Source organism: Manis javanica, chromosome 10 (assembly GCF_040802235.1).
Source record: "Manis javanica isolate MJ-LG chromosome 10, MJ_LKY, whole genome shotgun sequence".
Taxonomy (NCBI): domain Eukaryota; kingdom Metazoa; phylum Chordata; class Mammalia; order Pholidota; family Manidae; genus Manis; species Manis javanica.
Genome location: NC_133165.1, coordinates 113,237,512 through 113,366,071, shown reverse-complemented (window position 1 = coordinate 113,366,071; position 128,560 = coordinate 113,237,512). Strand labels below are relative to the sequence as shown.

General features: G+C 52.2%; 4 protein-coding genes, 1 long non-coding RNA gene and 1 other non-coding gene across 18 annotated transcripts; 4 read left to right on the top strand and 2 right to left on the bottom strand.

Annotated features, from left to right (window-relative positions):
* Positions 1-26,108: 26,108 nt before the first annotated feature.
* LOC108386341 (uncharacterized) lies at positions 26,109-34,297 on the top strand. Of its 2 annotated transcripts, none has more exons than XR_012121624.1 (5): positions 26,109-26,211; positions 28,325-28,405; positions 28,616-28,940; positions 30,034-30,111; positions 31,136-34,297. It is a non-coding gene; the product is annotated as an uncharacterized lncRNA (long non-coding RNA). The 2 variants fall into 2 exon arrangements; XR_005058265.2 differs by lacking the exon at positions 26,109-26,211 and adding an exon at positions 28,209-28,238.
* A 6,453-nt stretch (positions 34,298-40,750) lies between these two features.
* On the top strand, positions 40,751-65,586 carry CYB5R3 (cytochrome b5 reductase 3). 3 transcript variants are annotated; one of them, XM_037006842.2, is made up of 9 exons: positions 40,751-41,103; positions 50,347-50,478; positions 53,313-53,385; positions 53,740-53,846; positions 55,868-55,997; positions 56,486-56,569; positions 56,784-56,869; positions 61,486-61,585; positions 64,470-65,586. In XM_037006842.2, the coding sequence occupies exons 1-9, from the start codon at positions 41,083-41,085 to the stop codon at positions 64,640-64,642; spliced, it is 906 nt and encodes a 301-aa protein (XP_036862737.2). In that variant the 5' UTR covers positions 40,751-41,082; the 3' UTR covers positions 64,643-65,586. The 3 variants fall into 3 exon arrangements, with proteins under 3 accessions (XP_036862737.2, XP_036862738.2, XP_073070076.1); XM_037006843.2 differs by lacking the exon at positions 40,751-41,103 and adding an exon at positions 43,072-43,480; XM_073213975.1 differs by lacking the exon at positions 40,751-41,103 and adding an exon at positions 43,717-43,752.
* Positions 65,587-68,718: 3,132 nt separating this feature from the next.
* Positions 68,719-68,868, bottom strand: LOC118970379 (U12 minor spliceosomal RNA). The gene has a single exon (XR_005058298.1). It is a non-coding gene; the product is annotated as a U12 minor spliceosomal RNA (small nuclear RNA).
* A 244-nt stretch (positions 68,869-69,112) lies between these two features.
* Positions 69,113-91,144, top strand: POLDIP3 (DNA polymerase delta interacting protein 3). 3 transcript variants are annotated; one of them, XM_073213970.1, is made up of 9 exons: positions 69,113-69,314; positions 78,953-79,343; positions 80,063-80,137; positions 81,045-81,137; positions 82,679-82,858; positions 83,434-83,511; positions 85,586-85,715; positions 87,888-87,954; positions 88,955-91,144. In XM_073213970.1, exons 1-9 carry the CDS (start codon positions 69,256-69,258, stop codon positions 89,127-89,129), a joined length of 1,248 nt encoding a protein of 415 aa, XP_073070071.1. In that variant the 5' UTR covers positions 69,113-69,255; the 3' UTR covers positions 89,130-91,144. The 3 variants fall into 3 exon arrangements, with proteins under 3 accessions (XP_073070071.1, XP_073070070.1, XP_073070072.1); XM_073213969.1 differs by having other exon boundaries at positions 80,060-80,137; XM_073213971.1 differs by lacking the exon at positions 82,679-82,858 and having other exon boundaries at positions 80,060-80,137.
* Positions 91,145-92,500: 1,356 nt separating this feature from the next.
* Positions 92,501-99,928, top strand: RRP7A (ribosomal RNA processing 7 homolog A). 2 transcript variants are annotated; one of them, XM_017644157.3, is made up of 7 exons: positions 92,501-92,636; positions 93,998-94,140; positions 95,346-95,471; positions 96,176-96,293; positions 96,613-96,710; positions 97,070-97,268; positions 98,216-99,928. In XM_017644157.3, the coding sequence occupies exons 1-7, from the start codon at positions 92,564-92,566 to the stop codon at positions 98,299-98,301; spliced, it is 843 nt and encodes a 280-aa protein (XP_017499646.3). In that variant the 5' UTR covers positions 92,501-92,563; the 3' UTR covers positions 98,302-99,928. The 2 variants fall into 2 exon arrangements, with proteins under 2 accessions (XP_017499646.3, XP_017499645.3); XM_017644156.3 differs by having other exon boundaries at positions 96,176-96,305.
* On the bottom strand, positions 98,634-120,806 carry SERHL2 (serine hydrolase like 2). Of its 7 annotated transcripts, XM_073213973.1 has the most exons (14): positions 120,714-120,806; positions 118,465-119,222; positions 117,411-117,574; positions 115,434-115,583; positions 115,213-115,326; positions 114,843-114,884; positions 114,236-114,354; positions 113,888-113,962; positions 112,393-112,502; positions 111,624-111,703; positions 105,840-105,874; positions 103,974-104,056; positions 99,879-99,975; positions 98,634-99,083 (listed from the first exon to the last, which is right to left on the bottom strand). In XM_073213973.1, the coding sequence occupies exons 5-14, from the start codon at positions 115,307-115,309 to the stop codon at positions 98,952-98,954; spliced, it is 870 nt and encodes a 289-aa protein (XP_073070074.1). In that variant the 5' UTR covers positions 115,310-115,326; positions 115,434-115,583; positions 117,411-117,574; positions 118,465-119,222; positions 120,714-120,806; the 3' UTR covers positions 98,634-98,951. The 7 variants fall into 7 exon arrangements, with proteins under 7 accessions (XP_073070074.1, XP_073070073.1, XP_036862740.2 ...); XM_073213972.1 differs by having other exon boundaries at positions 117,411-119,222; XM_037006845.2 differs by lacking the exons at positions 117,411-117,574; positions 118,465-119,222; positions 120,714-120,806 and adding an exon at positions 116,409-116,548 and having other exon boundaries at positions 98,634-98,988.
* Positions 120,807-128,560: the final 7,754 nt, after the last annotated feature.

Genomic DNA, 128,560 nt, shown 5'->3' with positions numbered 1-128,560 from the left:
AGGGAACATCAAGGCATCTCCCAGGGCATCTCGGGGAAGCCAGGCTGGTTGGGGCGGAGGTGCACCCGAGGGGAACGTGCAGAAGCTTGAGGGCAGCAGAGGAAGAAGGGAGGAGCTGGGCCAGGGCAGGGGGCGGTGGGGGAGCCCAGGGAGGGGCACGTGGCTCCTTTCTGGCTTGGGGTTCTTTTTCAGAGGGCTTGAGGCCTGCGGGGCTGCCCTGGGATCTCTTCGGGAGAGGCCCAGCCTGCCCACCCACCCCTTCTTTCCAGAGATGTTGCCCACTCCATGGACATGGGGGCATGGTGGTTTTTTGGTTCAGGCAAAGCATTTGAAAGAAAACACCCTGCCCCTGATAAACACAGGAGAATAAATGCAGTCAAAGTGCCTCCCTGACACTTACTGCTTGATGGTTGATAAAACTCATCACTTGCACAGCCCTAAATATCCCCTTTCTGCAGCTGGAGCAGCTCAGGCAGGGGGCGGTGGCGACTTGCCCGAGGTCTCCCAACCTGCCTAGATCCGAAGCGCCCAGGGACCTGGCAGGCAGCGGTGGGGGCCGCATCCCACCCATAATGAGCCCGAATCTGTTTTAACGGGGCCAAATGAGACCCCTGAGGAGCTCCTCAGCAGAGCAGAGGCACCCTGCCAGCTGGCCTCTCCTGCCCCACCCTGCATGCCTGGCCAGCATCCGGGAGAGGCCCCAGCTACCCAGCTGGTGGCCCCAAGGCTGGGCCAGAGGCAGGTCTGCGCTCTGCAGGGTGAGACCCCAGCCAGGTGTGCAGAGAAAGTCCCTCCGGGAAGCTCTGGCCAGGCTGGAGAAGCCCTCCCCCTAGAGTGGGGGTTCTGCCAGGCTGCTCTTTGGCAGATGAGGGGAGAGGTGTTTAGAGACCTGTGATTCTGCCTGCGGATGGTGCTGGGAAGCCCAGTGAGGGGTGAGCTCCCTGGCTCTAGGGGCATTCAAAAGCAGGTGATGTGTTTGATGAGAACAACGGGTCATTGTCAATTATGTCAGTTGTTTCTCCAATGACAGCATCATTTCACCTATCTTAAAATTTGTTTAGAATGAGCAGGTTTTATCTTAATAATATAAATAATATACATAACTCTATATACTAAAGCAAGTGAGATGACCTCCTGTGGTCATTGTTTCATTAGTCATTTGGCCAGCATGTAGTGAGTGCCTACTGTGTGCCAGCACACAGGTGAGACACGTGACCCTCCCTCACCCTAAGTTCTTCTATGGCTCCCTGTTGCCTATGGAACAAAGCCTTACTCCCAGGCCCAGCATTCAAGGCCCTCCTCAGTCAAGCGCCACTGCCCTCTCAGCCATGAGCACTGCCCTCTAGCCACACTAACCTGCATGTTGTTCTTGACCCCCTTCCCCACTAATGGCCACATGTTGATATTCATGCCTTTGCTGTTGCTGGCAATCCCCTTCCCAGTCAACAAACTCTGTTCCTTCCCTAAGGCTGATGTCCCCTCCAGGAAGCCTTCCCTGACTGCCCCTCCTCCGGTCACGCAGCTCCCAGGCATCCGCTGTGACTGTTGGATTCTTGGCCTGTCCCCTCGAAGACCTTGAAGGGCAGAGCCATGTCAGATCCCTCTCAGGATCATTCCTAGGTTTGGGCTCAGGCTCCTGGAGGGGGACGTCCTTGTGACTTTGCAAGGAGTTCCCAGCAGTCCGTGCAGAGCTGAGGGCCCAGAGGGACCACCTCCAGACCCCTCTTCCCAGGGAGCATCAGTAAGAGGGTCAGGCCGGGCCAGAGCAGCTGCAGCCAGCCTGGTCTCGTGTGTACAGTCCTCCTCAGAGGCCCCCATGCTGGAAATACGGGAAGATAGCGGCCTCAGCCCCAGACTCCTCACATGAGGCCAGGCAGGACCCAGGACGGGCGGACTCTCAGATGCGCCTGGCATCCCTTCTCTGAGAAGGTGGGCAGGGGAAGGCAGGGGGATCAGAAGTTTGGGGTTGAATTCCCCCTCTCCCTCATTTGGCCCTCCAGGCTCATTGGCCTGGAAGGTCTGGGGTGCTGTATGCCGCTGAGCCAGCCCCATGCCCAGCCTCTTAATGCAACAGCTGTAAACCAGTCAAGGTCCAGCTGGCCCTGGAGAAAAGAGGGGTTGGGGACAGGTGGGCCAAGGTGGGGGAGACAGGCTGATTCATCTCCAGGGGGTGAGACCAGAAGGTGCCACCCTTACCACCCAGCCCCCCACCCTGGTGCTGTGTTCTTGCACTGCCTCTGGGCTGGGAGGAGCTGTCCTAATGCCCAGAGTAGGTAGGGCACAGGAGCCGAAAGGCTCCCCTCCCTATCTCCTGGCCCCCCACACCCTGGGTCAGAGCCGTGCCCGTTACCTCTTTGGCAAAGAGGAGATGGACAGTACTGACTTCCTAGCATCCTGGCATGGTTGTGATGATCTAAGGGTACCTGGTCTAGAACACAGTATATACAGCACACCCCACTTGCTGCAGAGAGGAAAGCTCAGCAAGTAGGCAGCAGTACTGGGATTTGAACCCAAGCCTTGGCTGTCCTGAGGACTGAGCTCAGGACAAGGAGGCTGGCAGGGGGAGCTGGAGAGGCTTGTCCTCACCTCCCAGTGCAACACCCACCGGCCAGAGCCCAGAGCCCCCCACCCCTTCTGCCTGAACCTGACTCTAGAGAGTTTCTGTTCCGCCCCGCCCCGCGCTCACAATCGCCTACTGCCTGGTAGCTTCAGGCCGGCCCCCCTTCATTGCTGGGTCCAGAACAATTGCTGGGCAACTTCATTCTTCAGTTCTCGGAAAGGAGAAGGGAGGGCCGGGCTGGGGTGGAGGTCTGCCCTGGGGACGGTAGTAATCAGATCCCAGGAAGCCTGCAGTTTGTCATGGTGGGCGTGTTGCAGTTTTGTCTGAGGATTGGGGAAGCTGAGGACACACCCCTTTAGTAGGGGTCACAGAGTGGCTCAGCAGGGGCCGCAGGCAGGCATGCTGTCAATTATTTAATGACTGCTCCTGGCTGGCGTAGCACCGTCAGCGGGGAGAATAGCTATCTGGGCTAGAGGAATAACTCCCCCTTGTTACTGTATCAATATTCAACTTCTTGTTTAAATATTAAATTGGAATGTCCTCCGTCCGAGTGCCTAACAGAGACGGAAGATGGGTGAGTAACTCAGGACTGCGTTCCTGTAAGTCTGGTTTCACGGTTCACTTGTTCCTCCATCTCTGTCCTCATGTGGGCCAGCCCCCTGTGAGGCATGCTGGGAATTCCTCTGTGAGGCTGGGGGTCTGAAGTGGACATGGCTTCAGGACCTGACAATGGCTGTGGACTTCCGCAGCAGCAGGTGGGAACCAAGGTGGTGTTGACATTGAACTAGGAGCGGGTGGGGGGGGATCTCCAAACAGGAAGACATTCCTCACAGCCATAGCCTGACAACAACAAAAGTCAGAACCCAGCCCCAGTTCCCACCAACCTGCAAGGAAAGAGACAAGTTCAGAGGAGAGGCCTCTTGGCTGCTAGAAACAAGAGCACCTGAAATCAGGAGGGCACTGATTCTCCATGTGATGTATCGGGTGACGTACTCAGGAAACTGCTGTAACGAAAAGACTCCACAACAGTTGCTTAAATAAGGAAGACTGTTCCTCTCATGTCAGCCCCAAGGTGGTCGCTCCAAGGCCAGGGGGCTCCTCTGCCGTCCCTAAGGTGGGGCATCCAAAGGGGTCCAATGATGCTTTTTTCCAACTAGTGGGAAGGATCTTTAAGGATCTTTAAGGATGTAATCTGGAAGTTGCACGCATCACTTCTGTTTATGTCCCATTGGCCTGGACTCAGTCGTGTGGCCACACCCAGCCGCCAAGGATGTTGGGGAGTGTTGTCTGCAGCTGGAGGGGCCAAATGTCCAGCTGAAGCTCAGTATGTCCTGTTACTAAATTCATGACAGGAAGAATGGACACTAGAGGACAGTTAATAGTGTCTGTCCATGTAACAAGGAGTCTGGTGTGGGGTGTCTCCAGAACTGGTTCATTCAGCAGTTCATCAACAATTTCTTCATATCTTCAAGGATCCAGTGTGTTGACATTTGGGCTCAGGCCTGTCCCCTCATGGCCTCAAGATGGTTGCCTCTGCTCCAAACATCACACCCTTATGCACTAATGCAAAACAGGCAGAAAAGAGAACATTCCTCCCTCCTGTCTATGCAAATTCTCAGCGGACCCCTTCTCCGGCTGACCTCCCCTAGCTCCATTAGCCAGAGTCACATCGCATGCCTACTCCTACCCCAGTTACTAGCAAAGGAATTGGAATGATCAGGACTGGCTTAGACCAATTGAGATTCACCCCCAGGAGCTGGGAAAGGCCCTCCTTCATTATAACACAAGACTACCTGAGGGCTGAACAAAATCTGCTTTCCTTTAGCAAGAAAGAAGGGCAATATGGATGGCTGTGCATAAGGAGCCTCCATGGGAACTGGCACCTCCTGCCACCCACTCTGCCCCAAGCCCAGCAGTATACCCTGTCCTGCACGTGATTTCACTCACCCCACCCCCATGAGGAGGACACCTCACTTTGCATATGAGGACACTGAGGCTCAGTGAGGTTCGGGGACTTGCCTAAGGCCCTACAGCCAGAGGCTAGCAGAGCTGCAGTTTCAGCGCAGATGTGTCCTACTTGAAAGCCAGGCCCACTGCAGGCTGCCGCAGCAGAAGTCCTACCACAGGCCCTTCTGAGCTCCAAGACCAGCAACATTAGACCAAATATTTCATAATGGTCTAAATGGTGGAGTATTTATGGAGGCACACAAGTTTTATTCTACATTGAAACTAACCGTTTTATAGTACCCTAAGGCTCTTTGCAAAACCATCCTTTTATCTCTGTTTTTTTAGATGCAGTGCACACAGTTCTACTGTTTTGGCCTCTTGGTCATCCCGTGACTGGTTGGTGTTGAGACCCTTTGAGGATTCATTAATCATGAATGAAATGAATTTGTTCAGATTTATTTCAGTTATAAACAGTGACAACAAAATAAGAATAGCTTAAACAAAGTAGAAGCTACTTTCTCGCTTGAGAAGGAGCCTAGGGCAGGCGTTCATTTGTGGCTCCACTGCCTGAGCACATGGCTTCTGCCTCCTGGCCCAGCATTGCTGCTCCAGCGCCAGCATGTGTGCATGCCAGCCAGAAGGAAGCAGAGGCACCGAGGTGGGGCCTTCTGCCTGTTGGGGAAGTTCCCAAAGGCCATGTGTGATGTTTATGCTTTCTATCATTTGCAAGAACTTAGTCACAGAACAACTGAGCTGCAGAAGAGGAGCCAGAGTGTGGTGCAGCCCCTTGACAGAGCCTAGGCAGCCCCCAGGCGCTGGGGGGCCCTGTGGAGTTGTCCTGAGTTGGGGCAATGGACCAGGCCTTTATAGCCCACATTGGTCCATCACCGCATGCCAGGCTGCCCCTGGAAGAAGACATGACCAGGTAAGGCAGTGTCTTCAGCCCAGGAAAACCTCAAAGGAGGCTGAGAACCAAGGGCCATGTTCCAGCAGCTCCCCCAGCAGGTGGGGGTTAAGTCTTCATTCCAGGGGGGAGTCTGGGTGGCTTACCACTGGCCACCCCAGTAGCCTAAGATTCCGTTTATATGAGGTACCAAGACAGACAAGATAAGCCACGTTGAAGTCAGGATGGTGGGCACTCTCAGAAGGGGCTTCCAGGCTCTGCTCGTTGTTGACATGGTGCTGGCTACCCAGGAGTGTCGTTTTGCAAAACATTCACCCATCTTACATGTATATTTTGTGTGCTTCCGTCACATTTCCATGAGACAGCAAGACAGAGACCGTGAGCAGGGTGGGGTGAGAGAGGACGTCAGGCTGCCGTGCAGGACTGGCTGCAGGGCGTGGGGGCAGCCTGGCTTCGGGCCTCTGACGGGGGTGAGTAGACAGGTAGTTCAGCTGAGCCTTGAATGGGAGGGGTCTGGAGTGGCCTGGGCCCCACGACGGCCCAGACTGCAGCCGACCAAGGCCGGGGCCAGCGATGCTGCAGAAAGAATGGATGGGCGCTGGGCGAGGGTGCCGAATAGGAAGACTGGAGGCCAAAGAGTCATTTTAGGGCAGTGCTCGCCGCACAGGGTTGGTCCTGGAGAAGCAGCGGGAGGGGCTGGGGAGAGGACCAGAAGCCAGCAGTGCCTGGGAAGTGAGCCTGCGTGGGCATGGGGGTTACCGCGGCCAAGCTCATTCCACGTGCCACACAACAGGCCAGGAAGTGGGGAGACAAGATGCCGGGGCAAGGAAAGCGACTTCATTCGGCAAGCCAGGAGACCAAGAAGATGGTGACTGATGTCCTAAGAACTATCTTAACTTTGGGTTGATTTCAAGTGTCTTTCATATTAGGGAAGTGGGGAGCCGGAGGAGTTGAGGTCAGGAGGTGACCTCAGACTGGGTCAGCAGGGGCCTGGTGGGGGGTGACACTCCTTGTCTGTGCTCAGCTGACTCCAGCCCTTGTGTTGACATGGGTCTGGCCACGATGTCCCTGTAAGTCCTTGACAATCCAGTCGCCATTCCTGTGCATACTTCTTTATCTCCTTGGGGGAGGCGAGGGTCCGGTATGGGGCTGGTTGCATCAATCTTGAGCATTGAGGAAAATTCCCTTCTGATGATTAACAAGCCTACGTGCAGGGCTGCAGGGCTGGGCGGAGGCTTTTGACCCAAAGATTAAGGCAGTAAAGGAGTCAGATACAGTTTGAAGGCAGAGATGCTACGCCAGGTATCCGGGAGCTCCCAGAGGCCGCAGGGCTGATGGCGGGCCTCGGCAGGGGAGGCAGAAGCTGAGGCCCTCGGGGCCCCCAGTCAGCAGTGCCACGCACTATCCCTTTGGGCACAGGCAGCGAGCAGGCCGCAAGTTAGGAAGAGGTTGACGGCAACAGGCCGGCGTGGAGGGACCCCAGGTAGACGAGGCGCCGCAGGTCTGGCGGCCTGTAGCCTCAGCAGAGGACAGGCAGTCGGCCAAGGCCGTCTGGGCCACTGCAGCTTGGGCTGCAGGGTGTGGACAAAGCCGGGCCCACGAGCGTGGTGGGTAGGCCTCCAGACCAGCCAGAAGGGGAGGACGAGGCTGGGCCACAGGACTTGGAGCCTTTGGAACACTCACCCCAAATATCACCTAAGGAGCTCAAAAGACTTTCTCAGGGGTGTGCAAGTCACACTCGGTAGGGACCCTAGGAAGGCTGCCTCACGTGTAGGGAAAGAACTGTGTTCCACAGGCCAGCAGACCTCATCTGAGACTTCAGCAAGTCACATCCCTCTGTGCCTGAGTTTCCTCAACTACAAAGTAGGGGCAGGGAGCCTCTAGCAGTTTCTGGCCCTAAAATCCCCAAACAGATGAGGATCTTCAGGGGGGCCCTGGAGGCTAAAGCCAGGATGTGGCCACAGGCTCTTCATGAGACCTGCCTGGTAGCGGGGGCTCTGACCCAGGGGCCTGGAGGTTGGGGTTCCTGTATCAGTCCCTGGGAGGAAGTTTCTGGATGCAGCCTGCAGAGCCATTATAGGGCTTCCCCGTCGGGAGGCCACCTGCCTCAGAGTCTGGGGGCAGTGGATGCCTGAGTGAATCTCCAGGTGGCAGGCACGATCCAGAGAAGTGTCCACTATGCCACCTCGCTCCGCTGTGGGGTGGGTATCATGATTATCATTTTGCCAAAGAGGAGATGGGTGCCCAGAGAGGGCTAGTATATTCCCACCACAGTCCCACAGCCAGCACCTACCACACGGAATAGCTCAAACTTGAGCAAGAAACCCCCCTCCCATGACCTCCAGCCTGGCCCAGTGGTCCCTCTCTGTTCTCTGCTCAGCCTGGGCCCTTCATGTGCAAAAATCCTTAATGCAGGATTGTCCCCCCTGTGGGCTGTGGGTCTCAAGGACAAGGATGAGAATAACCCCTGTAGAGTAACCACAGTCACGGGCACAGGACTTTACATGTCACAAAGTCAGATATTATCCCCACTTCACCAAGGAGACGCCGATGCGTGAAAAGACTTTGCCCAAAGTCCACAGCTAGTAGGCAGCAGGGCTGGGGTACAGTCCTGGATCTGTCTGATGAGCCCCGGCGTTGTGCTGCTCTGCTGTCCTTTAGGTAAACCCAAGAAGGACCAGGTCATTTGCGGGGGAGGTACAAGGAGGCACCCCTCCTTCCGCCCTCGGGCACAGTCCCTGTAGGCCCATCCCATCAAGTAAACCACATCACAGGATGTTACAGGCCAAGAGCCTGACTCCCAGATGGGGGAATCCAGGTGAAGGAGCCCTAGCCACTGCTGGCAACCGTCCCAGTGCCTGGCCCAGCCCCCCGGCTCCTCTGAGGCACCTCTGTCCTGACTCTGCGGGTGCCACGGCAGCCAGGCAGCCGGATCCAATAAGCCTGCTGTGGGCCGGCGCAAGCAGAACAGTGCCCACGGCCCCCAGAGGGCCCCCAGCTGGGCCGGTGCAACCCCCCTCAGTCCCTGCTCCCTCAGCAGCTCCCCCAGTCCCCTGGGACTGGGCAGGGAGGAGGATGGAAGCCTGAAGGGCTTAGGTGGCCCCTCGAGGTGTGGCCCTGGTTTTCCTTTGCAGCTGCCCTTCCTACTCACTCTGAGGCTGCGGGGCATCTGCAGGCGCCTACCCCGCCAGACCGCGAGCTCCTCCAGGATAGGAACTGCGTCCGTCTGACGCATCCGTGAGCCCCAAGCATCGCCAGCCTGGGCCCTGTCACAGAGGTGTCAGGTGACTGTTTGATAAATGAAGGAAAGAGTGAGTGAGTGAATGAATGAATGATTGACCATGTACCTGCTAGGGTCCATCAGGAACATAGAAACTTAACTAATTATTTTATCAAAAGAACTGAATATAGGAATTTGGTTAAACAGGAACTGAAAAAGCCATAAAAGGAACCCTGAGTTAAGCAGACACAGCCGCCCCCCAGAAGCAGCTCCAGAGAAGTGTCCACTGTACCACCTCGCTCCACTGTGGGGTGGGTATCATGATGATCTAATAGCAGAGATGCTATTAGCAGAGATGCTAAGAACAAATGGAAAAAGTGGGAATTATGAGAACCTAGAGGCTTGGAGGAGGAGTCTCAGCACTGAAGCTCACCTGTGAGGAGATGCAGCTTACCTGGAGGTGCCGCCCAGGGGCTTGGAGGACGATGGTCCCACCGAGCCAGCCCCAGGCCCCTGAGGAGGGTGCCAGTCAGCTGGTGCCAGAGTCTCTGAGGAGGTGCGATGCAGTTGGTTCTCAGTATGGAGAAAAGTTTGCAACTGAAACCAAGTGCCACTTCCTGAAGAGCCCAGAGATAAACACTTACAACTTTTGGTCAATTGATTGTTTCTACGAGGGTGCCAAGACAGGTCAATGGGGGAAAAAAATATGGTACCAGAAAACTGGACAGCCACATGCAAAAGAATGAAGCTGGACCTCCTCCTCACACCCTACACAAAAAACACGTCAGAGTGGATCAGAGATCTTCATGTAAGACCTCACACCACAAAACTCTTCAAAGAAGACATATGAATTCATCTCTATGATTTGGGACTCGGCAGTGGTTTCCTAAATATGACACAATGACGTGTGCACAAATGACAAAGGAAAAATAGCCAAACTGCACTTCATCAAAATTAAAAATTATTATGTGTCAAAGGACACCATCAAGAAAGTGAAGAGAACCCACAGAATGGGAGAAGAAAGTCACAAATCATGTATCTGATAAGGAACTTATATCTGGGATGTACAAAGAATTCTTACAAGTCAAAAATAAAAAGCCAACCTAATTTAAAAATGGGCAATGGATTTGAAAGGCATTTCTGCAAAGTAGATATACAAATGGCCAATAAGCACATAAAAAAAGGCTCAACACCATCAATCATTAGGGAAATGTCTATCAAAGCCACAATGTGATACCACTTCACACCCACCAGGACGGCTATCATCAAAAACACAATGCCAAGTGTGGGTAAAGTTGTCAGAAATGGTAAACCTCACACTCTGCTGGGAGAAAGTAAAATGGTGCAGATACTTTGGAAAACAGAAAGTTCCTCTGAAAGTTAAACATAGAATTTACCACATGACCTTGAAGGTCCCTTCCTAGATATATACCTAAAAGAATTTAAAACATATGTTCACCCAAAAACATGTACATGAATATTCACAGCGGTACTCTTCCTAATAGCCAAAAGGTGGAAACAGGCCCAACAGCCATCAGCTGATGAACGGACATGTCTGTACAGTGGCATGTTTTTCAGGAATAAAAAGGAACAAAGTACTGATACATACAATAACATGGATGAACCCTGAAAACATGCTAAGTGAAAGATGCCAGACAGAAAAGGCCACAGCACATTCTATGTCATTCCATTTATGTGACATGTTCAGGATAGGCAAGTCCGTAGACAGAAAGTAGATCAGTGGCTGCCAGGGGCCCGGGGAAGGGGAGTGGAGTGACTGCCAATCCGGGCAGGGGTTCTTTTTGATGTCGATGGAAATGCTCTAAAATTTGAGGTGATGGTTACACAACTCTGTGAATATACTAAAAAACTACTGAGCAAATGTTACAGCATCTCAATAATGTTATTATTTTTTAAATATATAATACGTACTTTTTCTTTTCGGTTCAGTGGATAAGGAGCCCAACAGGACCAGGTGGCAGGCTTGGTCCTGGCTTTCAAATCCACAGAACCATCGCTTTCCCTGGTGGAAACATTCTGCCCTCCAAGTTTCCGGAATAGGAAACAAGAATTCCATGCATGGTGATCGGGTGGGGTCATGGTTCCCGGCTGTGCGTTCTGTTACGGGACACACTGGTCTCTGGTTCAGCATATAGAGCACACCCTCTAAGGCGGACCCCACCTTTCTAAGTGTTGCCTCCCAAATGGGGACATAGCTTGAGTCTTCAGTAGGCCAAACCCCATTCTGTCGGACCAGCTGTCTCTGGGTGGTGAGGCATTAGAGACAAGCTCACTAATAATAGTAATAATGGTAGCTTGCCCTTGGAGACCCTGCTGGAGTGAGAGGTAATGAAACCCACTCGGCAGTGCCCCCCAGGGGTGCTGAGCAGGGCTGGGGGCCGGGAGTCAGGGGAGTGACAGTTGTGGCTCCTGCTTGATCTGAAGGCCTGAGATGTGACCCCTGAAAGCTAAGATACTCAGAAGGAGTTCATTTTCTTGGGGCCTAGAAGGAAACAGCAGGGCTGATATTAAAGGCTTGAAGTGAAATGGCAGACCTGTACCCCCAAGGTCCTACAAGATAATATCCAAAATAAAGCATGATGAGACACCCAAACAATGTAAAGGGCTTCCCACTACTGAACTATACACTTAAAAATGGTTGAGAGGATACATTTTATGTGTTGTATGTTTCACCACAATTAATACATTTGTAACAATGAAAAGAAGATGGTGAGTGTGAGAGCTTTCCTTAGTTGTCTTTATCACTCCACTGTTTGAATAGCAGTTAAACTTGGATGAGAGAATCATCCTTGGTCATAAGAAACCACAGCTGATTCCAGTGAGTAACTGTTTAAAAGGGGGAAGTGATGATACAACGGCAGGGCGACTGAGAGTTTGAAGCCCTTATTTTCAGCCTGGCGATATCAGTAAGCACTTTACATATGTTTACTCTTTAAGTCCTCACACTCTCCCTGGGAGGCAGGGGCTCTATTCACTGCACTTTGCAAGATCTCAAGCCCTTTCTGAGTCAGGATGATGCGTTTGTGGTCAGCTGTCATTTCGATGTTGACCTTCAGCCAATTTTCACTTCTTCCATGTTTGGCCAGTGTCTCTGGCGAGGCACATCGGGCACGTCCCCTTGGACAGGAACACCCCGTCCGAGAGGCCTGGGCATGGGGGCTGTGCCCCTGGAACCAGGTACCTGGTTGGCTCCCGGCCCTCAGGCCTCTGTCCTCTCCATTTCTGCCTCGCCTGAGTGTCCCCATCTCAGCTCTGTTTTTGTCTCCTCCTGCCCCAGAGTCCCCCCATCCTGTTCCACACCCCAGGGAAGTCCCCACAAGCCCAGCAGGCCTCAGAGAAGCCAAATAAACCTGACTGTTTCTCGCCATGCCAGGAAAGCAGAGCTTTTTTAAAATCAGAGTCACACACACACACAAAAAAAAACTTAATGACATTTTGGTGGGGAAAAAAAAACAGCATTTCACAAAATGTATTTCTGGCCATTGCAAAATGATCATAAACTGTCCCAACTTCCCAAAGAGACTGAAAGGAACATTCATCTGACACAGCTTCTTAGGATCCATGTGGGTTTTAAATGCAGTTCTACCCTCAGTTCAATTACAGAACTCAAACTCTCAGTATGGAGAAAAGTTTGCAACTGAAACCAAATGCCACTTCCTGAAGAGCCCAGAGATAAACACTTACAACTTTTGGTCAATTGATTGTTGAGGGAAAAGAGTTCACATGAAGAAAGGGAGGAAAAGATCAGCATCCAGTCCAAAGCCTAGAAACTGCTGGAAGCCCTGGGCCCAGCTCAACCTTTCCCCATGACAAAGCCACAGAATTCTGGGAAGGGCCACAGACCCACCGGCCCAGCTGGACCAGCACTTAACCTTCCATCTGAAGACAGTCTCTAAGTTACCATCCAATCTGAGATGCAGAAACAAACACTGAAATTAACAAGGGCTTAAAAAGGTAGAACTTAATTTTTCTCTCAGGTAAGGAGCCAGAAGTGGGTACAGGGCTCCAGGGTTTAGCTATTCCCCAAAGTTACCTGCACGCCCAAGCACCTGCTACCCTGCTCTGTCCCTCCACACTCAGCTTCCATCTCAAGGCCCAGAGCAGCTGTTGAGCTCCTGCCACTGCACCCACACTCAACCCGCAGACCCAACCCCGAGATCACACCCATCGCTTCTGCTCTTTATGCCATAGACTAGACCTTCTTCCCTTAGTGGCTGGGGCAACTGCAAAAATAGTGGTTAGGCGGGCATCCAGGTGCCCAGCTACAAATTCCATTCGTATATGAGAGAGAGAAATGGGTACTGGGGAGAAACTGGACATTTCTGCCACAGAGTATTTTTCCTATGGGAAAACAGAGGCCATTCTATGGCACAATGTTCCAGAATGCACTGTGCTGAGGCATGAAGAATGTCTCATTTTGTTTTATTTGGAACTTGCTAGCATCTTGGGCATAGTTCCACCCTGCCGTTAATGCTAAAACCACATCCCAAGATAAAAATGTAATAAATTTTGGACATTACTGCTGGTTCCAAGGATGAGCTCTGATCTAGACCGCTCATTCCTCTCCTAATAAGCCAAATGGCTTTGGGCAAGTAACGTGCCAGCTTATGACTCAGTTTCCGCATCATAAAATAGGGACAATAATTATTCCTCCCTCTTATGATTGTTGTGGGATTGCATGCACGCGTGCCCAGCATAGTACTGGGCACGTAGGAAAAGTAGGAAAAGTTATTGACTGCTTTCTATTATTACTCTGCCCCCTGAGCCTCCAGTCCCATTTCTGAACCTCAGTTTCCTCATATGTAAAATCAGGGGTGTGGTAGGTGGTCTCTGATGATGGCTCCAAACAGTCTCTCTCCTCTCTGCACACACATGCCACTGTGCCTGTCAAGGTGTGGCGATTCCTTCTAACTGCCTGAGTCCAGGCTGCGCCCAGGACTGTGGCAGACGTTACGGTGTGCCACTCTGGGCCGGACCTTTAAGGCAACAGGCAGCTTCCACTTCCTCCCTCTTTAACCCATATGCCGTGCTGTGAGGAAGCCCAGCCAGCCACACAGCCAGCCCACATAGAGGCTGAATGAGCCGCCCTGCCAGGTGAGTGAGCCATCCGGGAAGTGGATCTTCCAGGTGGTCAGCAATCTCAGCTGATGCCAAGTGGAGCTGAGAGGCAGTCCTGCTGAACCCACGAGCTTCCAAACCGTAAGCCAGTAAGTGTTCTCCGTCCTAAGCTACTAAATTTGGTTTGTTATGCAGCAATAGATGGCCAGCAGACAGTGTGATGCGTCGAAGTAGGGTGCTGTTGAGACAAAATCTTTAAAAGTGTGGAGTGGGTTTGGAGACCGAATGGTAGGAAGGGCCTGAGGAGACTTAAAGATTGCTGAGGAATTGCTTCTAGATGCACACGAAAATAGGACCCAGTTAAGTAACCCAAGTCAGAGAGACGCAGACATTGTTTTAATCTCCTCCTATTCACCACAATGGTGAGAGAGGGATCCTCACCTTAGGGTTCTGGGAATGGCTGAAAATGTGGCAACCAGCACTCCCGATGAGATGGACGGCAGTTTGTGAGTTACATGGAGTCCCAACCTGGGGAAAGAGCACATCACACACCTCACAGGGCCACACAGGGCTGTGCTTGGGAACAGTGTAAATAACCAGGCTTTGTCACATCAAGAGGGTGGGGTGGCCCTGGGTCCTTTGGGAGGATTGATGGGCTTGTTTGTGTATGTAATTCCTCAGGCTGTCTGGGAATTGAAACCGGCTACACAGAAATAAGCAGGAATCGTACCTGGTCACGCCCTAAGGACGGTTGTTGAGCTAGGGGAACCTACCCACCCACAGGGGCAGAGCTGGGGTTCAGGGACTTGCCATTAGGCCATTTGAGGTCCTTCCGATTTCACCAGATGTCAAGGCAGTACATAATGTTGGCTTTAATTTTAGTCTTTATACCACAATGCTTACAAAATTGTTGCCTGTGGTGATGTGGAAGATAGAAAAGTTATCTGAAGAATGTGTAGATCTAGTTAAAGTGATTTCCAGGCAGAATATTGAAGTTGCCAGCTGGCTTCTCTTAGCTGCCTGTGATGAAATACAAGAGGAATGAAGAGCTAAAAAAGGAACTGTTTGGGTTTTAAGTAGAATTAGGAGGAAACATAAAGGAGCCAGGACTTGGCTGGTTTCAAACATGTAAACTATTAAATAATTTCATTTTTTTTAACAATGGGTTTTAATTAATTCAATTTTGTTATAAAATTAATCTCAGAATGAAAGTTTAAAAAGCATCTTGGCTGTCTTTGTGCCCAGGACAGAGCCTGGCACGGTGCTTACCTGCATTAATATTTCAACACATGCAGTCCAGTGCCTCTGTCCTGCCAAGGTACTGCGTCAGTTTCAACAGGTTCTTTATCTGCAGTCTGTTTCCATGAGGAGCTTAATTAAGCAGAGCGAGTGACCCCAGCACTTAGCAGGGCACCTGGGAAGCTGAGACGGCTGAAGGCTACCAAGAAGGTATTTTCCAAGCAAAGTTAATTTTTTCTGGGACTTCTTCAACAGCCACAGCAGTGTTCCCCAGAGAAAATGGCCTGTGATGTCACACAGGGGGAGCTGGGGCTGAGGGCTGGTGTCTGTGATCTTCCTCCAGGGTGTCGATGCGCATGTGGGAAATGGGCAAATCAAGTCAAGCTGCCTTGGTCCCTGTTCACATTGCAGGTTTTCTCATCTAGTTTTCTTGTCTAATTCACGTAACCACCTTACTAAGTTGTAGTTAATATTCCCATTTTAGAGATGAGGCTGTTGAGGCTCAGAGAGATAGTCACACAGTCACGATTTGAACTCCTTTGTCTCTGAGGATAAAACTCATGCTTTTTCAAGCACACAACAGAGTTCCAAGCTTACTCCCAAAGACCCTGCTCTATGACTGCTCAGGGAACCCATAAAGTCCCAGATCTCAGATAGGGATGAAAGTACATGGAAAATCCAAGCCTTTGCAAGTTACTGTACAAAAACCTGCAATGCTCATCTGAGTCAGTGAGCAGGTTGGGGTGTGGACACATCTCCAGGCCCCCATCTGACTTGGGTGTGTCAGAACACCTGGGCCAGACCCTCTCTCGGCAGAGCAATTTTGGAGTGTTACTCATTCAACTATTCATTAGGGGCTCCCAGCCCCTGGTGCAGTGGACTGTGTCCAGAGAGGTGCTGGAATGCCTGGGTTTGAATCACACTCTGCTTAGTGAGCGAGCCATTGGCTCAGTCTTCTCATCTGTGAATGGTGGTAATATAGATGTCTACCTCCCCCAGCAGGCATCAAGATTTGTGCACAATGCCAAGCATACAGCAAGCACTCTCATTTCCTTATTATTATTTGATGAATGGATGTGATTGCAAAACGGTAAGGCAGACAGGAAAGGCTATAATTACCCTCATATTACAGTTGAAAACATTGAAGCTTGGAGCATTAAAAGGCAGATTGCCAGAGAAAGAATAGGTATATTCATTTTACAGATGCGGAAACTGAGGCCCAGTTAAGGGGGCAATAAGGTAACTGAGGGAGGTAAACAACAAGCTCAAGGTCAAAGTTGGTGCCAAAGCCAGGCCCAGACCCCACCTTTGTGTTTAACTAATATCCCAATATTGTATCACCAATGGGGCAAGATTTCACAGAGGGCACAAGGGGCCCTTGTCACCACTGCCCAGGAAGACAGGTGGTCTGACATGGTGTAGGTCCTGCTTTAGCTTGTACCCTCCAGCAGAACCTGCCCAGGTCTCACCTGGCCAAGCCTTACCTGCTCAGGTGCTGCAGGATGTCCCTGGGGAAAGCTTGGCTCAGGAACACCCCCCCTTTCTTCCCCCACCAGGGCCAGCACCTGTGTGCAGGGCAACACAGAGGTGGTGGGGGCTGGACCCGAAGAGCCCCAGGCCCCCACCCTCACCTGGCTGGATCAGAGGCGCCTGGCGCTGTGCCTGAAGTTCCACCACTACCACTCCTGCGGTTTAAGGTGATAGGTGGCAGGAACTTTGTCATAAAATAGCAATGTTACCTGAGGGGAGACTACTAAGATGTTTTACAGCCAGATGGACTACAGAAAGGGAGGGGCCGCTCTCTCTTCTTTCTAGTAAAAGTAAGCAGAGTCTGTTTTGATGGCAGGGCGGCTGGAGCGGGACGGAAGGAAGTTCTAGAGGGTGAAACTGGAGGCGGGGAAAGCTATTAGGAAAGGCCCACGTTTACTGGGCACTTCTCTGTGCCAGGCCCTGTCCTCAGCCCGGACCTGCATGGCCTCCTGAACCCGTCGGGTGGGGACGCCCCGCGGATGCCAACCCCGCTCCCTGGGGCGCTGGGAGAACTGGAGACGGGGCTGGAAGCGCCAGGTGCAGAAGGGGAATAAGCCGGGGCCCGGGGTGGCGAGGGAGGGAGGCCGAGAGGGAGAGCGAGGCGTTTTGCCGTGAGCGCTGGACGCTCTGTGCTGCCGCCCGGAGGCTGCGCAGGGCGGGGGCAGCGAGCCCGGGGGGCCCGGGGAGCGCGGGCGCCCCGGACCAGAGCCGCGGGCGTGGGGCGCAGGTCTCGGCCGGCTGACCCGGCCCGGCCAGCGTCAGCTCTCGGGGCTCCCAGGCCGCCTGCAAACTGCGCCTCTCCGGGCCTTCGTTCGCGCTGTGCCCTCGGCCTGGCACACTTTCTCCAGCCACCAAACTTCTGATCCTCCCAGGCCTTCCCCGGCAGCCTCCCCAGGCCGTCCGCCCGGCCCCTGGCACTTTCTGCTTCGATCCCGGTTTCCCCGGGGCCCCACGACCCGAGGGTCCAGCACCTGCCCGGGGGGTCCGCGGCCTTGTCTCCCCTCCGAGGGGGCGACCCGCAGGCACGGTGCAGAGCTCGGGTGAGAAGACACCGAAGGAACTGGCACGTCTGCTGGAGCAGCGAGACGGAGGTGGGGTGGATAAGCCCCAGCAGCTCACGCACCCTCCCAGGGGTACTTTTTGGGAAGAAGGGCGCAGGACCGCGCTGGAGCAGGGAGCGTCCCCTGGCTCGGGGGCGCCCCCTGGAGACCGGGACCGCCCAGCGGGAGCGTACTCGGGCTCTGCGGGGGGCCCCCACTTACGCTCAGAGCCGGGGCGCCTCCTGAGACCTCTAGCGTCGTCCCCGCCTCGCCCTTCCCCCACTTCTCCCCAGCGTCATCGCGATCTGGGAGGACTGACTCGGGGACTGTGAAGATCCTCCATGAATGCCCCGGGGGCCAAGGGAGGGAGCGACCGAAGGAGTCGTGGTCTAGCAGATCCGAATCCACCAGGGCGCAGCCTTTCCAACGTGGACTCCCCCTCCTCTCCCCACGCTGGATGACACGCGCACACCTGGGTGCACACGCACGTGCTGGGTGCATACACTCGACGCCTGGCCCACCAGAGGCAGACACAGTATGGGCAGACTCACACTCATAGTCCGCTCACACACACAGTGCCCTTCCTGTGAGTGTGGTCCACCCCTCCACCCAACCCCCTCACCTGGTTCCTCCCCGGGTTTGCCAGGGCTCACCCATCATGGAAGACTGGGGCATGTCCCTCCAGGGCTAGTACCCCCAAATCGCTCTTGCTGCCCAGGTCAGCTGCAGGACACAGGTAGTATCCCCCAGCTTCCCAGCTTCCCAGGGTGGTGCCGACCTTCTGCATCAGGCCCCTCAACTCCCAAATGGCACATAACCCACCCATGTACTGGGCCTGGGGGAGCAAGTGGGACCACCTAGCACTGCTGTGAGGAAGGGGTTGCTAAGTCCAGTGCAACACCTTGATCCAGACTTGGTGTCATGGTAGAATTTTAGGTCCTGTGAATTTTAGGCGGGTGGGTGGGAGAAGGGGAACTCTCAGTCACCTCTCTGCCAACCCTGATTACTGAGTAATTCATCTCCCCCTCCCCAATTTGAAATGCCACCTTTATATTTGGGTCTATTTCTGCTCTGGGCAGAAACAATTTTCCTCTTATAGGAATAACAGTAGAACTTTTTGTGGGGTTGGAAACCTCTGCCCCTCAGCTGATCCTTCTTTTCTTACCCTGTGTAGGGCAGAAAGACATCCTGCCACCCTGGTGGGTTCTGTGGCTGGCCTAAGAATGAGTTGACCTAGGAGATATAAACAGGAGGGAAGCAAACACATTTATTTGATATTTCTATGTGTACATGGGAGTCTCCAGAAGGAAAATGAACACTCAAAGAAGCCATTGGGTGCAAAAGCTTACATACCTCTTCACATAAAGAATGTTACACTGTGGGACAGTGGCAAGACACAGGGGCTGAGGACTGTAAATTGTGGGACAAGTGACTGAGAAATACATAGGGGGAAGTAATGGAAGATTAGGGCAATTTTAGTAAGTTTGTAGAGATCTTTCTCAGCATCAACCCCCAGGCTCTGGTGATAAGAATGTTCTCTTCCTAAGTTAAACTGTCACTGTTTACAGATGACATGATATTGTACATAACAGACCCTAAAGAACCACTCCAAAACTACTAGAACTAATATCTGAATTCAGCAAAGTTGCAGGATACAAAATTAATACACAGAAATCTATTGCATTCCTATACACTAACGATGAACTAGCAGAAAGAGAAATCAGGAAAACAGTTCCATTCACAACTGCATCAAAAAGAATAAAATACCTAGGAATAAACCTAACCAAGGAAGTGAAAGACCTATACTCTGAAAACTACATGACACTCATGAGAGAAATTAAAGAAGGTACCAATAAATGGAAACACATCCCTTGCTCATGAAAAGGAAGAATTAATATTGTTAAAATGGCCATCCTGCCTAAAGCAATCTGCAGATTCAATGCAATTCCTATCAAAATAGCATTCTTCAATGAACTAGAGCAAATCATTCTAAAATTCACATGGAACCACGGAAGACCCCGAATAGCCAAAGCAATCCTGAGAAGAAGAATAAAGCTGGGGGAATTATACTCTCCAACTTCAAGCTCTACTACAAAGCCACAGTAATCAAAACAATTTGGTACTGGCACAAGAACAGAGCCACAGACCAATGGATCAGACTAGAGAGCCCAGATATAAACCCAACCAAATATAGTCAATTAATATACAATAAAGGAGCTATGGACATACAATGGGGAAATGACAACCTCTTCAACAACTGGTGTTGACAAAACTGGACAGCTACATGTAAGAGAATGAAACTGGATTATTGTTTAACCCCATGCACAAAAGTAAACTCGAAATGGATCGAAGACCGAATGTAAGTCATGAAACCATAAAACTCTCAGAAAAAAACATAAGCAAAAATCTCTTGGACATAAATATGAGCAACTTCTTCATGAACATATCTCCCCAGGCAAGGGAAACAAAAGCAAAAATGAACACATGGGACTATATCAAGCTGAAAAGCTTCTGTACAGCAAAGGATACCATCAACAGAACAAAAAGGCATCCTACAGTATGGGAGAATATATTCATAAATGACATATCTGACAATGGGTTAACATCCAAAATATATAAAGAACTCACACGCCTCAACACCCAAAAAGCAAATAAACCGATGAAAAAATGGGCGGAGGATACGAAGAGACAATTCTTCAAAGAAGAAATTCAGATGGCCAACAGACACATGAAAAGATGCTCCACATCACTAATCATCAGGGAAATGCAGATTAAAACCACAATGAGATATCACCTCACACCAGGAAGGATGGCCAGTATCGAAAAGACTAAGAACAACAAATGCTGGCAAGAATGCAAAGAAAGGGGAACCCTCCACACTGCTGGTGGGAATGTAAATTAGTTCAACCATTGTGGAAAGCAGTATGGAGGTTCCTCAAAAAACTAAAAATAGACATACCATTTGGCCGGGGAATCCCACTCCTTGGAATTTACCCAAAGAATACTAGTTCTAAGATTCAAAAAGACATATACACCCCCATGTTTATTGCAGCACTATTTACAATAGCCAAGATATGGAAGCAACCTAAGTGTCCATCAGTAGAGGAATGGATAAAGAAGATGTGGTACATATACACAATGGAATACTACTCAGCCATAAGAAAGAAAGAAATCCTACCATTTGCAACAACATGGATGGAGCTAGAGGGTATTAGGCTGAGTGAAATAAGCCAGGCGGAGAAAGACAAGTACCAAACGATTTCCCTCATTTGTGGAGTATAACAACGAAGCAAAACTGAAGGAACAAAATAGCTGCAGACTCAGAGACTCCAAGAAGGGACTAGTGGTTACCAAAGGGGAGGGGTGTGGGAAGGTGGATGGAGAGGGAGGGAGAAGGGGATTGAGGGGTATTATGTTTAGCACACATGGTATGAGGGGTCACAGGGAAGACAGTGTATCCCAGAGAAGGCACATAGTGACTGGCATCTTACTGTGCTGACGGACAGTGACTGCATTGGGGTGTGGGTGGGGACTTGATAATATGGGTGAATGTAGTAATCATAATTGTTTTTTCATGTGAAACCTTCACAAGAGTGTATATCAATAATACCTTAATGAAATAAAAAAATTTAAAACAAAACAATGTTCTCTTTCTGGCTCAGGGAGGGCACCCTTCTTAGGGGAAGTTTTCTGACCTGCTTTTAGGTAGAAAGAGGGAGGGTGGAGAGCCCTTGAGGCACCTGCCGCTTCTCAAGTGCCTTCAGCCCAAAATAATTAATATGCCAAAATGGCATATTTTGGGGTGACATGTTCTGAACCCCTGCACCTGGAAGGGATTTCCCCCAACAGTTAGGTGTCTGGCCCCAGGGAAGGAGAGACACTAACCTGATTGGTGGTTTGGAATAAAGAATATTCAGCCAGTACCCTCTCCCCATTCCCCAGAGCTCCTCCTGCCCTACCGGCAGGACTGCGGGGTGCTGGTGACATTCACCACAGGGAGAGTCTGTCTATCTTTGGGTTGGTTTTCATTTTCTTTCTTTCTTTCTTTCTTTTTTTTTTAATTACTAGACTATATTTTGGAGCAGTCTTAGATTTACAGAAAATTGGGTAGATAGTACAGAGTTCCCATATGCCCCCTCACTTCCTTGTTCACAGCTTCCCCTAATATTTGGGCTGATGCATTTGTCAAAACCGATGAACTAATATTGATACACTGCTGCCAACCGAAGTTAACGTTCACATTAGGGTCCAGTCTTTGTGTCGCACCATCTGTAGGTTTTGACAAATGCATAACGTTGTGTATCCATCACAGTATCGCGCAAAGTAGCATCACTGCCCTAAAAATCCACCCTGCCCCCACTTTTCATTCTTCTCCGCACCACCACCCCAAGCAACCAATGATCCTTTCAGTGTCTCTGTAGTTCTGCCTTTTCCAGAATGTCACCGTGTAGCTGGAATCACACAGTATATAGCCTTTTCAGATTGGCCTCTTCGACTAAGCAACATACATTAAAGCTATTGCATGTCTTTTTTTTTTTGCTTTATTATTTATTTATTTATTATTATTAAGGTATCATTGATATACAATCTTACAAAGGTTTCATGTGAGCAACATTATGCTATTTCATGTCTTTTTGTAGCTTGTTAGGTAATTTATTTTTTTCCATTATCCATTCATCTGTTGGAGGACATCTGGGATGCTTTCAGTTTGGGACAATTCTGAATAAAATTGCTATAAATACTAATGTGCAGGTGTTTGTGTGGACATAAGTTTTCAAGTCAGTTGGGTAAATACCAAGGAGTGTGGTGGTTGGATCATATGGTCAGGCTATGTTTAGCTTTGTGAGAAACTGCCGACTGTCTTCCAACGTAGCGTACTGTTTTACATTTCCACTAGCAATGAATGAGAGTTCCTGTTGGTACACATTCTTGCCAGCATTTTTTTTTTTTTAGTTTTTTGGGTTGTAGCCATTTGGATTTTAACAGCTGTGCAGTGGTATCGTTGTAATTTGCAGTGGAGTGATATATATGACATGGGTCATCCACCCTCTTGTAAGCTTATTTTGCCATCTGTATATATATTTTTGGGTGAGGTGTTTGTTTAGATCTTTTGCCCATTTTTAAATTGGGTCATTCATTTGTTTTCTTATAATTGGGTCCTAAGAGTTCTTGGTTTATTTCAGATATAAATTCTTTAGGAAGTGTGTTTTGCCAATATTTTCTCCCAGCCTGTGATGCGTCTTCTCACCTTCTTGATGCAGCTCTGCTTGAAGAAGCCCATTGTGCCCATCGCCTACACCTCACCTTCTAACCCAGCTTCTGGCAGTAATAAGAAGGCACTGTTCATCTCTACATCCCGGACTTCTGTGTCCTCCTCTCAATGGGTTTGAACTTGGGCAGGGGAAATGGTACATATATGGAGCCCCTAAAACCCAGTACCTACTGCCTCAAGTGTTGTAATGAAGATCAAATGGCTTAGTCTTCATAAAGCTCTTGGAACAGGGCCGGCAACATATTAAGTGCTCAATTACTTTAACTAATTATAATAACAAGCAGTACATCTTTTATTAGTTAACGGACTCAGTCCTTCCTCATTGATCTTCCTTTTCAGAATTTTCCTAGCTACTTTCACATGTTTGCTCTTCTAGATGAATCATTGAATTAATTTTTAAAGCATCCTGTTCGGATTTTATTATGTGCAATAGTAATTTAGAAAAACACATTTTAATAATGTCAGGTTCCTTATTTAAACATAATGCCTGTGTTTTTATTTTTCCTCCTTTATGTCCCTTTTGTTCACCTAGAACTTACACTATCCTTGCTGAATTTATTTCCTGGCATTTTACTTTTTTTTTCTTAAATGTGATTATGAACAAGGTCTTTTCTTCAGGGACATATTTTAACTGATTACTCTGTATCTGTATCTATATACAGGCAATTGAGCTTTTAATAGACTTTATTTTTTGGAGCAGTTTCGGGTTCAGAGCAAAACTGAGCAGAAGGTACACAAAGTTCCCATACACCTCCTGTCCGCACACACGCACAGCCTCCCTATTATCAGTGTCCCCTACCAGATGGTTCATTTGTTACAATTAATAAACCTATATGGACATGTCATTGTCACAAAGCCCATTACGGTTCATTCTTGGTGCTGTACATTCTATGAGTTTGGATAAGTGCTCAATGACATGTATCCGCCCTAGAGTATCCCACAGAGTGGTTTCACTTGATTTTTAAATATTAACATTTTCTCATTTCCTTAAAGCTTCTAGTAGATTCTCTTAGCTTTTCCAAGAAGTATCTAAAAAAAGTGGAATTTGGTCTCTGCATTTCTAAAACCCCTCTTATTTATGTGTCCTAACTGCATGGTTAATTCCCCCAGAGCAGCATTGAATAGTAGTGGTGGTAGGAAATCCTTGTCTTAGTCCAGAAGTTAATGGGAATGCATCTAGTATGCCACTCGTGAATCTAATGTTAGCTTTTGGTGTCATATATTTATCAAGAGAAACACAGGCCAAAATGGAGTGACTTCTGCTAGGCCAAGTCACCTAAGAGGAGCTTTATATCCGACCTGGGCAGGCCCAGGGTCACAGAACCTGGGAAGGGAGAAGGAAAAGACCTTTCCCTTCCCAACACAAGGCTGAATAAAAGGGGGAGGAGCACACGGCTGCCTCTAGGCAGCGGCAGGTTTTCAGGGGGAGGTGGGGTGAACGTGAAGTGGCACAGAGAGAGCAGCTTCCCCTGGGCATCTGGGCTCAGGAGAGCCTCAGGTCTTGGGTTTTGATTCAAGCCCCCCGCCTGGCCATCCCAGGTCCCTATCCCTGCTTTGCTGTGTGATCTGGACAGGGCCCTATGCCTCTGGAGCCAGGGGTGGGGGCGCAGAGACCCAGAGGAAGCCCCCTGGGGCCCCAGAGCCAGGATGTGCCTCAGAGCCCCTGTGGGCCAATGCTTATTGAGCCAGGATGTGCCTCAGAGCCCCTGTGGGCCAATGCTTATTGAGACTGTGCCCTAGGCCACACATTTTACCTGTATTGTCTCATGTCATTTAAATTAATTTATTGTAATTAAATGCTCAGATTAGAGCCTTCCCAGTGTTGAATGCTTTACGTAGCATCTCATTTACCCCCATTTTACAGATGAGGAGATAGAGGCAGAAGGCAGGACAATAACTCACCCGGAGTTCCTGGGGGCGGGGGTGGTGTGGCAGGGCCCCCTTCCTTAACCGCGATGCTGGTATTTCAGCCTTCTGTAAATTTGGTGAGACCCGCAGTCATTGTATGACTTCGTTATCCTGTTACCAGTCGGCCATGCCGGTGAAAACAAACTGGGGGTGCAAGGCAGAGACTTCCAGTGAGCGAAGAGCTACTGGGACTGAACTCCACTTTACATATGACAGAACCGAACCTGAGTGGTCCGCCTGAGGCCCAAGAGCAGGCAAGTGGTGGGGGCCAGATTCAGACGGGGTAGCCTGACGCTGCTCCACGCGGTGACCTGGCCCCCCTCTGGAATATAAGGACTGGGGGTTTCCTTTCTTGTTCGGTGTCCCAGCCATTCGTAAATCATCCACGTGGGGGCGCTGGATAAAAAGGCTGTGACAGGAGCTTTGCAGTGAGATCTCTGCCCCATCTGGCCTAACGTCTCCCCTCCTGCTGCCAGCGCACCTGCACCTCCCCACACCCCCAGGGGCCTGGCAGACCCCCCACGTGTCATCTTTGACTCACTCTCTCCTACTCAGTGTGGAAGGCCAGGCCCGTGCTGATTGGGGCACACATCTGGCCCAGATCAGGACCTGGGCAGTCGTTGCCCCCACCTCGCTGGCCTCGCCTGCCCAGCTGTGTCCTTGGCCGCACCGCCTCACCTCCTCCATTCCTCTTCATCTTTGCTCTATGGCCAGGGGCACGGACAGGTCAGGGGGGGCTGTGACGTCACGGGGCTGCTCCCCGGCTCATGGGAGATGCGCGGCCTTCCCTCCTCCTTGCTGCTGGGCCATTCTCCCTCTCTGTAGCCACTGTTTCTGGCCTGAGCCCTCCCACCCAGGCAGGCCCACGGAGGCCTCCGTGCAGTGTGCTGAGTGCACACAAGGTCCCCTTGTAGGTAGAGGGTGTGTCCAGACAGGAAGGGCCTTTGGGGGGCAGGAGCTTGGGGAGGCTGTCGCTGGTCCTCCGCCCCTGGCACTCCCAGCAGTAGTGAGCTGTAGGGCTTGGCTTTCTGCTACCTGGCTGCAAGAGACTGACCAAGAACCCAGAGTGGCCAGGTACTAATGTCCACAGATGAACACACCTGTGGGATGACCCGCCCAGGTGAGCTGCTGAGGGCTGGGGGAGCATTAGGCCACCAGCCCGACGCCGTTCTGTGTGAGGCACTTCAGTGTCTGCCAGCAAGCCGTTCCCACACTACCAGGTGGGGGCGCCTCCCCTGGGGTGGCCTGGAGGCCTTGGGTCATTTAGTGCCGCCTGGACGTGGCATTAACTCACGTGACGCCCATGGAAAGCTCCTGCCTTCTGCCTAGGGTGAGGAGCAACCTCAGCCCGGTGCTGGGCCGCCTGGCCGCCGCTGGCATAACTGGCTCCACACCCACCTCATCCATCAGGGAGAAGGCCTCTGCTCAAAACTCTGGCTGGCAGCATCGTCCAGGAGAATTTGATCACATTGTTTCCACTGTGCTTATCTTTATGGTTACTTCCTGTTTCTGGTAAGTGATACTTGTTCTCTATTTGTTACGATGCAAGGTTTCTTTTTCAAGGAAAAAAGGGATCAATTTAAGGACACAACTGAAGAGCCAGGGGCTCACATCGACCAACCCCTGGAAATGCCCTGGAGTGAAAGGAGTTTGGGACGTGGAGAACACACTCCTCTGATCCTCCCAACTACCCTGCAGGTGCCCGTAGCTGGGGTATTGTCCACCTTTCACAGAGGAGGACACTGAGGCCCTGAGAGGGAAGGTCACCATGACAGAGAAAGCTCCCTGACTATGTGGGAACCTGCCACCAGGCCCCCAGGGGCACACTTGGCATCCCAGAGCCTGGGCACCTTCCCCTGGGGCCAGGAGTCACACCTTGGCTAGCAGCCTGGGCCTCGGGGACTGGGCTGTGTGGGAATTTATATATAAAGTATAAAAATCATATGTATAATCATATTTGCCTTGATGGTTTGTTTATGGTTCATGATTCGTAGTCAAGACAGAAACAGTAGCCAAGACAGAAAGAGTTTCTGTGTTCGTTCACCACGAGGATTTGTTCGTTATCCTTCAGAAGGTGAAACTGTTGAGGGTTGGACTTGATTAATGATTGTGCATGGAAACCCCAATATTGTTGTTAACAACCATTTCATCAATAAATATGAGAGATGCCTTCTCAGCACCACTCTTGCGCTGTCACGCCTTGAGTCCCCTGGCTGGTCCTTAAGATCTTCGACAACCAATCATGTCTCTTTCCTCATCTGTGGGTCAGAGACAGGGAAGGGACCTGACAGGGCTGGCAAAGCCCTTGAGGGTCAGGGGCTTGGGCAGCAGTTCTGCTTCAAAAGCACTCGCTACTGGCTCCCTAACACAGCCCAGGCAAGTACCCCCATGGAGGAGGGGGCACAGGCCACGGGGGGGACATCACATAGGTCTCTCCTCACTGCGAGTGGAGAACAGACTCCAGCCACTGCCCGAGGTCACAGCCAGGGCCGGGAGGGGCTGGGCCTCTGCAGTGGAACCTGTGTCTGTTCTTTGCCCAGCTCTCAGCTGTTGGAGGATCTGCATCCTGGAGGCTGGCTCCTCGGGCACCTACCCAGCTCTCCCTCTGGACTCATTGCTTGTACCAATGTTGTTCTGTGTCGGGGCCACAGCCAGAAGTATGGAAAGGGCCCCACGCGGCAAGTCCATCAACTGGCCCTGTGTGGCTCCTGTCCTTCCTGGGCCTCACTTCCGGCCTCTGGGCAATGGGGCTGCTCACCCTGCCCACATCCCCCCGGCAGGGCTGCTGTGTGGGTCCAAGCCGGTGGGAGACAAGCCAAGACTGCAGCCCCGCCCCCCACTTCCCTCCTTTTCCTGACACTGGTGTCTCGTGTCTCTGCCTCCCCGCACGGCGCCTGAGGCACATGCTGTCATGGAGTCGAGCTCTTTTGACCTGCAAGACCGTGCGTGGTCAGTTGTTGAAGGTCATGGAATTAGAGGCCGTAAGCAATGAATGGCACATGTGTGCCTTCCCAGTTGGCTTTAACTTGGGTAAGCATACATTCCCTGAGAAGCTGCTGATGGGGACCCCAGACATTCCTGGAGATGGTCATGATTTCCTCCCAATATTTAGCAATCCTCCCTCTCGGCTCATCTGCAGAAATTTTTTTTAAATTAAGGTATCATTGAGATACAATCTCATGAAGGCTTCACATGAGCAACACTGTGGTTTCAACATTCACCCATATTATCAAGTGCCCCCCGCCAAACCCACTACAGTCACTGTCCATCAGTGTAGTAAGATGCTGTAGAGTCATTACTTGTCTTCTCTATACATTTGCAGAAATTGTGAAGGCCACTTGCCTATATCAAGTTTTCCCATGGGGCTCAAGTTTATTTTCACAGACACCACCAGGCTTTTCCTGTTTGCCCTCGAGTGTCAACAGCTTACATAACACTTCATTACACTGGGGTTGCAGTGATGACATAATAGGCACAAACTGGTTTGGGGACAAGCACCTTGGATCTCACCGGCAGGGGGTGGCCTTGAGAGGAGGCAGGTAAGCACTCAAGGGCCCCTGTGGTCGTGGAGGGGTGGGATGCCAGTGAAGGCAGAGATGCACAGATTCTGCCTGCTTTGTTTCAGCTGCAGGAACCCCGGGAGCGTCCTCGTAGCCAGAAGTGTGATGAGCCTTCCCTGCCTCCCTTGGGGCCTGTGCAATGATAGGTACCCTTGATGGTCCCCAATCCTAGTGTCCAGATGACAGCATGCCGCTGGCCCCCTGCCCTGCTCACACCAGGACACACCAGCCCAGAGCTGGGACCCCTCATTCTTGTTGCCCCATCCTTACCCCACACCTGGTCCCCAAAAAAACCTCTGGGAAATGATGAGGTACCGCATTACTAAGGCTCATGGCACCCTGTTCTTTCCTTTCAGATGAAGATCCGGACTACAGTGAACTGAGAGAGGCACACCCCTCGGGTCCCAAATTGAAAGGGGTGCCCAAAAGCAGTGAGCAAGACAAAGAACCCAGTTAACAGTGGGCAGAAGATCTGAAGAGACCTTTCTCCAAAGAAGATATGCAAATGGCCAACGAGCCCAGGAAAAGACGCCTCACATCACCAATCATTAGGGATGCACTGAAACCACAATAAGACACCGCTTCAGAGCCACTAGGATGGCTACGATCAGAAAGACTAGTCGTGAGAAGGTCAAGGAGGATGTGGACAAACTGGAACCCTCAAGCGCTGCTGGTGGGAAGGTAGGATGATGCAGCCACCCTGGGAAAGCCTTGGCACATCCTCAGCAGGTAAACACGGAATCATGGTCTGTCCTTCTAGAAATATCCCCAAGAAAAGGGGAACATATGTCCACACAAAAATATACAGAGGTTCAGAGCAGCATTATTCATAATAGCCAAAAAGTAGAAACAACCTACATATCCATAAATGGGTGAATGATAAACAAAGCATGTTCATACACTGGGATGTCGTTCAGCCAGGTCTTGCTTTCTGACACCACTGTCCGACCAGAGGCACCCAGGCTCCTGGGAGGAATGGCTGAGGCTAGGACTAGGGCAGGAATTATACAAGATGAGCCTGGTACACCTTATTGTGCCAGGAACTCAGGAAGTGCTTAAACACACCCACTGTGTTAAAGGCACACTGGCCGTCTGAAAGATCTATCAGTGGCCAAAGATGAACGATTTGAGTGAAAGAAAGGATTACATTATAACCCAATGAAGGAGAATTTCTGAAGAACATACTCATGAGTCCATACTGATATTAAGAAATGATGGAATAAATAAATAAAAGGGGAGACAATTCCCTGGAGCAGAAGCATTCCAGATAACTTCTGTGGTTACTCCACCGTCTAGGAAGTGGGGCTTAACTCCCCAGTCAAGAGTGGCTGGGCATAGAAACTTCCTTCCAAAGAGGACAGATTATCTGACTGGGTCCTTTCAAGACTCCGTAAGGTGCAGACCGTTGTTATATCTGATGTACCTGCTGCACGCTCTAGGATCTTACAGGGCGTGAGGGGTATAATTGGCACTCAGTAAAACTGGCAAATGAGTGACAGAAGGAAGGAGCAGAAAGGAGAGGACGGAAGTTGGGAGAAAGAGGGATCCAATTCGAGACTGGGTGCTCCTGGGGGCATCTGCTCAGGGCCCCGTGACTCTGGGCAGGCACCTTGACGCTCTGAGTCAGTGGCACTTTCCTCATCTGTAAGATGGAGATAGGCTTTCCTGCCTCCTAGCGTCAATCTGAGAATAAAATGAGGTCACTGGTGGGTACTGGGTATGAATCTCCATGCACACGGTTGTGCAAGAAACACTGTTTTCTGTTTTCTAAAAGGCAGGTCCAGTCTTTCAGCCCCACTCTGCACACCCGGCAGGGAACACAGCTTCAGCTCTCGAGTCTTGGTTGTCTCAGGTGAGCGGGCGCCAGGGGCTGGTCCTCCCAGGTCTCTGCCAGGACGCCCACCTTCACAAGTCAGCACAGGGTGGCTGAAACTGAGCAGCTCCTGCTGCCTCCTCATCCCTGCGGGGCCTGGGAGGCTTTTCGGGAGAGACTGCTTGTGCCCTGGGGTCCCCTATACAATGGGAAAGCCCAGCTCTCCAGCAGTGTGGCCCCCAGAAAGCAGGAGACATTCGAACCATATTGTCCTGTTGTTCAAGAACCCAGCAGAGGTGAGAGTGCAAACCCAGTGTGGCCACTGGCCGAGCCCTGATCCCAGAGTGGGGCAGAGGTGGGGGCATCTCCCAGAGGGGCACCCGGGTCTCACATGCACAAGGCCCCTGCGGGCCGGCAGTAGTGGGGGGGGCAGGCCCTTTGGCTCCAGGGTCCGCAGGCCTCCCTTTGCTTCCCCCCACCTGTCCCAGCGCTGGTTCCACTCTCTAATCAAGGCTGGGGGGCCTTTCTTCCTCCCTGTGTTCTCAGGGAACTGGGGGTCCTCTTCCCACACCAAACAGGATGCTGGCTTTCGGCTCCGCCCAGTGTTTCCCCCAGGGCAGTAGCACAGGGAGAGGGAAGGAGGAAAATACAGGGGAAACAGAGCAGAGCTCAGATCAGTATCTCTGATCCTATCTGTCCCAACAGGCCAAGCGGCTGGCACCAGCCACCTGCACAGGGCAGATGGCTGCAGTGGCTCCTTTTCTCTTTCATTTGCATAAAATTACACAGGCTTGAGGTTCTCAGAGCACCTTGCCATCCTCTCCTTGCCCAAGGTCACAAAGCAAGTCAGGAACGGCACCTTTTCCAGCCCTGGGACCCAGTGGTGACCCCCTCTGGGGTGGCAACCAGCTCACCTCAACTGTGCTGGCCACTTGAACTGTGCTGGCCTCTTGAACTGTGCTGGCCACTTCTCCTGGGGACCCCTCCTGCACCCACCTGGTACCAACCCTACCATCCCAATGGGAGTTGCCAACCCTCCACTTAACACTGCTTCTCTCATCAGGGTCACTGGCTAAGGAGTAAGGACATCGGACACAAACTGGGCCAACTGGAGACAGCCAGCCCCTTGGTGACACTGACTGGGCCAAAGATGGACACATGACAAAACAGACCAATCAGGGTCCTTCCCTGGGAAGCCCTGCTGGATGGCAGGTGGCCCCTCCCTGTGGGAAGTGGCCCATCAGCGGCAGGAGAGATGAAGCTCCCCAGCAGAGAGAGGCAAAGAGGTGGGAAGGGGGACCTGGCTATGGCCCTCCGCAAACCCCCCCAAGGCCCCTCCTTTGATCTGGTGAGTTAAGCTCCTGTGTAGCTGGCTTGTGTCAGGTTTCTGCCCAGGTGGTAGTTGAGGACCTGGACCCTGGGCCGGCCAGCCTTGGCTTTGAGTCCCCTCCAGCACTCACTGGCCGAGTCACCTTTGATGTGTGGCTGAAGAGCTCAGCATCTCAGTTTCCCCCCTGTAACCCACACTGGCTTACTGTGGGGATTAAATGACCTGTAACAGCACCTGGCGCACAGGACACCCTCAGCAACACCAGCTCTCCAGCCAGGAGCACTCCGGGTCCTACACCTTCTGGGACCCGCGGTGCCCATAGTCGGCCAGCCTGTCCATCAGAGCAGCCCGGGTGTGGGTCCCTCCTGGCCCTCCTTCCCTCTTGCTGCAGGCTGGACCCTGATTTCCTTAGTGATCGAGGCTGCGCTAGTCAGCCCTGCCCTCACTGGCCTGCTCAATGAGTCCGGTGGGTTTCATGTGGGTTATGGCAAGATGGCCCCGCACGTAAGGCTGGCTTCCCATAGCAGGCAGCCGGGGCCCCAGGGGTCACAAGTGCGAGTGATGGACCCCGTGAGCTTGACCTGGAGTTGCCCCTTCCCTCAGGGGCTAACTTTGTTTTGGGGTCCAACTCACCATGTAGGGCACTTGGAGCGGTGTCATGTGCAGGTGCCCCACTTCTGCTCCCAAGGATAGTTCCCTCCCAGTGGGCTGCTCAGAACCTCACACAAACAGCTGTCAGCCAGGCTCGTGCCACGGGGGGACTGGCCCGCCCAGATCACCCTGAGCCTCAGGGCTGCCCACAGCTTGGGCTCAAACCGGGAGCATGCCGTCTGCCCCCAACACCGGGCCAGTGGCACACAGCCCCACAGTACCCTGAATAGTGTCCTCCCAAAAGGTACACCTACCCCGACTGTGACCTTACTAGGAAGTAGGTCTTGCAGATGTAGTTATTTAAAGATCTCAAGACTAGGTCATCCTGGATTTGAGGGTGTGCCCTAAATCCAATGGCTGGTGTCCCTGGAAGAAGAGGGGACACAGATGAGTGAAGAAGATGGCTGTGTGAAAATGGAGGCAGAGGTGGGGTTATGCAGCCACAAACCGAGAAGTGCCAAGGACTGTGGGCAACCCCCAGAAGCTAGGAGAGAGGCCTAGGGAGGTGCCACCCTCGGGGCCTCCAGAGAAGACCAACCTTGATTCCAGACTCCTGGCCTCCTGAATCACGAGAGAACCATGAGAGAAGAGATCTCTGTTCACTGGAGCCCGCCAGTTGGTTGCAGTTTGTGACGGCAGCCCCGGGAACTCGCGCCTGAGCGGTGAGGGCCTGCCGCCTGTTTGGCTCTGTTACTAGAAGCTTCTAAACTGCTCTCTGTGTCTGCCCAGGCAATTCCATGTCTAAACATTTGTTTTTAGGAAATAATTGGAACAGTGCAAAGATGGATGTGCAAGGGCGTTCCCCCACAGTTTTGCCCAAAATGGTGAAACATCAGGAAAGAATTACATATGTATTAGTGGAGCTTGGTCAAATAAGCACTAGTTCTCCATGTGATGGTGCATTCATGTGTTTAACATCAAGAGATTATGCTGTCATAGATGAAAAGAGAATTTCAGAACAATATATCTGTACAAAACGTATTAACCATAAAAGATGGCTACACAGGACTTCATTAAAATTAAGGCTTTCTGTTCATCAAAATACATCATTCCGAGGCTGACTTCAGCTGCCAGGTCCCCCACTAGCTGGCCGTGAGACTTTGGGTGAACTGTTCCAGCCCTCCGCCTCAGCTGCTCACCTGAGGACCCTTTCTGCACGCAGTTTATTCCAGTTAACTATCACTGTGTAACAAGCCACCGTAAAACTCAGTGGCATAAAGCAACAATCGTCTTTTAATTTGCTCACATATGGGAAATCTGAGCAGGCCTTGGGGGATGGCTCATCTCTGCTCCACTGGGTGTTCACTGGGGTAGCTCAGCTGGGAGCTGGAGGACCTGGTTCCAGGATATACGCACATGGCTGGCACGTTGGTGCTGGCTGTCAGTTGTGGCTCTTGGTTGTTGTCCAGGAGCTCAGCTGAGCTGAAGGTCAAAGGCTTTGGTTCCCCTTTGCATGGGCCTCTCCACGGGCTGCTTGGGCTTCCGCACAGCATGGTGGCCAAGTTTCAAGAGCAAGTATCCTAAGACAGGAAGTGGAGGCCACCAATTCCCACCCCCCACAAATGGCAGAGTGTCAATTCTGCCTCATTCTATTGGTCGAGTCACAGAACCCAGATTCAAGGGGAAGGGGACACAGACTCCCATCTCGCTGAGGGCGGAACGTCAAAGAATTTACAGATGTGTTTTAAAACTGCCATAGGGTTGCTATGAGGATTAAGTCAAATCAAGTAATGACAGTTTCAAAGGATCATCCCATAGATGACTTATTAAGAACAAAGGACCTTTACAGGGAGAAGCCTGGCAGACAGGGCTGAGCCAAGCGATCAAAGCTAGTGTCAGAGTAATGGAACAAACCAGCGTTATTGCTGCTCCTTAAAGAAGCCGGGCGTGCCCCTGCCTTTGCACTTGCTGTTCTCCCCCCCAGGAGTACTCTTCCTGTTACCCCCAGGGCTCCCTGGCTGACTTCCCCCAATGGCATCAGCTCAGGAAGGCTGCCTATATAAAATAGCTGCTCCCATTCCCAACTTATCCCTCTGGCCAACTTCACCTTTCCTTTTCCACCTGACCTTAAATGTCTTTTTATTATTATCATTATTATTATTTCTTATTTGTTCTGTTTCCCCCATTGAATGTGAGCTCTTCAAAGGCATTTTGTCTGTCTTGTTCCCTGTATCTCCAACACCTAGAATGGTGCCTGGAGCATAGCAGGCGTTCAGTAAAGATGGGAGAAATGAATGAATGAATCTGGTGGTGGCCGTTGAGCTCCTTTCTGACGTCTACCTTGATTTCACCCACAAGTGAAGGGCCTGGATCTGGGGTTGCTCCCCACTGTTTTCAGCTTGGTTCTTATGTGTGTCCCTGGGGACAAAGCCCTGTTCATCTCTGATTCCACAGCCTAGCCCTCAGCACCCCATAGCTATTCAGGTAATGGTGCTTCTAGGTCTAATTTTCTCCTGTCTGCACATACAGCTTCGTAAAGCAGGTTTATAACTGGCATTTCAGTCAATCCTCCCCAGGGCCTCTGAAGCAGCAGTCTGTGATGGTCCCTGTTTACCAATGTGGCCCAGAGAGGAATGGTGGCCGGCCAAACGTCAGATAATTGCTTGGGGCAGAGCCAAGCCTAGAACTGCAGTCTGATGCTTCTCAGGGAGCAAAGCACATGAGATTTACACCCTATGGGAGCACGTCAGGGGGACCTTAGAATCTACTCCCTCAGAGGTTGCAAATCCAGTGCCTGTTGGGCCCCCAGCTGGAAGCTGATACAGCAAGAGTGTCAGATTTGTAACAAGAAGCCAGAAATCCTAACTTGGCGATTGATTCAAATGCAACTAAAACCTAGAACAGATTCTTCTGTGGGCTGTGTGCCCTCCTTTGGCCAGCATTTTCAACCTTTGTTCTAGATTATCAATGAGCCTCCATTTCATAGCCAAAGAAACTGTGGCCCAGAGAGGGCAGTGATTTACCCAATGTCACACAGCAAGAGCCAAGATTTGAAAATCTCTGATCTGGAGAAGGCAGAATTAGGAGGGAGTGATAAAGAATGCCACCACTGTGTCCATCCCTGCCATCCACTGTAAGGTGCCCCAGGCCAACAGGAAGAAGGAAACAGATGCATGTTTCCAGGGGCAGTTGGCCATGGAAGGTGAGTTTCAGAAGCAAATAGACCAGCTTCAGACTGCAGCCCCAACCCTCAACAGCTGTGTGACCTGGGCAAGGCTCGTCCTTCTCTGAGCCTCGGGTTCTCCTCCGTAAGATGGAGACAGATATCCTGGGGAAGGGGGCTCCCAAGCTCAGCTGAGATCCTCCAGGCTGGGACTGTGCTTCACATACTTTGCAGGAGAACTGGTGGTTAGTACACGTGCACACACGCCCATTCCTGTTTCATCAACCTCACTTTCTGCTCACACAGAGACTGTGCCAAGGCCTACCATGTGCCTTCCAAGGAGTCCTCTGCAGAACTGACAAGGTGACCCTGGAGACCTCCCCAGTGACCCTCCCTTTGATGCCATTAAGGGCTCTGTCTGTCATGGGTTTGGAAGCTGCTGGGATTTTGTTTTTGTGTGTGTGTATTTCTTTTTCTTTTTTTTGGTATCATTAATGTACAATTAATTGAACAACATTGTGGTTACTAGAATCCCCCTATTATCAAGTCCCCCCACATACCCCATTAGAGTTACTGTCCATCAGCGTACAGAGATGCTACACAGTCACTACTTGTCTTCGCTGTATATACTGCCTTTCCCGTGTCCCCCACAGCTACAATATGTGTGCTAATCGTAATGCCCCGTTTTCCCCCTTCTCCCTCCCTTCCCACCCATGCTCACTTTCCCCTTGGTAACTGTTAGTCCATTCGTGGGTTCCGTGAGTCTGCTGCTGTTTTGTTCCTTCAGTTTTTTCTTTGTTCTTATACTCTACAGATGAGTGAAATCATTTGATACTTGTCTTTCTCCACCTGGCTTATTTCACTGAGCATAATACCCTCTAGTTCCATCCATGTTGTTGCAAATGGTAGGATTTGTTTTCTTCTTATGGGTGAACAATATTCCATTGTGTATATGTACCACATCTTCTTTATCCATTCATCTACTGATGGACACTTAGGTTGCTTCCATTTCTTGGCTATTGTGAATAGTGCTGCGATAAACATAGGGGTGCATCTGTCTTTTTCAAACTGGACTGCTGCATTCTTAGGGTAAATTTTTAGGAGTGGAATTCCTGGGTCAAATAGTATTTCTATTTTCAGTTTTTTGAGGAACCTCCATACTGTTTTCCACAATGGTTGAACTAATTTACATTCCCACCAGCAGTGTAGGAGGGTTCCCCTTTCTCCACAACCTCGCAAGCATTTGTTGTTGTTTGTCTTTTGGATGGTGGCCATCCTAACTGGTGTGAGGTGATATCTCATTGTGGTTTTAATTTGCATTTCTCTGATGATTAGCGATGTGGAGCATCTTTTCATGTGTCTATTGGCCATCTGAATTTCTTCTTTAGAGAAGGGTCTGTTCAGATCTTCTGCCCATTTTTTAATTGGCTTATTTGCTTTTTGTTTGTTGAGTTATGTGAGTTCTTTATATAATTTGGATGTCAACCCCTTATCAGATCTGTCGTTTATGAATATATTCTCCCATACTGAAGGATGGCTTTTTGTTCTACTGGTGGTGTCCTTTGCTGTACAGAAGCTTTTTAGTTTAATGTAGTCCCACTTGTTCATTTTTGCTTTTGTTTCCCTTGCCCGGGAAGATATGCTCATGAAAAAGTTGCTCATGTTTATGTCCAAGAGATTTTTGCCTGTTTTTTCCTAATAGTTTTATTGTTTCATGACTTACCTTCAGGTCTTTGATCCATTTTGGGTTTACTTTTGTGTATGGGGTTAGGCAATAATCCAGTTTCATTCTCTTATATGTAGCTGTCCAGTTTTGCCAACACGTTTGTGTTTGTTTTCAATAAGTTCTCTCTTCAAATTGCAAATACCTGCAGAGAATAATACGAAAGCTCCTAACAAATCATTTCACAGGCCTCCCAGACACCGGGCCAGGGCTGGGGCGGGTGAGTGGTCTCACTGTTCTAGCTTCCCTGCTCTGGGTGCAGGGAGACCCCCGGCCAGAAATTCAGCCAGCAACTCCTACAGAAGTAATGAGGTTGGGGAGGGATTTGGGCAGAAAGGCTTCCTAGGTGGTCACTGCATATTCCCGCCCCAACCTCTGTACCCTCCTTCCCAGGGCCACCCTCTCCTTGGGCCCAGCCCCTTCCGACTTAAGGTGCTCGACTGCACTGCCTCCCAGGCTTTCCCCAAAGTCCCCCAAACCTGCCCTCTGCCATACCAGGAGCCTCCACCCACCCTCCCCAGCTGGTGGGGCTCAGCCCCCGTGTGTGCCTCCTGAGTGCCTTTTAATCCTCTGATTAGCCCCTGGCCTTTAGTCTTGCTCCCCTCTGCCCACATTCCTCACCCCTATAGCCAGAGGGAGCTTTCTAGAACTCCAGACTTAAGTCCCTTCTTCTAGGCTATCAGGCTACTCTCAGAAGTCAAGGCTGTCTCAGCAGTCAAGGCCCACTGACTTCACCAGCCTCATTTCTTAGATGTGATAAAATCTGCCACAAGTGTCTTAATTCCCCACATCTGGGTGGAAAAAATTATTCACTGTTTCCCTGAAAATAAAATAAAACTGAGTGTCCTATATTTTACCTGGCAACCCTACTGTCAGTCCAAATACCCCAAACATTGTAAGGTTTTAGTATAATTTTTTAGAATAAGTATGTTTAAGTGCAGTATGTGGGACATACCTATACTGAAAAACTATTCATTGTTTATCTGAAATTCAGATTTAACTGGGCATCCCTTATTTTTATCTGTTAAATCTGGCAGTGTAGGTCCTACACAGGTCATGGGGACCAGGGGGCTGCCAGGAGTTGGGCAGTTCTAGCCTGGACCCTGAAATCCTGCCCTGCAGTCAGCCTGCAGGCCTCCTTCCAAACTCCTGCCCTGGCCAGGAAGGGGCTGCAGCCCGGAGACTCGCCGGGAGGACCTCTTCTCCGCCCCCCACCGACCCTCCGGACCTGCTTCCTCCTCTACGACATGAAACTAATGATTCCTCTGCCCGGCCTCCCAGCCTCTCCCAAGGATCAAACATCCGAGTGGACTAGGGGGTTCTCAGCTGACAGAACACACGCACAGAAGGCCAAGGGGCCTGTGGGGAATTTCTGTTCTTCGGCATGAAGGAGAACCCTGAGGAATGATCTGAAAGATCTTTTTTTTCCCCAAAGCATCTTGTGAATTGGTTAAACCACCTCAATGATAATTGATCCAGGCAAGGATCAGTAACAGATGGAAGAAGGTTCGTTAGGAGTTCGGACAATCACCCAGCATCAAAGTAAAGTTACCTTTACCACCGAGAGAGCTGGCAGGTGACAACAGGGGGCCAGCCCCTCACCCACCCTCTGATTCAATCTGTCTGCAGTAAAGGAGACTAGAGAGATCTGCCAAGTGAACACGATGCTCGAGCTGGGATTCAAGCTCGGGTCAGAGCAAACCACAGTTAGGAAGGACATGACGGGGGCAACTGGCACAGGTGGAATGTGGCCCGGGTGTTAGATAATAACATCACATCAGTGTTAAGTATCTGAATTTGATCATCGGACAGCGGCCTGGAGGAGAATGGCCTTATTCTTAGGAGGTATGTGGTGAAGTGTTTAGAGGGAAAGGTTCACATCTGCAGCGGACTCTCTGTGGTTCAGCAAAAGCAAACAGGAAGGGGGTGTCAGATGATAGCAGTTGGTGAATCCGATGGTTCATTGTGTATTCCTGCAACTTCGCTGTATGTTGGACAGTTTTCCAAATAAAAAGCCAAGGGGTCTTTGGTGACGTGGGTGTCATCACAGTCCAGAGATCATAAGCAAACGTCCTGACTTGAGGGTACCCCAAGCAGACAAAATCCACCCCAGATTTGGCTTCAGTTTCAGCCTTTGTCCACTTCTGCACCAGGTTTGGCCTCCCAACTGTGGCCACGGACTGTGGTCACACAGCCAAGCAGGAGCCAATACCAGCGTGAGGCCAGGCCTGGCAGGCGGACTACTTGTTAGGGAAGCTTCCAGATGTAACCAGGAGTGAAATCTCCTTTGTGCTTTATACACTGACATGTGTCACAGGGTTGAGGTGTAAACACAGACAGGCTTTGTTACAGCAAGGGTAAAATGCTTCAGTAGTTTATGTTAATTATTAATGATGTTAATTTTATGTACAGAAACAAGTATGAAGAGGTTCTCAAATAGGTAAGAAAGAAATGGACAGTTAATAAAAACTTAAGAGAAGCAGTAATAGCATAACTTTAGGAGGAAAGATATTTCCTTTTTGATTCTACAAATGAATATAATAATTTAAATAGAAATACAAGGCAGAAAGATTCCATCCTAATTCTGATTTTGCAGGATTATTTGCTGGACTAGCACTTATAGCCTTATTCTCAACAGTAAGTACGTTTAGTTGACTTAATGCCATTTAGGTGATGAGTCTTTCCAGGAAAAGTCTTGTGTGGAAATTCTTCACAGCCGGTGAGGATGGTTAAAAGGAAAAAGCCAACTTGGTCACCTCCAGGTTTCGTAAGCGGAAGAAAGTCCAGCATCACAGGTCCACATTCATGATAATTATCAATCCAGGAATGATAAAGAACATGAAGAAAAACAGAAGCGATGGAGGGAAATGAGGCAGGGGGTTATCTGCTCTCCTGCCGGCATGGAAGGTATCCGTGGAGAAGCACACTGCCCAGGAAGCACCCAGCCACGGGAGGTTACTGGTTGCACATCCTGAAGTCAAGCTTCCTGACTTGATTACTTCCTTTGTAATATTAAAATTGTCATCGTTAAAGCTGAAGTAATACCTAACTGATCTGATCTGCTGTCACATTTAGCCTTGTAATCTGGTAGTAGACCCCTCTTTCTGTCCCTCTCTCCACGCTGTCCCCTGTTCTCTTTTAAAACTAGCTGATCCTCCCCACCACCACCTGCCTAAATCCTCCAGGGCTCCGCATATCCCCCAGGTCCCAGTGGGTGACCTCACATCACACATTGTGCCTGCAGTTCTGGATGCACCAGCCACCCTGGCCTTGCTGACCCTGTCTGTCCACCTTGTTTCCACCTCCAGGACCTTCCCAGCTGTTCCGGCCTGGCTGGCATCACACTGCAGGACACTCTGCCCACGGCAGGCTGGTGGGTCAGAGTACAAGGAGTCTAAGAGCTTTCCAGAAAGGCAAGGCCAGAAAGCACCCCTGGGCCCAGCATGGGCCTGCACAAAGGAGGCAGTGTCTGTTGAATTCACTCGAGTGAACAAGTATTTCTTGAGCACCTACTGTATGTTAGGCTCTGTGCTAGGTGCAGGCATGCAGGGGACTTGTAGCAGAGGCCTACCCTCAGGGAGCCCACAGGCCACCTGGAGGGGTGGCGCTGGACGCAGACACACGGGACGCCTTCAGCTCCATGCTAAGTGCTAGGAAGACCACAGGGGCTGCCGTGAGGGGCTCAGGAGACCTCCGCGGGCGAGAGAACAGCCGACCTGCCACCTGGAAATAAGCAAGGGCTGCCCTGGGGCAGTCGGGATAGCGCTCCAGGCGAGGAAGGGCGTGTTCAAAGGCCCGGGGGCGGGGCACCGCGCCGGGCCGGGTCCCGCACTAGGCGGCCCCTGAGGCCCAGCGTGCGCCGTTCGGGGGGACCTGGGGAAGCTTCCGGATTTTATTGGAGATCCCGACAAGGGGGCGCCACCTCCCTCCTTCTACGGTGGCAACGAGGCCCAGGGAAGGCCAGCGGCGCCCCGGGGTCGTACAGGGACTCTGCAGCTGCCCCCGTCTCCGCGCGCCGACGGACGCCCGGGGTCCCCCCACCTCCCGGGCGCAGGGGGCGGTGGGGCGGGCGGCCAGCTCCTCCGCCCCGCCCGGCCGCGCGGCCATCGCCCGCCCTCCGGGGGTGACGCGGCGGGGGCGGGCCCGGGGCGCGGCGGCCCGACTTTCCCGGCGGCGGAGGAGCGAGCGCGGCGCGGAGCCACCATGGGCGCCCAGCTGAGCACGGTAGGCGGGAAGGGGCGCCGGCGCGGCGGGCCGGGCGGGTGTGGGGCCCGGGGCATCGCTGCCGACCGCCGGCGCCAGGCCTCAGCTCCGGCGGCGCGCCTGGGACCGGGCCGCGAGGGGCGGGGGCGAGCGCGGGGCCGGGGCGCGGCGTGGGGCTCGGCCTCGGGGCGCGCGGGGCTCCCGGCCCGGCCCGGCCGCCGCCCCGCCGCGGACGTGCCCCGCAGGCCCGGTGACTCACGGCCTGGCCTCGGCCGCCGGGACCCAGCCCTCCTGCCAGGGGCGTGCGGGGGCGGCGCCGAGCTGGGCAGCGGCGTGAACGTGCGGGCGGGTGAGCAGGCGTGTGACGGAGTGGGACGGTGTGAATGCGAGCGCGGGTGTGTGTATGCAGGCGAGCCTGCGAGTGTGCAAACGCGAGTGTGACCAGCTAAGTGTGAGTGTGCATGTATGTGAGCGTGCATGGACACAGGTGAGTTTGTGAGTGTGGATGTGAAGTGTGTGGGCTGTGCATGAGAGTAGGAGAGTCAGTGTGTGGGTGAGGGTGGGAGGGACCGAGTGAGCAGGTGTGTGGGAGGACGTGTGGCTGCAAGTATGTGAATGTGGGGTGGAAGTGTGTGTGTCACCATAGGAAAACTGCTAATATGAAATCGTAGGTGCACCCCTATGCTTGTGGCAGCGCTACTTATAACAGCCGAGATATGGAAGCAACTTAGGTGTACATCCAAAAACGAAGCGATGGTACATATACAGTGGAACATCACTCAGCCATAAACAAGGAAGGAAGCCTTGCCATTTGCCACAACATGGGGGGACCTAGAGGGTATTATACTTAGTGAAATAAGTCAGACAGAGAAAGACAAATACTGTATGATCTCACTCACATGTGGAATCTAAAAATCAAAACGAACAAACTAAATCGAAATAGACTCACGCAGAGAACAGACTTGTGGTTGCCACAGGGAGGAGGGTGGGGTCTTGAGTGAAATAGGTGAAGGGAAATCAGTGAGAAGGTTTGATATTTCGGTCTGGGTGATAGTTACATGAGTGTTCACACATGACAAAATGGTTGGAGCTATACATAAGATTTGTACATTTTATTGTATGTACCTCAGTATACAAAATTTTAAAATATGTTAAAAAGAAAAGAACGTGTGCGCGTGTATATGTGTGAATGTGTGTCAATGTGTCGATGTTGCTGCATCACAGGGTTTTTACAAATTGTTTAGCAACAGCCAGGACCACTGTGCCCTTCTCTCAGTGGGTTGGGCCAGCCAGGAGCTAGGCTCTGGCTCTCCTGTTAACCCAACAAACTGAGGCTTGGTGCTGTTAGCCCATTTTACAGATGAAGAAGTGACACTCAGACTTGGCCGCTGTTTCACAGCTGGCAGAGCCTGAACTTGTGGGGCTCCAAAGTCACTTTTGAGTGGGTCCAGGGCCTCCCTCCAGGCCCTCCTCCCCTCTCAGATTTCTCAAAAGCCACCCTGGTGGGGCTAGGGCTGGGGCTGTAGCCAGAGGGTAGCCCCCCGCCCCCCCGACACACACACACTCTGGTCCCTTGGTGCAGGGTGGAGGGGCTGGCACTGGAGGATTAGGCCCAAAGCCTCTTGCCTCCACCCCTACCTCCACCTTCCCCTTCCCCAGGGCCTGGACTCAGGGGGCTCCTGCCTCCTCCCTCTGGCTGTGCGGCTCCTCAGGGGTGAGGCAAAAGGCCTCTTGGCCTAGGTGTTTGCTCATGAGCATGTGGCCCAGGCCAGGACTCTGGGGGACATTCATACCATGGGGCAGCCATGCCCAGGGTGAGCTTGTGGGTATCACCCAGCCTCGGTCCTGACTGTGTTCCCAGAAACTGCCCTCCTCCGTCATTGCTCAATGCCCGGCCTCCACCCCTGCTGTTTTCCCAGGTGTGTCTCACCTTCTAGCTGGTGTTGGTCGGGCGTGTCTGGATTTGTCTCTGCCTTCCCTGCACTAGGCTGCTCCGTACGCTTTCCTTCTGTGCGGGGCAGGGCCCGGTCTGAGCACAAAGAGGCCTTTACTAACTTCGCTGCCTCCTCTGTCCAAGGGGTGGGCAGGAATTGCCCCTTTCTTGGGGGAACTCCTGGGATCCCCATTTGGGCCAAAATACCCATAGCAGCCAGGCTTCCTGGCCCAGGGGCTCCACGCAGGCTGTGGGAGGCCGGCTTGGGCTTCAGGCACCAGGAGTCTTATCTGGGACATTCAGCCTCTCCAGGGGGCCTCCTCCCACATCGGGGAGCCCAGCTGAGGGGTTGGCACTTCCCGCCAGTCACCTGGGAGGACACTGGAGGCTTGGCCAGCTGTCCCCAGTGCGGCTGTGGGTGCTCAGTGGGCCCTGACTCTGGGCTCAGACGGGCCCCCGCTAGAGGTAAGTCCCAGGCTTTCCTACGGCCCCTGGCAGCTCCTTGCCCAGGCCCCCCAGGCCCTTGGGAAGCAGAGCCGTGCCTCCACTGTGTAGGGCAGCCGGGCTGTCCACCTGCCCCTGCCCCTGGGTTCCTTCCCCCACAGTTCTGAGCCGGGAGCCCCTGCTGCAGAACTTCCTGCCCTCCTTCCCACTTCCTCCCACTTCCTGAGAAGGGGACCAGGAGGGAGGTGGACACTCAGATTCCAGCGGGACAGCTGTCAGGCGGGCACAGGCAGGTAAGCCTCAGCACAGGGAACTGGCACCTGCAGGGGCCAGGCCTTCCAGGTGGGGAGGGGTCCTGGCAGGTCCCCCTGCCCACCCAGGCCTGACCTGGGTGGTGTGGATGCCAGGGTCCCAGTGGGGAATTGCAAGGAGTGAGGAGCTGGGCAGGGTGCCCTGTGGGGCAGCTATGGTGGTGGACTGGGGGTGAACCGGAGACATCCTGGGACTCTGGCAGCCCGTTTTTCTGTTTCCCTCTCCTCCTGTGTTAGTGGAGTGAGGAAAGGCAGCTGGTGGATTCCCTGGGAGGGCAGAGCACAGCTTGTAGGGCCATCAGGTCAAGGGCTGGGAGGCAGCTACCCCCTAGACCCCCTGGGTGGCCATTGTGAGGTACTTGCGTGTGTGCGCGTGTGTGGCAGCGCAGCTGGGGTGTGGCCTTGGTCTCAGCCATCTGCCTCCTGTTTACTCTGCTTGCAGGGGTGTGAGTGGGGTCATGGACTGAGAGGGGCGCAGAGCCCAGTCCACCCTTGAACCATAGGAAGAGCGTGTTCCCACCCCTTGTGAATCTGGAAAAGCGTCCAATTTTCTGGAGATGAACCTTTCACCTTTCCACTGCCCCCTTTTCTCTGCCCATGCCTGTCTCCCCCACTGGCTTGAGCTCCTCAGTCTGTGGTCCCCTGCATTTGGCACAGGCCCTGGCAGTTCTGCCCATTGAGGTTTGTGGCCTGAAGGATGAATGAGAGAGCTGCCCCCACCCGGTAGGAATTTGCACATATACAAAGTCCACGTCTGCCCTCTTGGCAGCCAGTGTCAGCCCGCACAGCAAGGCAGAGTGGTACCGTGGCTCAGGGCACAGACTTGAACCAGATGCCTGGGTTCAAATCATGGCTGCTGTCACCTGAACCTCAGTTTTCTGACCTGAAATGGAGATGGTAATCGCTCCTGCCTCCCAGGCTTGAGGGCTATGCGAGAGGACACACCCAGAGCAGCCATGCCTTGCTCTGCAAGGCCCTCCTCACTTGCCAGTGGGGCGGAAGGAAGGTGCATCTATCGGCTGCCCACACGAGCAGCTCTTTCCAAAAGTGACTCCCGCCCCACCTCGCCACTGGGAAGCAGGTGTCCAACGGGAGAGAAGAGCTGGGAAGCCAGGATCCTAGCCCGCCTAGGCCTGTGCTTTGTGGGGGTTTTTAAGACAGGACGGGCTGTGTCCCACCCTCGCCCAGGAGGGATCTGGCCTCTTGCCCTGGTTCCTGAAACTTGCAGACAAAATAAAAAGAGTCAGAAAGACTGGGGGTTGGGACTTGTTGTCCCTTCACGAATTTATCTCCAAATATTTATTGTCTCTGCTCTGAGTGCTAGCGATAGAGCAGTGCTGGGACCCACAGATCCCCCACCCTCCTGGGGCTTCTGCTCTAGGGTCTGCCGTTCTGTGTTGACAGCGACTGCACATGGGAAGCTGGCCTTCAGAGCTGTTGACATGAGCATCTTTTTCACAGCCCAGCACTTACCAGCATGGGCCTGTGTTTGTGAGCCTGGGGCAGGCAAGAGATTCAGGGTGGCAGAAAATTGGGAACCGAAGTCTAGGCTCCACCTTGGGCCTCCCTGAGCCTCAGTTTTCTCGTTTGTTGAGTGCGGCATGCAGTTGGCCTGGCTCCTGCTGCCGTGGGTCAGTAAGGAAGTGCCAGGGGGGCGCTTTGCAGTCTGCAGCAAGCGGTGGCAGCCGGGATCTGATGTTATTGAACATGGCTCTGCACTTAAACAGCTGTGCTGGGGGAAAATAAAACTCCAGGGAGCCCCAGACATAACTACAGTTGGCTCTTAAGTCACTTAAGTTCATTTCCAGGCCTCCCTGCAGTGGTGACTTCCTGCAAATGTAACTTCACTCAACTTGTTCTCTATACAATGTTCTCCATGGATATGGCTTATCTGATTGACCTGGGAGGGACCTATAGCAGAGGACTGATCAGAATAGTCCTCACTCCCAGGAAATTTACCCAGAAGGGCAGGGGCTGTAGAAGTCTGTGGAGGGCCTGATTAGCTCAGGAGGGGCCAGTCAGGGAGGATTTGACATTTGAGCTGGGCTCTGAAGGATGAATAGGAGTCTGCTGGTTGGATGAGGCGAGAGAGAGGGCTTGGGGGCAGAGTAGTAGCCAAATAGTAGGGGCCTAGAGTGTAGACAGTGGGGAGCCATGGTGAGTGTTGGAAGGGGGTGGAATAGCCTCCTGGTTTAGGTGGCTGGGGCCTTCCTAAGGGAGGCAGGATATTGGACTTCGGTGGAGCAGGGGTGACTGGGGCTGTGAGCTTTGCAAGGGCACCTCTCGTGGGAGTGGCTCAGGAGAGCTAGACAGGCCTGAGGCTGAATCCTGGCTGCACCCTGACTAATGACAAGACCACAGACAAGTCACTTACCCTCTCTGACCAACAGGGAAGATAGTGTCCTCTGAGGATTGGTTTTGGTGTGACTCCACAAGTTACAGACCCTCTCTGGGCCTTAGTTTCCTTATCTGTAAGCTTGGTGATAATGACAGCACCTGGTCTAGGGTGGGAGTGGAAATTGTCCTCTGCGGCTGTGCCTCTTGCAGATGCTGGTGGCGTGCTCTGCACACAGCCTTTGCCAGCCTCATTTGCTCCCTAGCCTTAGGTGGACTGTCCTCGTGCATGTGAGGAAGGTTGGGGCCTGGAGAAGTGAAGACTCTCTCCTGAGGTCCTGAGTTGGGGTCAAACCTGGGTCTCCTGACCCCCAAAGTCCAGGGCTGCCAGCCAGGATAGGTGAAATGCATGGTCCTTGCGGTAGGTGCTGGTTAAGTGGATGGTAGCCAGAGACCCCTGCCGTGTGGCCCCAGGCCGGACAGTGGGGAGGGGGTGGGCTGGGCCAGGCCTGTAGGCTTTGCTTTTAGACCCATTGGTTACAGACCAGGGGCCCTGTGGGGTGAGGCCTCAGCTACATGGAGTCTGAAGGCCCTGCCAGGAGGGAGGCACGTTGTTCTGAGCCCAACAAAGGGCCTGTAACCACAGTTGCAGCAGGGGCATTTCAGGCTGCTGGGCTGGTTTGGGGGCCGGGGGACAGGCCTAGTGTGGGACCTTGGTGACTCTGCCCTTCCTTCGCTGGGATATTCCAGCTCCTGTGTGGTAGTGGGCTCATGAAGGTGGCAGGAAAAGCCTGTGTATGTGTGCCCACAATTCCCTGCTTATAGACCCCTCTGTGACCTGGACACCTCCCATCTCATCTCATATCCCAGCTCTCCTGGGATGTGAGCAGGGTGCTATAGACAAGAACACCAAAACTCAGGATTCAGGCACTTACCCAGAAGCACCCTCCCTGAGTTGATAGAAGGTGGGGAATCCTGGCAGGGCTTCCAGGAAGCAGGGGAGCAGTGAGGCTGGACCTTGAGAGGTGAGGGTCATCTCACCTAGCCCTGAATAGGGCAGGGACTACTTCTAGGTCTTTGTTCTGCAGAATATGCTTCCCTTAAGAGGCCCACAAAAGCAGCAGAAATGCCTGAGGAACTTAGCTCTGAGCTTCCTAGAAGCCAAGGCAAAAAGGGGAACTTGTAGAATTATGATAAGAAGACTGTACATGGCCATTTGTTGAGAGAGCTAAAGTCAGGGAGGTTTACTATAGAGGATGGGTGAGCAAGCTGTGAAACGACTTTTATTAACTGGAGAACCAGTGTTTTACGTGAACTTTTGGTTCTCAGCCTTGTTATTTGAACCCCTAGCATGTACTCCCCCCACCACTTTTTATTTTGAAATAATTTCAAACTTGCAGTAAAGTTGTAAGAATGTGTAGAGTTCTTGTATACTCTTCACCCAGGTGGGCCAAGTGTTAACATTTAGTATATTTGCTTCTGTGTGTGTGTGTGTGTGTGTGTGTGTGTGAGAGAGAGAGAGAGAGATACACTGTACTATATGATAGTAAGTTACAGATAGGATGCCCCTTTGCTCTTAGATACTTCAGTGTGTATTTCCTAAGAACAGGGACATTCTTTTGTCTAACCATAGAATGTAGAACAATGGCCAACTCAGGGAAGTAACACTGATCCGATGCAATAGTCTCATCCGCTGGCCTTTATTCCTGTTTCACCAGTTGTCTCAGTGTTGTTCTTTATAACTTGTTTTCCTGGTTCAGGATCTAATCCAAAACCACACATTACATTCAGTTCTCTTTGGCTTCTGGGAGCCTCTTAGGGCTGTGTAAATTACCACAAATGAGGTGGCATAAAGCAGCAGAAACCTTTTCTCTCGTAGTTCTGGAGGTTAGAGTCTGAAATCAAGGTGCTGGCAGGTTTGCATTCTCTGGAAGTCTGGGGAGGGGTCCTTCTTACCTCTTATGGCTTCTGATGGCTGCCAGCAATCTTTGGCTTGTGACCACAGCACTCTAGTCTCTGCCTGTCTTCACATGGCCCTCTCTGGGTCTCCTCTTCTCCGTCTTAACAGGGACACTTGTCTTGGGATTAGTCCACTGGGATAATCCAAAATGATCTCATCTCAAGCTCCTTCATTTAATTGCATCTGCAAAGACCATTTTTCCAAACAAGGTCACTTTCCTAGAATCTGGGCAGACATATCTTTTGGGGGCCACCATTCAACCACCAGTGCATCCTTTAATCTGGTCCAATTCCCTGTCCTTTTTTTGTTTTTGTGGCATTGACATTTTTGCAGAGTCACAGCCAGTTATCCTGGAGAACAGCCTTGGTTAGAGGCAGGTTGTGAGCCTCAAGGCCACGGGCCATAGTGGGCCCTTCATCGCGTCAAGAGGTGCACAGTGTCGGCTGGCCTCCTCCCTGTGGCTCTGGCTGGTTAGGGTCAGTCTGCCAGGCTCTCCACTGTAGGGTGGGTCTGAGCTGTCTTGAGGCCATTCTTGTTTTCTTCCTGAGTCTCGCTTGTGGAGCCGATAATGGAGGCACAGCAGAGCACCCTGTGCAGTCAAGGGCCTGCTGGGGGCCTGGCCTGCTTAGGCGATTTCCATGGCTTACATGCATCTCCACAACCCAGGGAGCGACTCAGTCCCCATTACACACACAGGTGGAGAGACTGAGCTCAGAGAAGTTAAGTGACCTGCCCGGGGACAAAAGCAGTAGAAAGGACAGGAGGCTGCTTGTCTTTCTTTTGCGAGGGTGTCTTCTCCAGGTAAACCTAAGCAGTGAGCTATCTAGCCGTCGGTTTGGGTTTTCTGTTTTTGAAAAATCCAAATCACCTGCAAGGGTCTTTATGAGGCTGAGGTAGGGGGCAAGGAGCTGGCAGGAGGAGCCTCGCAGGGCCACACGGTGTGGACATGGGCCTGATGTTTAAGAATATGACTGGGAGGCAGGTAGGCTCAGGTTGACTTGTAGCTCCCTACCTGCCAGCTCTGTGGCCGAGGGTGAGTTGCTTCACCTCTCAGGTCTTTCCGCACCTGTAGAGCGGCAGTGATGAGGTCCCTACCTCACAGGGTTCTTGTGAGGCCAGTGCCTGTGGGACTCCGCATAGAGCTGCACAGTAGACTTTCAAAGTTTCAGGAGATCTTGCAGATAACCTGGTCTATTTCAGTTCAGAGAGGGGAAGGGACTTGCTCCGGGTCACACAGCCCTTGTCACACAGATTTCTAGGGCCCAGCTCAGTGCCTTAACTGCCCTTCATACCTGCAGGCAGAACCTCAGGGCTTGGGTTAGAGCTAGCACTTAACACTGACTAAAGGAAGGAAGGGGGGAGGGACCACAGATAACACAGCCGCTCAAGATTAAGCCTAGGCAGGTTCCCCATTCCAGGTTCCCCACTAAAGCGGTGTGGATGAAGTGAAGGTTCCCATGGCCGGGATGCTCACCCGAACCTAAGCTACTTGATGACGCATTCGGCCTGCTGCTAGGCTGCTGTTTCCACACCTGTGGGCAAAACAAAAAAAAAGAATAGCAAGGCAAACATTGAGCCATGACCATAAGTTAAGAACTGTGTTTCTAATGAATACTGCTCATCATGTAAGAAGCTAATGTTCTGTTATTTCTGTTTTACAGATGGGAAAACTATGGCTCAGTGAGATTAGGTTGACCAAGGTCATATAAACCAAACCCAAAATTTGAGCTCAAGCAGTCTGATACCAGAACAAAAAACTACACCCCATCCTGCCATATCACATGGGCAAGTGACCTAACTGTCTAAGCCTCTGTTTTCACATCTGTGGGATAGTAAAATGAGAATAATACACTTATTATGTCAGTTGGGAATTGCATTCAGTTGCAAATAAAAGAGATCTCTCTCCAAAAAAAAAAAAGATTAAGCACAGGTACTTGTGAACTTTACTCTGAGCTTCCTGGCAGCCAAAGTGAAAAGTGATATGTACTTAATTATGTAACTTTCTTTGTCCAGGAAAGGGGAAATGGAGCTTTTCCAATGACTCAGTAATACAGTGATACGTTTCATGAGTCTGGTTTTTGTAAATTCTCCCAGATGGCATCTAAATGGATGCTCAGTTCCTTGGATGAGAGGGAATAGTGGGGAGAGGGTGTTCCCAGTAGAGGAGACAGTGTGAGTGGTGGCTTGGAGGAGTGAACCAATTGGTGTGTTTGTGGGAAGGGCAGGAGGCAGGCCCCTCCCTTAGCCCTCACTGACCTGTGGGTCTGTCCCTGTCGTTGCAGCTGGGCCACGTGGTCCTCTCCCCAGTCTGGTTCCTCTATAGTCTGATCATGAAGCTGTTCCAGCGCTCCACCCCGGCCATCACCCTTGAGAGCCCGGACATCAAGTACCCACTACGGCTCGTTGACAAGGAGGTGAGTGCTGGGGCCCTGTGGGGGGAACAGGCCAGGGAACCATGGAGGTTCCTCTCTCCTGGTCAGTGTCGCAGCATTTCCCAGGCACCTCCTGCATGCTCAGGGCATGACCCCCCTCTGAAGTAGGTCCTGTTATCAGCCCATTTTACAGATAGGGAAAGCGAGGTGATGTTCCTTTCTAAGGCTACCAGTAAGTGGCAGCGGAATTCAAACCCAAGCGTCTGACCACAGAGCCCATTCTCTGCACCACACTCACTATCCCACTGAAAGTTAGCGCCGGGGGGACCCCAAGCACCCATTTAACAGATGGGAAAACGGAGTAAGAGAAGAGCAGGAGGTATATTCTAGGTCACACTGTGAGTCAGGGGTAGACTCGGCCTCGGCCCAGGCCTGCTGGTGGCCCCAGGTGGTCCCCAGCCTAGGGCCGTGTTGACGAAGGCCCCTCCCCACCCCCCAGGGTCAGCTCCTCGGCCCGCAGGATCTCAGGACCTGGGGCTCCATCTGCCCCTGCCAGAGGCTTGCTCCGCCTGATGCTTTTCCTCTTCAAACCCCTGGGCGGTGACCTCAAGCGAGCCTCCCCTCCTGTGCCCTGTGCCCTGTGCCGGCTGCTTCCCTCCTTTCTCTCCCTGTCAGAGGCCCTCCCTGTGCTATTTCTGGCCACCATAGCTGCCTCAGGAAGGGTGTGACAGGGAAAACTGAGTCATGGAGCAGAGAAAGTCACCTGCCAAGGCCCCGAACTCTGGGTCCCAGGGTCCACTCCGGGCCCAAGTCTCCCCAGCAGAGCTGGGTCTTCCTGTGATGGATGAGATGTGTGTCTGCAATTGTTCCAGGAGTTCATAGAAAAGTTGAAAACCAGAGAGAGGCAGAAACAAACAGAAAACCACCCTTCCCAGATGAGACTGTGCTTACCTTTCAATATGTCTTGTACACGTTTCTTTTTTCACTAAAATGAAATCATAATGTTTTGAAATTTTTTCCCTTTTTAAAATGCTTTTGCATTGTTGTTTTTAATTCCAGAAGTTGTATATGATTTATGTTGCATTCACTATAAAAAACTGTTTGTGAAATGTGAATGTTCCTCTTACCCTCCTTCACCCTCCCTTTGAAGGGTCGCACATGTGAGTTAGCGTGAACCTTTCCTGGGCGCACATTTGTATAGACGTGGTGTGTGGACTTTTTTACCCAGATGTATCACATGGGCACCTTTTCTAAGCCAGAGCTGATTCATTATTTTTGACAACTGTCTAATATTTCGTCATGTAGGGGTGTTACATGGTGGAACCTCCAATTCCCTTTAACTGAGCATGTGGGAATGTCCTAGCAGTTAAATCTTTGCCCCCTCCCCACTGCAGCCTGGTGAGGGCTTTGAGGGGTCAGCATGTGGGCCTGCTTTTTGGTACTTGGCTGTGCTACATCACAGGCACAGAGAGGGGCCCCTGCTGCCTGTCCTTCCTTCTCTGACCTGGACTGGGTGATCTGCAAGGACCTCTCGGGCTCTGAGTGTCTACTGTTCATACCCTCCAGACCTGGATGCCAGCACCATGCTGAGCCCTGCACAGATGTTAGCCTCATGGCTTTTGCTGGGCCTGGCTAGTGGTGGTCCAACGCAATTATTGGTGTCTTTCCCTCATTTCTGTCCTTCCTCCAAAAATTGTCTAGCATGTGGGGTTCTGACCATCAGCCCCAGGACAGTTGATAAGCCTGTAATCTGCTGCCAGGAGACCTTGGGGCTCCGTTTTCCTAGAACATAAAGGCTCCTGGGGAAGGCAGCTTCAGGGGTAGAGAGGCCTGCCAGCCACCCACAAGCGCTGTGTCCTGAGTGCTGGCCGGCCGCTGTCTTTCCTGAGGCCCAGGCATGCCTCTGCTCACACAGTTCAGTGACACCAGAGTGAGGTTCTGCCCCTTTGCAGAAGGCAGTTGTCCACCTCTGAGTGATGGACTCTCTCCATCAGCAGACTTGCCATGTCACCTAGCCTGTGTGGGTGTGCACACGGGCTGGACAGCTGCCTGCCCTCCAAATGGCCCCTCCATACGCACCCTCGTGGCTGCACTGGGTGCAGGGGAGACCCCACAGGGGCCTCTGGAGCCCAGGTCGGGAGTCAGGGCACTGGGTTCAGTTCCCAGCTCTGACCACAGCTTACTGTGGGACACTTGCCTTCCCTGGCCTCAGTTTAAGGCTGATTAATGGGGATTCAGAGGCCTTCGCCCCAGCTCCTACCTCCACCCAGCCGGGCCCTTAACCAACCTGCATCCAGCCCTGGAGAGGAACTGGCTGCCACCTTTCCACCCATTGCCCATGCCATAGTCACTCACCCCGTGCAGGCTGGAGGCCTGACTTTGGGCTCTGCACCCTGCCGGCCCCAGATACCTCCTGGGCAGCCCAGCAGCTGTCATGGCTGTGGGCCTCACAGGGGGCATTCAGCCCAGTGGCTTTAGAGCCCCTCTGAGTTCCAGGCCTGCGCATATCTGGCCTTGGCTCAGCTGTGCCTCCAGGCTGCTAGCCCAGTCCCCAAGCTCTTCCTGCCACCCCAGGACACTGTTCAAGCTGACAGCAAAGGCAGATTGCTCTCTCCTGCCCCTGGAGTTTTCTGGGCCATCTGGCAGCCTCCCTCTGGGATCCTGAGTTCACTCCCTGCTCTGAGCACCTTGCTGTGTGTCCCTGGGAAGGTTACTGCCCTTCTCTGGGCCAGCAGGGCAGGAACACACATGTGTGCAGGTTTGTGGGTCCGTAGGTGGCATCAGGGTCACTTCTCTCAATGATGCTTGGCGGGGGTGCTTAAGGCCAGGTGGCCCCTCTGCCCTGGTGCCGCCTACCAGCTCGGGCCTCTTTGCAGATCATCAGCCATGACACCCGGAGGTTCCGGTTCGCCCTGCCATCTCCCCAGCACATCCTGGGCCTGCCCGTCGGTGAGTGGGGCCCTGACCTTGCCTGAACAGAGCCAAGTGCTAGAGCAGAGAGGTGGGAGCTTTGTATTTCCACAGAGGAGAGCAGGGAAGGCTTCAAGGACGAGGTGGCAGCTACCCTGGGCCTTCAGGGATGAGTTTCAAAATGAGAGGTAAAAGGCCCTTGGCAGTGGCACAAGTGAAGGCAGCAGGAAGCTGGGGTGTGAGGGGGACCCCCAAGGGGACTGGAAGCGCAGTGGAGCCAAGGCCAGGCCGGGGTTTGACTGCTGGGCGAGGCACAGGGCACAGGGTTGACCAGACCCAGTGGACTCTGAAGGGACAGTCCCTGGCCTGAAATCAGTCCTCCTCATCTCGCAGGCCAGCATATCTACCTCTCGGCTCGAATCGATGGAAACCTGGTCATTCGGCCCTACACGCCCGTCTCCAGTGATGATGACAAGGGCTTTGTGGACCTGGTCATCAAGGTGAGGTCTTGGGGCCACGACTGCTTGGGGGCAGCGGTGACACACTGTAGCGCAGGTCTGGGCCCCCACAGCCTGGTGCGCCCTTGTGCCTGGTTTCTGAGTGAATAGCAAACTTTAGTTTTTTTGTAGTTTGCCAGCAAAAGCCAAGAGTGGGGTCTTGGCAGAGGGCAGGAGCTGGGGTCAGGCTGAGTGTCTTCAAACAAGGACAGATCATCTGCAGAAGGGCAGCCAGGAAGGCCGACCAGCTGGTGCAGAGCCCACTCGCCCACTCGGGCTGGCAGAGCCCAGGAGGCAGGCACCTGTGTTGTGGCGGGGTGGCCGCTCTGCTGCGGTCAGTCACAGTCTCTTCGGGTCCTTCCTGAGTGTGCCCCACTGGAAGACATCCTGCAGGCCCCCTAGGGGAGCAGCATGGGGGGCTCGGGGGGCCTTGTGTGGGGAGCTGCGGGGCTGGGGGGTTTTGGGTCTGTCCCAGGTCAGGGGGTGGGTCATGCCGTGGAGGAGATGCAGCCCTTAGAAGCAAGACCAGAGAGACCGAGAACAATGTCATGCCAAGTGGGAAGAAATGACAACTGCCTCGTGGTACATTTTTATGAGAAGTAGGAGCACAAGCTTCCCAGCAGTTGTCCATGTTCTCAGGTCACATGACTCACAGGCGTGGGGTGTTGGAGGCCCAACCCCTCATGGCCACCCTGGCAGGGCACCCGGTCACTGTCCTAACTACCGTGCTGGCCCTCTCGCTGGGGCCTTTTGGGCGGAGGGACAGTGGCAGAGACCCCCGTTGCAGCCGAGGCCTTGAGCCCCTCAGGGGCCTGTGGTGGGCACTGGGGCTGTGAGGGCAGGAAGAGAGCAGGGCCGGTTTGTCCAGACTCCGGCCTGGACCCCTTCATAGTGCAGTGTCATTTAGACCCCATGTGGGGTACGCAGGCCCAGCCTTGCCTGTCTTTGGCTGGAGAGTGGATGCTGAGCACGTGGTATACAGGGGTCAGTGCTTGCTCCAGAGGTTGAGCGCCTGGGACCAGCACCAGAGCTGGTGGGGTTGGAGGAGGGGAGCACGGTGAGATCAGTGGCTGGGGAGGTGTCCACAAGGCGGGGAGGGAGGAAAACAACCTTGCAGGTGCAAAGGCCCTGCGGTCAGAAGGGGGCTCAGACTGGGGGAGGTGAGTGGGGCCAGGAGGCACCTCGGAGGCCCTACTAAGATGCAGAGCTTTGTTCCAAGGCAAAGGAAAGGAGGTAGGAGTTCAAGCGTCCATTCACGTTGCAATGACTCCAGCCTCATGTAGGGAGATTTCAGTTAGAGGGGGAGGAGTTCGCCGTGGCTGGGCCCCTCCTGGCTTGGAGACCCCGTGGGCTCCCGCAGCTCTGGATGAAGGTCAGAGGCCTGGCCTTCCCACAGTGTCCCCACCGCCTCAGGCTCTTCTCCCTCCCTGAGGCCCCAGGCCATCTGGTCCTCGCACACACTGTCCCTGCCCCCTGCCTGCCCCCACCGCACGCCATCACTCCTGCATGCCCTCCAAGGCCCAGTGCAGATGCCCCCAGGGCAGTGGCTCTGGCTGGGGTGAGCTTCTCCTCCTGTCTCCCCTTCTCTCCGTACGAGGGTCGTAGCACTTGCTTTTCCCGAAGCTGAAAGCCCAAAGGGCTCCCAGAAGGAAGTCGTTCCAAGAGCACAAAATGGGAAGACGTGACTGTCCCTAGGAGGGGAGTGGCTGGGCCACTTCCGGAGCCTCTGCAGGCGACAGCTGTGGAGCCCTCCCGGTGGGAGGGAGTCCCAGAAGGTGCTTGGGGCGATGTTAATGCATCAAGTGGCCTTTACACCAGGCTGACGCTTTGTTCCAGGGAGACACTGGCGGAGAGCAGGTCCTGGGGGATGGGACATTGCCCAGCACATTTTAATGGGCGGACGGAGCACGACATGAGTCCACACAGGCCACAGAACAACCCTGGAGAGGCACTTCCTTCCCGCTTGGCCCAGAGCCTAGCCCAGCACCCCTGGGACGGGGACCGACTGTCTGTGTGTCTCGTAGATTTACTTCAAAAACACCCATCCCAAGTTTCCCGCTGGAGGGAAGATGTCCCAGTACCTGGAAAGCATGAAGATTGGAGACACCATCGACTTCCGGGGCCCGAATGGGCTGCTGATCTACCAGGGCAAAGGTGACTCGGGTTGAAGTCCCCTGAGGACCCAGCAGGCACAATGGATGCCGGGTGCAGGTCCCAACTCTGCTGCTGTCTGCACGGGCGACTTGTGTTGGGCAGGCCCTCTTCCCTCCCAAGCCTCAGGTTCCCCAGCTAACAGGGACAAGTTGGCCAGTGCTGGGTTGCAGACTGGCTGCCCCTGGGGGCTGGATCTGGCCCCCGGACGAGCTGTTGGCTATAAGCAAACAAGAAAGAGGGTTGAGTCATCAGTTCTCCAGCGTCTCCACAGCTCCCCCCGCCACGTACAGTGAGGAAGCCATCTTTGTGCTTCTCTTGGCATTTGAGGTGGCCTTATAGTGCCCCCTTAACGTCCTCTCCCGTGCCTTGGCTGGGGTCATAGGGCGCCACCCTCTCCTCAGACCCCTGAAGTGGGGGAGGTTCTCCGGGCACTCTGCCCCTGGCCTGGTATGTTTGAGAGCTGGGCCCCACCGCATCTGTCTCCCCAGGGAAGTTTGCCATCCGTCCAGATAAGAAGTCCAGTCCTGTCATCAAGATGGTGAAGTGTGTGGGCATGATCGCCGGAGGAACGGGTATGTGAACCCGGAGCCCCTGACTCAGTACCCGGCAGGCGGGTGTTGAGGTTGGGGGGTCAGGGCTGGGGACAGGGCCCAGATGATAAGTGGTCAGGAGCCCATGCCTGGTTTCCTCCCAGGGGACAGCTCTCCCCTGGGCGCCTGCCTGGCACAGGGCCTGTGTATGCAACAGGCACTCACTTGGCCTGTGGGGGGGGCTGCTGTTTTGCAGGCATCACCCCGATGCTGCAGGTGATCCGGGCCATCATGAAGGACCCGGACGACCACACCGTGTGCCACCTGCTCTTTGCCAACCAGGTCGGTGGGCATTCCCAAGATAGCAAACCCAGCTCCTCCTGAGAAGGGATGTGGGGCCTGGCTCCATGGAGATGCTCGGGGTGGCTGAAATGTGAGGGTGCACAGGCAGCTGGCGGGGCCAGGCTTTTCAGTCCAGAGCCCAGAGTGTGTGACCTGAGCAGCTGCGGGGTGGGAGTGGGGCACTGGAGCACCCCACTCTGAACTTGGCTCCCAGGCTCTCCCTCTGAGCCTCAGAGCTCCCTTCCACCAGCAGCGTTTGGTGGGAAGAGTGCCGGCCTGGAGATGGGCTATGTTCAGAGGTGCCGAGACGTGCATGGGGTCTGAGCGGGCTGTTGGAGCGGGGTGGGGACCTGGTGTCTCTGACTCCTGTGTGCATATCCTCGTCCCCACACCTGCTGCCTGTCTCCCTGGCCTACTGGGTAGCTTTGTCAAGTCACTCTCCCTCTCTGGGCTTTGCTCCCTCACTGTGGAATGAGCTGATGAAGCAAAGCCATTACAAGGGTCTTCCAGGTTCATTGTTTCATGACTGAAAGTGCGGATTATGTAAAGTGACTCCCTGCTTTGGGAAGAGGCCAAGATAAGACACCAGTTCCCCCTCCCCAGGCTCAGGGCCCTGTGCCTCCCGGTTTGGTTCAGGTCAGCTTGCCCCCAGGTCCATCCATCCCGGGGTGTGCACTGTCCATCTGTGAGGAACCCAGCTCGGAGGGGAGGGGCTTGCTGAGTCCCTGGACTCCCACACAGCTGCGGAAATACTGCCCTGAGGCCAACTCGGGTGCTGTTGACCCCAGGATGGGAAGGCCAGAAATTCCCAGCTGGCTGGTGGGTCTGAGGGCCGGCAGAGGTCCAACTTGGCAGTGCTGGGTTAGGCCTGTGGAGGTCCTCAGCCCTCTGCCACCTGTACAGGGCACTTGTGTGCCTGTTAGCCTGGTTGCCAGGGTGCTGGAATTGCCCCGTATGGTAGCTCTGAACATGGAGGCCCAGAGAGGGACTTGACCTACCCTGGTGGAACCAGGACTCGGTGCAGAGCATATTTTATGAAAAACAACTGTATTGTAGAAAATACTGTTTTTTACATTTTTGCTATCTTATGTAGTGTCTGGCTTAATGGAAGCAGCTGGGTTCCAGGTCAGATTCTGCAGTCGGTTAGGCCGCATCACAAGTCTGATAGCCTTGGAAGTTCAGTGCATGTGGAATGGCCTTAGTATTATGTAAAAATCATTTTGACCTCATGGGGTGGACCTCAGGCCCGCAGGCCCTACTGAGAATCTGTGCTTTGCTCCAGGCAGGTGTTGTACCTCCCTCCATCCTTCCTCAGTGACCACAGCCCTTCCTCAGCGACCACAGTGCCTGGCTTTGACTGCCTGCCCTCTGGGTGGCAGCCCCTCCACTCCTCATATGTGATGTGGGGTGACAGGGTTCCCACCTAGGGTGGTTGTGAGGATTAAGGTGTGATACACCTTGCCTTGGACAGGAACACTGAACATTTTAGGGATGTGCGTTCTTGTGGAGTGACCAGGGGTAGCAGGGCTGAGGAGGCGTTCGGGGCCAGGAAAGCTCAGGGCTCTGCACGCCGCCTCGGCCTAAAGGAAAGGCCCCTTTTCCGAAGGGCATTGTGGGATGTAATAAACATAAAGTCCCCCTAGTTCTTGGACAGGGAGGTTGATACTGTAAAGGTGTCACTTCTTTATAAAGCAACACTCAGGTGCCCAGTGGGGTATTTTCCCCCTTTCATATGACAAAGCAACACAGAATGGCCCGGGAGGTGCAGCCAAGAAAGCTTTGGGGAAGACGAGTAACAAGGAGGAACAGCGCACTAGACGTTAAAACACGCTAACGAGCCGCGGTGATGACAACAGCATGGTCTAGAGCCACCTGTGAGACCCGGGCTTACTGGGCCTACTGCATTTTTGGGTAACACAATGGAAAGTCTAGACTGCGCTGGAGCATGCTAGAACACGTGCCAGTTTACATTTAAATTACCTACGATTAAATACAATTAAGAACTCACTTCCCTGGTCTGACTAGCCATGTTTCATGGGTTGAAACTCTGTGTGGCCAGGGGATAACACAGATGTAGAACATTCCCATCGCTGCAGAAAGTTTGGTTGGACAGTGTTGGCCTAGGAACAAACCCAGGCTGTATGATGCCTCAAACTCAAGGAGAGACAAAAGGTGGGCTGGGTGAGTTGCTATGTAGCAAAGCTTTAAAAGTACTAGGTGAGCATTTTACAAGTATTGTTGAGTGAACGAGTGAAGCTGGTCAATCTAAGCAAGACACCAAAGCAGAACCCATAGAGGGTAAATCATCTGCCTAAAAATGACAAGCTCCTGTGGAAAAACAACACGGTAAATAAGGTAGAATGATAAATAATGGGGGGAAATGGATAAAGTTTTAAATTTATAAAACTTAAAAAATTAATATCCTTCATACAATAAGTTTTTGTAAACTAAGAAAAGATACAGCTAGGTCCAGTGATACATTTATTTTCTATTAATAATGAAAAATAAAAAAGATCTCCTTTCCATCGGTCTGATTAGCAAAGGTTAAATGATCATTCTCCCCAGTGCTGTGAAGCTGTAGGAAGGTGGACGTGGGCACACTGTCGGCGCGTGAAATGGGCTAACCTACCTGGGGAATAAATTGGCATGTATCAAATGCCTTAACCAGGTGGAATTTTCTCCCGTGACCTCCACTTCCTCAAATCTGTCTGGAGGAATCGATCAGCAGAGTGGTGAAGATAGAGGGGCGCTGCTAATAAAGGAGGATGTCCGACACCACTTAAGTGGCCTCCAGTGGCGACCAGCTGGTCTCTGGTCTCTGCAGGGCAGGCTGGGCAGCTGGTGAGGAAAGCTTTGGCCAGAGACCAGAGACACGTGGGTGGTCTGTGCAGGTTCTTACCTGAGCACAGCAGGTGGCCAGGTGGCATGTGTGCTCTGATTCCCCTTTATTTAAAAATATATATACATATATATTCTTATTAATATTTTATTAATAGTCTTATAAACTATTTTCTAGTAACTATTAATAAAATAGTCATTAATAGTTACTAGAAAATACTATCTGAAAGATACACCAAAGTCCTGGCAGTAGTTATCTCTGCAGAGTTTCAGGTGATTTTTCTTTTCTGCCGTATTCTGGGCATTTTTTACCCAGATCACACCCGAGTCTTGTCCCTGTCCTGACCCATCAGGGCAGGAGGGCTCGGCCCCCCTTTAGAAATGGGAGAAACGACAGGCAGAGGCCTGTGCCCCCTACGGCAGGTGGAGCGGGTCCCGCATGGTGCTGCCTCCCACGCGGTTCTGCCATGAGCGTTGCGCCATCCACACTGGCAGCAGGAGCTTGGGAAATAGTGATCCTGCGGCTTCTGTTAAAAAGCAGATTTAGCCTAGTAAATGTGGAGACCTAATTGGCCTCATTAAGTGCTTCATGAATCAGCAGCAATTCCCCTCCAGCTAGAAATGCTGCCAGGGCTGCAGAAAGGGGAGGCTTTTAAAGGCAGGAGAGGAAGTCACAGGAGAAACAGTGACTTGAGGGTGCACCTCTCCCTGGGGACAACATTACTGGGGAGATTCCTGTGGGGGATGGAGAGGACAGTGTTACTGGTCATCTTATCCATGCCTACTGAGGATCCTGACCGGCCACATTTCTGGGGGAGGCTGGGGTGCAGTTAGGTTGGGCGTTGAGCCCTGGTTGGTGGCTTGTCCCAGCAGGAGTGACCCCATGTTGGGCCTGCAGTTTTTTTTTCTAACACTTGGAACTACCCATCCTTTCTGCCCTCCCTGCACCCCTGGCCACCCTCCAGTGGAGGCGCCCTTGGTTGGTGGTGTCATGAGGTAGGCACGGGAGCAGAGGAGACTCCCTTCTGAGGGATTCCCAGTGTCTGCCTCCCTGGGGAGGGCCGTCTGCCTGAGTCCACGTGCCAGCAACAGCCTGTGAGCCGGGGAGACTTCTGGTTGACGTGCTGGGGGCCCTGGTGCCATAACTGTCCCAGGAGGCCAGTCACCACCACCCAGCCCGGGAGCCCTGTCTATGGGTTACCTGCATGCACAGGGCAAAGGCCTGTAGTCAGGAACGGGGAGAGGGACCCTATAAAGAGCAGACAGCTGATGCCTCCTGGGGGTGGTGTCCAGGAAGGCTTCCTGCAAGAGGTGACACCAGGCAGGGGGTGGGCTAGGAGAGGCTGGTGGGGTGAAGAACGGGGCACTGATGGGCCGGTGGCAGCATGTGAGGGCCCAAGTGTTTGGGAGGAGCATCTAAAGCCCCTTATTGGTGGCTGTCCCACCTGAGAAGCTGGAAGGGCCACCCTCCTCCTTTGAACTGAGGTATTCGCTGTTCTGAGTGTTATAACCACTCGGGGGCCATCACTGGGCCGCTCTGGCAGCTCCTCCCAATCCTCTGTCTGTGCTGTGTCTCATTTTGCACCTTCTCTGCCCCTCACTGTATTGTGCACGGTTCCCCATGTTAACAAGCGCCGCAAACCCCGTTTGTGGTGACCCTGTTCAGCTGCAGCTTTGATAGGCTCCTTGGGGGTGGGATGACGAAGTCTGGGTAACAAGTGCCTCCAGGGGCAGTGCTGCCTCCACCCCCCCAACCACTGGGCCCTGTCCTCCCGCAGACCGAGAAGGATATCCTGCTGCGGCCAGAACTGGAGGAGCTGAGGAACGAGCATTCCGCACGCTTCAAGCTCTGGTACACAGTGGACAGGGCCCCCGAAGGTGAGAGGGCACCACCCCACCCAGGGCGGCACGGTGTGGGGGGCGCAGGCCCAGGGAGGGCTCATCTGTGACACAGGTGGGATGACCCCATCTCACAGATGAGGGGAAGGGATCAGAGGGGGAGTACGTGCCCCACATCACACAGCTAGAGAACACCGGAGCTGGGGCTTCCCAGGCCTTCCCCTGGCTGCGCTGCCCTCGCTGAACGAAGAGGGCCTGTCTTCTCCCCTCGCGCTGGGGCTCCCTCTGGGGAAGGGCTCCAGGGCCAGTGCTGGCGGTGGGCACAACTGCAGTTTGCACCCTGTAAGGCACTTTACACCCATTTCGTCCCATCAGTCAGCCCCTGGGGGTGAACAGTTAGCCTCATTCTACCTGTCCAGGGGTTTAAGCTGTTTGCCAGGGTAAGAGGCAGTGAATGACGGCTACGCCCTAAACTTGAAACATGATGGCGCTTTGGGAGTTAAACTCTTCTTCATTCTCCTGCTTTTGGAAGACATGTGGGCACAAGAAATACTGAATTTCTTTGCTGAAAGAAAAGCAGCAGCTCAGGCTTCTTGGTAGATGATTCCAGTGATGTTTGGCTTCAGGGTGGGGAGATTATGGGGAATGGTGGGGAATGTGGTAAATTGGAGAGCATCTGCCCCTTTCCGGAGGTCCCTCTCAACTGCAGGCAGTCTGGCTGTGCAGGAATTCAGCCCTGTCGGCCAGGCCTTTCCACTTCCAAAGAGAAACTGGGGACCTGCATTTTCATGGGAAATTCATGAATTGGAACCTGGACATTTCAAGGCACGCATGTGGGCACCAGCCTGTGGTCTCACATCCTGCCATCCTGCCGCCCTGCCCTTGCTTCACCTCCACTCCTCCCAAGGCCCCGCAGCTGCCTGGCACTCAGCCACGGTGTGGTAAGGTGCTGCACTCAGCTTCCCCAGAAATGAGCAGGGGGCCCCAGGGGCTGATGTGCATCTCGAGAGCCGGGTCACCTGGGTCCATCGCTGAGAGAGGTCAGCCTCCTGGGTTGGCCGAATCAGGTCCTGAGCCTCCTGGCCAAGAGCCAGGCCCGGGCGGATTTGGGGGTCTGGCAGCCATCCTGCACCAGCCCCTCTGAGCTAGACAGGGTCCTGGTCTGACCCTCTGCTCTGAGAGGTCATGAAACCAGCCTGGCCCTGTGAGCGTGGGGGACGATGACAGGAAACAGGCAGATCAGTTAATTATAGGGCATGGGAGCAGGTGGCTAGAGACCAGGCTGAAGCATGGCGGTCGGGCATGGAGGTAGGCGTGGGGCGTTCTGTTCTGGGAGTCAGAGCAGCTCTTTTTCTTACCATAAAGAAAGGAGCATTATCTTGTACCCGCGTCTGCATCAAAAGGGGGGAAGTGGGCGATGGTGTGGTTCCACTCTGGGTGCAGTTTCTAACATGGTAGGCTGGGCTCAGGGGAGCCTCCTTCTCTGGGAGGACCCCTTTCCCTGGTGCCCACAGAAGCCCCGCACATTTCATACACTACCAAATACATTTTGGTTCCATTGCAATTAAAAAATTAATAAATTTATATTCCCTCCACCCTTTTCTCTCCCACCTGCTCCCTGCCTCTGGCAACCATCAAAAAGTCTGTTCTCTGTATCCATGAGCTTGGGTTTTTGGTGTTTTGTTTTGATTCCACGTATAAGTGAGATCATACTGTGTTTGTCTTTCTGTGTCTTACTTATATCACTGAGCACAGTGCCCTCAAGTTCCATCCATGTTGTCTCACGTGGCAAGATTTCCTTCTTTTTTATGGCTGAATAATATTCATTTGTGTAGCTGTACCACATCGTTGTCCACCCATCCACCGCTGGCACTTAGGTTGTTCCCACATCTTGGTTACTGTAAGCAGTGCTGCTGTGAACATGGGGGTGCAGATACCTTTTTGAGTTAGTGTTTTCATTTTCTTTGGATAAATCCCCAAAGTGGGACTGCTGGGTCATAAGGTATTTCTATTTGTAGCTTTTTGAGGAACCGCCCTATGGTCCTCACAGTGGCTGCACCAGTTTACACTCCTACCAACCGTGCATGAGGATTCTCTCCTCTCCACATCCTCACCAACCCTTGTTATTTCTTATCTTCCTGGTAATCGCTGCTCCAACAGGTGTGAGGTGTGGCCTTGAGAAGAATATGTATTCTGTTATTTTTGGATGGAATGTCCTTTAAATATCTGTTAAGGCCATCTGGTCTAACATGTCCTTTAAGGCTGATGTTTCCTTATTGATTTTCTGTCTGGATGGTCTGTCCATCTGTAAGTGGGATATTGAAATCCCCTACATTCTTGTACTGCTATTTTTCCTTTTAGGTCTGTTGAAACTTGCTTTGTACTAATTCCATCCTCCTATGTTGGGCTTGTAAATATTCACAAGTGTTATGTCCTTGTTGGGTTTACCCCCTATCATTACCTGATGCCCTTGCCTCTCATTTATGCCAGTTTTCTTTTAGTTTCCGTTTGCATGGAATCTCTTTTTCCTTCCCTTACTTTCTGTGTGTGTCCTTGCATCTGAAGTGACTCTCTTTTAGGCAGCACATAGATGGATCTTGTTTTTTTTTTATCTGTTCTGCCACTCTGTCTTTTTATTGGAGAGTTTAGTCCATTTACATTTAAAGCAATTAATGATGGTATATGTGCTTATTGCTACACTGTTAATTGTTTCCTGGCTGTTTTGTTCTGGGTGAACCCGGCTTGGGCAGAGGATCAGGGCAAGGGATTCCCTGGCTCAGCCTCTTCATGTTTAGGCTTTGTTGGAGGGAGGGATCCAGTGGGCAGAAGCTTTCTCAGCGGGGGAAGGGACTGCTGGGCAGATGGGCAGCTGTCGGGCTCTCACATGGCCGCCCTGGGACTCACCTGGCCTCCCGCCCTGCAGCCTGGGACTACAGCCAGGGCTTCGTGAATGAGGAGATGATCCGGGACCACCTTCCGTCTCCGGAAGAGGAGCCGCTGATGCTGATGTGTGGGCCGCCACCCATGATCCAGTATGCCTGCCTGCCCAACCTGGACCGCGTGGGCCACCCCAAGGAGCGCTGCTTCACCTTCTGATGTCTGGGCTGGCTGCTCACCTGCCTGCCACCCTCGTGCACCCACCCGCCCTGCCCTTGTCTTTAACAGCACTCTCCCACCCCCCACCCCCACCTTCCTGCTGCGGCTGGCCTTGCCTGTGCCTGGGTGGTCACCCCGTTGGGCTGGCCCCCCCGGGGGCCCTTTGGGAGCAGAGTTCTGTTAGAGGTGGGCTCTGCTGGCCACCTTCAGGGGTCCTGTCTGGCCCTCACCGGTTCTTACTAGTGATGCCTGACCCTGGCCCTGGCCCTCCCCCACCCCTGCCCTCCACACACTACTGGGCCATGGCCGTCAACACCATCCTCTGACCACTCCTCCCAGAGCAGACCACAGTCTGAAAATAAATGTACAGCAGCCCAAAGTTGCAGCTGCCAGGGATCCCCAGCCACCACCTGGGGACCCTCGCCTGCTGCCCCTCACTACCTGCTTCAGGGTGTTGGCCAGGCCTCAGTAGCTGACACTACATGATGGGTAACAACGAAAAACCTTCTTGGCCAGGGCTGTGGGGTGGGAGGCTGTCCCCACACCAGGGAGGCCTAGCCGCAAGGAGCTGGGCTCTCCCCAGGGCTCGAATGGGAGGAGACAGGTGGCTGAGGGCCCCTCCCTCTGGCACAGGGGCCCTCCTGAAACCCTGGCCTTGCCCGCAGCACACCAAATGCTCAGGCAGCTTTGGGAGCTCACGCTGTCAGCTCGGCAGCCCTGGGCTCCTGGGCCGCCAGCCCTGAGCTAAGATGATGTTTATTGCTCTGTCCCAAACTGTCCCCCCTGCCTGCCTGCGCTGCAGCATGGGGGAGATGGCTGAGTGACATTCTCTGTGGCCTTGACGTTGCCTTTAGACAACAGTGGGTTAGCCTCTTGCATATCGGCTTTTTCAGAATCATTTATGAGTAGAAGAACCACTGAAATAAAAATGTGCTAATATGAAACCTGCAGCTCCTTGGGACCCTGCGACTTGTGTGGTCAGAGGACAGTGGGAGGCGGACAGACCAGGGCCGCTCATGTACTCTCCATGTGTGTTGTGTTTGCTGTAGAAAGTTTGGGAAGTACGGAAAACTAAACACAGAGAAGCAAAATACCAGACATCCAGAGGCAAATGCCAATAACTGATGAAGCTACACGACCACCACAAGGCTGGGCTTGTTCCACTGGTGTCAGGCACGCCCACCAGGGCCCGTGGGATCATGACTTACTATGATCCCATAAATCCCCTATCAGGCTGACAGGCTGTTTCCAAGCTGTGGATTTTGTAGATGACAGTGGCCATCTTCACCCTCCTTTCAAATGATTTCTTTTCCAGTAGGTTCCTGGAGACAGAAGCCTGGGCCAGCAGCCCTGGAATGGAAGGATGGACACTGGGGATCCATCCGGCTTTTAAACCCGACCCTCACATCCAACCTTATTCAGAGTATATCAGCTGTGTTAAAGGTGGCTCCAGTCCTATCTTTGGGTAATTCCATGTGTTCCCCGAGTTTTCCTTTTTGTTTTCTCCTCTGGATAGCCCTGAGACAAGCAGGGAGAAGTCATGAGCCCCCTTTTCTGCTGGAGAGACTGAGACTTGGCAGTGAGTGGCTTTCGGGTTGGAGGTAGGGTCTGGGTGTCATTCTGCCCTGCAGAAGGTGCTGAGGGGGTTCATCCACCATTCATTCATGTGCTATTCCAGGTGCTGGGGACTCGGCTGCGGCTGGCCTGACATTCCTGCCCTTTTTCCTGGGGCACCAGTGGGACCAACACTAGACAAGTAACATGATGTCATCAGTAAAATGGTAAATTCCAGGAAAGAAATGAAAGACTTGAGGAGACAGGGCAGGAGTGAGGATCCTCTCCAAGGAGGTGCTTTAATGCTGGGATGTCAAGGAAGGAGCTGCCTGCAGGGGCAGTGTTCAGGGCGTTGGGAACAGCCAGGGCAAAGGCCTTCTGGTTGCAGCAGACTTGTGGAATAGACTTGCAGAAACAGGTCAAAGAAGGCAGGTGGCTGAGGGGACAGTGGAAAGGAAGCAGAAGGTGTGACCAGCAAGTGCAGAGACTCTGGGGCAGAGATCTGCTGGGTGGCATGACGGACATAGAGGAGGCCAGTGTGGCTGGAGTGGAGTGAGGAGGAGAGGATGGGGCAAGCTCACAGGAAGGGATGCCTGAGGCCCTTTCTCTCTGTCTCTTTCCATTCTGCCCCTGACCCACGTCCTGAGGCAGGGCTGGGACTCCTTAGTGGGCAGGAAAGGACTTGGCCTGGGAATTCTTTCTTCACACTTACTGTGTGCTAGGGACTCAGCACTGGTCACACATTAGGTCTCCTCATTCCTGTCCCTGTAGGGAGGATGAAAAAAGAGGCCTTAGGGTTGGGATTGAAACTCATTATCTGCCTGAGATCACAAGATGATGTTCCCTAGATCTAGGAAGGGCATGAAGTGGAGCTGGCCCCTACCCTCCTGATTTCAGTTTCCCCATCTGTAAGATGGGTTAGTAAACTAGGTCAGTGATTCTCCATGCTCTCAGAACTGACACCCTTGTAAAAGCCCATTTACTCTCCTGAAGTCAATTCATAGGGATGATGACCAACCCACACACAGAATTTGAAGTCAGTGCAAAGCTCCAATTATAAAGGCACGAAAGGAAAGGATTTATAAAATGATGCACATTTCAGCATGTAAATGCTGACCTATGTTCCCCAGAAGGGGTGGTAGAGGTTTGCCCAGATGTGGGGTCCGCGGACTGTCACAGCCCCGAATGCAGCCATACTTCTGGTCTCTGCTGATGGGTGTGGTTTTCCCAGCCAGGGCACAATTCTTGGTCAATTTCCAAATAAAGGGGGACCCAATTCCTCTGACTACTGCACACCGCATTGCCGGCAACTTTGTTTTTTACACTGGGAGAAAGTCCTATCTGTTGATGCAAGAAATGGAGTGAAGCCCTGGCTCAGAGAATCCTAATGGGCCTCTCTGCTCCGGAAATCTCTAGGTGTTGGGAGGTTCCCCAAGCCCTCAGGGCCTCCTGATTCCAGACCCCACCTCCTTCTGACTGGCGCCCTGGATCCCCTGAAAACCAAACACAAGCCCACAAAACCCCCATCCTTGCTGTGACCCCAGAAGTAGTTGATCTTATTGGCCCTATTGTATTGGTTTAAAGTGTGATTTAATGGCTTCTTTACATCGCACTTAAGGTGCAACAACTCCTGGCTCCCTCCTGATTCCTCTGGCACCTGCCCTCCACTGGTCCAGGTGGCCTGGGGCTAAGGTTGAACCCGGCCCTCCTTCCCCTCCTCCGGCCTGGTCTCGCGTTCCTCCCCATTGTTCTGGGAGGGAGGGGTTAGTGGTCCCGTCTCAGCTGAGAAAAAGAAGAGTCAGCCAGCACCCAATCACGGCTGCGCTCCCCTCTTTCAGTGCCCAGTCCCAAACTCTGGCTCTTCCAGATATTGTACGTTTTCTCCACGGAGCTTTTGATGCCAGATTTTTAATTGCACTGTGATGTTAAGAGTACATGACTCCACTCGCATTGTTGGACTTAGAAAAAAATAAATAATAGTAAGAGCACGTAGTCCATGTTCAGCGCTATAAAGATTTTCCATGTATTTTTTCATTGATTTGGCAAAAATGTATGGAAACTTTAGTGCTGAAGGTTGGGGTTGCACCAATGAAAAGGCAACTCCAGGTGTGGAACACTTGAAAGGCTTGGACCTCAACCCTCGCAACGGCCTGTTATGTGTCCCCTTTTACAAACCACGACAGGTATGAAGTGAAGGGATTTGCTCCCGAAGGTTATGCAACTAAAGCGGCCCGTGGGACGTGACCCAGGCAATCCGCCAACTCTGCCCCCCACCTATTATCACTTCTCAATCACAAATAGGTGACAAGCCCCACACCGTAGTTTCAGGGGGAAGTTTCAGAGAAGCGGCCCGAGACCCCCGCCTGAAATCTACAGACACCTGCACAGATGATCGACAATCATTAGTCATCTACAAACACAATAGTACAAGAACACGGCTCGGGGATATCCCAGCCCAACTATTAAATACAATTTTCATCGCAGGTATTCTAAACTCACTCTGCTCTTGTAGAACAGAAAGACGGGCAGATCGTGACACCCAGGCATCCCGCAAAGTAGGCGGGTCACCTTAGGGACAACCTTTACCCGCTCAAAAATTCGTCTCACATTAGTAGTGAGGATTCGGGCGTCACCCCGAATCGTTATTTTCCTTACTCATAAGTTTAAGGCATGAAAAGTAAGTATTGTTTCTTCTTAGGTAATGAGTTCCATTCTCTTTTCCCCTCCGGTGACTAAAAAGTTGACCTTTCAGCTGAAAGTCCCGTGCCCTTAAAGTTTGCCCTACTCTTCAGTTAATTTTTATGTCTCTTTTCATTTTATTTGTTCGCCCGGAGGAAGAAGGTACGGTAGGGAACACACCTTCTGTATGCAGATATGCAGCCCTCTTCGCGAAGGCTCACGGGAAGCTTCCCGCCCCTTCCTGTCCTTGCCTGGTTTGAGCTGTCGCGAGAGTTCGTCGGCCGAACGCCGGAAGTGCCCTGTAGCTCCGTAACGGCCGAAGGGGCGGGCTCGAGGGCTGAAGGAGCCTACCGTACTAACGGCTGTCTCGGCGGTGCAAGATGGCGGACATCTCCCTGGACGAGCTCATCCGGAAGCGCGGGGCTGCGACGAAGGGGCGGTGAGCGGCCTTTTCTCTTCTCGGGGTTTAGGGCTCACGGCCTAGCGGGGTCGGGGCGGAGGAGGGAGCGGCCCCGGAGGGACGCGGAGGGCCGTCTGCTCCCGCCCCCTGCCTCAGCAGCGCTCCTCATTGGCCCGGCCGCCGCCGCCGCCGCGGGCCCGGCCGCCCGGCCTCCCAGTGGCTGGAGGCGCCGTCGCTCCGGCGGGCTGCGGAGGCTGGCAGGGCCGCTGCCGGCGGCGGGCCCGGGGCGCCGGGCCGGCGGGAGCGGCCCGGGGAGCGGCGCTGCCGCCCAGGGCCGGAGGTCTCCTCGGCGCGGCTCCTCCCCCGGTAGCCTGGCCCTTGGGCCCGCCGCCCCTTTCTCCGTGCGGCCTGAGTCAGGACTGAAGTTTAGCGGGGAAGTGACTTGCTCGACTCTGCCGATCTGTTACTGCCGAAGCTGAGACCCAGACCTGTAATTTCCAAACCCCGCTCCCGGTTCCTTCTCAGGGCCGCCGGTGGTGACACTGGCCTCGCTTCGTGCGGCGTTTTAAGTTCGCCAAGCGATTTCGTGTGCGTACCGTTTCATTTTCTCTGCGCAGTCTTACCGGCCAGCTGTGTTTAGCCCATTTTACAGGTGGGGAGCTTGAGGCAGGGAGGGATAGAGTGACCTGCCCGAGGCCACGGAGGGCTGAGCCGGGGCTGAGCGCACCCTGACAGCTGGCAGACTTGGCCTCGGGCAGGGCGGGAAAACAGGTGGGACCGGCTGGAGGGTAGACCTTGGTTGTAGCTCAGTACCGAGAAGACTACCGAGAAGTTCTGGATCTGGGTGAGGAGGTGATTTGCAATTATATTCTTCAAACTTATTTACGACCCTTAAAATTGGTCATTTCCAGCTTTTCTGAGCCCTTGTTCACCCGTATGAATAAGTGGGAACTTGGCCAATAGTCTTCCAGCACACGTTGTTAGCTCAGTGTTTTTGTAAACAATCAGGCTGCAAAGATGTTTTCTCAGCCTGTCACGCAGCAGATGTTTATTAACATCTCGGTCTGCCTGTGGCCAGAGAATAAGGTACTTTACATCTTGCTAGGTGACATGTATCCCCCATGCAACCCCCTGCACGCATATCCACTACAACTGCTGCCACATTGTAAGTCACCCGCCAGCACTTCTGGGCTTCTGGTTCCTAACAGGCACACGTTAAGTATGCATTTCTTCCGCCATTATGCGTGAGTAGGTCTCTCTAGTAACTGGTGTGCGTTGGTGCTGCTGGGTCCTCTAGCCACTTCTAAACCCGTTCTGCTGCTTTCAAAGGTTTGCTTCGCAGGATCTTGCTCTCCCTACCGTCAAGCCCCTCAGTTCTGACTGCAGACGGTCCGTACCATCTGTTGGGTCTGCTTTTCTGGTTTTGATGTGTGCAGAGTACTGTGTGGGGCAGTGGGTGGGGATGCGAGGAAGGGGGACGTGTGGATCCGTGGGAGGAGCAGAGACTGCCCCTAGGCAGACCTGCTTCCCTGGCAGGCCCCACTGCTGGGTTCTGTGCCTCCCTGGCCAGATGGCTTAGGAGCTGGGCAGCTTCCTCATTTGTAATAATGGTTCCTGGTAGGTCATTAAGAGGATTAAATACAAGAATATAAGAATGTGCATTTTAAAGTTTGTACTGGGTAGTACAAGAAAGCAGTACTTTGTAGCAAAAGAAAGCAGTTCATCATGGACCTTTCCTTTGAAAAGAGTCAGAGCCCAAACCCGTCCCTGAAGTAGGTATAATATGTAAGCTCTGGGGCCCTAGAGTTACATGGCTTCACTAGGTTTAGTACTAAGTGAATTACTGTATCCGAAGTACTTCAGAAGTGATGGGTACCAAGTGCTTAATAGCTGCCATCATAGTCATTATTGAAGGCTTTTAGGGAAAGAAGTAACATCCAGTTTTCAGTGGAGAATGTTGCCTTGCTATTTATTACGTGAAGACCAGATTGGGAGCCAGTGCAGGCATAGTGTAGAAGAGGGACTGCGTGCTGCATTTGGGTTAAACCTGATAGAAATTACATTTTTATTTTGCCTGCGCAGCTAACAGAGAAACTAGATCTTGGGGTTGGGGGGTGGGGTCCCTGTCAAGAACTGAAAGTCCTGAACAAATTTCAGTGAACCAGTGTAATTTCCCACAGTAAATATATTCTATTTTACATGCTTTCTAGATGAAATCTCCTTACTGGGAACTTTGGTTTAATGTTGCATGGATGTTCCAGGAAAAAACTGCATAATAACTTAGGAGGAACCTATGACTATCTCAGGAAACAGCAGAAGACGGAGCCTGTGGAAGTGTAACCTTTCCGGTCAGGTCATGGAATGTGCTTGTTCTTTAGAGCAGTCGTTCTTTTTTGTGTTCATCTTAGCTCGTAAGTCAGGAAAGGAGTCATTTTCCTTATCATTACCTGGGTCCCCAATTAATCAAAACGTTCCTTGATTAATGTGGAGGTAGAGAAAGGGAGGGGATGGTTTTGAGTGATACTTCATCCAGGCCATGGTGAGGCGCCGTCTGTCCCCACACACAGCACATCTCTAGTGACGTCTTTTGTTCACAACCCATGGGTGAGTTTCCCCAGGACAGCCTTGGGCACCAGCTGCAGTGTGGGCCTGCCCCTGTCCATTTCTTCCTTTAGATGTGAGAGTATTGCTGGCGGAGTTGTCAAGGCACCCCTCTGGCATGGTTAGCTTAACTCTCAGCGGACATCTGTCATCCAGTGCCTCCCTGTATTCAGCTGAAGGTGGCCGACCGCCGTAGGGGGAGAGCTGGGTCCTGATTGTGTTGAAGTAGAGCAGCTTTGGGCCAGATGCCCTGTGGGCGGAGCCCCTGGAGCCATGGAGGAGGTTAGTGAACTTTTCCATTCAGGCCAGGGCTCTGCTCTGGTACTCACTGCTTTTTCCTTGTTGAAGTAAGATAAAGAAAATGTAGACCTAAAACAAAGAGGAGGAAAATTAGTTATTACTCAAGTTGGAGGGGAAGAATTATGATTTAAAATGAAATATCTGCACAAATTTCTCTTCAAGAGTAAGAGTAATGTCTTGTTTTTCTGTGTGTCTCTGAAACATCTAGTTCAGTATTGACCCTCAGTAATTGTTACAGCTAAGCAGTTTTCTCTCTATAAGGTGACCTCAACACAGACATATTATAACCCAGAGACCCCAATGGATTAAAATTCACTTTATAATAATCCAGGTTCCCCCTCATCGACCTGAATCCTTTGACTTGGACATATGTCCAGAGCCAGTTGCTTTTCTGCCCTCCTCAGACAGAGCCGAGAGGGTGAGGCATTCCTAGCCCCAGACAGACCCTCTCTGGTCATCACGTGTGTGCCAGGCTGCAGCTAGGGCCTGGGGGCGACTGTCCCGGCTCCAGTGAGGGATTGGCCTTCTCATCCGTAGTGCTTCTCAGGACCCCAGGACCTGTGGAGAGTCTGGAAGCAGTGCCGAGTAGCACTCTCTGGGTGTGACGGGGTAGGGCAGTAGTGAGGCTTAACTTAAAGGTTTATCCCCCCTCTCCCCGTCCCAAACATTTACTGAGGCCAAAAGTGCAGAATGTGTTTCAGGATTATCAAGAGAGTCTGCAGTGGGAGGTGAGGCTGCAGGCAAGTCTGGCCAGGCTCTGAGCAAGCTAGGCAGTTCTGGAAGCAGGAGGGCTGCGTAAGTGACTGTTTGGAGACTGGCCCCTAGCAGGAGTGTTTGTTTGAAAAATTCCTGATGACTAATGCCTGCCTTATAACCAGTACTGCTGCCTGCTGGGGTGAATAGCTGTCTTTTCATGTGGGCAGAGGAGCAGCGATTATAAAAAGCCTGAGCACTGAAGCCCCCTCTAGAGCTGCTCGTGAAAGGAGTTGAAAGACCCAGGGAACTGAATGCTCAGAATTGAGGAACAGTAGCTTACTCCTGCTTCTACGTTGTAAGTCCGGGGAGAGGAAATCCCGGGGCAAAATACCTCTAAAAACTGAAATCAGTGAAAGGGAGAAATAAAGTTTAAAACCTGTTTATTTCTTACAAAACTGCAGTCCAGCCCATCTCTCTCTCCTGCTCCAGCAGTAGCAAAACCAGCCCTCCCCCTCACCTTTCAGGGACAGATAAGCTCCCCTGCCCAGGTAATTACCCATTGATATGGAGATGAACTTCTCTCCACCCCTGAGGAATGATGCAAATGCACTAAAGCTGTACTTCTTTCCACCTCTGAACGCCTATTGATATGCAGATGTACTAAAGCCAGGCGAAGTACTCTGGAAATATTACAGTTTTACCCACTTACGCCCACAACCTCCCCCAGCCAAGATGTACCTTTTGCGCTGTTCAAGTAGATGACAATAGCAGTACAAGGCACCGAGGTGGTGTTTCTCGCCGGCCGGCAGGCAGGCGTTACGGTGTGTGGGCCCTCAGTGTGCATGCTGCAGCGGCCTCGGTGTGTGCTCGCCCTCTGGACAGTGAGCTGGTCCCTGGCCTGACTCAGTCCTAGGAGTTTCTTAGCCTGGGGACAGTATTCAGCCTTCCTTAACTCTTCACGTCTTGGTCTTTATTTTTGACCCATACTTAATTTATTTGTGCTTTAACTAGATAGAGTGAAGTTCAAATCCAGCCTTCACCATTTTAGCTTTGTTGTTTGGGACAGTTACTTTCCTTGAATCCTTCTTACATGTATAGTTTCTTCATCTATAAATTGTGAATAGTAACCTAATTCTCAGAGTGGTGAGGGTTAGAGGAGACGGACGTGTCAAAGTTTATGGACCTGTAGTAAGTGCTCAAAGATGTTAGATCACCGTTTTAAATTAAATCTTCTATAAACCCTGGTACCTAATTGCCCCTTACGTAGTATGGCAGATGTTGCTTATCAACCATATAGGCTCCTGTAATTCTCAATAGAATACTTCATACAACCACTACAGATTACCAGTAAAGGGAACTTGTTGAGGAATATGAATAAATGGAGGTTGCTGAGGCTACTGTTCCCAGCCCCGCCTATAGGGTTTTGTTCAGGCAGAATTGGAATCAGAGCACTTGACTCTGCCTCTTTCTCCATTCTCTCTTTAGGGGCTATGAAATTTGTTTTGGGGAATCTTTTTCCTTTAGTTATTTGAAATAATTGCTTTCAGTTGGTTATCTTTTCTGTTTTTTTCTTGGCAGTAATGTTTTATTGAATGATTGGTGAAATTGGATAACTTTTTGAAAGTTACATGGCACGTAATTGATGCTGTGGAGTCTAGAGTCGCCCAATTTTATGGTATTATAAAGTCATGGAGTAGCACAATGATAAGATTGTCCACCTCCTTTAGTTATAAATATCTGAAACTTCTGGTAACAAGGGGTGCCCTGGTGATGGAAGAAGGTGGGATTTGGAGCAGACAGGTGATAGGGAATTTTCTGGATGGGCTCAGGTTTGGATTAGGGTGTGTCTGCCCCCACTGTGTACTGGGCGTGACCATCCGTGGAATCTTCCTTGGTTGTTTGTGCCGCCTGGTTCCAGTTGTAATGTCTTCTCTGTCCGGGACCAGCCACTCTCTCTTCCAGGAAGACTTCTCTGATGCTCCTGCAGAGGGTTGGGATTTCACCCTCCTTGGCAGGATCCTTGTAGGTCTCACTCTTAGGGTCAGGGTGTCCCTGTGCCCTGACTCTGTGGGTGCCTGTCTTGCCAGTGGGTTTCAGCCCCAGGCAAGTTCGCTATGGATTCAGTGTGACCAAACAAATGACAGTAGAACATTCTTGGGGTGAACGGGTTTAGTACCCGGCTTGTTCTCCCGGCGGTAGGTCCAGCACTAGTGTCTCTGCCCCCTTCCAGAGCACTGGGCCAAGCTTTCTATGTAGTGCAATGATATTTTATTGCCTATGGATGTGGAAACAGTAGCCTAGCAGCAGCCCAGTTATATCATCAAGTGGTTTAAGCTCAGTGAGGATCCTGACCATAGGAACCCCAACTTCCCCACAGTGCCCCTCTCTCAGCTGGGAGACCAGTTGGTGGCCAGGAGCCTCGCAGGGCACAGGGCTAGTTGGTGAGGGCTGAGTGGAGGGCTGCCCAGGCAAAGGCAATCTTTTCCAAAGTCCTGGGGCAGCCGTTGCTTCTCCCATCTTACTTCCCATGGGGCTTGGAGTAGGCAGAAAAGAAGTTTGGAGCCTGTTATAATGGGAAGATCCTGGACTCTCTAGAGTCAGTTAGACCAGAAGTCCAGGGCCAGCCATACCACTAGCTGTATGATTTGGTTCCTGTAAGATGGAAGTGACAGCAGCTAGCCTCAGAGATTGTGAGCCTGAGAGGAAGTGTATGACAGGAGCCATATAGGTCCCTGACACTTAGCAGGGCCTCAGGACAGAAAGCTCTGTTTTTGTCACTTCCCTGGTGCAGGGTTGACACAGATGAGAAGGTGCCAGGTGTACCCCTGAGAAGCTCTTAGACCTGCAGGAAATTCAGGCTTGTAAACAGATCATTGTGATGCAGTGTGATTGCCTTCCTGGGAGCTTTGCCCAGGGTTCCAGTGCTCTGAGGAAAGCCTCCAGCTGTGGAGGTGATGTGGGAGAAGTGAATGCGTGCTCTTGAAGCGGGGGCAGGGAGGGGGGCTACATGCTCCCTTGCCCCCTTCCCTCCATCCCCCCACAAGCTGTGTGCTGTGGTGGGAGTTGTCCCTGTCTGGTATACCTAGAAAGCCCTTTGACACACTCCACTCTTCCCCAGGTGCCTGGGCCACCACTGCCTTCCCACAGCCCTACAGATGTCTCGTTTCTTGTGGTGTCCCCACAGACTTTGAACCTTCCTCTCCTAGAGCAGCAGTGTGATAACTATTTCAGTGTCTGTATTCCTCTCCCTACCCCCCAGTTTGGAGCCCCTGGAACCCTGTTCTTCACTCACCATGCTCCTTTTGGTGACTGGATTGCCCAGACCAAGATCTCTGATGTAGAGGGGCCCAGTGCGTGATGAGTGAGCAATTTTATCTGGTGCTTTCCACACTGACTCCAGTTTCATCTCGGTTTGTTGATCAAAATCCTTTTCCCCATTTTGAGTAGGCCTTCATTCGTAGCTCCTCGTATAAATGGATAGGCTGTTATTTTTCTTTGATAGGCATCAGCAGCAATGTAGGCAGTTGAAAGCATTTAAAAATAAGGCTTGGGGGGTGCCTCACCTGCCAGTGGGTTCCAGGGGTGGGGCTTTGTTAAAAAATTTGTGTTGTACCCTCTGTGAATACTGTGGGCCCTTCAGTGTGGCTGTGGGTTTCTGTGGTCACCACAGAGCATAGCCCCACTAGTGCCTAAGGCTTTGCAGGCCACAAAACCTAAGGTAGCCCCATCCAGGGGAGGATAGATGCTGTCTGCCACACACAGCTGTTCCCTCTCCCAGATGGTGCTCACTGGTTCCCTAAATAGCCCTTTGCTTTTGGCCTTTTTTACCATTTCTGTCTCCCACTCTTTACAGGGGAAGAGGTGGGGACAGACAAGCAGCCCTCTCATCCACCGAACCTAAACTGACCAATTCCACAAGCGACCTTTTCCACTTTTCTCTTCCACTCAGTTCTTATATAAATGCACTGTAAAGTATTTAAATCCAAAAGTAACTTGCCATTTTTCAAAGAAAAATGGAGCATACTGGAGGCAGGTGTCTTTCCATTATTGTAAGGAGATAACAAGATGAGGTCCAGGTGTTCTTTTATTGGTACCAGGCAGACTCATCTCCGGGCGCACTCCTGTTGTCCACACCAGAGCTGGTGGGCAGTTTCCCTCCAGCTGGTTGAGGAATGAGGCTGCTGGAGCAGCCGGTAATTTCACCCCTGTGAAGGAGGCCTCCTGGGAGGCCGGGACAGTGAGGTGGGAAAGGGCTCGTTTATTTTGCAGTGTCTCCTCCTAAACCAGATTGGAGATTCTAAACACTGCTGTTTTCCAGGATTACCTTTGGAGTGAAGATGCAGGTGCCTGAGCATTCATCCGGATTTCAGATTTAGTAGCTCTGGGGCGGGGTCTGAATGGCTGTATTTTTAGGAAGCTCTACAGGACTTTCTAATGCTCAGCCAGGGTTCAACACCACCTGTAAAGCCCTGGGCCCTGAAACAGGAATGGGCCCATTCTCCTCTCCTCTCCCAGTCCAAGGTAGGGAAAGAAAACAAGCAGATGTAATAATAGGCACAAAGGAAGACTGTCCTCGGAGAAGCAGAAAGGGTTTCCCAAAGAGAAGGTGTTGCTGTCAGAGTCCCCAGGCAGGGCGCCTGCTGCAGGTCTAATGTTGGTGGCCAAAGTGGAGAGGCCTCGTGGTAGGGTGGCTGGTAGTGTGAGGCAGAAGCATGCAGACCCCAGGAAGGACATCCAGCATTGTAAGGGGCATTTCCTGAGTGATAAGGGCAATAGGAGCATCTTTTGTTCTAATGAAAGACTCTCAGTGGACCCCTGGATGGCTTCAGGATGGAGGCTGGTCACCAGCAAGACTAGGCATGATTAGCCAGCTCTTGAAACTGGCAGCCTGAACTCCACTCCCAACCCCCAGCCCCCAGGGAGGGGAGAGGGGCTGGAGATGGAGCTGATTGTCAGTGGCCAGTGATTTAATCAGTCCTGCTTTCCCAGTGAGCCCTCCATATAATGGAGTTCGGAGAGCTCCTGGGCCAGTGGACACATCCACATGCCGTGAGGGTGGTGCACCTGGAGGCAGCGTGGAACCACCGCATCCCTTCCGATCTTTTGCTTTATACATCTCTTCTATTTGGCAATTTCTGAGTTGTATCCTTTATAATAAACTGGTAATAGAAGGGAGTAAACTGTTTTCCTGAGTTCTGTGAGCCATTCTAGCAAATTATCAAACTTGAAGGATTCATGGGTTCCTCCTCCATTTATAGCTGGTTGATGAGAAATATGGGAAGCCCAGGATTTGGGGTTGGTGTCTGAAGTTAAGGGCAGCCTTGTGGGACTGAGCCCTTAACCTGTGGGGTCTGCTCTAGGTAGTTGGTTACAGAACTGAAGTGTAAGACATCCAGTTGGTGTCTAAAGAGTTGAAGGATTGGTCGATGTGAGGAATAAACTCACACATTTGGTGTCAGATGTATTGTAAGTAGAAACAGTTCAGAGTAGCTATTTTTCTTACCTACCCTGTGCTTATATCTCCATTGTTTTCATCCTCCTGCTCCAAGCCAAGACCCAGGATCCCAGCATAGCAGGGGGTGTCTGCCTGGCAGCTGAGGCTGCTAGAGGCCAGCTGGGCGCCTTTGTAAATCACTTAACCCCTCCAGGCCTGTTTCTGCTACTGCACTGTGGACACTAATGCTGCTCCACCGGCCACTGAGACGGCTGATTGAGAGCATGGTTGTTGAAGAGCTTTGGGTATTGATGTTGCTCTTCCATTGTGTGGGATTACAATATTTGGGGGATCTGTTTATTTTGAGTGGCAAGATTTGGAGTTTATTGTCCCAGTGGTGTCTCAAAACACCTGGTCTAGGGAGCAAAACAGTCTTACCTAGCGATAAAAAACCGCCAGGTCTGCCTTCCTAATTTTGTTTACAATGCACAGTTAAAAGCCATAAAACTAGGCGAGAAATCTGTAGGTTTAATTGTTTCCTCTGGTTTTTCTAGGACCTCCTTGGTTCCCAGTATTAACCATGGCTCTACTTGCTTAGGCTTCTGTTGATAGCCAGATACACTTAATACTGTAATTTTTTTTGCAGGCTCAATGCCAGACCTGGAGTTGGAGGTATCCGATCTCGTGTCGGGATCCAGCAGAGCCTTCTCAGCCAGCCTGCTCGCACGGCCACCTTCCAGCAGAGGTTTGATGCCCGGCAGAAGATTGGCCTCTCAGATGCCCGGCTCAAGTTGGGAGTCAAGGATGCTCGAGAAAAGCTTTTGCAGAAAGATGCCCGGTTCCGGATCAAAGGAAAAGTGCAGGATGCCAGAGAGATGCTGAACTCCCGCAAGCAGCAGAGCGCAGCGCCCCAGAAGCCCCGCCAGGTGACTGACGCCCGGGAAAAGATCAGCTTGAAGCGGAATTCACCTGCAGCCGTCATGAGCCCAGCCATCGGGACAGTGACTCCTGCTCTGAAGCTCACTAAAACCATACAGGTAGCCTGTGGCTCTTGTCTTAAACCCCTGGAAAACCATTAACTGTAGATTCAGGCAGGGAGCAGGGGCCAGTAGTGTTTGGGCAAAGAGACAGTTCCCCCAAGGGTTTGGATGGTAACCATATGAGGAAGGCAAGGTATTATGTAGTTTTATGTAGACGAAAGGGGGGATCCAGGGAAATTAAATGACTTTCCCAAATGTGATAGTGGTGAGGGCAGAGAGCGGAAAGGACCGAACATTTGTTGAGCACATGCTGTGTTGTAGGCACTTAATGTTCCTTACTGCAACCCTGGGATTAGTATTCCAGTTCTATAAAAGAAGAATCTTGGTCTGAGAGATGTGAATTACTGTGCCCAAAGTTAATGCAGCCAGTCAATGGGAGGACCAGGGAAGGAGTCCAGTTAGACCTGGCCACCTGGACAGCCACCACCCAAAGGGAACAAAAACAACAACTGTGGTAATAGGAACAGCGACAGCGCACATTTACTGAGCCACACTCATTGAGCCCTGCACAAGCACTGTCACATGGTCTTCCAGGACAGTGTCTTGCTGTCACACTCCTGCTTTGGGAATGGGGCATTCTGTAGGGCTTTTTACCACAAACCAAAACTGAGTGCACCCCCGCATACTTCAGGGTTGCTGACCCCCTACTCATAGAGAATGCATGTGGACCCTGTGGGGTGAATTGTGACCACTGGGTGTTTCTGGTTCCACAGCAGAAGACCACGGCCCCACTGCATTCTCATCCTGCAGGAATGAAGATCAATGTCATCAATAACCACCAAGCCAAACAGGTAGAGGGAGTGTGTGTGTGTGTCTGTGTATGTACAGGTGTGTACATGTACAGACATGTGTGTTTTGATGGGGCCTACTGGGTGGATTGTTAAGGCTTGGCCCGGGGATCCCAGTCTGAGGAACTGGAGGAGGAATTACATTTGGCTTTTTGTGATTAATGAGTTTTAAGAAGAAATTTCTTAACTGGGGAGGGGATACATAAGGGGCTGAGAGGCCCTTGAAAGTCTCTATTTTTTAATTAGTAAAATAGTGTGTGCTTAATACAGAAAATTTGCCAAGAAGAGAAAGAATAAGGAAAAAAAAGAAAGCTCCTGCTCTCCAAAGCCAACCACTGCTGAAATTCAGCCCTGGCTTCTTCCTGCTCTTTTGTTTTGTTTTTAAGTGTCAGTATTATTTAATGTATAGTTGTAGTTGTTGTTATCCAATTTTGTCTGTTTTCACTTTCTAACAAGCATTTTTCTGAGTCTTATATTTACTGTAAATATTTTTGATAACTGTATAATCCATTGAGTTGGCATTCCAGTTTATTTAAACCGTTTTCTTGTCATTTTCCTTCTGTGAACCTCTGTGGATAAAGCTCTTCCCAGGGTTTGGGTTTAGTTTTGTAGGCCAGATTGCCTGGGAGAGACTTTCTAAGCCAAAGGTGTAACCGAACATTTTAGGGACTCTGTAGGTACTGCCCACTTGTAGGAAGTTGCAGCACTTCTCTGGGCCTTAGTGGGCAGGGAGCCAGCCTATCAGGATTTGAGCCCCAGCCTCCGGTGGGTTCTCCCAAGCCATTCTCATCCCTCCTTCCCACTTCCCTCTTGGTCTTGCTCGCTTCAGGAGTCATCTCTCTGTTGTCCTTGCCCCAGATGTCTCTTGAGAGCTTACATGCCATATTAGCTTGTATTTCTTTATTTTCAGAATTTATATGACCTAGATGAAGACGATGATATAGCTCCCATTCCTAATAAACAGATGAAATTTACAGCCTCAGGCGGCTTTCTCCACCACGTGGTATGGTATTTTATGTTCTTCCTGTACTCACTGGGTGTGCCTGATAAGAGGGATGGGAGGGGTGGTGCAGAATAGGGCCTTTCCATTCAGAAGTATTTCTTCATTTGGGTCCTAAGATTTTCAAAATTGGAACTAACCCAACCCCTGGTTTTATAAATGCTGATATCACTGTGTCCAGTGACTTGTTTAAGGTCCCACAGCTAGTGAAATACAGAGCTGCAGTTCCCAATTGCTGCGTTTGACATACTTCAGGAGAAATGTGAGATCTTACCGGAAGAAGACGTTCTTCACGTTCCCCTTTCCTTTATGGGTAGCAGCTCTGGCGCCATTCTTGAATCTAGATTCCTTTGGTTGATGTGATAGAATAAACTGAACCTTGCCTGCTGGCTCCACCAGGTGCATGCAGGGAAAACATGATAGACTGGGATGCAGGTCCGATACCATGCAGAGAAAGCAAGCAAGAGTGGGAACATCAGGGGGGTCGGCCCTGCTTAGCTCAGTGGTTATGGTGAAATGATGTATGGGGCAGCCAGTGGATGCCCACCTTTTTTGACCTTCAGAGGCTCAAAGACCCAATTTTGGTCACTGCACTGAATTTGTGGACCAGTTTCTTGGTTACTATTGAAGCTCTTAAAGTTATGTGTGAAGCTAAATGATGCCAGTTTGTTATAAAGAGTCTGAGCCTTTCAGTAATTAGATTGCTCAGGTCTGCTACCAGAAGGGGCTCTCAGCTAACTCCCAGGCCACATGTTTAACCACGGTACTGTCTTGGCTTTCCATACTTGGTAAAATATGAAATCTATTATAGGGAGGACATTTCATCTAGATTTGGCCAAGCTGATCTGTCTAGCCTGTCTTATACCCGGCCTTTCTGGCTGCATTCCTCCTTTCTCTCCAGTCAGTGCCTGGCAGACACTGTCCTAAATTGGAACACCACCTGCCGCTTCTGCCTCGGGCATCTTTTTCCTCAGATGCATTAATAGCAGGGAGGGAGGGAACTTCGTGCTGCTCTGCCTGTGCTGACTGCCAGCGTGTCCCTGACAGACTGGGAGCTGATGAGACCTGCGCTGTGTGTGATGCCTCTGTGTGGCCGGAACAGGGACCAAAAAGCTGGGAGGCTGGGCTTTCTCAAGAGTGGGCTTCAGTGCCCAGTCAGCCTGGAGCTGATGATTACCTATTGTGATAGAGCATGTCTGAGAATGAACTTGACCCTATGCTTTTAGCCTTTGTGATTAGCCCCAAATTACAGGGTTTTTATAAAGTCTAAATGGTATGAGTAAGCCTGTGGCTTCTGGTCAGGGCTGTGTGGAACACTAGTTGCCAAGGGTTTCCAACACCGGAAAGGCTTCTGTGAGCGTGTGTGCAGACTGAGTTTATTTCTCCTTCCCCATGTCAGTGGCACCCAATAGTCTTCTTGGCTCCAGACCTCTGATGGACTTGGGAAGCTGGGAGGCCTCGAATATGGGGGTTGTCAACCCCTTAGGGCGCTCTCAGGTGTCCAGGTCTCTAGCTTCTCAGATTCTGTCTGCCTCTTTGTTTAGGCCGGCCTGAGCAGTTCTAAACTTTCCATGTCCAAGGCCCTCCCTCTCACCAAGGTGGTTCAGAATGATGCATACACAGCGCCTGTCGTCCCCTCCTCTGTTCGAACAAAAGCCTTGACCAGCATGTCGCGGACACTAGTGAACAAGGAGGAGCCCCCTAAAGAGCTGCCACCTGCTGAGGTGAGGGCAAGGAGAAGTAGCCACGCCAGCTCAGTCAGCCTGTGTCCTGGATGTGTCCTTTGGGTTCTCACAGTACCCGTGTGATGTGCCACCCCCATTTTACAAATCAGCAAACCAAGACTCAGTGGCCCCTGTTCTCAAAATGCTTGCAGGGGAATGGGGAAAATAGAGCTTCAGACAGAGCCCCGTGTCTGGTTACAGAGCAGAGGTCTTTGCGAAAGAGAGATGCTGGAACTGAAGAAAGAGCATCTAATTTCACTAGGCAGATGGAGACAGCCTTTGAGGAGCAAGTGCTGTCTGAGCTGGGGGGTCTGGAAACATGAGTGGCATTCCGGGCAGAGGCCTAGAGGCTTGAAAGGGCCTGGCGTATTTGGGAAGTGATGAGAGGTTCCATCCCTTAGCATACGGGGGCGGGGGTGGGGGGGCATGGTGGGTGCTGAAGTTAGAGGGATGGTTGTGCCGGGCTCCCCTTGGGGGTTTCCTCTGGGCCTGCCTTGTTGCTTGCCTGGAATGACATCTTCTGTTTGAGCACCCAGCTATTCTCTGACTCTGGTAAATGCTCTTGTCCATGGCAGCCTGTTCTGAGCCCTTTGGAAGGCACCAAGATGACCGTGAATAATCTGCACCCTCGAGTCACAGAGGAGGACATTGTTGTGAGTACTGTGGCCTCCTAGTATTTGAAATCTCCAACCACCTTTGTGTTGAAGGTCCCCAAGACCACTCCCAGGTTCTCTTATTCTCTAAGGGACTCACAGGGCTATGCAGAGAGTCCTGTCAGCGCTGGATTTACTACAGAACACAAAGCAACATTAGCAGGAGGAAAAGACTCCTAGGGTGGAGGCCAGGGCAGTCCAGGTCCAAGCTCCCAGAGTCCTCTCCTAGTGGAGCCACACAGGATGTGTTTTGAGCTGATTCCTTCAGCATTGAGCTGTGATCACATGTGTGAAACCAGGGACCTGGTTAAAGCTCATTAAAGACTCAGCGTCCAGGAGTTTTATCAGGAACTGGTCATGTAGGCACCCTCTGCCTAGAGCAAACCAAAATTCCAGGCTCCTGAAGGAGAGCAGGTGTTCAGCATAAACCACATTGTTTAGTGTGGTGTGTGGTTTCCCTTCCCAAATCCCAAGTTCCCAGACACCAGCCAGGGACCAGCCCTGGATGCATGCCTTTCGAAGGACAGCAGTCAGGCTGGCGATGTTAACCGTTTTCCTCACAGCTTCTAAACCAGGGCTAGGGGCTCAGCCTCAAGGCTGAAAAAAGCTAATAGTTTCACCACGTAAGTTACCCTCTTAACTCTGAGCTGTCTGATGACAAAATGAACACAGCTGGGTTCCAGCCTCTCTCTCCAGCTAAACCCAGAGTTTGATCAGCCCATGCTGGCCCCTCGTTTGCAGGTGGTTTGAACTGTGAAACGCATGAACACTGCCTGTGCTCTGAGAACTGAGCAGGCACGCCAGTGAGCAGTGCACATGAGAGAATTGTAGCCACATTTGTGTAACACTTGGCAAATTCATAAAGAATTAAACAGTTTTTTCCTAATCATCAAAGTAATTAATCATGACTACCATTTACTGAGCACTAACTATGTGGCAGGCTCTTTAGAGGAAGGATCTTTGACAAAACTCATCACCTGTAATTATCACCACTCAGTAAATTGCCAGTAGTCACCCTCACCCTTGTCCACCCAGACGGGTAATGTTAAAAGAATAGCAGTGACAAAATTGGGGTCATACTTAGTATTCAGTTCCATACCTTGGTTTTGTTATTTAATATTTCCCTTTTTATCATCAAAAACAAATCATTTCAGCGACCTTTTCATAAGTCTTCTTTCTGTCCTCATAACAGCCTTGTGAAGGCAGTTGCAGGTGAAGAAATGTCTTGGGCGCTAGTGGGCCTCTGTGGTCCATCTCCATGCACCTTGTGTTACCTTTCTGGCCTCGGTCTGTGGTCTATAAAATGAGGAATGGGAGTTAGTGGTGTGGTGACACATGTACAGACACTGCCTAAAAAATGATTTCACTTGAGCTTTCAGCCACCCTGGGAGGTAGGCTAGACCAGCCCTTCTTTTCAGAAGAGAAAACTCACTCTCTGAGAAGTTAAGAAACCTCTTTGAGGTCACCCAGCTGAAGGAAAGCAGAACCCCAGGGATCAAACCCAGGTCTGTCTGACTTTAGGGTGACCAGCTGTCCCAGTTTTGCTGAGGTATCCTCTTAGCACTGAAAGTCCCACAGCCTGGAAAACCCTTTAATCTGGCCAGACCGTTATGGTTGGTCACCCTGTGTAGAATGCCAGAATATGTATTTCTAACAGATTCCCAGGTGACATAATTAGCCACTGTCTTTGATGAGCCTACACATTCATTCTCATGACATAGCTCTCTGTGAGAAATGCCATATTCTGTAACTTGCCCATGTTGAGGAAGTAGGCACCATGGAGGGAGGACTTTGGGGGTGATTTGCAGAAGGTCACAGGGACTCCAAGGCTTGTAAGCCCAGACCCATTGACCCATTTCTCACTGCCAGCACAGCTTGTCCCCTCATCCGGTCCCATGTTGAGAGGCCTGTGGCTGTTCCAGGACGCCACCAGAAATGGGGCCTCCTCGAGATCTTGGGTGCAGTGAGTATTCAGCTGGAGCTCAGCCCCGAACCCTCTGGGGTGTAAATGGCAGGCAGGCAGGACAGCAGTGGCCTGCATTCTCACTTATCCTAACCACTCTTGTCTCTGCAGGAGCTTTTCTGTGTGTGCGGAGCCCTCAAGCGGGCTCGGCTGATCCATCCTGGGGTAGCAGAGGTGGTCTTTGTGAAGAAGGATGATGCCATCACTGCATATAAAAAGTATAACAACCGGTGTCTGGATGGTAAGTCAGGGAGAAAGCAGCCACCTCTCATTCCCAGTGCTCACGATCAGGCAGTGGGCCTTTGGAGCAAGCCTCCCTCTGTGGTGGGTGGGACACCCATCCTTCTGGAGCCTTCAGTGCACCAAGAGCAGGCAGGGTTGTGCAGTGTCCTGGTAGTGCTAAGGTGCCTGCTGACAGGGCCTTGGGTTCTCACCCAGCCCTAGCGCTTAAGTCTAGCAGCAGAGAAACACCATTTCTGCATGGATGGCTCTCTCAGCACGTCTTGCCATGGAAGCCAAGAGCCATAGCCTACCCTACAGACGTTGGTCCGCTTGCCACAAAGATCCCTCAGAGGCCTGAAGCCTTGTCTAAATATTGGCACCTAGGTGCGCTCTGCTCCTAGTGAGTGAACTGCTGATGTTACTGAATTCAGATTCCCATTATCCATCTCAGGATAGCCTATGGAGAGAAAGTGTGTCTACCATGCCCTTTCTGTGCACCGATGTGTTCTTTCACACTTGTGGGTCATAGCCCTCTGCTGCCAGCGGTGATACGGAGACTAACTGAACAGTCAGTGGGGTTTTGATTGGCGTTTTCCTGATGCCTCATGCTGGAGTTCTTTTCATGTGCTTGTTATGAGCCTTTTGTGTGTCTTGGAGAAGTGACTATTCAGACTGTCCACTGTTTAATTGAGTTTAAGAGAATTCTTTATACATTCTTATTATGACTGTTACCAGATACCTGATTTGCCAGTATTTTGTCCATTCTGTAGGTTGTCTTTTTACTCCTCTTTAAATCTGTGCATTTACAGTTATGTATTTCCTTCCAACCACTGCTTAGCTGCATCCCCAAAGTTCTGGTATGTTGAATCTATTTTCATTCATCTCAAAGGATTTTCTGATTTCCCTTGTGATTTCCTCTTTGCCCTATTGGCTACTTATTTTTTGTTTAATTTCCATATATTTGTGAATTTATCAAATTTCTTGCCATCCCATGAGTCTTTAAGGAGAATATGCATTTTTTTTTTTTTTTTTTTAAGGAGAATATGCATTTTGCTGCTGTCAGGTAGATGTCTCTTAGGTCTAGTTGGTTTATAATGTTCAGGTCATCTATTTCCTTGTCGATCTTCTGCCTGGTTGTTTATCCATTACTGAAAGTGAAGTATTGAGGTCTTCAACTATCATTGTTTACTTCTCCTTTTAGGTCTGTTGGTTTCGCTTTGTGTATTTGAGGCTCTGTTAGTTGCATGTAAGTTCATAATTGCTTTCTTCCTGATAGGTTGATCCTTTTATCATTACAAAATGTCCCCCCTTCTCTCTAGTACTCTCTTTCTCTCTAGTTAATATCTAAAGTTTTAAAGTCTGTTTTATCTTACATGAGTATAGCTATTCCAGCTTGCTTAGGCTTGCTGTTTGGGTGATTCACCTTTCTCCATCCTTTTACTTTCAGCCTTTTTGTGTCTTTGAATCTGAACTGTGTCTCCTATAGATAGTATATAGTTGGGTCTTTTAAAGAATCCAGACTGATCATCTCTGCCTTTTAATTAGATTATTCAATCCATTCATATTTGATGTGACCTTCTTTTGCATTACATGAATATTTTTTAGTATAACATTTTAGTTCCTTTTAATGATTTTTTCACTGTATTTTTAGTCACTTTCTTAATGGTTGCTCAAGAGTTTTACAGTATGCATCATAGCTTATCAGAATCTATTTCAGATTAGTAGTAACTAAGCTCCAGTGTTCTCCCCCCCTTTTTCGTCTATATCGCTGTATTACTGCATATTATATAAAGTGGGAGTACAATGCATACAGCAGGTAATCCTTTGTAGACTAGGGAAAGTCTGTACATATGCTTCTGAATTTTCACTTAATTTCATACACATAATAGCATAAACATTTTCCCTTTCCATTTGCTTCACAAACAAGCTTGGATCACTCACAGAGGCCACTTTCTCCCTTATTTCACCTCTCATCTCTTACCTGATTCAAGGTCTGTTGCCTCTTTGCGTTTTGCTTCTTATCCTTGAATGGACCTCACACCCTGGGATTTTCTTCATCTCTGAGCTCTGCGGAAACCTGGCAGCTCCGTCCTCGGGTTTGGAACCAGAGCTGTCAGTGGCAGTAGCCCTTGTCCTTTTGTGTGAAGAGCTGAGGTCTCATGGCAGAGCCTTTTCTTTTTTGGTTTTTCAGGGCAGCCAATGAAGTGCAACCTTCACATGAATGGGAACGTTATCACCTCAGACCAGCCCATCCTGCTGTAAGTGCCAAGGGCAGCGGTGCTGGGGGCCGGGGGGAGCTTTTCTGTTTGCTTGCTCTGCGCAATCGTCTCTTCATTCTAAGGGGTGCAGTGCCTGTGTCCCAGCTTTCTCCTCCATTCCATTACCTCTGCTCGGATCAGGCGGTCAGTCAGGGTGCTTGAATTTGTACGCAGTGGCTTGTCGCGGCCTTTCTGTAGGGGGCTGACCCCACAGGGCTAGCGTTAAGACCACATTCCAGCTTTGTAGTTTAGAAACGCCTGAGAAGGAAGTGGAGAACAGGCCAGTTTCACTCTTTTTACGACTATGTATATTGTTCAGGTGAACTGAAAATGCCCACCTCCTTGTCATCGACTCTGACGGGGACAGTGCCAGGCGCTACTCTTCATTTTCTTACCCTCACCTGGGCATGCGTGCCTAGCCCAGGACTGAGGGGTTTTTAGAGCCCACTTGCATAAAATGTAGACTGGCAAGACACTTTTATAGACAAGGAGACAGAGACCCAGGGAGGATATTAGACTTGCCAGCGTGGTTGGAGCAGGCCTGAAATAACTTTGAAATTTTGAAAGACCAGGATTTGAACCCTGGATATTGAATTGTGGATTTGAACAAATATCTTCAGCTATATTCCAGGAATAAGTTGTATTCTCCAACATGTGGGTTTTATGACCTAATAAATTTGGGAACCATCAGGCTGAACAGAGTTGATTTCTTTACTTCAAGAAATCTCAGAACGTAAGATACGCCGATGTGTGTGTGACCACCCTGAGGGACATGCAGTGTTCCCTAAATTTAAAACCCCAGATCACAACTGGCTGCATCTCCGTTTTCTCATCAGCACATAAAAACGTGATAGGTTTGCTATCATGGGGAAATGAGATAAAGGGGTACAGGAAGTGTTGTATTTGCTGTCTGGCTTACAACAGATGCTCAGTCAGTGATGGGACCTTCCCATCTAAGAGAAGACTGACAAGGATTTTGACTCTGCTCTGCTCTCCACAGACGGCTGAGTGACAGCCCCTCAGTGAGGAAGGAGAGTGAGCTGCCGCGCAGGGCGAATCCCGCCTCATCCGGCCCTCCTGCTGAAGTGGACCCCGACACCATCCTAAAGGCGCTCTTCAAGTCCTCAGGGGCCTCTGTGACCACACAGCCCACAGAATTCAAAATCAAACTTTGAGTGGGGGAGTGAGGCAGCCAGAAGCAGGGGTGGAGGAGGGTGGCTTGATTTCCCAAAGCAAAGCTTGTGACCAATGGGCCGTTGGACTGGAGGCCCCTGAGCGTGGGAAGGCTCGCCAGGGGTGGGGAGCTCCCTCCCTGGGTGCTCCACCACCCCCGTATTGTGTTCTGCTCTCTGCTCTTCCGTACGTTAACAGTTCCTGTAGTATGTTTGTTTCTTCTCCCTCCGCCTCATCACCAAGGTAGGCTTGTGTTGCTCAGAGTGTCCCCCTAACCTTAGCCCCAGAGTGATCTCTTGTCTGGGGTGGTTCCCTGAATTCTCTGGGCGGCTTTCTCGCGGCACTGCAGAATGCAAGGCAGGGGCTATTTGAAGGACGCTGCTTTCTCCAGGTGGGGAGTGGTTGCTTCCCTTCCTTTTTTGAAAACTTCTCACACAAAGCAGGAAATGGAAGCCCCTGCCATCCAAATGGGGGCTGCATTAGCTCAAGAGCTTTGCTATTTAACTGCCTGGTCAGTGGAAATGGCCTGGATGGGGATCCAGTCACAGGCCCCTTGTCCTCTTGTCTGATCTGGAAAGGGCCCTGCGGGAAGGGTGGGTGAGGCTGCTGCCCTGCCAGGAAGAGGGCGCGCCTGCCAGTCCATGCCATTCACATTACCCTTTCCCTTGGGCTATACCAAGGGCTCCACCCCAGATCTCATGGCCGCCTGGGTGTCACTGCTGCGAGAGTCTTGTGTTGTTAGCCCTCCCAGTTCTCAGCACAGCACTCGCCACACCCTGGTTTGGGTGCAAATGCCAGCTCTCTACTTGGGTTTTTCAAAGTGTCTGCCTTCCGTCCTGTGATACAGTAGGTCGGGGGGCATATTTGAACGGGAGACAGGCTTGCTCCTCGGTCTTCATTTCTGGCCTCATGTCTGCAGGACAGTAGTCAGAGATGCTGAGACATACATCCAGCTGCCACCAGGGGGTACTGGCCCCACTATTTTGAGTGTCCATGACCAGAGTGGTATTTTCCTGCCGGGGCAGTGCAAGGAGGGAGTTAAGAGAGCAGAGCAGCCCTTCTGGGTAAGCTGCTAAGTTCCCTCAGTATGGTTCCAGGCAGTTGGGGCCAAACTGTAGAACCCAGGGGCACCCCTGAATACCAGGACAGTGTTGCTCCAGCATCATTCTCGGTCTCCTACTGGTTTTGGGGGGGCTATAAAGGAAATCCAGGCTGGCAGAGCCGGAGCAATTTGGGCAGCAAGAGTCTGGGAGCTCTACAGTCAGTAGTAGGTGCTGTGAAAGGCACAAACCCAGAAAGTAAGGAGGACCTGAGACACAGCCTTTCACGACCTGTGTGGGGCCAGCCCAGTGAGGACAAGCCTGGAAACATGTTTCCACAGAGTTACGTCTGTCAATCAGGAAGGACCCAGGGTTTAAGACAGCCCAGTCCTGGGATGTCTAAGGAATGTGCCTGATGGTGCTCCACTCTCCAGTTCTTTGAAGAATGCTGCTTTTGTTCCCTTCTGCTCCTTTGAACAGGTGCAAACGTAATTCTTCTCAGCAGCTGGAAGGCATTCCTCCTATACTTTACCCTTCTTGGCCCCAGAGAGCACCCATAGACAGTAGGACCTGGTTTTCTCAGGTACTGTGGACAGTCAGATCACTGCTTGGACTTTGCTTCAAGTAGGGATGGTAAAACAGCCTGACTGCATGGCTTTACCCTCCCTTCCCATTCCCCTTGTCCCACACCAGGCTGCTCTGCCTATCACAGAGTTTCACTGAGCCCAGCTGCAGCCCCCTGACTATCTGGACAGCCGTATGGTGCATGGCAGGGTAGAGCCTGTATGCCTCCCCCGCTCTACAGGATGTTATCGTGGAAAAGGGAGGAGAAGGTGGTGGGCCATTCCTTGTTCCCTCTACCTACCACTTCCCTACATTCCCCATTTGTGTCTTGTTCAAAAGGAGAGGAGGAGGCATGAAGGGATGAAGGCGGCTTTGTGTTACACCCATTTCTGAATAAACGTTTGTTATTCCTACCTTTAAGCTGTTATTTATTAAAAAGATCCTGCTAAGTGACCTTGGGGGTCTTGGCACGGACAACAGGAATTTGCCTTTGCTTCACTACTGAACTGCTATGACCTTGGGGAGGTTCCTCTTAGAACTAACTTGTGGAATCTCAGCCTCCACAGCTGGGAGAACATGAGCCTTAACATCTGGAAGCACCTGGCTTAGTGACTCCGTACCTCCAGGGCCTAAAGCACCTCAGTGGGTGTTAAACACAGTCAACCCCAACATAGGTCTGTTCATGGGGCCCAGGAGCCTGGCCTTTGCCTTCTTTGAATAAGTTAAACTCATGGGTGAAATGTATCTTTTATGTCAAGTATGCATTCGAAAAAAATTGTTGATACTTGGGATTTTGTGTGTAGTAAAATAAACCTAAATTTACCATCTTCACCGTTTAAAATACAGTTCAGTGGTATTACGTAATGTGCTGTCACCACCATCCAACCTCATAAACTTGTAGAATTGAAACTAAACAACCAGGTTCTTCCCTCCTCGAGCCCCTGGTAACTGCCATTATACTTGCTCTCTGTGTGAGTTTGATCACTCACATAAGTGGAATCATACGGTATTTATCTTTTTGTGACTGGCTTATTTCACTTAGCATAATGTCCTTGAGGTTCATCTGTGTTGTAGCCTGTTAGAATCTGACGGCCTCTCGCCACCTCTCCTTGCTGCTGCCCTGGTATCCCCCCTCCTTTGCAATATAGCAGCCAAGGTGACTGTGCACTCATCACCCTTCTGCTCAAAGTCCACAGTAGCCCCCATCATAGACTAACAGTGCTTTTGGGGATGTGCCTAATCCCACAGGGTGGGCCAAGATGCCTGCTCCCCTTACTGATTTCTCCCTGGCTCACTGCTCCAGTCATACGGGTGTCCTTGGGATTTTTCTTCCTCACCAAGTAGGTTCCAGCCTTAGGACCTTTGCTTCTCTCTTAGAATACTCCCAGACATCTGGATGCCTGGCTCCATTTTCCTTCAAGTATTGTGCAAATGTCACTTAAAGAGGCCTTCGCTATGTTTAAAATTGGGACATCCTCCTCCCTTGCCACGCTCCCCATCCTCCATTTTTCTCTGACACACAGGCTTTATGTTTTGCATTTTCTTGTGTTCATTGAATATGAACAAGAGCGTTGGGTTTTATTTCACCTCCAGCGCTGAGGACAGTGCATGGAGCGTTCACTGCTATTTGTGGACTGGATGACAGTGAATGGAAAGTTGAGTTCGCACACGGCGTCATTCAGTGCCACGTTCGCGCGCTGACTTCACTTCCAGCAAGAGAGGCCCGGCCGCGGGAGGGTGGGGGCCCGCGCGGCGCCGTCGTCCTGGAAACGCTCCCGCTGCCTGGACGGCTCTTCAGCTCCCAGCGGCCCTCGCGGCTTCCGGTCGGCAAGATGGTGGCGCGCAGGAAGAAGCGTGCGGCGCGGGACTGTGAAGCGGGGTTTCCGAGCCCGCCCGGCTACTCAGGTGGGGGCCGGCAGGACGGCGGGCCGGGGCACGGCCAGGTTTCGCGGGGGGCGGCGGTACCTAGCGGCCCCCAGGAGCGGCCGCGCGGTTGGACGGGAGCCCGGGGCCCCTGAGACCCACGCGGCGCCCCGCTCGTGCCCGGCTACGTTCTCCCGGGGCGCGAGTGCGGCCCTTCGGTGAAGCAGCCTCTGTCCTCACTCTCCCGCAGCGCGAACCGCGTCCATCTGCACCCCCCTCGCCCCCGCAGGGGAGCCCATCCACTTCTCACCACCTCTTTGCAGTTCCTGGCCCGGCCCGATCAGCCCCCACCGGGGAGCTCCTGACCGATGTGTCCCCCCGGGTGGTTCTCCTGCTTCTGTTCTCGCCCCTGCCTTGTTTTCCAACCCGGTGCCAGAATGTTTTCTAAAATTAGATTTAAAGCAGATCTTACCTCACACGCCCACTGTATTCCCAGACCAACTGAACTCCCTCCTGCGGTTTACAACTTGGCGCCTAGGACAAAACCCCAACTTATTTCTACCCACCGGCGTGGCCCCACGTGTCCCTGGCTCGTGCTGACCTAAAGCCCTATCTGTTTCTCTGAGGCAACAAGCTCTTAACACTATCAGGGACTTTGCACTTGCTGTGCAAATTTCCTCAAACAGCTCTGCCGGGTGGCTTTAATGTTACCTCCCCAAAGGCCATTCTGATGGCCTATCTGAAGGTCTCTGTGTCTCTTTCACATTTGATAGAATCTTGGGACATGCTTACTTGTTCATAGCTGCCTTCCATTCCCACGTGAGCTTCCTAAGTGCAGGAACTGCACCCCGTTCCCACTGTGCTCTGAAGGTCGTGAGAAAAACAGAACAGTCCCAAGTTTTATGAAGATTAAAATGTATGGGAATACCAGCCATTATCCAAATAATTACACAGCGTAGATTTAGAGGCCACTAGAGACGTTACCAAGGACAGCTGGTGGGTCTAACCTGGCATGTAAGGCTCTCCTGAAGAAGGGAAATTAAAACCTCAAGAATGGTTGATGTTCCAGGTAAAGGGAAATGTGAGAACATGTGTGAGGCTGAAAGGCAGCCGGAGGTCACGGGCCTCCAGCCGCCTAAGGATTTGGGTGAGCAGCAGTGTGTGAGCATCCCACTCCGTTCACCCAGACCTGTAAGGATCGCTGTTTCTGTTCTCTGCCCTGCCGGCTTGCAGGCCCCTCCTGGCAGATGCTCCGTGCTCACTCACACAGCCTACACAGCACCCTCCTTTGCTCCTGCCTGGGGGAATGGCTCTGGTTTGGATGGATGGCTGGACAGATGGGACTAGAAAGGGACAGGCTGAACCTGGCTCACAGTCCATCCCCGTCCCCATTTCCCTTCCAGCCATTCCAATCAAGTTCTCTGAAAAGCAGCACACTTGTCATTACCTCTATGTGAGAGAGCACAGAGTTCGAGAAGGCACCAAGTCTTCCTGGCCTCAGAGACGGACCCTTTTTATCCTCAATGTGCCTCCATACTGCACAGAGGTGAGGTGGTGTCTGGGAGGGAACCTGGAGGCTGGGGCTGGGGCTGGGGCCCCAGGCAGGGCTGGGTTCCCGCTGATGCTCACCAGATCCTTAACGATGTGATGGAAGCAGCTAACCGAAGCCCTAGGAGGGTATGTAGAGGTTGCCTTCATCTCTTGTGACAGGAAATTGGCTTTTTAAAGATGTGTTCCAAAGAGTATAACTCTAAGGAGCTCAAAGCTCATTATTACCCAGAATTGTTTGAAGTACATGTTTTTCCGTTTATGAAGAAGATACATGTCCATAGTAAGAAATGGGGAAAGTACAAGAAAATGTAATTACCTTGAAGTCTAATCTCCAGTTATATGTTAATTTTCTTAAACAAAAAACTGTTCAATTTTACATTACTCAAACTTACACAAGAGAAACTAATTGCTGGATTGTGGGTGAATTGTTTTAATTCTAATGCAGTTAAAGACAAAGATGCACTAAGAGGAGACAGTGTCATTTTTAACCTTTACTGAAGTGTGATGTATGTACAGAGAAGGGATGGGCCACAGCGCACATTTGCAGCATTTCACAAACGGAACTTGCCTGTGTAATCAGCACAGAAACATCACCCCAGAAATCCCCTCAGGCCCCTCCCCCACTGGGGTTACCACTGTCCACGCTGATTACAACAGCATAGATTTAACTGTTTCTAAGCGGCTAATTCAGATAGAATAGCTTAGCTGGTTGTCTCATAAAGTCAGTATACTCAGCATAAAACCAGGAACGTCCCCACCTCTTCTTGTAATGAGCCTAATCCCTACTGTTGATACCAGTACCTCAGTGTGATTGACAGGGAAAGACTGATCCTTCAGTCAGATGGCCTTACTGAGAAGTCCCGTGAGGAACAAAGCAGACATACCCTGGGCATATGCTTCCAGCAGGGTCTTGTCCTAGAGCCTGAATTCTTAAAGCTTACACCAGAATTATAGCTCACACTCCAGCTCCTCCTTCCCAAGTCCTCTGGCCAGGGGAGATGTGGCAAAACGCCACCGTTCTGAAGATGAAAAGTTCACCAGGTGGTTGTCTCAGGCCTCGGGAGTGTGGGGCGGTGACTGTTGGGAAGGATGTAGCTCGCCCAGGCCTTGTGCGCTGGACACACGCCAGGGCGGGGGCTTGGTCTCCTGGCGGGGCCATCCTGGGCGGCCGCTCACGGCACACTTCCGTCCCTTGGGTAGGAGTGCCTGTCCCGCGTCCTCTCCCCCTGCGGCGCTGTCCAGGCTGTGGAGTTACAGGAGAAGCCGGACCTCGCTGAGAGCCCAAAGCAGCCAGAGTCAAAGTTTTTTCACCCTCAGCCCATTCCGGTAAGCCTCCGAGTACTGGGGTCCGCTGGAGTGGGCTAGGACTGTGCCCCAGGGAGGGGAAGGTGGGGCCGGGGGTGGCATTGGGACTTTCAGAGTGTCGCCTGTGGTCCTCAGTGGGCCTTTGCCGTGTGTGGCCAGAGGGGGGCTGTCAAGTCAGCAGAGCCTCAGCTCCTTTCCCCAGATTTGCCACATCCTTTGGCTTCCTGGCACTCTTCCCACTGTCCTCGGCTAAAGCTCCCAGACCATTCCCGCTCGCTGCCCTGAAATGCAGGGCACTCGCCCCCTGCTTTCCCTACCAAAGGCTGCTCTTCCTCAGGCCTGGGGGCCCTGATCATGTGCTTTGAGCCCACTCCTCCTGGTATAGTGGAGTTCGAACTAGTGTACAAATTAGTCAACAGCACCCAGACCGGGGCACGCACACTTTTCGCCAAGTCCCTCCTGTAACTGGAAGAAGGGTCCCAAGTGTCTCGTGTCTCCCTGGGGAAGGGTCACTTCTAGCAGAAGTTGGGTACCTTGGAGTGTGGCTGTCCCTCCTCTGGATTATGGATCACTGTCTGGTCATCTTGCTGTCCAGGAGCAGCCAGCACATGTCCCCTGGACCCATGACAAGTCAGGCTGAGGGCAGGTAGTGGCCCCTGTGTCAGGCATCGGGTGGTCGGGGGGATGGGAAGGCACCCGCACTTGACATCTCTCCCTCCCCCCAGGGGTTCCAGGTAGCCTACGTGGTGTTCCAGAAACCAGGTGGGATGGCAGCTGCCTTGGCCCTGAAACACCCTCTGCTAGTCTCAACAGCGAGTCACCCTGTGAAGACCGGCATTCGCAGTCAGTACCGCGGTGGGCGCTGGCTTCCTTCCTGGGCCGTGAGTTGGTGGGGAAGCTTTGTGGGGGCACTTGCTTCTGCCGTTCACTTGCCCTGAGAGTGATGTGTGGGCGGCCTGAGCCTCTCATGCCAGGCTGGGGGTGGGCAGAGGGGAAGGCCCAGCTTGCCACCTCTAGAGTCGTCCCCACCTGCCGATCCTGGGCTGCGAGTCCCCATCTGTGCTGCTGTGTAAGAAGACCCCAGTTGGCCTGGCAGGTCCTGAGGCGGGGCCCCGGGTGTGGGGCTGAGGAAGCCCCGTTTCCCTCCCTCCTTCCCCCTCAGAATGGATCAGCAACTACACAGACGCAGTGCCGGACCCTGAGGCCCTGAGGGTGGAAGTAGACACATTCATGGAGGCCTACGACAAGAAGATAGCTGAGGTGGGGCTTCTGCGGGGGTGGCCCTGGGGAACATGGCGCTGCGGTGCTCTGGTGTGGCTCCCGGGGGGAGGCGGAGGCAGCCTGCCACCGTGGGGAGTCCAGGTTCCCGTTTTCCCTGCTGAGTCCTGGGTCACCTGGCTGGGTGATGTTACGTCCCCAAATGGTCTGTGGGGAATAGATGGCCTGAGGGAGGAGGCGGTGCTGGCACCTCTGTGCCACCCCCCATCCCCACCAGACTTAGCCCCCAATGCTTCTGGGCTGGAGGGAGTGGCAGGTGCCCGGGGTGCTTAGGGTGGTGCTGGGAGCTCCTGAGGCCGCAGGGCGGGTCCAGGCCCCTGTGCACCTCCATCATGTTACAGGAGGAGGCCAAGGCCGAGGAGGAGGAAGGGGTCCCTGATGAGGAGGGCTGGGTGAAGGTGACTCGCCGGGGCCGGCGGCCGGTGCTCCCTCGGACAGAGGCCGCCAGCCTGCGGGTGCTGGAGAGGGAGAGACGGAAGCGCGCCCGCAAGGAGCTGCTCAACTTCTACGCCTGGCAACACCGCGAGACCAAGATGGAGCGTAAGGGAGTGCCCGGAACCCGTGGTTTCTGGCTGCCACCAAGGCTTGTGGCCATTGCTGTCTCTCCAGCCAGAGCTGACCTGGGGACAGGGTGGGGGTGTCCTTGGGCCCAAACTTCACAAAAGGCTCTGGGGTTCGTATCCCCGCCTGGCAGCATCCTCGTGCGGAGGCAGCTGTGTGGCCCTGGGCTGCTGAGAGGCCGCAGAGGCACCAGGGATGGAGAGCCGTTCCCAGCCGCCTGGTCTCCGGGCCTGCAGGACGGCTTCCCGGAGGGCCCGGGAGGGGTCCCGGCCCTGGCCTCTGCGAGGGGGCCTGTGCAGCCCCAGGCGCTCTTGCCTGCCGTGCTGTTCCGCCCACACCCCCGTCTGCCTCTCCCTGCTCTTGTCCTTTTGGGTCACCCAACAGCAGCCCTCTCCCTGCCTCCTTTAGGCTCTGGGCCCCGCTGACCCATCTCACCTGGGCACTCAGTGACCAGACCTGCTGTCGGAATTCTGGGGCGCTCTGGGGTGGAGTGTCCCTTCACTTCTTGCTGGCGTCCTCCTCAGTCTGACTGCTGTGGGAAGGGGCTGGAGGAGGTGTCCCTGGGGTCTCCCAGCACCCCCAGAACTGCCTGCACGCCCCTTGGGCATGTGGGGTGGGGTGAGGGAGCAAGTGCCGTGGTGTCTCTGCCCTGTCACTGGTGAGACTCCCACGTGAACACCCGGCGTGCCGCGGGCCCTCTCCCCTGCGGCCTCCGCCCTCTGTTGGGCCCGCCGGCTAGTTCCCTTGCTTTGCAACATCCACGCCGGTACTGAAAGCAGAGGCCGGGAGGCGTGCTGAGCTCCCAGGCTGGGAATGGGCACTGCGGGGATGGGTCGCGCGGACTAGTGGGGACGGTGGGACACAGCACCCCCATAGGGGATGTTTTCTGATCCTGTTCTGTTTCCCCTTTTCCTCTCATACCCCAGACTTAGCACAGCTGCGTAAGAAGTTTGAGGAGGACAAGCAGAGGATTGAACTGATGCGGGCCCAACGCAAATTCCGACCCTACTGAGCCATGGTGGCCCAGGGCCCCCCGGAAGGGGCAGTGGCAGTGTGTGGCCAGAGAGGACAAGAGGGCCTGGAACATTCATCCCAGACTGTGCCCAGGCCAAGGGAGCCCACGTGAGGTGAAGGACAGAGTCGCCCCTATTCTTGTGCCTCTGTAGTCCTGGGTCTGGTGCCGGCGAGGCCTGCCGGCCTGGGGGCTTGGCCCTTGGAAAGCGGCTTCTTCCCTCTCCTGGTCTCTTCCCAACCCGGACTGTCCATTCAAGGCCAAGTTCCTGCTGTATTTTCCCCCTTTCCCTCAGGGGAGAAGCCCCCACTGCCATGAAACGGCATCAAAAGTTGTGAGAGTACAATGTTTGATTTTTCATCCATTTGGGTAGCAAGAAAAGGTTACAGAAGCTGCTGGGCTGCAGGCCTATCCCGGCTCCTCCCTCCTCCCATCTGCTGCCTGGTCTCTGCAGATTATCAGCCACAAAACAGCCCCCCAAATCTGGACTGTCTCCCTTTGAAGTCTCAGATGTTAAAGTGAGAATCTTGTGCCCACCCCGTCCCCAGCTCTGCTCCGAGAGTCCGCCTCAGCCCAGCCGGCCTTCAGGAACATGAGGCCTGTTCCCGCCATGCCAGGCCTGGCTTAGGGCTTGGGAGCAGCATGAAGTCTCAGGCCCGGGGCTCTGGCTCGTCTGGAGTCTTCTCCCTGCCCCGTAGAAAGGAGCTGATGAGGCCGGCCACGAGCTGGGGTTGGTTCAAGTGGATGTAGTGATTGCCAGGGACCTCCACGAACTGGAACCGCTAGAGGAGGAGGGGCTGTGCGTGAGGTGTGGCCCTGAGGAGGTAGCTCTGGTGCCCTCTGCTGTGTTGGGGCTTTCCCAGCGGCTCAGAAGTGTCCCAGGTGGGTGAGCCCCAGGGCAGTGACCAACCCGCATCTCCGAGGGCACCCGTGCCATGTGGCAAGTTGAGGTCCGGCACTGAGCCAATGAGAAAGGCCTGACGAGGGAAGTGCCCAGACCCGGGGTTCTGGGCCCTTCTGAGTTGTGAGGCCACAGCAAGGCTGGGGGTTGGGATGCTGTGAGTTCTGGTAGTGATAGAAGCTTGGCTTGAAAAGAAGTGAGCAGCCTTTCCAGCTGGACCCTGCCTGGGAGAGAGGCTGGAAAGGACAGGTGGGCTTCCCCTGCCCGCTGCGGCCAGGATGTCTGCAGAGGCCTGGGGTCGGGAGTTTGTAGTGGACGATGGTCACGAAGTGGCAGTGCTCCCAGGGCAAAGTCACTGCCCTGCAGCCAGCACACACTGTTGGGACTGGTCTTTGGCTCCTGTTCAGGACCCTAGGAAGTTGTGAGTCTGCCTGTGGCCGGGTTAGGCTTGGCCTGGAGATAGGTGAGGACAGTCAGAGATCCTGCCAGTTATAAGTGTTCTGTGCTGATTTATGTGTGACCCCAGTGGGGGGTGGGGGTGGGGGCGTCTGCAGTCACCTTTTAGACCTGGAGCTAGGTCAGGCGGGGTCCCAGTGCAAGAAAAATGGGTGAGGTGGGGTCCAGGGTGGCCTAATGCACCCTCCTGGACTGCATGTGCCATGAGCCTGGTGCCTACCTCTTTTAGGACAGATTTCAGCATGCTGTTCAATAAAAGAACGAAATCCCTGTCAGCGTCATTCTCTCTTCTCACATCATTATATCCTTGAGTTGCTCTGGAAAATGAGAAGAAATCAAGGTTCGTCTTGGGACTGCCTCCCTGCAGGGCCCTCCACCTTGCCCTGGGTTCCGGGACGAGGAGCGGGCTGGGGTTCTCTCTGACTGTCCCACTGCTGGGTCCCTGTGAGCCCAGGAGGTTTAATTCAAGATTGGGTCACTCAGTGCCCGTTAGGCCAGCACGAACTGGGATTGAGGAACCACAGAGGCACCGACTGGCAGAGCCAGGATCTGAATGGCACTAGGGCCCATGCTTTCTTAACGTCACCCATTTAAAGCATTATAGCTCTGTAGCTTTTAGTGTATTCAGAGTTGTACGTCCACCACTACAATCAGTTTTAGCACATTTTCATCACCTAAAAAAAAAATCCCACACTTGAAGGAGTTTTCGCACTCACATAGCTCTCAGTCTTCCATTAACCAACTTCCTGTCTAGATCTCCCTACCTGGACCTGCATGTGAATTGGAATCATAATGTGAACTTTGGGGACTGGCTTTTTTTTTTTTTTTTACATTTGGCCAAAAGGAGGTTTAATAACCAAATGAAAGAGGGAAACAGACAGAAAAGAGGTTGAGGAAGCAAGCAAAGCCCTGTAGAGAAAGGAGGAAAGAAAGGTCAAGGAAAAAGGAGGAAAAGAAAAGAATGTGAATGATGGAGCCAGAAAGGAGAAGAGCGAACACCCTCTGGGAGGAAAGAATAGAGGCAGAGAAGTAAGGATTGGAGGGGTGGGGAAAACTTACCTGCTAAGTTGGGGTTTTTTTTCTTTTTTTTGTATCATTAATATATAATCACATGAGCAACATTATAGTTACTAGATTCCCCCCATTATCAAGTCCCCCCCACATACCCCATTACAGTCAATGTCCATCAGTGTAGTAAGATGCTATGGTCACTACTTGTCTTCTCTGTGCTATCCTGCCTTCCCCGTGCCCCGCCCACCACAGTACAAGTGCTAATTGTAATGCCCCTTATCCCCCTTCTCCCTACCTACTCCCCCCAATCCCTTTCCCTTTGGCAACTGTTAGGACTAACAGTTTGTGGGTCCTGTGAGTCTGCTGCTGTTTTGTTCCTTCAGTTTTTGCTTTGTTCTTATGCTCCACAGATGAGTGAAATCATTTGATACTTGTCTTTCTCTGCCTGGCTTATTTCGCTGAGCATAATACCCTCTAGCTCCATCCATGTTGTTGCAAATGGTAGGATTTGTTTTCTTATAGCTGAATAATACTCCATTGTGTATATGTACCACATCTTCTTTATCCATTCATCTACTGATGGACACTTACATTACTTCCATATCTTGGCTATTATAAATAATGCTGCGATAAACGGGTGCATGTGTCTTTTTGAATCTGAGAACTAGAATGGGTAAATTCCAAGGAGTGGGATTCCCGGGTCAAATGGTATTTCTATTTTTAGCTTTTTGAGGAACTCCATATTGTTTTCCACAATGGTTGAACTAATTTACATTCCCACCAGCAGTGTAGGAGGGTTTCCCTTTCTCTGCATCCTCGCCAGAATTTATTGTTCCTTGTCTTTTGGATGTTGGCCATCCTACCTGGTATGAGGTGATAACTCATTGTGGTTTTAATTTGCATTTCCCTGATAATTAGTGATGTGCAGCATCTTTTCCTGTGCCTGTTGCCCATCTGAGTTTCTTCTTTGGAGAAATGCCTGTTCATATCCTCCCCCCATTATTTAATAGGGTGATTTGCTCTTTGGGTGTTGAGGCATGTGAGTTCTTTACATATTTTGGATGTTAACCCCTTGTTGGATATGTCATTTACAAATATATTCTCCCATACTGTAGGATGCCTTTTTGTTCTGCTGATAGTGTCCTTTGCTGTACAGAAGCTTTTTAACATGACATAGTCCCACTTGTTCATTTTTTATTTCCCTTGCCCAAGGAGAAGCGTTCAGGAAAAAGTTGCTCATGTTTATATTCAAGAGATTTTTGCCTATGTTTTTTTCTAAGGGTTTTCTGGTTTCATTATTTACATTCAGGTCTTTGATCCATTTTGAGTTTGCTTTTGTGTATGGAGTTAGAATATCATCCAGTTTCATTCTCTTGCATGTAGCTGTCCAGTTTTGCCAATACCAGCTGTTGAAGAGGCTATCATTTCCCCATTGTTCATGGCTCCTTTATCATTTATCAATTGACCATATATGCTTGGGTTTATATCTGGGTTCTCTAGTCTGTTCCACTGGTCTATGGGTCTGTTCTTGTGCCCATACCAAATTGTCTTGATTACTGTGGCTTTGTAGTAGAGCTTGAAGTCAGGGAGCTTAATTCCCCCTGCTTTATTCTTCCTTCTCAGGATTGCTTTGGCTATTTGGGGTCTTTTGTGGTTCCATATGAATTTTAGAACTATTTGCTCTACTTTGTTGAAGAATGCTGTTGGTATTTTGATAGGAATTGCATTGAATCTATAGATTGCTTTAGGCAGGAGGGCCATTTTGACAATATTAATTCTTCCTAGCCATGAGCACGGGATGTGTTTCCATGTATTGGTATCTTCTTTAATTTCTCTCATGAGTGTCTTGTAGTTTTCAGAGTATAGGTCTTTCACTTCCTTGGTTAGGTTTATTCCTTGGTATTTTATTCTTTTTGATGCAGTTGTGAATGGAATTGCTTTCCTGATTTCTCTTTCTGCTAGTTCATTGTTTGTGTATAGTAATGTAACAGATTTCTGGGTATTAATTTTGTATTCCACAACTTTGCTGAATTCAGATATTAGATCTAGTAGTTTGGGAGTGGATTCTTTAGGGTTTTTTATGTACAATATCATGTCATCTACAAACAGGGACAGTTTAACTTCTTCCTTGCCAATCTGGATGCCTTTTATTTCTTTGTGTGGTCTGATTGCCGTGGCTAGGACCTCCAGGACTATGTTGAATAAAACTGGGGAGAGTGGGCATCCTTGTCTTGTTCCTGATCTTAAAGGAAAAGTTTTCAGCTTCTTGCTGCTAAGTATAATGTTGGCTGTGGGTTTGTCATATATGGCCTTTATTATGTTGAGATACTTGCCCTGTATACCCATTTTGTTGAGAGTTTTTTATAATGAATGGATTTTGAATTTTGTCAAATGGGGACTGGCTGTTTTTCACTGAAAAGATGTTTTCAAGCTTCATCCCTATTATAGCCTGAGTAAGAGCTTCATTCCTTTTTATGGCTGAAAAGTAACCTATTGTGTGCCCAACCATATCTTACTTATCGTCAATGGACATTTCGGTCATCTCCACCTTTGGGCTCTGATGACTGACGTTGCTGTGAGCCACAGTGGCCACGCTGGGTATATACCAGGAGTGGAACTGTTGGTCATATGGTCATGGTAATTTAATGGCTTGAGGAGCTAACAGACTCTTGCACAGTGGCCACCCCGTTCCAGCCCCACAACAGTGTGTGAGGCTCCAGCTCTTCTGCGTCCTGGCTGATGCTTGGTGTCCTCCTTTGGAGTCCAGCCGTCCTAGCGGGTGTGCGCTGTAGCTCACTGTGGTTTGGCTTTGCATCTGGGTCCATGCTTTCTCCACCCCTGCGCTTGGCCACGGGGATGTGGCCCCAGACGACACAGTTCCTGCCTTGGACATGTGGCCCAGGATGGCTCAGTGGAATGGAGAGTGGCCTTTAAGCCACCTGAAAGGGTTTTCACTGCTTTGCACCCTGAGGTGGTCGGCTTGCTCCTGGCTGGGTGCTAGTGGTGGAGAACAGCAAGGCCATGAGGGGCCTCAGGTGGCTGGAGGACTTGTTGGCGCACAGGCCAGACCAAGATGTGTGCCAGTCTCTGCCTTACTGAGGTGTGCCCTCCACAGACACCCACTGCCATCCTGGTGGCCCATCCCCTGCTGCCCAAGCCCTCCCCTCGCTTTGCCTGCCTTCCATACACCGCTGCCCAGGGCTCCCCAAGAAGGAAGGCAGCACAGAACCGGGAACCTCACGGCAGGGAGACCTGGAGGTTCCTGGCCCTCGCATCTCCCCTTGGGGGCTTGGTTCAGACTTACTTGATGAGCAGGACGTGGGCCTGTAGCTTCCTGATGGCGTGCACAAACATCTCCCTGCTGATGAACTCCAGGCAGTACTGCGGCTGCAGAGACAAGGCATGCACACGCTCACCTCCAGGCAGTGCTGCGGCTGCAGAGACAGACCATGCACACGCTCGCCTCCAGGCAGCGCTGCGGCTGCAGAGACAGACCATGCACACGCTCGCCTCCAGGCAGCGCTGTGGCTGTGACGCCGGTCTGTCGGGTAGGGGAGCCTGTCGGCACCTCAGCCATCTGCTCAGGACCAAGCCCAACCACACTGCCTCCTTGACAGTCCTCTAACTCCCACAGGCCAGAGACTCTTTTTACCCCTAAATCTATTCTCTCTCAGTTCATGGCTGCCCAGCAGATGTTTCCCAGACGCACTTACAGTCAGTGTGGGCCCCATCTCCCCTCAGCCCTCACACCCTCCATCAGGAGCCCCCCCACCCCCCCGGTAGATGCACTGATCGGCCTCCAAGCCCTTACCTGTGCTCTAGCAAGCACCTGGGATGTCTGTCCCTTCTCCGCCACCTCAGTCCCACCACTCAGCCCAGAGAGCCAATCCCTCCTCTAAAAAACTCCTCTGACCACCCCCTACCCTCCCAGCATGCCTCCTGGGACTCTGCCACCCTGCCCTTCCTGTCAATCCGTTTAAGCATTTGCAACCAACTAAGTGAAAACCCAAACAAAACCCAAAAGGCCTAAACTGAGAGTCCATGTCTGTCCCTGGACACACATGAAAACCCTGGTGGGACCCCAAGCGTGCCCATGACATGGCTGACAGTGGGCCTTGAAATCTGGGTTTGTCTGCACATCAGTAGTGCTGTTCTCATTTGTCTCGTGGCCATGAGCCCTCAGCCCTGTGCCATGACTGGGCATTTGCAGGCTGTCTTGACTCAGTTCCTCGTCTGTAAAGTGCCGGTGACAGCATTCCTACCTCAAGGGCCAAGCGGGGGTGACCCAGCACGCGGGAGGCTCTGGGAAGGCAGAGGAGGGGTCCCTGCGCCGGGCGCCGGCCACCCCAGCCCCACATGGAACACTCCTGAGCTTCAGGAAGCTGCTGGCTGGTGGACCCTCCCCCTTACCCCCAGCCCCTGCCATAAGGAGACTGACTATTCAGAAGAGGCCTGCACTACTTCACACCTGGAATGGCTAAAATGTTTTAAGTGGAAAAGAAGTGTCAGTGAGGATGTGGAGAAATTGGAACATGTGCATTGCTGGTGGGACTGTAAAATGTGCGGCTGCTGTGGAAAACTGTAGCGGTTTCTGGAAAGGGATTACAGGATGCGGCATTTCTACTCCTAGGCCACAGCCACAAGAACTGAGAGCAGGGACTTGAACCGGTGTTTACACCAGTGTTCACAGCAGCATTGTTCACAACAGCCAAAAGGTGGAAACAGCCCAAGTGTCCATAAATGGGGGAATGGTTTGTCCATACAATGGGCTATTTTTCAGCCGTAAAAGGAATGAAATTTTGACACAGGCTACATACAACATGATGAACCTTGAAAACTACTTAAGTGAACTAAGCCAGACACAAAGGCCACAGATCACATGAATCCACTTATATGAAGTCCCTAGAGTGGTGAAGTCCATGGACACAGAATGGAATGGTGGTTGCCCGTGGCTGGTGGACGTGGGGGTGGGATTTTACTGGGGTTGATGAAAAATGTTTGGGTGGTGATGGTTGCACAAAATCATGACTGTACACAAAATCGCCACTGAATTGTACGCTTACGCTTGGCTTAAAAATGTTAAGAGTATGCTATGCATAGTTTACTACAATAAAAAGAGAAAAACAGGCCGACAGGCAAACTGCAAGGCACAGGAAGCCGCAGCACTCACCCAGGCGATCCTCCGGTCCCTGTTCAGCACCAGGCCTGCAAGGAAGCACAAGGGTGCGGCCTCAGTGCTTCTGGCAGGGCAGGGGACTCAGCTCAGCTTCCCTGGGGATCCCTGGACTGGGGGCCGCCCCCGACATCCTCTGGGGGTTCCGTGGAGCACAGCTTGTCCTCAGCCACCTGGCCACCGACTGGCTGCGGCCCACCCAGGGCCAGGGCAGCAGGAAGGTGGGAGCAGGGACTCTTCCTGGCAGTGGGCTCTCAGCTCTGAGAACCTTAAGGTGATCGTGAGGCTCTCAACTCCAGGGATCCAGCAGCTAAGAATCGTGTTATCACTTGTCAAAGAGAAATGGATGGAGGAGAGAGAGACTGGAGGCACTGAGAGGCTGGGGAGGCCCCAGCCCCAGACCAAGCCACAGTCCCCGTGGTGGACAGCTCTGCCTCACCCAGGGAGGAGGGACACAGCAGTTCCACGCCTGGGCGGTGTCCCGTAGGGAACAGCTATGGGGGGGTCAGGGAGGGCACTGGAGGCTGCCTAACGTCGGCAACAGTGAGCCGTGGGGCGGTCATCCAGGGACCCTCTACCCTGGCAGACAGCTGCAGGCATCAAGTGGGAAGTCCCACAGACATGCCACCAAAGAGCAGTGGGGACGCTTCCTCCTTGCGCGTCTTTGCTGACCACCGCCTTCCCAGGGGGGCTCTCAGACCTCCCAGGCGACCTGGGGGCTCTCCACCCGCCTCTGATTTACTTCCTCTGTAAGCTCAGCACTTCTCATGCACGCTATCCTTTACTTTGCTGCTGCTTGGAGTTTGGTCCGTTATTCACAGCTGAACCCCCAGGAGTGAAAACAAAGCCTGCCACCCAGTCAGTACTCATCAACTGAATAAGCAGATGTTTATCTCTGGGTGCAGAGATGGGGTGACGGGGCTCACAGGAACTGATGCTGTTCTGTTGAAGCTGGGTGATGGGCACAAGGGGGTTACTCGTATCACTGCTACCATTAGCATTGTTATTAAATGTACATATATGATATACCAAGATGGGTTTTTTTGGAACTAAACTACATGATACACTGATACTACAGTTCATACAGAAAAATAAACAAGCAAGAATAGCAGGAAAAGCCCTGAAAGGAGACTTTATGTCTCATAGATACTAAAACACACTGTGGGGCCTCAATAGCATAAACCATGTCATGCTGGGGACAGGTGGCCAGACCCATAGAAGGACAGAAGATCAGAGATAAACCCAAATACAGGCGGGCCGTCAGGGATGACGTGGCACCCCCTTACATCGGGGAGGACAAAGGTAGCCTTTCAACAAATGGCATTAGGCTACGGAGGAGCCATCAGGAAAAAGATAAATCTAGGCCCAAACCTCACCTTGAATGTGAACTAGACAAATACATAATGTGCAAATACTTAAACCCAAATAGTGTTAGAAACAAACATGAGCTTTTAAGTATGACTCAAAATGCAGAAGATAGGAAAAAGACATATTCAATTACATTAAAATTTCTGCATTGCAAGAAAAGAAAAACACACTTCAACAAATTCAAAAAGATAAATGACAACCTGGGGGAAAGTATCTGTAATTCAGTCTCCCTCAACATGCGAAGAGTTCCTAAGAATTGAGAAAAGAACAAAAACCCCATGGAAAGGTGAACAAGAAGACAGGAATGAACAGTTCTCAAAAAAAAAAATACAAGAGCTCTTCATCCTTACCTTAAAAAGAAAACAAATTAGACCCCTGCTGAAATACAACTTCTCACCTATGAAATGAGCAAAATTCCAACTGTTGACAGTTGGGAACAGGGATCTCTCATCCATGACAGGCCAGGCTGCTAAGGGACAGCTCCAGAGGGCACCTGGCAATGCCTTCAAAACCCAGGGGTTTTACCCTTGCCAGGGGAGAAATGATAGTGTGGTTTGAATATGTGTGCGTGCTCAAGATCTGTAGGTTGTTAACACTTCTGCAAAGCCAGGAACACAGCTGTGCAATGCAGCTTTGCTTACAACAGCAGAAACTGGAACAACCAGTGTGTCTGGGTAGGGAACTGGTTAAACTAGCTTTGACATTCACCTGGGTGTGGCCTAATCTCCAGAGTCTACGGTAAGAAGTCATGGGGAGGCTGCAGAACCAGTTAGAGCAGACCGGTGGCTATTGCTGTTGTGTTACAGAGGGAGGTAAAGGCCTACATTTGCAGGTGCTTGTACTTAGCGAAGAAAACACTGGAAGGGTGTGGATGCACTTGTGAAGGGAATTTTCCAGGGGGTGGACTGGGAGCCTGTTGGATGGGAGTGGGATGATACCCAGCAAGACGTGCACATCTTTTTTATATTTTTGTCATTTTTAAACCATGTGATCCAGCACCTATTCAACAAAGGTGTTTTAAATTAAAAAACAAAATCAAAATGACAACTAGACCGGCATCTCTGCCCGGCCCTCTGGAAACGGCCCTGTGGGGAGAGGGGTGTCCATGAGGCCCTGGGGAGGGGCGCCCAGTCAGGTCTCCCACTGACACTGGAAAACAAAGTGGCTTCTGAGAAAACCATTGTGGGAACATTAAGAACTATTTTCTATAATTGTTAGGTTTCCCCATCTAACTAGAAATTCTGAACCTTTTGGATGATAAATGTAAACAATTAATTGTAGATAGAGGTTCTTAGGCATTTGTGACTCGGAATACTTTGAAGGACCGTGTAACCGGAAGAGTTTCTGGTCCCAGCGTTAGGGGACAGGGCCCCCGCTGCCCGTGCAGGACCCACCCGCCCCCGCCGGCTCGCTGCCCTCCTCCCTCCTCCCTGCAGACAGTGTCAGAGCGGAGCTGGGCTGTAGGCGTCCAGCCGGTGTGGAAGACCCGAGAGGGTGGGCAAAGCCCCCCGCTGAGTGTCGGAAGTGCTCTGCGTGGAAGCAAAGAGTCTCCCCCTCACACAGACCGAATCGTTCCCACACAGGCGCTGCTTTGGTCTCCCTTTCACCTCCTGAAACACCCCTGATCTGACAACCCCCCTCGGCCTCCCACCCCACTTCCAGATTGTTCCTGAACTGGACCCTGCCAGATCTCACTCCGGTGCCCACACCTGCAGTGGCGCCCCACCACCGTCAGGGCAGAGTCCCGATTGCTCGGCATGTCCACAGGGTCTTCCCCCAGGGCCCCCTCAAAGCCCCCGCGCAGGCTGCCAGCAGCTCCCCCACGCCTCTGTCGCCCTCCTCCCTGCCTCTGGCCCCTTGTGCTGCCCAGAACGACCTTCCCCTCATGGCGACTGCCCCCCCGTGCGCCCCCCAGGTAGGCACTTGACAACAGTCTACCCCGGGAATGAAGGAAGATAATCACAGAAAAGACATCTTCCAACGTGTTTTCTAGAGACTAGAGCATCCTCTTTTTACGAAATTGGGATGCTTGCACCTCAGGCTGAGAACCCCCAGGAATTAGATGAAGTCGCCCCTTTGACTTAGGAGACAGCTGGCCACACGAGACGCTCCCCTCTCTGCATCGGGGGTGGGGTGGGAGAGGGAGAATAATCCACCTTGAGACACTCCTGGTGTTTCCCTAAGGAAGGCATAGTTTTCAGGCCTACCCCTCAGGAGAGCTGTCCTACCGAGTCCTGGTGACCCCTTAAAAACCTTTAGCCAATAGCAGCAGGGAAGCAAAGAGCCAGCCCGACAGCACCCCGTCCCTGCCACCCTCAGCTTAGTGTGGACCAGGGTAGGGGCTTGCTTGGGTCTACGTGCCCACTACCTGCAGTTTGAAAGTGCAGATTCGATCATTTCCCCTGAACCTTCCCACCCTCCAGGTAAAACCCTCCAAGAGCTTCCCTTTTGTTTAAAAGAAAGCCACAGGCCCCCCAGTGAAATCATGTTAAGGCCCCAGCTGTCCTCAAACCAAGACTTACTACCTAATCTAAAGGCAGCTGTCTTTGCCGGCCTCCCTCACCTGCTTCGCTTTGCTCAAGTCACGCGCTCCGTGAGGCCGACCCAGACCTTTCTAGTTAAAGGAGCAAACCGCAAGCTCTGCCTCCCGTCCTGAGCCCCTCACCTACTCTGCTCACCTAACGCCCTCTGAGAAGATGGTGGAGAAGGCCACCCGCAAGGACGCCTGAGGCCACCAGAAGCTGGGGAGAGGTGGGGACAGAATGGGTCGCACAGCCTGCCAACGTTTTCATCTTGAGCTTCTGGCCTCTAAAACCGTGAGAGAATAAATGTCTGTTGCTGAAGCCACCCATTTGCGGGACTGTGTCAGGGCAGAGCCAGGAAACTCATAGATTGGGGAGGGATTAGGCCGGGTAGTGGAGGGGCCCTGCCCCGGAATGGAATGGGGGCTGCCAGGGGGTGTGGGGCCCGAGGGAAGGGACTCTGGGGGGCTGGAACACTGGTGCCCTGATGTCACCACCCCACCCAGCAGGGTCTGAGAGCCTAGTCGGTCTGCTTTAGGTCACCCTGGGCCTCAGAGGCCACGTCTGGCGCAATGATACAGCCACTGCCGGCTCCCACAGCAGCCCTCCCCCCGCTCCCCACCACCCTTGACAACTTGAGGTTCAGCGTCTGAGCTCACCATTTTCTGTGACCTGGCCTGGCCTAATCGGCTTCCCCAGCCCAGCCAGGAGCATGTCTTATTCCGGCTTAGCCTGCTTCTGTGCTGGGGCCCCTCTGAGCCGGCCATCTGGGTGGGCACACTGGGGAAGCCTGGGCCACCGCCCTCTCCCCTACCTCCCTTCTCCATGACAGATTTGTAGGGAGCGGCAGGCTTAGGTTCAGAGGTGAGTACTAAGACAATCCCCCAAAACAGGTCAGATTGGTAGTCTATAGTCAGAACATCCCCTAAGTATAATCTATTTGAATTTACGGTGTGTTGGCAATTTCTGGGGGAAAAATTGTTTTTTGGGAAAAAAGTTGTGACACAGAAGATCTCTGACTTCTGCTGAGCAACTAGAAATTTTTGGCCATGCTAGACCTGGGTCGCCCCGTGGTAACCAGGGCATGGCATCGCCAGTACCACAGGCCCCACCACTCCCTACTGCCTTACCCCTACAACTTGCTCAGCAACCACAGGTACTTGGGTTCTTGACCCTCCTCACTGAGTACTTCATGGACATAAGTTACATTCAGCATGTTGCTTGATCCTATCAGCCCATGAGCACAAAAATCCCAAGACCTTTTTGGCACCCGAGGACACGAGGGGACTTGCCCAAGATCTCTGAGCCAGCAGAGTTGGGAATCCAGCCAGTCTGTGCCCAGTTTGATGCATGGCCCATCTTACCACACTGCCTCCCCCAGGCTTTTACCTCCTGGGAGCTTGTTTCCAGACCCTTCTCTAGAGCAGGCCTGCCCCCAGGACTCTTTCAGAGCACCCTGGACATTTTCTTTATCACACTTACAGGAAAATGTCTCTCGGTCTGTCCCTTTTCTTGTTCACTGTCCATTTCTCCTGCTAGAAAGCTAGTGCCCCGCCCGGCCTACTCTTGCTCGGCTCCGGGGGGTCATTGCCAGTGAGGACACTGGCGATGGCGCCCCCTGGAGTTGAGCTGCCAAAGGTTCTGGCCACCAGGAGGGCTGTCTGCCCTTGTTCAGTGACCTCACTGGGGGCTGGATACAGGGCCGATTCCTGATCATTCGTTTCTCCTGCTCTTAGTGGGGTGAGTACAGGGCAGCTGGACAATTACATGACAGGTGGTTTCCAAAGCCCTTAGTACCCCACCCAGCCCAGAGCAAGGAGTGCTAGAGCTCAGTCCTTCTCATTCCTAAGGTAGTGCCAATAAGCAACAGCTGTGGCCTGGGAGCCCTTACCTGTGGCCTCCTGCGTGGCTCCTCTCTGCAGGAGGAGTTTCCCACACTCCTCGCCCACGTGACTATTGTTCTTCAGGAGCCTGGGTGAGACAGAAGGACGCTGAGGAGGGGAGGCCAGGCAGAAAGGAGAGGAGGGGAGAAGGCCACCCCCAGAGGGCACAGGCATGTCCTGGTGATGATCTCACCAGTGGAGGGGGGGGCTTTCACTCCTTTAGACAACAGCATTTATGGAGCCCTGACTACCAGGCAAGCTGCCAGGTGCTGAGGGTACAGATACACCAGCCCAGCCACCATGGTCTCCACCAAAGACCTGCAATCACCCACAAGGCTCAGCTGGGGGAGTCAGGGCAGCTTCTGGGGAAGTGCCAGCCAGCTGAGGGCAGAGCAGCGTGGGGAAGTTGGCAAGGTGCCTGGAGAGGGGTGCAGATAGAAGGAGCCACAGAGGGGAGAAAAGCTGTGGAAGGAGAGAGCACAGCAAGGGTGTGCGTGAATGTGCATGGGCACCTGAGAAGAAAGGGAGAGGGCAGAGACCCTGGGGGGCAGGGTCCTCTGGAAGGTGAGGCAAGGCTAGAGCGGGAGCAGGACAAAGGCGGCCAGGCCGGGGATCTGGGGAGTGTGGGGAAGCCGGATGCCCAGGGCCAGTGCAGAAACAGGCTTGCGGTGGGTTTGCAAATAGGAGGTGAAAGCTTCCTCGGTGCCCCCAGAGATTTGGTCTCTGGTAGGCCCTCCAGGCCACCCCTTCCCCACCTCGCCACACCCGGGCACCCACCCCTGCAGCATCTCCTCTGGGCTGACCACTTGCCGGGGCTTCTTGGAGGCCTCCACCTGCAGCATGTGCTCTATTGCTTTCCGCTTGTAGGTCAGCAAGTTGGAAATTTCCTGGGGATTGTTGGTCACTAGGTGGGCAGGGCTGCCTGGCTGCAGAGCGGCCAGCCCCTCCCCGGCCTCCCCCCACCACCCTCAGCAGCCCCTCAGCCGCGGAGCGGGAGCGGGATCAGCCCTGTGAGCCGGAGTCCAGCTGAGTCCCAGGCAGCCCTGCCCTGCCTGAGGCCCTCTGGGGTCGGCTGGAGGGATCAGATTGGATGGCTGAGGGCAAAGAAATCTGTCAACTGCCAAGGGCTCTGCAAGGTTCGATATTAGGGTCCGTAAGTCATAAACCATCTGGGGTTGGCAATATCACCTGGTTTAATGAATGCTACCACTCCACATGGTGGAGAGGAGGCTGGCAGAGGGGCTGCTCCCCAGAGCCTTCCTGACCCCTCCCTCAAGCGCACCCATTTCCGGCCCAGCTCACTCTGAGTGGCCTGGCTCTGACCCTGGCTCCCTGCCTGGAGCAGCAGTGGAGAGCAGCACCCCATCCATCTCCCCAAGAATGCTGGCCGGGGAGGACCACACACTCAGACCCCCCAGGAGGAAGACTCTGGGGGCGCTGTTTGTCAGCTCAGTGCGGGGAGCAGGTAAAGAAGGCAGTGCAGCCCCCCAGACTCATGGGATGCTCCCCTTAACCCGTGAGCTATTGCTCATGCAGGGAACATTTGCTGAGCACTTACTCCTTGGGGGGCATGGGGCATGTGAAGATAAAGAGACAGCCGTGGTTCTTGCCTTTATGGAGTTTGTGGTCATTTGACAGACAAGAAACGAGCTGATGAAGGAGCTATGTCACAACGAAAAGGCTGAGCCCCCGGGGACAGAGCGACGAACCGACAGAGCTGGCAAGGCCAACCTCGTTATTTCACGAGTAAGCAAACTGACACACAGAGAGGTGAAGTTGCTTGCCCAGGGTCACACAGCAGATAAATGGCAGAGGCCAGACTCAGATGTGGGGCTAGCTCTGGTTGATGTCATTGGTGGTGGTGGTGGGAGGAGTCACAGCATTCTGCTGACCCACACTCAGGGCCACCGTGTGCGGTTGTGCAATGTGTACACAGCACAAAGGCTTCAACTAAGCATGAGCTCAGGTGGGTCTGCCAGGCTGTGTGTCCCCCCACTGCTTCCTCAACCCACAGTTCCTACCCTCTCCCACCCCACCCCTGCCACTTTGTGATCAACCTGGCATCCAAGGATGAAAAAGGGCCCTGCACCCCTTTCCCTGCACACTTTTAAGGGCATAAACGGCATAACCCTGCCCTCTGGGGGGGCCCCAGTTCCCCCTGGCCTGCCTTCTGACACCTCCTCCCTGCTCCCTGTCCACTACAGAGAGAGGGCAGCAGGCACACCTGGGCCCCGGGTCCCCTCGACAGCACACCCAAAGGCCCCGTTCTTACTTTAGAGTCCAGGGTTAGTGGGGATGAGTCCAGCAGGATAAGTTTATCCACCATTTCAGGGAAGAGACAGGAAAACTGTGATGTGACACGAAAAGGGAAAATGAACAGGAGAGGGAAAAGGAAAAGGGACTCCAGGTTTCCCTGGGGACACTTTCAGGAAGGGTTGTGACCGGGAGGTCAGGACTAAGAATGTTGTCCTTTCAGGGCACACGCCTCTCTCCTCACCCACAGTTCAAGACCAGATCAAGGTCTAAACACCGGTGGTGGCTGGACTCCAGGGTCTCTGTCCCAGGGGGGACAGGGAGGGTGAACCCCTCGACTGCAGCGCGTATCCACTGCCCTGCTGACCTCCCGTGCCGATGCCGCCACTGTCGTGCATCCACAGACTGGCACCAGCCAATGACACTGGTGGCATGAGGAGGCTCTTCCTTCCCCGCTGACGTCCCCGGCCTCCTGCTCTCCCCACCCTACCTGGAGGAACACCCAAGGGGCCAGAGATGGTCACTGCAAGGCCGTCCACTTACCGTTCCGCCCACAATGCCACCTGGGGACAGAACAGTAGCCCGGCTGACATTCCCCAGCTCTCAAAATCCTGCACAACTTCCTCCAGGGCTGACGCGCCCCCGCCCAGGGCCCTGGGCCTCTCTCCCTCCGCTGGGCAGGGCTTTCTATTTGCTGTTAAACTTGAGCCTCCCTCCTTGGGGCCATATAGCCTCTTCATTAGATCTGATCACTCAAAAGGCTGCAGTGTCCTTGGCGAATTGGGAGACACACCTTTGGGGCCATATGTCCCTTGGGGGGGGTTGTCTGAGGCCAAAGGCACAGTGACTCAAGGTCAGTGTCTACCGGGCCCTGTTGCGTTTAAGTGCAGGGGGAAGGTACCTGCGTAGGAGCTCCTCTCCTTCCTCGAGGCCCCTCCACCAAGCCCAGTCAGGTCCCAGCCAGAGTTACTCACCAAAACTGTGGCCCATGAGGGAAAAGCGATTCCATTTCATGGCTGAAAACACACGGAGCCAGGTCTAGGGGGGGCCAGCCTCCCCTCCCCCTTCCCGGCACCTGGGGCGCTGCGCTCAGGAAAGCAGCTCAGCGGGGCCCCAGCTCCACTTCTGGGGTGGGACCCCCAGGGGGCAGCGGGCTCTCCTTGGCAGCCCTCTCCAGGTTTCCCACTGAATTCCTGGAGGAACTGGGGCCAGACCCCAGGTCGCTGCCAGGCCAGTGGTGCTTCCTGGCTACCACACGCCACTCCAACGATGGGAGGGACATCCGGGCGCCCCTCAACACACACACACACTCTCTGTCTCTCTCTTTCCCCGCCTCTTACTCACCTGCTGTGACTCTTCGGATCTCACTCACAAAGTTTTGCTGGTAATATGGGAAACCTGGGCTGTAATGGGACGAGAGCCCATGACCCCCAAAATCCATGGCAACATACTGGAAGTCTGAGACAGAAAAAAGGGTAGGAGAAGGCGTCTAGAGCAGCTGTCCCCTCTTCTCCTCCCGCTGTCCCACCACCCCACCTCTCGGCTTCTCTTCGGCCCCAGCCCACCCTTTGGGAGAAGAGGGATGAGTCTGTCGAAGGAGTTGGCGTTGTCCAGCCAGCCGTGCAGGCAGAGAACTGGGAGGCCTTGCTGGGAGCCCCAGACTTTGGCGGCAATGTGGCCCCAGGGTACAGCCAGCTTCAGCTCAGAGAACAGACCTGAAAGACACCACCCCCCACATATTCATGAAGCCTGCCCTTTCTGAACCCCCTTATCTATGCTCCCTGTGTCCAGGGTACCTGCACTGCCCCCGGGGAGAGAGCTGGAGGTGGGTAGGCAATAGGTCAAGGAGGGAAAGATACCCCGGCCCCTCCAGGGGAACCTTGGGAGGGCTTCATGGCACAACTCTCTGAAATAGGTTGGGGGATTGGCTAGACCTGGGCTCTGCCACCTGCTGACTGTGTGACCTTGGGCAAGTCACAAAAACTCCTGAACATCGGTTTCCTTTTCTGTAACAATGGAGTAAGCAGAGCCATGACAACAGCCCACGCTTCCTAAGTGTTCACTGAGGGCCCATGGGGGAGTCCCTCGCCCCCCACAGTCTGGTAGTGGGATCACTGTCACCCTCCCTTGGCAGATTGGAAACCTGAGGTATAGGTCCATGCCTGAGGTCACCAGGGAGAACAGAGGCAGCGACCAGTTCACCCAGGCAGAGGACCCCTGCACCCCAGCCCTGCCCCCTGGCAGCAGCCCTCTCTAGAGCCCTCTGGTCAGGCTGGCCCCCTCCACCACCCAGTGCCAGCCTTTCCACCCCGCGTGCCCTCCAGCCAGGCTGGCACCTGCGTGTCCCCAGACCCCACGCGCCTGCTGCTCTAACTTGGAGCTCTGGGCACCGTGCAAGGCCACCAGCGGCCAGGTCCTGGGGCCCCCGCCGCTCCCGCTCTGCTCTCGCGGCTGCTACCCGTGAAAGGGTGGCCACACCCGGAGGTCCAAGGCTGTCCCTCCCAGCCAGGTCTAAGGGTCCCCGGGTGCGGCGTCCTCACCCATCCCTGAGCTCCCGCGGGCCCAGTACGGCCGTCACTCCATTGCCTTGAAGGCTCGCCAGGAGGAGGGACGCCCGAGTTCCGTCCCGCCCCTCTCCCTGCCCTCCGGAGGCCGGCTGGCTCCCGGGGGCGGCGGGGCGGCCCTCGGCTCTGCTGGGACACGTGCTCCCGGACGCCCCGCCTGCACCGCCGGGCAAGCGGGGAGCCCGCGGGCGGCGGCCAGACGCCCCCGCGTGACACGTGGGTGGCGGGACCCCCAACCCCGGGCAGTCCCCCTGGCCGTGCCCATGCCCGCGGGACCGGGAGCCGCCACCCCGCGTCCCCGCCGGCCCACGCCCACGCCCGCCGGTGCTGTCATATACAGCGTGGTCCCTGAGGCAGGAGAACCCGAGCAAAGGCTGACCCCACAGTAAGGCTGCCAGATGTTTGCACCTCACCAGACCCGCTCGTTTGCATTCTGTGTGTGACAACATGCCTGCCTCCTTCCCTGTGGCCTTGAGGGATGAAGGGAGCACCCCCCTTTTGAATGTGTGTCAGTGTCAGTGTGAGAGATGAGAAATTGTATCAAAAGAGTGCTTGTAATTAGAATTTCTCTTTTTTATAAGTGGCCTTAATAATTTTTTTATGTAGTTAAGGACCATTTGCATTTTTAAATGTCCTTTCTCCACTATTCTGCTTTTTCCTAATTTCTTAGAGCCTTCAACTGTTAGATTAGTTCTTTGACAGGAGTTGCACATTTTTTCCCAAATGCTTGTCATTTGCCTTTTGAATTTATTTATTGCCGTAAGAGAAATTTTTAAAAAATTTTATGTAGTTAGATTGGTCACTCTGTTCTTATTTTACTCCTAGATTTTGGATCACTCCCCAAAAGGCCTTTGTCATTACGTTTTGGGGTAGATGATTATGCAGCAAGATTATTGGAACAGCAAGGGCCCATGCATGAAAGGAGCTTGGAGAATTATTTGTTAAACGACTTAATAAATCAAAAAGTAATATGCAAACCTGGGAAAAGCAGTGCTCTTCGGTGTTGCGTTTTTCTCTGAGGCCCTTGGAGTCCGTGAGAGCGCTTTAGGTTGTCCTGAGGCTCCGGTGCGATGCTGTGCTCTCCCTACACAGTCTGGGTCAGGCTGGGCGGCGGGAGCTGCTGGTAACTCATTTTCAATCCCCTTGTGGGTCAGTTTCACAAAGAGAAAACTCTTAGATCACTATTATACACAAACACATACCCGGCAATGCCGGCACTAAGGGGCAAGGCATCGGGTCTGAGCAGATCCTCTTTGGACATAAATTCAGGAATCCTAGTGGTGAGGTGAGGGATGTGGGTGCTGCCAGAGCTCACTGGAACAGCGCTGGCTCAGCCTGACATGACTGAGGGGCAGGGGGTCTCAGCAGTCCAAAGGGGCGGAGGAGGACTTGAGGGGCTGGAGGTGGAGGGCAGAAATGTGGGCTCACTGTGGTGTTCCCCGTCCTGGTGCAGGTGGCTTCAGAGGGAACACTGTGCTTCAGGGCAGTGAGGGCCTGCTCCGAAGCTCTGATAAACCCTGAGGCCCCGTCCCAGGATGGTGGCGCAGCCTCCGCTGTGCTGCCACACGTGGTCAGAGCTCCCTGTCCTGCCATCCCCAGGCTGAGCTGACTGCCAGCCTGCCCTGTCCTAGAGTACAAGCACCCTCTGCCGGTCCAGCAGTTCTCTCCACCGCTCCCCTTTGGTGCTGGGCCTGACCAGTTTCCTTAGAGCTCTAAGGTGACTGACATGGTGGAAGGAAATGACAGCTCTAACTTCTTCCTAACAAACAAAAAACAAATAACTAGCAAGCCCCTTCTGAGAGCCCATGGGACACTGGGTTTTCACTTCATCTCAGACCTTTGAAGTCACAAAATAGAGTCCCCTTAAACCAACAGATCTTGATTCAATGAAACCAACTCTCTTCCCAAACTTATTCTTCCAGAGTTGATATTCAAGATCTGCCACCGCCTGCCAGGCTGGGATTTGCTTAACACTCGCTGCTGACGAGGGCCTCACAGAGCCCCTGGGGAGGGGCAAGAAGATGCTCTTTACCGTCAGTCTGGGGACATTTCAGTAATTCCCAGCAATGTTGGCCACCACTTCCCTCCCATTGTCTCAGGTTAGAAAGAGAAGCCACATGTTCTGTTTATCCCAGAATGTCTTAACTGGAGGGCGTCCTACAGTTCACCTGTCCCCAAACCCTTAGGTTTTCCGATTCGCTGAAGAAGCATTTCCTGAGCAGGTGGTTTGCGTGAGATCATGTGCTGGGAACTGGAATAGAGACACAGGTCAGGCATCTCTGCCATTGGGTGGTCCGTGATGGCGGCAAGGACAAGAGGGCACCAATCAGGGAGATTCGGGAGGTAGAACAGGGAGGTTCGGGTTGGCTGACGAGCGGGGAGGAATCAGGAAGGGGGCCTCTGGGTGACGCCCAGGATTCTGGGCTGGATGACTGGGTGGCTCTGATGTGTGCTATCAGGATGAGATATGAGAAGGAGTGATTAGAGGCCAGAGGTAAGGTTCCCTGAGCCATTGCTACAGGGCGGTGCTCTCAGAAGCTGGAGGGGTGCGCTCCCAGAACTGTGGTGGCAGCACGGAGGGAGGAGCCCCTTCTGTATTCCCAGAGACCATCGAGTGCGCCCCCATCAGCTCTCAGCTGCTGCGTTAAGGGATACGTCAGTCTTCCTCTCTTTTATTGCTTCAGCCTTAGCTGCTGTGTTGACTTCTTACAATTAGTCATCTTGCATCTTTCTTACTTTGCTCCTCCTGCTGTGCCGGCATTGTCCTTATTGGAGTCCCTCTGTTGAAAACTGAAAAAACAGTGTGTCTATTTACTTAACTAGACACCAGTTGATACCATTACATAACCAGCTTGGCAAAAGTTAAAATCTGATAACACCAAGTAGTGGGTAGGATGTGGAGCAATTGAAACTCCTGGTGGGAGGTGTATACTGAGACGCTTTTAAAAAGAGTTTGGCATCAGTTATTAAAGTTGAAGATTGATACACTATGACCCTGCAATTCCACCTCTAGGTACAGAGCCTAGAAAAACTGGTGCACATGTGCATCGAGGTATAGGGTACAGGCAGTCTTACTTGGGAAAGTCAAAACCTGAGATCATCTAAATGCCGTCAATGAAGACATGGATAAACAAATTGTAGTATATGAATTTGATGGACAACAATATAGCCAGGACAAAAGAATGAATGCTGCACACATGGACATAGATGAGTATTATAAATATAATGTTAAGGGAAAGAAGCAAGACACAAAGGAGAATGACACCTTGTAAGGAGTTCAAAAACAGGAAAACCTAAAACCCAAATTGTGGTAGGCAGGGAAAAAGAGCCTCCCAAAGGTGTCTGGGTCCTGATGTCCGGCACCTGTGATTATGTTACTTTATACAGCAAAAGAGATTCTATTGATGCAAGTAAGACAAACCCCTTGAGATGGGAGATTAATTTGGATTATCTGGGTTGACTCCAAGTAATTGCAAAGGTCCTTAAAAGTGGAAGAGGGAGACAAAAGAGAAGAATCAGAAAGGAAAATGTGACTACAGAAGACAGACACACAGAGATGCAATGCTGAACTGAGTTCCAGGAAAACATGCTCCACATCGTTAATCATCTGGGAAATGCAAATTAACATCACAATGAGACAGCACCTCACACCAGCTGGGATGGCCAGCATCCAACAGGCAAGGAACAACAAATGCTGGCGAGGATGCGAGGATGCGGAGGAAGGGGAACCCTCCACACTGCTGTTGGGAAAGTAAACTAGTTCAGCCACTGTGGAAAACAATATGGAGGTTCCTCAAAAAACTAAAAATGGAAATAACCATTTGACCCGGGGAATCCCACTCCTAGGAATTTACCCAAGGAAAACAAGATCCCTGATTCAAAAAAACAAATGCACCCCTATGTTTATCACTGCACTATTTACAATAGCCAAGATATGGAAGCAACCTAAGTGTCCATCAGTAGATGAATGGATAAAGAAGATGTGGTACATACACACAATGGAAGACTATTCAGCCATAAGAAGAAAACAAGTCCTACCATTTGCAACAACATGGATGGAGCTAGAGGGTATTATGCTCAGTGAGATAAACCAGGCAGAGAAAGACAAATACCAAATGATTTCCCTCATTTGTGGAATATAAGAACAAAGTAAAACTGAAGGAACAAAACAGCAGTAGACACAGACTCCAAGAAGGGACTAGTGGTTACCAAAGGGAAGGGGTTGGGAAAGGTGGGGCGGGAGGGAGAAGGGGATTAGGGGGCATTATAATCAGCACTCACAGTATAAGTAGGTCACCGGGAAGGCAGTACAGCACGGAGAAGACAAGTAGTGACTCTACAGCATCTTGCTACACTGATGGACAGTGACTGTAATGGAGGGGTGAGGACTTAATAATGTGGGTGAGTGTTGAAACCACAATGTTGTTCATGTGACATCTTCATAAGCATGTATATCAATGATACTTTAATAAAGAAAACTCCAGTGAAGTTTTTTTGCACTCAGCTGGGCTGCTGGGAGTCTGCGCCTCCACACCTGTGTAGCTGAGCGGTGGATCAGAGATGTGGGAAGACAATGCACACAGGTTTTCGGGCTCTTCCGCTCTGGTTCTCTCCTTCAGAATTTCCCTCCTCACTTTCCAGCTGCTGTGGTTGCCACACTGTCTGTTTTCTAGTTTTTTAAGCCAATAAGACTATGGATTTCTATCCAGGTTTTAGCTGCCCATATGGTAAAGATTGGAGTCTACTTTTAGGCCGAAAGCCATTTTTTAAAATTAAGGTATCATTGATATACAATCTTATGCTCAGGTTTCACATGAGCAGTACTGTGGTTACTAGATTGCCCCCTATTATCAAGTCCCCCCCACATACCCCATTACTGTCACTGTCCATCAGCATAGTAAGACTGAAAGCCATTTTTAAAAGTGACAAACTCACTCAGTTCCCTTCTTTCCTTCCAAATGTCAACCCTCACCCAGTATCTGCTTTGTTTCTGTTGCTTTCTGGTGCCTTCAGGTTGTTGTGTTTTATGTTTTTCCAAAAATTTACAATTATTACCTGTGGACGTTTGGTTCCATAGGAACGCTTGGCCAGCACTAGTGTTACGGAAAATACTGAAAAAAACCCCTGGACTGGGTCACTGACGGAAGAACCAAGCGGCACCCAGAGGTCTTGGAGCGCTGAGGCTTTACTCCACACCGGCACCAGCGGGCTCAGAGGGGAGGAATTCCCCCAAAAAGTCTGAGCTCTGAACAAAGGCAAAGGGAGCAATATAAATCTTTCTGCTTCCTTATCTGTAACATTCCTACGTGCACAGCAGGCAAGCAGGCAAGGGGGAGGGAGTTCTGGGAGCGAACCTTGGGACCCGGTGGTGCTCGGCAGAGCGGGAAACCAAGGGAGTGTTTTGGTTGTTGTTTGTGTTGAGGAGGGGCCCAGAGGGAGGGGAGCCACCCGCTAGCCCCCGTGAACCGCTGTCCTTGTAAATCTTCCCTATCACTCTCCCCTCTGATGCCCCTTCAAGCACTTTGTTTTAGGGGGCATCATCTCCCTGGCTTATGACAGGGTCACAGTAGCTCCACATATACACGAGCTGTATGGGAGGAAACGCGTTCTTTGATAAAGTTAATGAGCCAGTTAATACGCGGGGTCCCACTAATAGTCTGAGGGGCAGCAGAATCACTGTTAGAAGAGTTAGGCCAGTTAGAAGAGCTGTTAGCCATGGATTCTATTCAAACCGTCCCTGGAACTAAGACTTTTTATTTTCTAACATTTTATTCCTACCCTGGATGTTTTCTTTTGCTTTGGCTAGAGAGCTCTTAACTATGCCAGGCTTATTTGCATAAAAAACAACAATTTTCTCCAAGGGCTACACATAAGCCTCCCTGTGACCTGAACAGGAGGTCCAGTCTTCTACGGTTTTGTGACACCGCTTCAGCCGGGGAATCAATTGGATCTTGCAGCTGAATCATGGTGGTTTCAAGCTGCTCTCAATCCTGATCGACTTCCTCTGTTTATTCCAGCCACTGTGCCTACTGCAGCTGATCCGGCTCCGCTGAGCCCGACTAGAGCAGGGATCAGCGAAGGGGCAGCCTGTTCCGCCTAGGAGATCTCACCGGGGGAAAGGAGTAGCTCCCAAAGATTACAGTACTTTGGAAATGCAGGCTGAGACTTGGGTCCAGCTAGGAGAAACAGGGAAGCACAGTAAAACAGCTTAACGATTACCCAATAGACAATAGAAAGGGCAACTTTTTGAGGAATAGTCCAATCCAGGGGTGCAACAGCAGAGAGTCTAATGCTTAGAATAAAGGACACGGCTCTGTCGAGAGCCAGGATCCATGGCGCGCAGGTGTCCATTAGTCAGACGGCGATCGTCAGGTGTCGAGGCGGAGAGGATCTGGAGGTCTGGCTGGGCCTTCCACTGATGTGCCTCCTGGTCAGGATGACGGGCCCTTTTCACTCTGGAACGACGGATCCCCGAAGTGATGCCTGCAACCTTGAGGGCAGTAGGAGTAGTTAGAACAGTAATGTGGGGGCCATTCCACTGAGGTTTGAGGGGGTCCTTTTTCCAATCTTTAACTCAGACTGAGTCCCCAGCCTGGAAGGAATGCACTGGGGTTCCTAGAGAGATCGGGGCTCTATGGTGTATTGTTGTAGCTTATTTAGGGTGGCCCCCAAGGCTTGGAGCTGTTCTCCTGCTCCCTTATCTCCTCTCTGGTGTAGGTTCCCTGGGACGCTTCCTAGACACAGGGGAGGGCGTCCATACACTAATAAAAAAGGGGAAAAAACCTTGTGTTCCGGGTGTGCAGCGAGCATGCAGGAGAGCCGGGGGCAGTAAATCTGGTCATGGGAGGCCAGTTTCTTGGCAAAATTTAACTAGGTTCCTTTGAGGGTGTGATTCATTCACTCTACTTTCCCTGAACTCTGTGGCCTGTACGCAGTGTGAAGTTTCCAGGTAATATTGAGGGATTTAGTTAACATTTGCACTACATCTGCTACAAAGGCAGGCCCATTGTCACTGTGGATTGTGGACGGTAGGCTAAACAGGGGCACAATTTCTCTCAGGAGGACTTTGGCTACCTCCCGGCTCCGTTCTGTTCTGGTTGGGAAGGCTCCAACCCAGCCAGAGTATGTACACAGTTACTAGGAGGTATCTGAGTCCCCTGCTTGGCTGGACATCCGTGAAGTCCATCTCAAGGTCTTCAAGGGGGCAAGCCCTGTTCTTTGGACACCAGGTGGGAGTCATGGTGCAGACCGAGTATTATTTCTGGCACAAGTTACACACTGTCTACACACTGGGCACAGCGCTGGCAACTGGCTGATGTAGTTTTGCTTTTTGCGGAGGGCCTCCGGTGCAGTTTTCCCAGGTGGGTGGGCTGGTGGTATTCGCTGACTAGTTGCTTCCTGGTTGCAGACGGGACAAAGATATGTCTGTCTGGCAACATCCACCATTCGTTTTCAGTTAAGGTGGCTCCTTCAGTTATGGCCCAGGCTTTCTCCTTTTCAGTGTACCCGGGTGGAGGGGCCTCCACCGGGGGTGGCAGGGCCATGGTGAGGGAAGGAGCTCTCCCTGCCTCCTTACCGGCTGCTGCTTTGGCAGCTTCATCTGCCATTCGAGTCCCCTGTGCGATAGGGTAGTTTTCCTTTTGATGTTCTTTGCAGTGCAGAATTGCTACCTTTATTATGTAGCAAAGAGACTGAAGGGCCTTTTCATATCTGGCAGGCCTAGGGCTGCTGCCTATTCCGAAGCACCAGGAGCAGTGAGTAGACAGTGTGTAACTTGTGCCAGAAATAATACTCGGTCTGCACCACGACTCCCACCTGGTGTCTGTCTTTATTTTCCAGGAAGGTGGCTCTTGCCTCTTTTGTCCAGACAGGGGCTTTCAGTCTGGCCCCCCCAGGAGGTGGCAGAGGGGCCTTGCCATTGCTGAGAATCCAGGAATCCAGATTTTCGCAGAACCTGGTGGCCCCTAGGAATTCTCCCCTAGGAGCCCCCCTCGTCCTGGGCTGGGGCGAGGAGTTAACAACCTTTTTCTTCTCTGGCCTTAGTGCCCTTTCTCCCTGGGTGAGGAGGAAGCCTAAGTACTGGACTTGGGTGTTGGCAGATTTGTGCTTTTTTATGAGGCTTGTTATCCTGAGTCTGACAGGAGTTGCAGGATGGCCTTTGTCCCTTTAGCACAATTTTCTTGGGTGTCACTGGCAAAGAGGAGGGTGCAGCATGTGCTGGCAAGGTCTGCAGCCAATGCCTCTCCAAAGAGAGTGGGTGAGCTCTTGAACTCTTATGGAAGCCACGTCCATGTTAAGTGCATCTGCTGCCCCGTATCCAGTTCAGTCCATTCAAAGGCAAATAAGAGTTGGCTTTGCAGGGCCAGCCAGAGGCGGAGAAAGGCATCTTTAAGTCTGGGCAAGTGAACTATTTGGCAGGCTCTGGGATCTGGCTGAGGATGGTGTGCGGGTTTGGAACCACTGGGTGTAAAGAAACAGTCACTCTATTAATGGTTTGCAGGTCTTGAACAGGCTGGTGCCCTCCTCCTGGCCTTTTGACTGGTAGAAGCGGGGTGTTCCAGGGCAACTGACACTCAATTAGAATGCCTGCCTCTCTGAGTCTGATCAGGTGTTCCTGGACGCCTGCCCTCGCCTCTTGTGAGAGGGGTACTGCTGCTGTCTTTGTGGCTCCGAGAATAGTTGCAGTCTTTTTCACTGAAGGGGCCTACAAGGAGAGTGACCAGAGTGTTCTGACCCTGTGTCAACTATAAAAATCATGTTTTGGCTCCCCACTTTCATTCTGACCGTGGGTTCATGGGGGCCGAGTGCGAGAGAGCCCGGTCCTTGTCAATCTGCGTCTGCTCCTGCCTGGTCAGTAAGCCTGTCCCCGTGGGGCTCCTTCCAGCAGCACCTGGGCCTTGGGGCTTTGCCTTGGTTGGGGTATTCATTCTTTCAATGCCCTTTTTCTTTAGAGTAAGCACACTGGTCTTTGGCTAAGGGGGTCCTGGGCTTCCCCCACCTTGGTGGCCAGCTTCTCTCTGCCTTCTGCCCATCTCTCCCTTTCAGGACACCTGCCAGGAGACTGGCCTTTTTCTTTATTTTTCTTTCAGCCTCTCTGTCAGCCTGAACTTCTCTGTTTAGATATACTTTGTTGGCAATTTCAATCAGCTGAGTGATATTCATCCCAGCGAAGCCCTCAAGTTTTTGGAGCTTTCGTCTGATGTCCGGGGCAGCTTGGGCTACGAATGAGGTGTTTACCATCTGCTGGCTCCCTGGTGACTCAGGGTCGAAAGGGGTGTAGGTGTGCTAAGCTTCCCACAGTCTTTCATAATAGTCCCTAGGAAACTCTTCTGGTTGTTGAGTAACTGAAGAAACTTTAGTCATGTTTATAGGCTTTTTGGATCCAGCTTTGATCCCCTGGAGAAGGGTGCCCTGATATTGTTAGATCTGGTGCTGTCCCTCAGGGGTGGTGAAGTACCTCTTGGGGTGCTCTTCGGGGATAGCAATTTCAGTCTATGCACCCTGACCAAGGACCCTGGCTGCCTCCTCTCTTCCATTGTGAACAGGGTGCAGAGAAGCTATGGACAGTTTTTTTAGGTTGGCTGATGGATTTGGAAGAGGGATTACATAAGATCAACCAGGGCTTGTGGCTTTTCTGATGGGGTGTCAGTTGTGGAGAAGGGCTGATAGTAAAACATGGACTGGCTGGGCTGGATGGCCCCATACTTATTATGTCTTTCAGGCTCCCGCATCTCTTGCACTGGCATCTGAAGGGCACCTGCTTCCGGCTGAGGGTGCAGTCTGGCTGCTGGTCCGGGGAAGACTGGGTTTACTGGGTCTGGAGTTGGCAGGGAGGCTGAGGGCGGCAGAGTGTCAGGGACCGGGGGCTGGGTGCTGACGGCCTTGGAGGCATATAAGGCGGGGGCAATTATTAGCTCTTCTTCCGCGTCACCAGTTAAAATTTGCGGAGGCTCAGGCTCCTGTCGATTCTTTGCAGGCTTCTTTGTTGAGGCAACTAAGACCCTACCCTGTCCTTGCCTGTTGCAAGCATATCTCACCCAAGGGGGAAGGGTCTGGGCAACTTCTAACCAGGAGTTAAAGTATGGGGACTGATTAGGGTGACCTGGATCTCTAGGGATGACCCGCCAGGCTCAGCGGATTGTTGGGACATCTCGGGTTCCTTCTGGAGGCCACCCTACACTAAAGGTGGGCAATACAGATTCACACAGGGTTTTCAACCTGCCAGGAGTTCATTTTACTCTGTAGTTTTCTGAAAATCCCTTCCTGAAATTCTTGATCATAGCATTAAGGACTGTGGGTTTACTATGCCCTGACCCCATGACGTGTCTGTGGACGGTGCGTGACAACAAACAAGGGAGGGGTGCCTTGAGGGAGGAGACCAGTCAGATGCCTGTCTGTTTGCACTCCTCACGGAGACGTTGGTCAGCCTTGACTAAGGTGCACCTGTATAAGTCCTGGGCCAGGTCAGCTGAAGCTGAATCACTGATATGCCCTGATGGCTGACCACGAAAGCGGATGAGGACCCATGCAGATTCCGTAGCATAGGCTGTGGAATCACAGATTCAGTGCAGACTGAATGACTTCAGCCGCCCTGCACACTCACGCACACACACAGACACACACACAGACCAGAGTTTAAACATTCCCCCCCGGGAATGTCTACCTGTGAGACTTCAAAGAAGTCTCCGGGAGGTGATCAGACTCCCCTTCCACCCTGAGTGGGACTGGCTGGGTCAGGTGCCCCGGGGCCTTAACCGATTCGACTTTGGAACCAGGTCCTCACCTGCCAAGCCTCCTTGAGTCCGGTGAGAACAGCAGAGTGGGGCTGGCCCGGGGCAACCGGGTGGGAGCGTGCTGAGGGATCAGGCAGGGGGCGTCTTCTCTGCTGCCATCTCCTGTCCATCTACGCCCTGCCTGTTGCCCCAAACCGGTGGCAACAAAGGGCCAGCACAGTTGGGTTTCCCAGTCAGGGAACCAACTGTTATGGAAAATACTGAAAAAAAGCCTGGACTGGATCACTGATGGAAGAACCAAGCGGCACTCAGAGGTCTTGGAGTGCTGAGGCTTTATTTCACACTGACACCAGTGGGCTCAGAGGGGAGGAATTCCCCCAAAAAGTCTGAGCTCTGAACAAAGGAAAAGGGAGCAATATAAATCTTTCTGCTTCCTTATCTGTAACATTCCTACGTGCACAGCAAGCGAGCAGGCAAGGGGGAGGGAGTTTAGGGAGCAAACCTTGGGACCTGGTGCTCAGCAGAGCGGGGAAACCAAGGGAATGGGTTTTTTTTGTTTGTGTTGAGGAGGGGTCGAGATGGAGGGGAGCCACCCGCTAGCCCTCGTGAATTGCTGTCCTTGTAAATCTTTCCCTATCACTAGAAATCCAAAATATAGACTTTATGGATTAGTTCACAGTGGCAAACGGAAGGTCTATCAAGGGCAGGCATGGTCCTCTTGGGAATGTGAGCAGGGTGAGGCCCACAGAGGCCTTCCGGGGTGATGGCTGTGTTCTTGTTCTTCACCTGTGTGGTGGGGATGTTACTGAAAACTGGTCCTTGTCACCAAAGTCAAAACACACAACACAATGACAAGGCTTTGAGGAAAGGAAAGGAATAGTTCATTAATTTGCCAACAAATGCAGCTGTGGCAGACCCATGCCTTGGAGAACCACTGTCGGCCCGAAGCACGAGCAGTTAGTGCTTTTAAAGGGGAAGTCCTGGGAGAGAGGCTGTGGCGTTCAGGACCCCAGACACATGAAGGAGCACCTTGTGAGGATCAGAGCAGGCATTCTTGAGCTGATTCCGTTGCTTGTTGTTTTTGTTATCGATCTGCCTCAGTACCCTGGGACAGGATGTCTTGGGTTCTGCAAATCAGCTTTTTGTGTCACCTCTGACCCTGAGACTCAGAAAATAAGAAGAGAAATAGCCACCTGTTAATGGTTTCAAGGCTTCCAGTTAATGTTAGTGTTGACTTTTAAAACCAGGGATTTAATTCAGTTTTCTTCTGTTACAGTCCCCACTGCAGTATTACACCTTCCATTTCAATGGAGGTGTGTGTGGCAAAATACCTCTGGCTGCTTCCTGCTGAATTAGGGTGATGATCAGGGATTTTTTTTTTTTTTTGAGAGGGCA

Bases quoted from the DNA above. Each gene is read 5' to 3' on its own strand.
- CYB5R3 (XM_037006842.2), top strand. From the start codon at position 41,083: ATGGGCGCCCAGCTGAGCACG. The intron at 50,479-53,312 runs GTGAGTGCTGGG...GCCTCTTTGCAG, and splicing joins TACGGCTCGTTGACAAGGAG to ATCATCAGCCATGACACCCG. The intron at 56,870-61,485 runs GTCGGTGGGCAT...GTCCTCCCGCAG, and splicing joins ACCTGCTCTTTGCCAACCAG to ACCGAGAAGGATATCCTGCT.
- POLDIP3 (XM_073213969.1), top strand. From the start codon at position 69,256: ATGGCGGACATCTCCCTGGACGAGCTCATCCGGAAGCGCGGGGCTGCG. The intron at 82,859-83,433 runs GTGAGGGCAAGG...TGTCCATGGCAG, and splicing joins AAGAGCTGCCACCTGCTGAG to CCTGTTCTGAGCCCTTTGGA. The intron at 85,716-87,887 runs GTAAGTCAGGGA...TTGGTTTTTCAG, and splicing joins TAACAACCGGTGTCTGGATG to GGCAGCCAATGAAGTGCAAC.
- RRP7A (XM_017644156.3), top strand. From the start codon at position 92,564: ATGGTGGCGCGCAGGAAGAAGCGTGCGGCGCGGGACTGTGAAGCGGGG. The intron at 92,637-93,997 runs GTGGGGGCCGGC...TTTCCCTTCCAG, and splicing joins GAGCCCGCCCGGCTACTCAG to CCATTCCAATCAAGTTCTCT. The intron at 94,141-95,345 runs GTGAGGTGGTGT...TCCCTTGGGTAG, and splicing joins TGCCTCCATACTGCACAGAG to GAGTGCCTGTCCCGCGTCCT.
- SERHL2 (XM_037006844.2), bottom strand. The intron at 112,503-113,887 runs GTAAGAACGGGG...AACAATCCCCAG, and splicing joins CACTAACCCTGGACTCTAAA to GAAATTTCCAACTTGCTGAC. The intron at 99,084-99,878 runs GTAGGCACCAGG...CTCCTCCTCTAG, and splicing joins TGAAATCTGTCCTAAAAGAG to CGGTTCCAGTTCGTGGAGGT.